The 117,874-nt window shown below is 35.9% G+C and overlaps 3 protein-coding genes across 3 annotated transcripts; 1 reads left to right on the plus strand and 2 right to left on the minus strand.

Moving 5' to 3' along the window:
- Nucleotides 1–27,445: 27,445 nt before the first annotated feature.
- On the minus strand, nucleotides 27,446–46,360 carry LOC145688917 (uncharacterized). Its single transcript, XM_081763085.1, has 4 exons — nucleotides 46,299–46,360; nucleotides 43,168–43,260; nucleotides 29,594–29,747; nucleotides 27,446–27,683 (listed from the first exon to the last, which is right to left on the minus strand). The coding sequence occupies exons 1-4, from the start codon at nucleotides 46,341–46,343 to the stop codon at nucleotides 27,523–27,525; spliced, it is 453 nt and encodes a 150-aa protein (XP_081619211.1). The 5' UTR covers nucleotides 46,344–46,360; the 3' UTR covers nucleotides 27,446–27,522.
- A 952-nt stretch (nucleotides 46,361–47,312) lies between these two features.
- LOC145689279 (uncharacterized) lies at nucleotides 47,313–71,377 on the minus strand. Its single transcript, XM_081763419.1, has 3 exons — nucleotides 69,534–71,377; nucleotides 49,037–49,187; nucleotides 47,313–47,347 (listed from the first exon to the last, which is right to left on the minus strand). The coding sequence occupies exons 1-3, from the start codon at nucleotides 71,241–71,243 to the stop codon at nucleotides 47,313–47,315; spliced, it is 1,896 nt and encodes a 631-aa protein (XP_081619545.1). The 5' UTR covers nucleotides 71,244–71,377.
- Nucleotides 71,378–91,687: 20,310 nt separating this feature from the next.
- Nucleotides 91,688–116,561, plus strand: NHP2 (NHP2 ribonucleoprotein). The gene is made up of 3 exons (XM_081765089.1): nucleotides 91,688–92,004; nucleotides 98,796–98,868; nucleotides 116,150–116,561. The coding sequence occupies exons 1-3, from the start codon at nucleotides 91,797–91,799 to the stop codon at nucleotides 116,379–116,381; spliced, it is 513 nt and encodes a 170-aa protein (XP_081621215.1). The 5' UTR covers nucleotides 91,688–91,796; the 3' UTR covers nucleotides 116,382–116,561.
- Nucleotides 116,562–117,874: the final 1,313 nt, after the last annotated feature.

A 117,874-nucleotide genomic window follows, 5' to 3' on the forward strand; every position in this document is an offset into this window, starting at 1 on the left:
CTTTATACAACGTGCTTTGCTAGTAACACACGAAGGAACACGGAAATAGGAATTGCGACATGGTGATCTTTCTTTATACAACATGCTTTGTTAGTAACACACGAATGAACACGGAAATATGAATTGTGCTATGGTGATCTTTCTTTATACAACGTGCTTTGCTAGTAACACCCGAAGGAACACGGAAATAGGAATTGCGACATGGTGATCTTTCTTTATACAACATGCTGTGTTAGTAACAGACGAAGGAACACGGAAATAGGAATTATACCATGGTGATCTTTCTTTACACAACACGCTTTGTTAGTAACACACGAAAGAACATGGAAATGCGAATTGTGCCATGGCGATCTTTCTTTATACAACGTGCTTTGCTAGTAACAGTCGAAGGAACACGGAAATAGGAAGTGCGACATGGTGATCTTTCTTTATACAACATGCTTTGTTAGTAACACACGAATGAACACGGAAATAGGAATTGTGCTATGGTGATCTTTCATCATACAACATGCTTTGTTAGTAAAACACGAAGGAACACGGAAATAGGAATTGCGCCATGGTGATCTTTCTTTATACAGCATGCTTTTTTAGTAAGACACGAAGCAACACGGAAATAGGAATTGCGCCATGGTGATCTTTCTTTATACAACATGCTTTGTTAGTAACACACGAAGGAATACGGAAATAGGAATTGTGCTATGGTGATCTTTCATCATACAACATGCTTTGTTAGTAAAACACGAAAGAACACTGAAATAGGAGTTGCGACATGGTGATCTTTCTTTATACAACATGCTGTGTTAGTAACAGACGAAGGAACACGGAAATAGGAATTGCGCCATGGTGATCTTTCTTTATACAACATGCTGTGTTAGTGACACACGAAGGAACACGGAAATATGAATTGTGACATTGTGATCTTTCTTTATACAGTATGCTTTGTTAGTAACACAGCAGGGAGCATGGTGAACACAGGCAGTTGACATACTAATGTTACTATCTCTATTATTCTTTAGTGGTCAAAGAAATTCTTTATTTGCTAAGAACATGATTTTGCAAGAGTATTTCAGCTGCCTAAAAATAATATATCCGATAGATACACTTATACTACCACTTTAAGCTTGCATATTGCCTTCCGAAAATATCATAAGTATATAAACTGTGATCCTAATGTAAACAAAGAACAATTATATCCCTCCATCCCATCAGTGACGGTACCTCATAATAGCTCGTAATGCCTAATTTAACTTTTTTTAATGATGTAGAAAGTTACTTTTTACCATCTCCGTGTTCGGATGGTAATATTTATGATTAAATGAAAAGCCTATTTTATGATTTATTATGGTTTCTAATATTGAATCTATTTTCTGTGAATGCAATTCTTCGACGTTTCTTTTTCATTGCTGTAGCCTATCAAATATTACGTGTTCTTTTATATACGAGGGGATGCTGGTAAAGATTGAGCCTTGTTAAAAAATTTATCTAGGAAGCTGAAATTAGCAGGGTATATAGGACAGGATCTGTAAAAATTATGTTGCAAAATGCAATGTTCTATAATATTAACATCCTTTTCTTTTTCATTTCAGAACTGAACATGGTAGCACCTCCAGTAAGCTAAGTCCAGAGGAGCATAGGACCGTCATAACGTTTCTCCTCCTCCAAGGGAAAGGTGCGACGCAGATCCAAGATTAAATGAAACAAACTTTGTGCGACCGTGGCCCGTCATATACAACTGTCAAACGCTGGGTGGCAAACTTCAGAACTTGCCATTTTGATATTGAAAGTGCGAAACCCAGTGACAAGCCTGTTTCTGTGTCGATTCCCGAAAATGTGTAAGCCATCTAGGTCATGGTGACGGAAGATCGTCGAATATCAGTCAAAATGATTGCTATATGTTTGGGCATATCACAAGAGTTTGTAATATTATTCATAATGATCTGGATATGAGGAAGTTTGCAGCAAAGTGGATTCCCAACATTGGACGAAGGAGCCAAAGCAAGAAAGAGTGAAAAAACCTCGTGAACAGTTTTGGACCATTTCGCAAGAAGTGAGGTTGTTTTCTTGGAGAAACTCGTAACTGATGATGAGACGTGGATCTATTGTTATGATCCCGAGACTAAAGAACATTCTTAGGAATGGAAGCAAAATTCTTCTGCACAGCCAAAGAAGTGCCGTGTGCAGATGTCTGCATAGAAACAAATGTCAACAATCTTTTGGGATAAGAGTGGAGTTCTGCTGGTGGATTATCTTCCTGTGGTTGCAACGATTAATGCAGAATATATCTGTAGTCTCTTGAGGAAGTTGAGCGAAAACATCAAGGACAAACGTCGTGGTAAAATCTCCAAATGTGTTCTGCTTTTGCACGACAATGCCTCATCACACACTGCATCTGAAACACTGACGGACACGTTGGCCACCTTAGGCTTTCAAGTGTTACCTCATCCCGCCTATTCGCCGAATCCAGCTCCATTCATTTATCATCTGTTCCCGAATCTCAAGAAACATCTTAAAAGTCACCGTTTTCAGAGTGTTGAAGCGGCAACTGATTCTATAGGTAAGTGGTTACAGTAGCAGACAAAAGACTTCTATTTACAAAGACTTAAAAATTTGCAGGTTACATATCGCAAATGCATTGACTTACCAGGGAAATAATTGGAATAGTGTGGGAATTTCAGCTTCTTAGCTCAATTCTTTCTTGGTAAGGTTCAATCTTTATCAGCACCCCCTCGTATAAAAAGACTTTCATATTCATTGGAAAAGATGCCGGTCCATACTCTAACAGCACAATTACATAGCAGGGATATGCCTATCGTGTTCCCTCAGGTACATGGGAATGTGCCCAGTATGTGCCTTATATACTTATGACAGAAATCACACCGATGAAAAGTGATAGTTGTAACACTACTGCTACAATCTAAAAGCCTAGTTCAAGGGAAGTTTTATTTTTACCAATACGTAACGACCACCTCCCTTGAACTCACCTTCTTGATCCCTGATTCGATGTCCTAGCAACCTCGAAAGGAATCGAGAAGGGAATCTATCGCGCAACGGAAAGAAAAAAAAATAATAAACGAAAACGGAAACAAAAAGAATGAAGAACCAGAAACTTACCTCCGGTGGATGCAGATTAGAAGGGAGAGTAATAGCTCCACTCAACTCCTTTAATAAAGCTCAGCTTAAACATGTACGTATATATGAATATTTTACCTTAGTTATATTAAGTACTTTGAAAAGGAAAAAAAATCATTTTCAGATACTATTTATTAACAATGCTTCAACTCAGACTGGTGTGGTAGTTAACCACACTTCTACAATTAACGTAAGGTGCCAGTATATTCATTATAGTACCATAACATTGTGAGGAAAAAAAACTTCAATAGAACACATCTAGAATTCTGTCTGTCAATCTCATATCCAATTTGTTTACAATATCAACCATTATCAGATTTTATTGTTAACTTCTTTTTTTTTACCAGAGAACTGTCCATAGACCAATAGTCGAAGTAGATTGTATTGTAACTGTTAGAAACTATTACCTGACACTTCGTCACACCACTTAAGAGAAACAACCATATTGCAGTCGCAGACAACTAAATAAAGTTAAGAGTTTCACATCACTCGTCATAGGTACGACATAATACAGCACAGAGTGATTCTCGCTTGAGCGAGCGTCAGCTGAAAGAAGTGTTACCGCTTCCGGTTCAGTTCAAGTGCCAAACACAATCAATAAAGGAACGGAGGTAATACTTACTGACATCCCCGTTCGGCAGCTCCAACCATGGGCGCATTTTACTATCAATTATAATGTAATGCAATTTATACGAAGTCAAATATAGTACACCTGACGTCTTAATCACCACTTCAGCATGATAGAATTTCCGTTCACACATTTCGCATAACTCAATATGCCGTAGCCACTCAAATAGTAATGTGTACAGCCGAACATCCACTGGGCAGACACAGCAACCAATGACTCGGACGTTTAGTAATAATAATATTCCCTTTCGGGCGGACAAGTCAGGTGGACAGTAATAATAGACAATACTAGACAATCTGGATTAGGTAGACAACGGACACGATAGTATATAACACTTCATAAAGGACAATTGGATGAGACTTTATATATATATATATATATATATATATATATATATATATATATATATATATATATATATATATATATATTAACTAGACAAATATTGGACGAATGGACGAGATATGCTTATATATTTTTTTTATAGACAGACAGTTACTGAACAAACAGCAATTCGACATAACGTAGTTAGAAACACCAGCAATCTAAGCAGAGGGACAACGTTCAACTCATTACTGTAACATATGATAACCGAAGGTGGACAAACTTTGGAGAACTATAGATGCTATTCAGACAATCTTCGTAAAATGGCAACCTTACCCATGAAATCACTTGAACTTTAAACACATATAGCAAGAAGCACTGATAAATACCATCAATATATATATATATATATATTATATGAAACTTCACGTGGACTGAAGCTTTAATAGAAAATATTCAGATACATTTCTAATACGGTTAACTCAATACTTAATGAACTTCACAACAGAGAGAGAGAGAGAGAGATTTACGCTACGTACGGCTTACCTAATGAGAGGGCTGGCTAAGACTATTCGAGGCCGCGCACGGGCTGGGCCCCCATGGGAGAAGGTTTCCCCCATAGGAACTCTTTACTCAGACATTGTGCCGTGTATAAGATACACTCGTGAGCTATACATTTTCGTACTCACAAATATTAATTTATACTTCTGAAGAACACCAGTGCTTTCGTTATCTTAACTCTAATAAACAACTGTAGATTTAATTTCTAACTCTGATAAACCACTGTAGCTAATACGAAGAAAGAATAGTTTTATTCAGTAGGTTCGTGTTCCAAAATAATTCAACTGAACTAGACATAGATATATCCGTTGACCTTTGGCAGTTCGAGTTTTACTACCGACGGTTCCCATAAAACAAGATTAAGTTCACTTTACTTCAAGGCTCACATGCAGAATAGTCATTGTAGATAGACTTAAAGTTAGTCACGTTACCTGAAGTGCTGCTACTAGAAGAAGTAATTAGTTTTTACGCCATTGTTCAGCTTACACAAGAATTACCATGTGCGGGATCAACTTCCACCTTTTATATGTTAGAATTATCTCCCTTCCATCCAAAACCTAGGGAGACTAACGTTCTCACTATAATTTCACTCCTTGGAGATTATTATTATGCAGAGTAAAACTACGAACACGCTCTCAGTCCATCACACAATAAAATTTCTTCTAACAGAAGAAAGGAAATTACGACGCCACTCTTATTCCGCTTTTGGTGAAGTACACAGTATATATAAAGACAGTCGTTTCACCGTTTCGCTTCTCTCTCTCGTTCCCGCTGTTGGAAATTTTGGTGAAACTTTTATTACAGCTTTATTAAACAAAATAAGGATAATTCGCATAGAATATAGATATTCATGAACAAAAGATATAGTAAGAAAGAATACTACAACCTTAATTTGAACTATAAATCAACGTTATAAACCGGCCTCATTCCGTAATGCTCCTAGCCTGTATATTCTCCTACTATGGGCGACTCAATAGAAGAAGAAGAAGAAGATTGATAACAAACTCAAGAGCAGTTTACTAAGAGAACCAACGTCTAAACACAACAAAATCTGCATTTCAACGCAATGTTTGCGAAAGAATAATAAACATAAGGATACTTTAAATTGCCCTATTATAAAATTACGATAATAATATGAGTAATATAATCTGATATTCACATTGAGCCTATTAACTTGTCTGTAACAAACAAGGTATGTTACAGTTCTCACCGAGCCTTGGAAAAGAAAAAAAATCTTTTTTTTTCTTTTGAATTTATGACTCGACACTTAAGAAATGAAGTCTATATAAATATAATTACAAACAATATTTGACTAAACTAAATCTTGATTAGGATGTTTAGATAATAATTCCCTCCGCTTATCCGGAGAACAATCGAATATCTTTAAGTTTTGAAAATTTTGAGTACCTACTGACTCACCAGACAAGTTATGCAAAACTGCACAATTCTTTAGGAGCTTATGAACCAAAAAGGGTCCAATAAAACAATTAAGATACTTAGAAGTTTCTTTCTTAATAGCTGAAGAAAGATAGTGTGTTTTAACCATCACTAAATCTCCTTCTTTTAATTTTACTTCTCTTCCAGTCCTCTTCATTTTCTGACATTCTTTCTTAGGGTTACATATAGAAGTTACTATATGCTTCCGGGCTTCGGATTCTTTTTGTAGTTCAGGAGGCCACGGGAATGAACGCTTAAATGCTTCTGTAGCAGAATACGAGAGGAATAACTCCGCAGGAGTTTTTCCAGTACTACTGCAAATGGAATGATTCAGAAGATCTTGAGCCATTTTGACAACCTTACTCTAATTGGTTTGTTGAGTATTACACTCCAACCGAAGAATTCGATTAATTTCCTTATGGGACCTTTCAGTTACTCCATTCGCATTTGGCGAATAGCTAGACGTTTGAAGATGCTTTATATTATGTTGATGACAAAAAGAATTCCAGAGTCGTGAGGTAAATTGTGAACCTTTATCCGATATGATTACCCGAGGGTATGGAAAAGAATAGAAGTATTTTTGTTTGAGGACAGAAATAATTTCTTTAACATGTGCTGTGCGAAGAGGTAGGTAGACAACAAATCTAGAATAAATGTCAATAATTGACAAAAGATAGTAATACCCATTACTACAAGGTAGCTTTCCTACCAAATCTACTCCTAACTTATCATGAGGAGCTTGAGCTTCTATTTGACATGCTTCCTTAGCAATGATCCGATTAGCGAACTTAGTCTCAGCACAACGAGTGCAATCTTTCACATATTTCTTTATAGAATTTCGCTGGTTACGCCAATAGAAAAGTTTACGACATACTGACAAGCATTTGTACACTCCAAAATGGCCTCGCAGATGAACTGCTTCAACAATGTTATCAACCAGACATTGTGGCACAATGAGAACCCATTGATTTGTACGAACATTCTTACGATATAGAAGACCTTTATGTTCTATGAAGTCAGATACTTCCGATGGATTAACGAGAGATTCCCGAACTTTCTGACAAAATGGATCGTCAGATTGACCTTGAAGAAATTCCTCACGATTAAGAAAGGAAAAGTCAAGATTAGACAACAAATTAACCGAGAGATGGGTACTATCTCCAGGAAGTTCCGGAGGATATCTACTAAGTATATCAGCAATGAAATTGTCTTCTGATGACACATGTTGGAATTGTAGATCGTATCTTTGAAGTTTTAGAAGAATACGAGTAGTCCTAGGATCTAAACTTTTCATGGTAAACGCATGCGTAGCTGCTGCGTTATCGCAATGTACAACCGTCGGACGACCTAGAATATATTGCGAGAAATGGTCGCAAAGAAAGAGAATAGCTAATACTTCTAGTTGGAAAATGGACAAGGACAGCTCATGTGGCTTTACCCTTCTACTAGCATAAGCAATAATGACTGGGGACGATTCACCTTCAAGATATTGCGCAAGAAATCCTCCTAAATTTTCTCCACTGGCATCTGAGAAAATATGGAATGGAAGTGAAAAGTCAGGCTGGCTAAGAGCCGGTGGTTGACTTACCATTTCTCTTAGTTTGTGAAATAACTCTAATAAATCAGGAGTGAACACAAACTTCCTATCCTTCTTCAACAAATCATATAGAGAAGATGTTAAAGCAGAGAAATTAGCTATGAATTTTCTTCTCCAATTTACTAAACCCAAAAATGCTCTTAATTGCCGTTTGGTTTTCGGAATCGGGAAACAACGAATGGGCTCATTATGTCGAGGATCAATCTTGATATTATTTCCACTGATAATGTGTCCTAGAAAATGTATTTCAGGTTGGATGAACTGACACTTTCGAAAATTTAATGAGAAATTGGCACGAGCAAAAATTTCAAAGGCCTTTTCTAAATGTTCGAAGTGGTCTTCGAGGGAAAAACTAGAAATTAAAATGTCGTCTAGGTAGACCGTGGCAAAAGATTTAGTAGTCTGATCAAAGAAAGAGTACATGATATTCTGGAAAATTGAAGGTGCACTCTTAATACCCATCGGTAATACACACATTACATACTGATGACCTGCGTATACAAAACTAGTACATGGATATGATGTGGGATCTAACCCAATTCCATAGTATCCAGAAGAACAGTCGAAAGAACTAAAATATTTCGCCTTGGTTACCCGGTTCAAAATTTCGCCTATAGGTTCCACCTGAATTTTAGGCGCCAAAACCTTTTGATTTAGAGCTCGGAGGTCTAAAACTGGACGTACTCCTCCTGACGCTTTGCGTACGCAGTGTATCGGATTACGATACGGAGAAGGTTGTTCCCTAGCTAACCCAAGCTTGATCCAAGTTTGAAGTTCTTTCTCAAAAGCAGGTTGAAGTGCTTGGGGAACAGGATAGTACGGTCCTACTATCGGTTTCTCATCTATTAATTGAATTTTATAGAGTGGTGCACGCACCCGTTTAGGATACTCCGAAAATAAATATCGGTACTTCAAAAGAATACTGGCTAAACGTTGTTTCGAATTTTCATCTAAGTCGATTCTGGACTTAACGTAATCCTTAATTTCAACCTCAGAAACATTAGGCTCTGGCTCCTCTGATGAATAATGTTCGACAGGATTAATCGGAAAATTCGTAGGCTGCTTCACTGACTGTTGAGGTTCCTCAATGGTTGAAGTCACTAAAGAAGTGTTTTTATTCGTCTGTTCGATAGCTCGAACTGGCCATGTGGGTGAAGAGACTTCCACACGATTCGAAGAAATTCCAACAAATAAGATTTCAGGCCTTATGGTCTGTAAGGAAATCTGAGTCCCAGATGAAGTTTGGAGTCTAACTTCATTTTTACCTCGATCAATAATACCATTGAATTTATCCAGGAAAGGACATCCTAAGATGATATCAGTTCGTAAATACTTCATTACAAATATAGGAGTTTCAAAAAGGTGACCTTGAAAATTTAAATTAAAAGTTTGTAATCCCTGTACTTGGAATTTTTCTTTTCCTGCAAAGGCTCCTAAAGTGAGTCTAGTATACGGATGTAGCTTGGCGGCTGGGAAAGTTAATTTTAGACGTTTCCATACTTCCCAATCCATTAAATTCAGCTCAGCGCCGCTATCCACCGTACACCGCAGATCTATGCCCGCAATGTTCCCTTTTATCATGGGTGAAGGGGAAAAATAGTACTCAGACGAGGAACAGACATAATCGTCTTCAACTACAAAATTAACATGAAATTCTAAAAACGGATTTGTAGAATCAGAAGAGTTTGACGAGGTCATTGTGCAAATACTTCGAAAGGGGTCTTGTCCTTCGCAGCTTGCCTGCCCCTTTCTCATTGGCAGCTGCGAGTCATGTTTTCCGAACTGGTTACCTGTTCTCTCGAATTCGGAGACCCTTCACTGTTACTGTTAGACATCTGTCTAGATCCATCATTTTCTTCTACTCGATCGCTATTATAACTATTATTGTTATTGTAGTATCGATTTCCATTATTTCGATACCGATTTCCTCTTCCTCTAAATCGTCGATTGCGATTATTACCTCGAAACGAGTTCTGATTGTAATTATTATAATTATTAAAGCTCTGAGAATACTCCGGGTTCCTCTTTTCAGTTTGACAACTGCTATCAGCCGTTTTATTCTGATTAAAGTTTTGGTTAGTTTTGATAACCTTCGCCTGTTTAATAAATGATCTCTTCCTAGAAGGAGGTTCAAACTCGGTACGCGGACCTGTAATCGAAGACAAATTCCCAATCTGAATCATCAGATCGACTAAGTTCTGACTTGGATTAACAGATAATAGTCTTACATCATCGTAAGGTAAGCTTCCCAAAATTAATCCTGAAAGTTCCTGAAAGTTAGGATTTTCGGTAATGTTATAGTACATTTCAACCAAGAACCAAGAAAATTCCAGCAACGAGGACTATTTATTTTTATCATACTTTAAAGATTGGAGATACCTTTTCTGCATCAGCTCGGTCTTCTCATTACAATATTGACTTTTGAATAGCCGGATACAATCACCAAATGAACGGATTTCATGTAGGACAGACTGAATCCAGACTTCAGCTCCATCTCTCAAGCAACTTTGAAAAGCTCTAATCTTTTCAAAATCCGAAACGGAATATCGATCTATACAACGTTTGAAATTTCTGAGGAAAGCTCTAGATGCACCCGGACGAATTTCTCCACCAAAAGTAGGAAAATAAGTAAGATCTTTTAATGAGATCTGTTTAGATTCATAATTATATTGCTGACCAGGAATCCTAGACCATATAGGACCATTGTCAAAAGGACTTAAGTTAGACACATTATAGAAAGGTGTAGAACACTGACTTAAAGGGTTGATTGGATTACTAATGGAACTACCCCAACTGGGTTGATTGAATGATGAGTATTTCGGAGTCGAGTGACTCGAATTCCAATTAAACATAGTATAGACCGGAGAACTACTATTGCCAAAGATAGGCACGGTATTTCTACCAGTACTTGGAAAAGTATCTAAATTAAACGGGGACTTCATCGTCGGAACACTAGGGATAGGTTTAGAAAACCAGGAAGTATTAGTTGCTGTAGTAGCACCATTAAATAACATTCCATCCGAATGTGGAATCGGCTGATCACTATAATCAAACCTACTCTTTTCAGCAGACGTCCTATCCTTTCTGACATCTGTGAAACAAACTCTCTTAGGAGCAACACTATCGTCTCCCCCTTCAGTCTTACTATTTATTTCTTTCGAAACCGAAAACTTCGCTCTAACTTCCTTAATTTCCTTCTGAAGCTGCTCATAACGAAGCTCAAGTTTTTGTTGCAAAACAGAGACTCTTTTGGTTAAGCTTCTCTGTTCATCACAAACCGATTCGAGAATAGTGGCAGTAGTTTCATATCCTTCTTTAATCGAAGTTATCTCCTTGCTATTAGTATCAACTAATTCAGGCAAATTTCGCAATTCACCTTGCAATTCTTCCGCTTTCTGATTTACTTTCAAGAGGTCACTCTCGACAATTTGCAGTCGAGCCTCTTGTTCCAACTGGGATCCAGTTATCACATTTATTTGTTCGCGTAGTTTGTTCGATTCCTCAAGTATTTCTTTGTGTACTTCAAATTTGACTTCGTTAATTTTCTCAGCTAAGATCAAAATTTCATCATGCTGCCTATCAAGCTTTTTATCAAGCTTTTCGTTTTGTTTTTGCATCTCTTCGCGTTGTTCACCGAACTTTTCTTGTAAAAACGCAAATAAACGCATTTCCATTGAACTCTCTGACCCACCAATAGGGGACGAAGTAACTACAGGAAATTTTAGAACATCTTGTTCTTCATTTTGGTTGGACTTAACCAAGCCACCATTTTCAAAAGATTTTTCGATTTTCCTATTTCCATTTGAGGGTTGGCAACCCTGACAAATCCATTAATACGAATCCCGACTTATTAATTCAAACATACTATCGGATTCTTTTATCCCGACACAACGGAAGTGATACCATCGGGTACACTTTTCACACATGACTGAATCTTCCCGTTCAGCAGTTTCTGATATTACAGACTTAAAACTTTGATTACAGCACGCGTATTCTCTATCAGAATCGGAGCTAGCAACACTGCCCCCAACTGAAATTCGCTCAGACGTTGACATATTAACAAGTACACAACAAAACTATCACAAAATATATCACACAATATATAATATATCAATACAATAGAATACTTCCCTTGGGAGAAACCAACACCAGTAACCCTACCAGCGCACATCACCGAACAGTCTGCCTCACTCTCATTTTCTTTCTCCTCTCTCTCTGTTTTTTTTTTTTTTTACTCTCCTTCCATCCACAATTCCACCGTCAGAAAAATCCTTGGCTGGTTCGCCAAAAATTGTATAACTACTGCTACAATCTAAAAGCCTAGTTCAAGGGAAGTTTTATTTTTACCAATACGTAACGACCACCTCCCTTGAACTCACCTTCTTGATCCCTGATTCGATGTCCTAGCAACCTCGAAAGGAATCGAGAAGGGAATCTATCGCGCAACGGAAAGAAAAAAAATAATAAACGAAAACGGAAACAAAAAGAATGAAGAACCAGAAACTTACCTCCGGTGGATGCAGATTAGAAGGGAGAGTAATAGCTCCACTCAACTCCTTTAATAAAGCTCAGCTTAAACATGTACGTATATATGAATATTTTACCTTAGTTATATTAAGTACTTTGAAAAGGAAAAAAATCATTTTCAGATACTATTTATTAACAATGCTTCAGCTCAGACTGGTGTGGTAGTTAACCACACTTCTACAATTAACGTAAGGTGCCAGTATATTCATTATAGTACCATAACATTGTGAGGAAAAAAAACTTCAATAGAACACATCTAGAATTCTGTCTGTCAATCTCATATCCAATTTGTTTACAATATCAACCATTATCAGATTTTATTGTTAACTTCTTTTTTTTTTTACCAGAGAACTGTCCATAGACCAATAGTCGAAGTAGATTGTATTGTAACTGTTAGAAACTATTACCTGACACTTCGTCACACCACTTAAGAGAAACAACCATATTGCAGTCGCAGACAACTAAATAAAGTTAAGAGTTTCACATCACTCGTCATAGGTATGACATAATACAGCACAGAGTGATTCTCGCTTGAGCGAGCGTCAGCTGAAAGAAGTGTTACCGCTTCCGGTTCAGTTCAAGTGCCAAACACAATCAATAAAGGAACGGAGGTAACACTTACTGACATCCCCGTTCGGCAGCTCCAACCATGGGCGCATTTTACTATCAATTATAATGTAATGCAATTTATACGAAGTCAAATATAGTACACCTGACGTCTTAATCACCACTTCAGCATGATAGAATTTCCGTTCACACATTTCGCATAACTCAATATGCCGTAGCCACTCAAATAGTAATGTGTACAGCCGAACATCCACTGGGCAGACACAGCAACCAATGACTCGGACGTTTAGTAATAATAATATTCCCTTTCGGGCGGACAAGTCAGGTGGACAGTAATAATAGACAATACTAGACAATCTGGATTAGGTAGACAACGGACACGATAGTATATAACACTTCATAAAGAACAATTGGATGAGACTTATATATATATATATATATATATATATATATATATATATATATATATATTAACTAGACAAATATTGGACGAATGGACGAGATATGCTTATATATTTTTTTTATAGACAGACAGTTACTGAACAAACAGCAATTCGACATAACGTAGTTAGAAACACCAGCAATCTAAGCAGAGGGACAACGTTCAACTCATTACTGTAACATATGATAACCGAAGGTGGACAAACTTTGGAGAACTATAGATGCTATTCAGACAATCTTCGTAAAATGGCAACCTTACCCATGAAATCACTTGAACTTTAAACACATATAGCAAGAAGCACTGATAAATACCATCAATATATATATATATATTATATGAAACTTCACGTGGACTGAAGCTTTAATAGAAAATATTCAGATACATTTCTAATACGGTTAACTCAATACTTAATGAACTTCACAACAGAGAGAGAGAGAGAGAGATTTACGCTACGTACGACTTACCTAATGAGAGGGCTGGCTAAGACTATTCGAGGCCGCGCACGGGCTGGGCCCCCATGGGAGAAGGTTTCCCCCATAGGAACTCTTTACTCAGACATTGTGCCGTGTATAAGATACACTCGTGAGCTATACATTTTCGTACTCACAAATATTAATTTATACTTCTGAAGAACACCAGTGCTTTCGTTATCTTAACTCTAATAAACAACTGTAGATTTAATTTCTAACTCTGATAAACCACTGTAGCTAATACGAAGAAAGAATAGTTTTATTCAGTAGGTTCGTGTTCCAAAATAATTCAACTGAACTAGACATAGATATATCCGTTGACCCTTGGCAGTTCGAGTTTTACTACCGACGGTTCCCATAAAACAAGATTAAGTTCACTTTACTTCAAGGCTCACATGCAGAATAGTCATTGTAGATAGACTTAAAGTTAGTCACGTTACCTGAAGTGCTGCTACTAGAAGAAGTAATTAGCTTTTACGCCATTGTTCAGCTTACACAAGAATTACCATGTGCGGGATCAACTTCCACCTTTTATATGTTAGAATTATCTCCCTTCCATCCAAAACCTAGGGAGACTAACGTTCTCACTATAATTTCACTCCTTGGAGATTATTATTATGCAGAGTAAAACTACGAACACGCTCTCAGTCCATCACACAATAAAATTTCTTCTAACAGAAGAAAGGAAATTACGACGCCACTCTTATTCCGCTTTTGGTGAAGTACACAGTATATATAAAGACAGTCGTTTCACCGTTTCGCTTCTCTCTCTCGTTCCCGCTGTTGGAAATTTTGGTGAAACTTTTATTACAGCTTTATTAAACAAAATAAGGATAATTCGCATAGAATATAGATATTCATGAACAAAAGATATAGTAAGAAAGAATACTACAACCTTAATTTGAACTATAAATCAACGTTATAAACCGGCCTCATTCCGTAATGCTCCTAGCCTGTATATTCTCCTACTATGGGCGACTCAATAGAAGAAGAAGAAGAAGATTGATAACAAACTCAAGAGCAGTTTACTAAGAGAACCAACGTCTAAACACAACAAAATCTGCATTTCAACGCAATGTTTGCGAAAGAATAATAAACATAAGGATACTTTAAATTGCCCTATTATAAAATTACGATAATAATATGAGTAATATAATCTGATATTCACATTGAGCCTATTAACTTGTCTGTAACAAACAAGGTATGTTACATAGTCACAGTCTATGTCCGCCAGTAGACACATGCCTGACATGTACCTGGGAAACTTGCCTTGTATGTGCTAGGTATGTTCTTCCCCATACCGTAAACAAAAATTACTCACCCAAAATATGTTAAATCGCCTTTATGCGTAATTTGTTTACATTAAGGTGTCTAAAAAACACTTTCAAAAGTACAGAAAATGTACCCAGGGGTAGGCGCGAACCACCAATCCTTTGATTACTAGGAGCGTGCTCCGACTGGCCACGGAAGCGATGAAGAAAACGTTGCTTGTAGAGGGATAAATTATTGGGGTCTTTTTAATTTGGATAATCAGAGTGCTCTTCTAACCCTGTATATTCGACGATAACCGTTTGGGATCAGATAAAATCTGCTCGCCATAGTAATTTTATAACAAAATGATGCTCGTTTCTTTATCTTATTTCATGGTTCTTCCACACTCACTTTCAAATGATCGGCGACAGTTGGCATCTAAAAAATACAATTCTTTATCCCTAACTACATAAATAATTAACTGTTCACACATGTATGAAAGATTCATCTTAATTTTTATTCATCCGTTATGTCATTTCTTTCTTCTAAATTCATCTCCCAAATTTGATGCGTTTGTTGCTTCTTTTTTCTGAGCGATTGTGTACTAGAAGGACAGAAAGTAAAGCAAAAATCTCGAGAAACCGTTGCATGTTACTGCGCATAAGCAAATGCAAACAGCTGACTGTCACTCGTGCGTCGCTTCAGGTATCAATTACGTGTCATAAGTATCTGAGAAAGTATGCACCTAAAGAAAGTACCTCGAATATGAAAGATATAAGTCCCAAGTGACTACAAAAAAGAAATGACTATCACAGTGGGAAACTGAGCCAGGTATATAAATACTACAATTGTGGTACATAGTCGCAAATATCAATCAAATGTAACAAGCACCTAAAACTTTAGGTAGCTGAAGTACATACTTAGCACATGAATACTATATGTATCAAGTGTCGGGTACCTAAAAAGTAGCTGGGACACCTAAATGGCACATTCCTAGCACATCTTATGCTGTTAGGGCATAAGGCAAAGCCTTCTCTTTGTCCAGCGTAATGATGAGAAGGATTACATTATTCATCATGGGGGTGAAAACAGGAAGAAAATAGGTATTGAAGATGTCCACTGACATGATGCATGATACAACACTATGAGTAATGATTGATACAACAAAGTGTATTAACCTTCTGCCATCTGGTGACTCATGGCGGATAGAAGTTAGATGTCCTGATAGAAAGGGGTGATGTGATGAAAATGAAGCAATGTGTAATAGATGTACGGATGTCTACTATATATTCCACGTTCAAGAATGTAGTCATTCTCTATCAGATGTTGCAAATAGATCGTCGAGAGGAGGATACGTGTAGCAGGAGATAGCCAAAGTCTTAAGGGTTCGTCTATGACTGGATGAGACGCACCTGTGCGTCGTGTAATATAACGTGTTCATTGACGATATAGATGGTCCAAAAGAAGAGGCATTTGTGATGGTAAACTTGTGCAGTTGAGATTCATTGAGGTAGATACAGGCAATGCATATCACATCGCACTGTAGAACTTGGAGGTTATCAAAAAACTATTTACTCGCTGACAGCCAAACTAAATGGCTTATATTACAGCTAGGCGAACAAAAACTTTATAAGTGTACAGTAACAATTTGAAATTTGAATGTTGTTCCTTTCAGATTACGTAGAAGATTAAGATGACAGCATATTTTATCTCTAGAGAGATCAAATATTGTCTTAAGGAGAGTTGTTTGTCAAAATGGGCCCCAAGGTATTCCACAGTATTTTGTAGTGGGAGCTCTAAATTCAGAACCAAAATATGAAGACATTCAAGATTTCCTGAGAAACAATATTTATGTTTATTAGCACCAAAAAGTGTCATTAGTATTTTCATTGGATTGAGTTTGAGCTTCCATCGTAAGCACCAATTGATGAGTTTATACATTGTTGATCGTAATTAAATAGCAATGCGCTAAATACATGAGCCTACAGCGAGATCTGCTGTACTGTCAGCGAATTGTAAAGCACGAATTGGAGGTGAGGAGAGGACATATCAGCGCATATATTATAGAGAGAAGATGATGGAACTTATCCTTGGGATACTACGACTCGTAAAAGAACTCTCTTTAGGAGCTCCATGTAAAAGGGGAAGTTTCTTTCTTATCAACACAAATGAACTGAAGCCTATATTCCAGCTACAACTATTGAGTGAGGAAGTGGGAGTCTACCAGTATCTCCAATATTGGGCCCTGTGCCTTTTAAGGTAAAGTCACATTTCCCTTTTGGAGCTAGAAGTTGTCGTGATATCGCAAATTACCGAGTCCCACGGTAACACCACAACCCAATGAAGTTCATCCAATGACCTACGAATATTTTGAAACCAGGGACGGAAATACAATCTTAGCCCTATTAGATAAGAGCTAAAGAATTAACTACACTACCGCAACCAATGACTCGAGCTATTGTCTCATTTAGGAGTGAGATGAAGCTCTCCTCCGCCGGCAGGCTGTTTCTTCACATTTGGCTCGCCTTGCTTTTTATGAGAAAGAAAGACTGCAGCTAGAATTTACTTGTCCAACACGTTTAACTATTTTCTATTTATATATAAAAAGAGTGCCTTCGTGGCCATATGGTTAACGCACGTGTCTTCGGCCCAAGAGATCCGGGGTGAGATTCTCGGCGGGAGCTCATGTGTTTCGTATACCATGGTAAGCTTTGCGTTTGAAGTAGCAAAATACCACGGTAAGCTGTAGGTTGACGTCTCTTATACCCTCGGTTCTCAAAGGAGCTCTAAATCCCATTCTAAATTTTAAAAATACTCCACGAGAGACCAGGGGCGGATCCAGGACGAATTTCTGGGAGAGACGATGGGTTGTAACATTGCTATTTAGTGCTAGTTTTAAGAGCTTTAAAGTCTGGAATAGGTTTTATTTATATGTAAAATAAGAAAGTTTCCTCCTCATCTGGATCGCCTCCCCCCTGGATCCGCCCCTGCGAGAGACAGAGGTGTGTGATGCTAATGCGAAATTGGACTACAAAAGTGTTCTATATATTGATTACTCGTTGAAAAGGTGCTTGCTATTAGAAAGCTACAGGGTGCAGCACGTAAAACCGGCCCGTCGTAATATTCTGGTATATTGTGTTTTTGGCAACACTTAAATAATCTACCTTCCTACCAAGAGATAGCGTGTCGAGGTCGGGTCGACTTACGTGACCTGCAGCAGTCACGTGCAGCCGCAGCCAGTGAAACTTGTCGAAACCAGTTGAGAAAAAGGCCTCGTTGTGTTAACCCGGGTGAGTGTCAGTGTGTGATAATGCCATATTCGATACCCGAGCGTGTTGCCATTGTTGAAGGGTTCATTCTCACTGGATCTTTTGTGAAAACAAAGAATTTGTTTCGGGAGAAATTTCCAGGACGTTCTGTGCCATCAAAAAGCACCATTCAGGAATTGATTGAAAAATGGCGGCGTACAGGATCGATTCAAAATGCTCCCAGGAACAGACGACCATCTGTCTGCACACCTGAATTAAAGATGCAGGTGGAGGAGATAATGACAAGAAGTCCTCGAAAGTCAACCAGGAGATTGAGTCAACAGGTTCATGCGAGTGAGAGAAGTTGCAGACGTGTTTTAAGAGGACTGAAGTTAAAACCGTACCGGATAAGTGTTGTGCAAGAACTGAAGGAGCCTGACCTGCAGAAGAGGGTGCATTTCTGTTCATGGCTGTTGAGCAATGTTGCCAGTGGTTTCTTGGATCCACTAATGCTTATCATGAGTGACGAGGCGTGGTTCCACCTGTCTGGGTACGTAAATTCCCAAAACAACCGGTATTGGTCGACAGAAAATCCACACGCAATCCACCAGGTACCCTTGCATGATAAGAAGATTGGTGTTTGGTATGCCATTTTGTTATTGGGCCCATATTCTTTGAGACGACAGTGAACAGTGACGTGTATATGGGAATCCTGGAGGAGTTTTATACACACTTGACCGAAGAGGAGCGTCAGTTATGTTACTTTCAGCAGGACGGTGCAACATGCTACACATCAGCTGCATCATTATCCCTTGTGCATGAGATGTTTACACCAGAGAGGACAATCAGCAAAGGCTTGTGGCTTCCTCGGTCACCAGACTTGTTCACGTGTGACTTTTACTTATGGGGACTGTTAAAGGGAAGAGTATACGAAACAAATCCATACACAATTGAAGAACTCAAGACCAAGATCCAGGATGTCACCAATAGCATTACAACACAAGAACTGACAAGGGTATATATGAATCTCCTCAATCGTGCTCACATGTGTGTTGAATTGGGCGGAGGACACTTTCAGCACCTGCTGTGAATGTGAGTAGTCATATTCAATACATTATATTTCATTTATGTGTTGTAGTTAATCATATTCAATACATTACATTTCATTTTATGTGTTCACTTTACGGGCCGGTTTTACGTGCCGCACCCTGTAGCTCTTAGCCTTGAACAGAATTTCAAATTAGGCTGAGATCATCATTTTTGCAAATCACAGCGTTTGACACTTTAAAATTAGAAGAAAAATGTAGTTGCTATATGAATGTTGGTGTCACTTTGGAAGGTCAAATTTCCCTAGAAAAGAAATAGGCGCCTTTTGATTTTTTTTTTTTTTTTTTTTTGTTATAGGCTAATGTATGATATCAGAATTAGATATGCTGACTACAAAAAGGGCTGGCATTTTGTTGGTTATCTGATGCCATAATAATGGATATGGTGTTACTTGACGTTAAGGTGTTTGTAAAATGGTGGATAAAAAGAAAAAAATGACTCGCGATTTGTTGTTTATCTGACGTCATAGTGTGAGGTTTTATTGGTAAAGTGATATATAGTACATGGTTATCCTTTTTAATATGAGATTCTAGAGTTGTCTTATGTGTGGATGTGGTTTAGAGTTGGAATTGAATTTGGAAGGTATGTTTTCATTATGGTGAGTACGAAAGGTAAGTAATTAATATATGTTAGCTTACAGTGTACTATGTTGTTCATATATCGCTTTATGTTAATAAGAGATGGGATGATTAGTGCATGGGTAACGAGTTGAGTTGAGTTGATTTTGAGTTTAACCTCCCGTTCAGCAGCGAGGCTATATGAGACGTGGACCTACTAATTAACGAGGAATCCGAACCACATGAGCTCCCGCCAGGAATCGAACTCGGGTCTTCCACGCCAAAGGCGCGTACGCTAACTGCTTAGCCACGGAGCTCTGCATGTTTAACGAAGAAAGATACACACTCATAAGCTAAACTGTATGGCACGAATCCCAAAATGCTTGACTTGAATTTGGTGATTTATGGTGAGTACACCAATAGCTTCTTTGGCGTTAGTAATGGTTTGCTAGATCAGAGTTTGAGACATCTTTATTGAAGTTTATCCCCAATTGTTTCACAATGATGAGTCAACACTGAAAAACGTGTGCTCTTGTATCAGTAGTCGAAGCTGGGACCTCACTCACCATGGACGTACGTTTTAAGCAGAGTTCGGGAGTTTTTTTTTATTCAGTAATCTTCAATTGACTCATGATTTTGGATCAACACTAAAAATGTATTCTCTTTCAGTAGGGATGGAAAACGGATTTCAAGATCCGGAGGTCAATCCTCTAACCACTACATAACACGGGAGCTGCATGATAAATGTTACGATGTGATGATTAGACAGCGGATATTAGGAAAAATGTTTATTTCTTAATAATTAAGATATGATAGAATTGACTGCTAAAGTTCATTTAAGAGTCTTGGCTTCAATTTGAGCAAACTTTGTTGTGACTATTTTAAATGAGTCCCTAATTAAGAGTTTGAAAGACTGAGACACCACTCATTAATGTCATATCTGTTAAAATTATATCTTCGGATCCTCTCATTAATGCTTCCTGAATAGAGAGAGTTTTAGGGCTACAGCCTGAAAGAAGATACTCTACTCTTGAGGTCATGCTACGATGTCTTTTCTTTCACAGAGAGTTAGAGTCAGAGATGTCCGTTGATATGGATGGCCATCCAGCCTGATGCTACCTTTTTATGTGTGATAGTGTGAGCTGATGAAGAAGTTAAAAGTAATGTTGTTCGAATGATCGCAATTAAAGTGGAGTTCTCTCGATCCGTTTGGAATCATACCAATTTAAATGATTCTGAATGAAAATGGTCCTGTATGCGAATAATCCAAAGTGCCTTTGAGAGAGTGAAGAGTCCATTCCAAATGGCGAAGAACAACAAAGATGGAAGCTCCCAAACTGCAAAGGTTATGTTGCGATGAAATGCAAAGATGTTATTGGTTGAAAGTTATTGAAAGTTATTAAAGTTATTACACTGGTTGAGCATATATAGTTTGGCTTTCAGTATCTTCTGAGAAGTGATACAAGTATTTGTTTAAGGTCTTCCAGATTTTACGAAACGATACATAAGGAAATCACCAAAAAGACCCAAGATGTGATGTTTTGGTGTTTTCTTTCACCAAATGTTGTACAGTTTCAGTAAACTTCGTAGGATTTACATAAGTAGCTGGGTAGTCAGCCTGAGTTGAAAATGTACTCGGTGAGCAATTATCCATTGGGTGGCTAGGTGATTTTCCCAGGGGATGAGAGATTTGCTTGGTGAGATTATACATGCGTAGCTTAAATGTAATATAATTGTTAACCTCGCTCCGGTTAACAATGAGACGATAGCCACTTCTATGTTGGGCATTTCCGTTATGAAGCATACAGTATATCCTTCCTGCAATGCCGCACATACCATCTTTTCATATACCATTGTTATGATCTTGCAGTCAATTATTCTGTATGTAACACTACTTTGTCATTGCTCGTTTTAGTAAAACATGCCATCGTCTTAATATTAAGCTTAACTAATGTTACAATGTCAACTCTGCGCATAATACTACTGGCTCAGTGGAATTTGAAACAATCAGTGATTAGATTAAAAGTTCAAATCCGGTTTAAGATGAAGAGTTACTCTCTAACCTACTTCGAATGTAAAATGGATAATGGTATACGCTCATTAGAACGATGAACCGACGTTCATCTCACAGTGACATCTGCTAGTGGAAAATATCTTCCTATCGAATAGGAACCACAGGCATCTCCAGTGTTAGTGGTGTAGCACTAAGGCAAGCTAAATTTCCCCTTTTGGGTACCCAAGCACTTTAAGGTTTCGAGTCTCATGACATGAGCACATCTTGCCAATCAAACCAATTTTTGAGTAATCAATTTTGCCATTTCAACTTTACCACTGAGGTTTCACGTACACTCTTGAACTCAATAATACCCAGGTAATTACATGATAATAGCACATTTTAGAGATGAGACATGCACCTTGTCCACTATTACAGTAGGTTCGGCACAGCTCAAGTCACTAATGAGAAACTCTGCCTACTTCAATTTTAATGTCTAAGCTACCCTATACTTCCCTGGACCCAATGAAACGTGTTAGTCGGTCATTTGAGGCATGCACTGAGAGAAAAAATTGTATGTGGCGTATGTAAGTAAAATCGTATGTTACATTTGTAAATCCTATAAGTTTTGGACTTAACGTACAGCAGACGTATAACTGAAAACGCATTTTTATAATACTTTCTGTATAAGTGTTCCATCTGTACGTACTTTTCGTATGAAACAATATAGGCGGTCAGGATCTTATATACAAATAGTACAATGCAAGTTTTGAACCCGGACATTCAAAAAAACGAGCCGAAAACTTTTCTAAACTGATCATGATACTCTATTCAGTGACTCAGAGAAAATCCCAAAAATCCTGCGTCGGCTTTCGTCACTATGGCCACCATATTGAATAGCCTATTTCCAACGACAAAAGTTTTTGTGGAGATAGCATTCACTTGAACTGACTGTAATACAGGTTGTAAACACACAGTGTATACCTCATTGAAAAGATATTTAACAAGTTGTTCTTATTGTATAAAAATTGAGAAAATTTTCACTTTTACTAGAGGGGTAAAAAGGGAAATTCCAGAAACTTTCTCAGAACAGAAGTGAAAAATTTTGTATTTTGATCCTTATTACGATATTGTAAGAAGAAGAAACATAAAATATGTGCAAGTTGTTGGCTAAACCTTTCTGAATAAAACGTTAAAAATGCACATTAACACCTTCTAAACCTGGAATTTTAAACTTACGATTCACATAATGCGTTAAATTCCCTCTTGTCCAAATATTGTAAAATTTTCGCCTGTGCATCCACAAGTTTTGAATGAAGTTATCAATGGATAAACATTTGAAAAAGCTTCAATATCTCTTACAAAACAAGATGTTGACTGTTTTGGGGAAGGAGAAAATGGAAAATCCTAAAATTTGAGGGATTTTTTTTAAAAAAAAATACTCTATTCTTAGCAACCCAGATTAGTCGGAGGAATTTGATATGTATGCAAAATTGTTGAAAAAAGTCATGTTTAGTAACGTATAAAAATTCGTAATGTTTGAGCTAGAAAGAGTCATAAAAAGTAATTCTTTATTATGTAAAGGTTTCTAACTTAGATAATTTTGATTTGAAAGTAACTTGCGTTTACTTGAATCTACTCCAGACTAGGATGTTTGGCATCTTGAAATGTCTCTTCGATATCCTTTACGGGAAATAGCAAATCTCCATCCACTTTCTCTTCATCTTCTATGTTCCTATTGGTACGTCCATGCCATACGCAGTACATACACATGATTCAGCATTTTAACATACCTCTCCGGCACTCAGAACTTTCTTCACAGTCGTCGGTGCAAGAACAAGAGATAAGATGTAGTAAGTCTTCAGGAGCAGCGGACTTCGAAGTTGGTATGAGACGTAGATAACTATTGACTATCTTCAAACCCTAGCGTAAAATGTCCATGTTAAGACCACACCATCGCTGCACTTGATAAAAGACACGGAGTGAATGCTCACGAGCGGTTCCTGTCGTAGGAGGAAGTATAGCTAAGTTAAACTGCAAATGTATAGGCTGTTTGTCAATTGTCTTCTCATATAGTTGGTGACATAAAATGTCCACGTTCCCGATATCTTTTGCCCCATACAGTGACAGAGGGAAAGATTCACCAGCTTAAGCCACAGCTTCAGCTGACACTCGAGAATTATTTAAGATACTTAGTTTCTCCCTAGGTTGCTTATTACTCTAACTTTTTGTAAGCAGAGTTAAAAAAGCAGAGCAGGACCGATAAATGGACGAAACTGAATCGCATCTTGTGAAGCTGTGAACAATCAGAAGTAAGTTCTTCATATCATCTATATAATCTTGAATAGTTCCAATATGGTGAATCTTGTCTGGGCAAGTCTTCGTTGCTGGCATCATCACTTCCAAAGATGTGTCTGGTGGAGCAAGGGCAACTAGAAGAACTAATAAATCTTTGTCTTCACCAATCAAAATAACTCTAAGGCCCTTCTCGGCTTCTGTAATAACCATGGTTGCAATCAGCATATCAACATCTGCCTGGAGTACCTTGTATCCTGATTTCTGGAGATGCTTACTCCAAAGTTGGCTGAATCTCATTTTGTTGCTGTGATTTAGGAGAAATTCAGTCTGCCCTACAGTAACAGTAATATTATCTTCTATTCTATGTCTACGTGGCAAGTCTTTCCTGCACATCGCAGATACTCCTCATCTTTTGCCCTTATACCTTCGTTATTTCCATCAAAAACGAGGAGGGTTTTTCCGTAATGTGTAACAATGTATACAGTATATTGCTGACATATTTCTTTGAATGTGGCTGGAAGCTGCCATACAATACGATGCAAGAGATGCCCATCATCAGATATGTGGGAGACGCCCTGTTTTGCGGCACTAGTTGTTTTCTGAGTCGAAGTTCAGGACAAAGCGAATATTGTCGATGATTTTATACCTTTCCCATTAGACCTTCTTCATCAAATAAGAGGGAGGATACGTAGATAGTTCATATTTGAAGATCTCAGACAACTGTTCTTCAGAGCTAACTGTGCATATTATGCAGTGCAGAAGCTAATTTGGGCTTACACAGATTACTTCATTACGCACAGTTACTGATCTTGTTAAGCTACCCAAAGACTTCACGCTTGACTTGCGTTTCAGATGAATTTCACTGGATTGCTTTCCCACAATCTTCTTCATCACAGCAAGTCGAACTTCTAATGTTTTATCACAATTTACATTTTCATCAGCTAGCAAATCAGTAGATATTGATGTAAGTTGGGATTATCTTTCGAATGGTTTATGTTCTCGGAGCCAGTTGATGAAACAGAGATATCTTCGGCATCATGAGTTTGACGAGACTCTCGCAAGTCAATATGTTGTTCGGAGGAGGTGGAGATAACATCAGTGTATTTCTCCACAGTTTCCACTATTCTTGAATATGCAGGTATAGAATGAACCCTTGTAGTAATATTTGAAGCAAAATTCCTCATCCCCAGGTGAGGCCACCACTACTATTCATAGCTCTTATCAAAGCCTGTTCAATTGTCGGGTCAGTTCGAATTCCACACTAAAACTTCTCACTTTGTCTAACTATAAAGTAGCTTTGTTTTACAAACTTCGGAAATACTTCTTTTAGTAAAATAGATTCTAGTTTGCAAGATCATTAGCTGAATTGATGATAATGATGATGTATTTTGCCTCAATGCAGGTCTTTGACCCGAAGGTTCTAGGGCAAAATAAACCCTTGCTGGTTTGCCATTGCCTTCCATAGGATGATGATGACTAAGTGGATGAACAAGCATGCGCTATTTAAAAATTTAATCAATATTACAACCACTAGAAAAGGTCTCAACCTGGGAATTGGATTGACTTTCTGACTAAAGAAGAATTAACCAATGCTTCCTCATACATGTTAATTTCTTCCGACTATTCCCACATGCAGGGACTATATACGTATATATATATATATATATAGATAGATGGATAGATAGATAGATAGATAGATAGATAGATAGATAGATAGATAGATAGATAGATAGATAGATAGATAGATAGATAGATAGATAGATAGATAGATAGATAGATAGATAGATAGATAGATAGATAATTTATATTAAAATTTCTCTCAAATTATCGGATATTTCCCGTTCTTCTTTCTCCAATGACAGCAATATTTAGGTTTGTAGAGGTTTGTTTAGATTTGAAGCCTCTGAAAATATCTAGCTACTGATAACAGCACTCAAAACTTGTGGATGCAGAGGTGAAAATCTTACAATATGAATCAAGAGGGAATTTAATGCACTATATGAATCTTCAAAATCCCAGTTTTTAGAAGATATTAATATTAGGATGTAGCCGATAATTTAATTCGAATGTAGCCAATAATTTTGTACATATTTTATGTTTCTTCTCCCTACAATGTTGTAATAAAAATCAAACAACTCAATTTTTCACTTCTGTTCGAGAAATTTTGTAGAATTTCCCTTTTTCCCTTTTCGGGAAAACGTAAATTTCTTCAATTTTCATACAGTAAGAATGAAATGTCTTTTCAACTAGGTATGGTTCATATCTCTGCTTTGTTTACGTGTATTATAGTCAGTTAAAGTGAGTGCTAGGTCTCCACGAAAACTTTTGGCATTGGAAATAGGCTATCCAATATGGCGGGCATAGTCACCAATACCGACGCGGGATCTTTTGGAACATTTCTGAATTATTGAATAGAGTATCATCATCATTTTAGGAAAGGTTTTATAGTGTTTTATTGTTTTTTCTCCATACACTGTTGTAATTAAAATTCCACAACTCAATTTTTCATCTCTGTTCTGAGAAATTTTCCAGAATTTCCCTTTTATCCCTTTCGGGAAAACGTAAATTTCTTCAATTTTCATACAATAAGAACAACTAATTAAATATCTTTTCAACGAGGTATTTTTCATATCTCTGCTGTGTTTACAACCTGTATTATAGTCAGTTAAAGTGAATGCTAGGTCTCCGCGAAAACTTTTGGCATTGGAAATAGACTATCCAATATGGCGGCCATAGTGACCAATCCCGACGCGGGATTTTTTGGGATTTTCTCTGAGTTACTGAATAGAGTATTATGATTATTTTAGAAAAGTTTTTGGCTTGTTTTTTTGAATATCCGGGTTTTGCCCTTTTTTGGTCTAATTGCACTGAACTAAAATGGACGCATATAACATATAGCTGACGAAGGTAACATACATATATGTATTTAACATAAGGAAAACTGTTAGATATCAGACATCTTGCAACGGCATGATGTAACATCTAAGGGTAGTGTGTATGTAGCCTATGGATAACGTATGTTCCGTACTGATTTCTGTAGTGAGCAAGAGGATTCTGTATATTTGTGCAATATACCGCTGTCCAAAGAACGGATTTTTCTCCGTGTGGGACAACTCTCACCTCCCTCCGTGGGAACTCAATATGGTAACAATTGAACATTTCTAAACTTCCTATCTTTGTTTTATTCTTATTGTATGTTACTTTATGATTTAGTATACATGACAATAACACCAATTATTCATTTAAGCTTTTATTATTTGTAATAGTGTAAAACTACCCTGATATGTTTGAAATAAGGTTAACGAATAATGACATAAATATAAGGTGGTATATACATTTATAGTTACTTTTTTTTAGAAAGTATATACCGTAATTTCGTAATTTTTTCACATTCTGGACTTTCGACGTTCAGATTTTCTTCTCTGCATCATACGTTCCGACTCTTTAGAAATTATTGTGTAGCTATTCTTTTTAATCCCACAAAACTTGTCGAATTTAGCGCCATCTATCTCCTTTGTAGGTATGGTAGCTAAGTAAACCATGGCAGCTGAAACAAAAAAATGGCGTTTATTTAATTGATTGCAACATTCTTGTAACCTAAGTTGTATATTGAAGATATTATAACACATCGTCATATATACGAGATGATTCGTTTCGAAACAGGGGCGTCATTTAGGGGGGCAGGGAGGGGCATTTGCCCCCCATGAGTTTCAGATATATATATATATATATATATATATATATATATATATATATATATATATATATATATATATATATATATATATATATATATATATTATCAATAGAATAGTAGCAAATCAGTGAAACACGCGAAATTTTACTTATATCAAGGCGTCTTACAGATGTTAACTCAAGAGAAAGTGTAGGCGAATCATGAATTCAAGATTTGCCTAATGCGAAATTATGTTGATAGTACTGTCGTGAAGATATTGTTGCTGATGTCGCAGCTCTTCTTACAAAAAAGTCTCTTCGAAGTTTATGCCAGGTTACTTATTGTCAATGGTTCCTTCAGTTTATTACGTGTATCTCAGACACTTTGTAAATTACATAGTTTAAAGACGAAGCATGGTTTCACTTGTCTGCCTATGTGAACTCCTTCAGAACATGTACGTGTGGTGATCAGAAAATCCACTTTAGTTAATTGACATAAAGTTCCACACTCTCAAAATTGTAATGTGCTGTAGCCTACTGTATCCGAGACACGAACAATGGACCTCTTTTTTCGAGGGGACAGTGAATGCAGGTCGTTATATGGAAGTTTTTAATGAATTTGTGCAACAACTGGACGACATTGAACTAACAGAAGGATCAGCACGATGGGGCCATATTCCATATGTTAAAATTGGATAATTTTTACAGATGCTTTGACCAAATGAAATCCACACGATAGATCAGCGGTCGCCAAACTTGTGAAGCTTCTGAGCTACCGTGCCATTTTTAAATCGCACGCTACTGTGAGCTACCAAGCAAAATGACTACTAACTTTTTTTTTCAAAAAAAAATCTTACATTTGTTTATTGCTTATCAACTTAAATTTCTACTAAATATGAAATCGAACTATCCAAGTTAGCAAATGTCTAACATACACACGAAAAGCAACGTGAACAACCCCACGCGTATACAATCAATTGTGAGATGAGACTGACAATGGCAGTTGCGCGGGTGAAACAAGCAGTTGTTTTCGCGAGTGTCCCCTGTCGTTAGCGCCAACTCAGTGGTGGAATCAAGGTTGCCAACCGGAGCTTTACCGTGATTTACCGAAAAATATTGTCGCGAGCTACTAGTAGCACGCGATCGACAGTTTGGAGATCACTGCGATATATATATATATATATATATATATATATATATATATATATATATATAGAGAGAGAGAGAGAGAGAGAGAGAGAGAGAGAGAGATAAACAGATAGATAGGTAGATAGATAGATAGATAGATAGATAGATAGATAGATAGATAGATAGATAGATAGATAGATAGATAGATAGATAGATAGATAGATAGATATAAATTCAGATTATAAATTGCTTTTTATAAAATAGCACAGTCAATTCCATAACTATTAGACTAGTATGATATTTCTCTTTCAGCTTTGCCGCATGTGGATGTTCTTTAAGATTACCGCGCTATTTTCATATTAAAAATTCGAAATATCTACACACCTACTTCTTTTTTCTAGCACCCTGGTTACACTGTTTGGGGAGGGAAAGAAGGTTATTATCATTTTATTCTTTCACTCTTTTCTTTTTCTTTTCTTCAACCTAACCTCCTTAAATTAACCTAAACTAACCAGGTTTTCTTTTATGTCAATGCGGCGAACTTATTTTGTAATTAATGAATATATGCAACATTAATATATATATATATATATCAGTATTGTATTCGTTGAAATGAATTAGGAAACTTCAAATATTCCTTGTAATAATACATACCTTCTAACTGTACTTCGTTAAATATTAGTTCCGCTCCAATATATCTAGCTAACCACTCCTCATGTATTTGAAGACTAGATTGATATCCCAACACATACTGATGCAGTAAATTCTTCTGATCATCAGATAAGTCCTCATCCGTAACTAGTGCTTTCTGAAAAACAGTTATTAGTTTCATATTAGATGGTTCTTTATTGCAAAATTTGAGACACCATAAACTAAATGCAAATTATGTTCCTGATTCTAAAGGAAATATAGATTAGACTATTAACAAAAAAGTGAATGATTACGAAAAAATCTGTGGAATGAGAGTGTTGAGGGAAATGGGCCAATCCCCAGTAAACGCATAAATATGTATGATGTTTTCCACCACAATGACCTTGGATCAAACCAGGTTCCTTTGCATCAGAGGTTAGCGCTTTACCACTAAGCTTCATGCCTCTTCTTAAACGACACTGCTAGTTATGAAGTTAAGGTTGAAACTCGGTCTTTTCTAGCTGCCAAATTATGAATCCTGAAAGCCATATATTAACTGACGGTCAGATACTCAACGCTCATATTCATAAACCCCCATCTCTCTACTTCATGGAGGTACCGTAACGTTAGCCATTAGAATGGAGTAGCAAGAGCGAGAAGGTAGAAATTATCCTCAATTCTTTCCCTCAGATTCGACCAATTTGATCGATTCTTTGCTAGTTCGGACTTATTTCGTATCAGAAATTAGATTTGTGTGAGAGCAGGTAATACGAGAGTAGCACTTTACCATTAACATGTGTACAGTAGAAATCAATCAATTCTTCTTCTATCTTCTTAATTCATTAATTTTCGGCTGTTTCGTGCTTGTTTCCTAAATTTCTTCTTTATCTTATTTCCTTCCTTTAATTCTTTCTTGCATGCTTTATTAGAATCACTCTAGTGAGCCTTATAAGACTGTAATGATAGTACGTCCGTTACTTCACACAATAACACTTAAACGAATGCAGATTTTAATTTATTTTATTTATTTATTTATTTGGTAATGGAGCAATTACCTGGGCCGAGTTATAATTAATGGAATCAACCCGTTATCTTAACTGGTAAGGGCTACTTATATCCGTCTGATACTCCACTCGATAATTCTAGAACAGAAGCCAATTTTTTAAATTGTTTTTATCAATAGATAGCCTACAGGGATTGCTTCCTTCGAGTTAGTTAATAGTGTAAATCAGTTAACATATTTACAGGTGACGGTGACGTTATCGATATCCCACTTTCTACTACTGAAATCATGAAACAAAGACGTTGCACATTGTGTGCCGTTATATGACAGCTAGAATTCTCGAGAGCTTGTCATTTATTTACCTGACGAACTTGAAATTTCTAATGCATGGTCATCTTTGCTGTCTGCCAGACTTCATTCCAATTCTCTTGATACCAGTTTATATATATATATATATATATATATATATATATATATATATATATATATATATATATAGAGAGAGAGAGAGAGAGAGAGAGAGAGAGAGAGAGAGAGAGAGAGAGCAATCCAAGATTGTAACCGTTTCCATAATGTCTAAGAAAAACTAAAAACTTTTATTATTCCTCCGAATATTAGAATGAAGGAAAGAGGTAAGAAGCATTAAGTTCCACAAACAGCTATGCTACGTACTACTTTTGCATTTCACATGTAAGTGACAAGTGCGGGTACATACAAATGACTTACAGATGAATCCTTCTCTTCTTATTAGAAGATGGTAGTGTAGCAAGCATGTCTGATTCTAATCGGAGAGGAACAACGGGTATCTACGAAATTAAGTGCAATTTACAAAGGTAACCAAGAAAGTTCTGTCGCTTTTTCATCCACCACCTTCGAACATCAAAATGTCACCTAAGACATACGTATCTGAAAGAGCAAAAATAGTCCCCATCGGCATCGAAGACTTCCTGCCAACGTTCTGGAAGGCAAGCGATTCCATCACGGTAGAACTTGGTGGGCTGTGAAGCGAAGAAGATATCAAGTGTATTTTGCACCTCTACTAGGGATTTGAATTGGGGTCCTCTAAGGTGATTGTCCAGGGGTTGGAACAGATGATAATCGTACGATGCAGTATCCGAGAAGTATGGCAGATGCAATAGTGTTTTCCATCCAAGGCGTAGAATGGTGTTCCAGGTCATCCTAGCCATGTGGGGCTTAGCGTTGTCCCTTTTCAATTCAGAAGTGCCGGCTCCAGAGTTTTGAGTTTTTCCTAAACACGACTCAACTAATGACAGTACACAGTTGCATTAATGCTTTGACCAGCTGGTAGCAGTTACCGATGCACGATGGTGCGAGCAGTCCACCAAACACACAGGAGGACCTTATTCTGGTGCAGTGCTGGTTTCGGCTGTTTTGAAACAGATTCATAGAATACTAACCAATGATAACGGCGCCGTGGAGCTTCGTACAGGACCCACTTCTTGCCACATGTCAACACCATGTTCAGAAATGACTCCTTTTAGAAACGAGACAGCAGAGAAACACAATGTGGTCTGCTCGTGTTGCCTTCTGGCCCGGAGTCGATCATGTGGTACCCATCGACCCAACTTGTAGCCGAATGGTTTCTCCACTCACACTGAATTGTAGTCACAGTTCCTCACATGTCTGGCCACTGTTCGTCTCAATTGCTGCCTGAGGATCTTCATTTTGTACATGTGTTGGTCTTCTGGCACGTGGTGCGTCTTCGAGTATTTCGTCACTGTCCTCAAACTTCTTAAACCACAGCTGCACTGTCCTCGTAGTCACGACACCCTCACCAAAGGTCTAACGTATCTTCCGCCCAGCTGCAGTGGCGTTTAATCCCAGTTTGAACTCGTACAACATACACGCCCTACGACGCTCTGTAGAGGTTCCATGTTTGCTCTGTCCTTACGCATGTTCATGGTGTAACTGAACTGCCACAACCAGGTAGTATGTTGAATATACACTACCAACAACTGACCTTCGCCTTACCTCCATTCGCATTCAACTTACGATGTAAGAGCCAATGAAACACAGAACTCTACAAAAAGCGACAGAACTTTCTTAGTTACCTGCTTCGCCTGAAAAGCGTAGAAATGTGTTTTTATTTTTAAAACAATCATGTAGGTCATGAGGGTATAGGTTTTTGTTGTCTGCATGAAGTCACCATTTATACAGCATAATTAAGTTCTTAGTAGCTATTTTAAACTTAAAACAACGAATAAAAGTTGAGTTGGCCTAATAAAACAACTACATTTGTTCGTGCAAAGAGGCACCATTTTGCTTCTGAGTGAGCCCACCAGCTGGATCACGAAAGAGTCGACGATATTGACCCTCCCCTCAAATTGAAGAATTAAAACACGCTATCTTGAATCTCCGTGCATCATTCCTCCATTGTATTAATCTGAAGAAGTGTTTCAATTTCGGAGTTTATTGTAATCTTTTTCTTTTAGATATTGACAAAATTAAATTTCCAGACTTCTCACTTCATATCTCCTAAATTTGTGCATGGACGTGGATATTTGACCCACATTCGTTAGTTGAAAATGCATTGATTAATTATTGCCAATCGTCGATCAATATCAGTGAGCTGTGTTGTAGAAAATGTCCGTAATTTTATTCTTATTTCTGTTATCAATATACATATCATGCATTATTTATAGGCAATGGTCATTCTTCGATTACTGATCGATTATAGGTTAATGCCAATAAGACTGAATTGATACTCATTTCTTTATTTATTTCTGTTTTTTCATTTGTTTTGTTTGTTTTCCGCAGACGACAACGTCGTTTCTTCTGGAGGGACTTAAGTTTAATTTCAGTGAAAAGTGGAACACATGTATGGGCTATGAGGTTTTGCCAACAATAATAATAAAGCTCACTTTATTCATACATACAGGTGAATTATTATTGTTGTTGTAATCATGGCAGGAGACAAGGATAAATACACAGAGGCTAAGTAACATCAAGATGAGACTGCAATAATCATAAGCTTTACATTAGGAATGAAAACAAACAAACAAGGGACGAATATTATAATATCTGAGTAGTCGTAAGGTTATGATGATGAGATGAAGTGCATGGACGCCACAGTTCACAGGGCAGTGTTAGTAGTCACAAATGAGGTTATAGCCCGACAAGAATGACTTGATCGTTGGACCAATTAGAATAACAGCTAAACATACCGTAATAAAGCATCACATATACCTTCCTCCAATTTCAAAGTCTCATACATCAAGTCATTGTTGTCGAGCTATATCTTCTGTGTTAGGGCTACTCAACACTGATGTTCGACACGGGGAAGCCCTTGTTAGAATGAGAGTCACTGTCAAGCAATGGATAAACGTGATGATTGAATTCTGGTGGATTATATGTTTGAAAGAAGTGTTGATCCGGATGCTCTGGATGTTTCTGACTATAGATTGTAAATAAATGCTGTAAAGGTGCGTAAGCATACGTAGGAGAAGTGGAAAGATGGGCATCAATGTATATGGTTTTCAAGAGGGTGTGATGCTGAGTTGTCCACTTTTTATGATGTACCGGGAGCGAAGATCTTCAAGATGTAGAGTTATGTGCAGAAAGGTCAGCTTATCGTACAAAAGACGAGTAGGGCTAGGCAAGGTGATGCGGCAGGCAAGACGTAATACATGACGTTCGATTATAAGAAGCCGCTTATAAAATGCATCCCCAGCGCTAACCCAGGCAGTGTGGCCTTGTGTTAGACAGGGGCAGAAAAACGCTTTATAAGTATTTAACAATGTGTCAGCGTGTAAGCCCCAGGTAGTACCGAGAAGACGCTTCAATAAACTTAAGCGGTTTTAAGCCTTCTCTTTGATAGAAAGAAGGTGAGGTTTCCAGGATAATTTAGCATCAAGGATCACTCCCAGATATTTAGCGGTAGTACATGCATGGATGGGTACACCTTGGACTTTAATAGTAAGCAGAGATGGATTACGTCTCGCTCAACTGCGTTTCTTATGCGGAAGGATGACTAGGCCTGGGTTTTGTCACAGTTTAACTTCAGTTGCCACCAACTACACCAGTTGCTGAAAGCATCATTAGCCCGTTGTAAATGCGTATTGATTTGATGCATGGTTTTACATCAAGCAAACAGTGCTGTATCATTCGCAAAGGTGAAAGTGTAAATCGGTTCTGGCATAACATGTAGATCACTAACAAATAGAATATATAATGAAGGCGATTATGCTAAACCTTGTGGGACGCCAGTGCAGGGAAAGATTGGAAAATATAAACTGTTATTTATTGAAATATAAGCAAGACGGTTGGTGAGAAAATGATAAACCATCCGAAGATAGGCCGCAGGAAGACGAAAAAATGTAATTTATAAATGAGACCATTGTGCCACACTCGATCAAATGCCTTTTCGAGGTCGAAGAGAAGTAAGCAGGAAAATGCTGTTTTATTATAATGATTCGTGAGAATAGTGACTAGACGTAAGATATTATCGAGGAGGCTATGATTAGATCGAAAACCAGCTTGGTGTGTAGACAGAAGATCATGGGTTGACAAGTGGTGATGAAGTCTGCGAACGATTATACGTTAAAATATTTTGCCTAGCGTTGACGTCAGTTGAATTGGCCTGTATGATCCTGGGTCTGACTTTTCTTTCTGTGTCTTAAGAAACATGAAGACCTTGGAAACCTTCCAATCGGGTGGGTAATAGCTGGTTCGGAAAACGAAGTTATACAGTGACGCGAAAATGTGAAATAAAAGAGCTGGACCTTCCTTAATGTGACAGTAAGTGATACGATCGAAGCCAGGCGCAATGTTCTTTTTATGGCGTTAGATCATTTGTTTTAAATTAAATGGTAATTAAAGCAAATAATGATCTTTCTTTGCGAGTGAGCTACAACCAACTGTGCTATTAAAAAATCCTAGCCTCGTGTTGTTTTCCAATTTACGTGATTTTCTGTAATTCTTATATAAAACTGTTGAATAATCTTGAATAAAGCAGAGAGAGACCTCGTCCCGTTTAACCAAACTATCCATACTACATAACCGATTTTCGACGTCTTTAGCTGTCTCGTGAGCCTGAGTAGTTCCTGTATAAGCCCTGGACATTGTAATCTATTGACAAATTGTGATGATCGGTTAATACGTGCATTTCTTGATCCTTAGCAAAAGTTTTGCGGAATGTCAAAGTGTGCTATCTAGTAAATTGAACTGGAGTGGTTCGACGAGATACTGGGTTTCTGAACGCTGACGGTCTAGTGATGGTACGTCTTTTGGCAGAGACTCTTAGCTCGACAACAGACAAATTAGTAGAAAATATGAGAAGCAAGGAAAATAGCCAAGGTAATTCCTTCAGCACCTAAGATTATATTCTTTTTCTACCTCATGACTTGTCTATCATTTTTTACTGAAATTTTTATAAGACCTTTTCACGTCTACTACTACACCTGCTAGTCGCAGCTTAAAAATTCTCTAGTATACCGTATACTGTCTCCATAACAGTAACACTTCTTCTCTGTCGATCACCAAGCTACTTTCTGACAGTCTCTTTGGCAACAGCTGAAGAAACTGTTTTGCTAATCAAGAAAACCCTTATTTCTCTCCAGCTATACTAGAGCTCTCTCCAGCTCTCCAGCTAACTCCTAATTAATGTAACTCTCTAGTTATTATTGAACTCGTACCAATGTGTGACAGTTATATAAAATATCTGAAGTTAGACCATCACTGTGAAAGTAGGATGCTGAGGAACTATCGAACTTCGGGAATGAAAATTTATCGAGTTGTCATCGGTTACTCGAAACCGTTCGAGTATTTAAAATTATCGACGTTGCGGGCATTATCGAAATTTCGATTCGGGTATTATCGAAATTTCGAGTATTATCGAAGTTTCGAGTATTATCGAAATTTCGAGTATTATCGGTTTCGGGTATTATCGAAATTTCGAGTCTTGTCGAAGTTCTGAGTATTATCAAAGTTTCGGGTATTATCGAAGTTTCGGGTATTATCGAAATTTCGAGTCTTATCGAAGTTCTGAGTATGATCAAAGTTTCGGGTATTATCGAAATTTCGAGTATTATCGAAGTTTCGAGTATTATCAAAGTTTCGGGTATTATCGAAAGTTCGAGTATTATCAAAGTTTCGGGTATTATTGAAAATACGAATACTATCGCGGGTATTATTGAAAATACGAACATTATGAAAGTCTCTTGCACCCAATGATTCCTTCTTGCAGCCGCCTATACCTATGATAACATCGATTGCGTTGTTTCTTGCAGATCTTTCAGTACTTGCTGCTTTCAAACAATTCGAGTCTCTCAAAGTCGTCGAATGTTTCTAACATTTCGAGTGTCTCAAACATTTTGAGTGTCTCAAATACTTCGAGTGTCTTAAACGTCTCGAGAGTCTCAAACATTTCAAGAGTCTCAAACAATTAGAGAGTCTCAAACATTTCGAGTCTCAAACAATTCGAGAGTATTAAACAATTCGATAGTCTCAAACAATTCGAGAGTCTCAAACAATTCGAGAGTCTCAAACAACTTGAGAGTCTCGAAAGCTCGATAATTCAATAAAATTAAAATTCTTTATCGACAAAACGGTTTTGAAATGTTATCGAATTGTTATCGGTTGCTCGATTATCGGAACAGACCTATGTGAAAGTAGGAACTATGAGCTATATATAGCACTGTGAGGCTTTTGTTTTTATTTATTTTCAGATTTTATCCTTTTGTTCATTATTATGATTAGTTTTAGTTACTTTCTTATTTTCTAATTCTTAATTATTTTAGTTTTTTCTTCTGGAAGTCTTTTTCTATTAGGATCAGATGGTGGGAATAAGATCGTATTGTTAATACATTCATCCGTCCGTTACTCCGCGCTATAACTACTGAACGGAAGCAAATTTTCGGATTTTTCAATAGACAACAAGAGCGGTAATCTTGACTGACGTGAGTTCGTTAATGGAGTCAAAACGTTAACATATTCACGGGTATCCTGACTTTAAGGTTCCATCCATATCCTATTTTCTACTATTGAAACGATGCTGATAAAAGTCACACATCCAGTTAATCAAAATACTAGTAGTCGCTGTCTGTAATCACCGACATGTTCCCCATACCTCAGTCAACAATTGGATTCCATTCCGAAAGAAGATTGTAGTCTACGACACGAAGAAATCATCAACCGCACGTTGCATCTCCCGGTCACCAGGAAGGTCTTCAATCGCAAGAACTGCTCGATATACTGGAAGAGATGATAGTCGATGGGAAAGACGTAAGGAGAATACGGTGGATGAAAAAGTGTCTCGTTCTACAACTCATGGAGAGTCTGCAACGTCCTTCCAGAGACATTTTAGCATGCATTGCCGTCTAAAGTGTGGACATCATTTTCTTTTGAATATGTTTGGATCCTTTCAGGCAAAGTTGCGGTGCATCTAATCGAGTGCAGCACTGTAGCGATCCACAGTGACTGTGTTGTTTTGACAGAGAAAGACATGATGGATCAGTTCCTCCATAAATCAACATACTAGCAACAACATTTTCTAGCAGTTTTGGAAATCGTCCTGAACTTTGATCACGATCAACTACTGTCCAAATTCTTTACAATTGTTGTAACAAATTCATTTTTCATCTCAATTGGCAATCCGATGTAGGAAATTTTCCCATGTGTTTCTTACAGTCAGAGAACTACACACCTCTAGACAACGGAACTTATTGATCTGTTCAATTCATGTGACACTCATGACTTACAGATTGCACGGAACTGCAGACCGATGGTGGTGTGGTATATGCATAACTCATCTGCAATGGTACGAACGATTTTCTGAGATTCACTTCCACCGTATTCCTGAGGAACTTATATGAATAATATCATGTTGGTCACTACTCACGGGGCTCACTTGGAAATTTGACAAATCAATGGTGAATGGTACACTCATGTCCAAAAGTGTTGTCGGATGTCTATAAATATGTTGTTGTGGGAATATAATTTGAGAAAGAATTCGTCCGGTATTTCTTATAATGTTAGTATGTGTATAATGTATGTGGCCAATTTCATGTCAAAAGAGCAGTAAATAAGAACAATAAAACGAAAATAAAACTTTCTTGTCCATTTAGCAACATTTTGTTTTACTCATTCTAGCTTTCGTATTTATAATTCTTTTCCTATGAAATTTACCACAAATATACATTTCCCGATTATACACATAATATCAGTATTAAAAGTACACTACACAATCATTATCAAATTATATTCTTACAGATAGACACTTATAGATATGTGACAATCATTTTGGACATGAGTGTACATCCATTCGGGATTCATAGCCCAAATGCATTGTTTCTGTTTTCTGCAGCTTGAGGTCCAGAAGATTCCACTTAGAATTCGCGAAGACAAATCATTCACAAATCATTGAGTGTGCACTCTATGGCACCCTTTCATACGATCTTTTCCAACAACTCACTGCCTCTTGTCTTTCTGGGTACCCAATCCTGTTTGCTGGATACGTATTGAATTTAGTCCATCCTATGTTAAGTTGTTGAGGTGAGTTTCCCACCAGACGTCAAAAAGGGATATTTCGTTCTTACCAATCTAATATTAAAACAGAACTAGTGTCACGTATGCACCATTGAATGAGTTTGGCATGACATTTTCTCAATTAATATTGAAACTGAAAGTGGAAGTAGATTTGTAAGACCTCCGGTTTAGTAGAGAGATTACAGTGGAATGGAATAATACAGTATCAGGACGCTTAATTGATCACAGAAAACTGCTTCTCACTATCTATTATTGTTTTTACTTTATGCCACTGAACACTAAAACCTGAAGTAGTTTATTTCGGTCACTTCCGTTGTGAATAGAGAGTTAAGAGAGAAGATAATACTGACTCTTAGAACACTAAATAGATTTCAAAGAAATTGATCCTCGCTATGTCTTATCATTTTTGCTCAATGTAAATCAATATATAAAACGATAATCATGCCTGTTGTTCTGTATGGTTGCGAAACATGGTCACTTACTCTGAGGGAAGAACATAGACTGAAAGTATTTGAGAACAGGATCCTGAGAAGAATATTCGGACCCAAGAGGAACGAGAATGGCGAATGGCGGAAGCTTCATAACGAGGAACTACATAGTGTATACGGTTTACCCAACATTGTTAGGGTCGTGAAGTCTAGGAGGCTTAGGTGGGCGGGTCATGTAGCTAGAATGGAAGAAAGTAGAAACGCTTTCAAAGTCTTGACTGGTAGACCCATAGGAAAACGACCATTAGGAAGACCTAGGCGCAGATGGGAGGATAATATTAAGATGGATCTCGCAGAGATAGGAATACAAAGTAGAAACTGGATCCAATTAGCTAAGGATAGAAGTCAGTGGAGAGCTTTTGTGAACGCGGCACTGAACCTCCGGGTTCCATAGGCCATAGAGTTAGTTAGTTAATTTAGTAAATCAATATTTAAACTGGAAGCTGTAGTGAATTTCCATCACTTCCAGTTTTAGTACACTGTAAAAAAATCGTTGTGTTATTTCACCGACATGCCTATGTGTTAACATCATTGTGTTAAAATATAACACAAACAGGTAGTTAGAACAACTCACTCTCCATTTGGAGTTGTGTGTCAAATACCGGTACTTGAAAAGACACACAGCCTGTGTGTTAAAATAACACAAGTGTTGAATCTTCGGTATTGTTTTCTGCGTGATTGTCAAATGTGTTGGGATCTAATTATAAAGGCTTATGAATTGAAGCTACAGACAAACACGGTAGAAAAAAAATACTTAAACAAATCCAGGTATACGCAAAATTTCAACATCCACACCGCGCGTTCTGTTTTCAATTGTTTTACATAACGTTTCTGAAGAATATGGCAACAGCGAGAAACAACACCGTAGTACTGTGTCACTTTTACACTGCATTAGAGCTCACTAGTCAACACCAGGGGCTGTGCTTCAAAAATGGCGGAAAACAAGTAGAATCACGATTAAAAGGCAAACATATTATAAGGATATAGATACAAACTAAATACAACTTTCTTACAAGGCTGTCTATAATCTTTATTATAAATTAACTAGAAATGTTACATTTTCGGAAGTATATCACTTCCTTCTTCAGACTACTGCTCCAACTGAAACCATAAAATTTCAGTTGGAGTAGTAGTCTGAAGAAGGAAGGGATATACTTCCGAAAATGTAACATTTCTAGTTAATTTATAATAAAGATTATAGACAGCCTTGTAAGAAAGTTGTATTTAGTTTGTATTTAAGATGAACACAAGGCCTTTTTATCATAATATCCATGAAGGATATAAGATAAGATAAGATAAGATAAGATATGCTTTATTGTCATTAAACAACATTTGTTGCAATAGACATTGTCAAATATAACATATATATATATTTACAAGTTTTATCACACTATCAGGCAAGTTTTATCTATGTATCATTGTTCTTGCTTTCAACTCTTGATAACATATTTTTTCAAATTCAGAGATACTATATACAGAATTGCTTATAAGGAAGGATAATTCTACGAGTCATTCAGATACACGTAAATCTGTAAAACTGTTAGGAATGTACGTCGATTCAAAGTTAAATTGGAATGAACATACAGAAAATTTATGTAGAAAGTTATCCAGAGTATTGTTTTTATTGCGTAAATTAAAAACTGTAATTAGTGAGAAATCTCTCATAACATCGTACAATGCCTTTTTTCATTCACATTTGGAGTATGGAATAATATTCTGGGGTAATTCTTCTGGTGCACAGAATGTCTTCAAATGGCAAAAGAAAGCAGTAAGAATAATTAAGGGATTGCCTAAAACAGCATCATGCAAGGAAGTGTTTAAGGAAATTCAAATTATGACAGTTCCTTCTTTATTTATTTAGCGATGTCTCATGTATATAAAAGAAAATTTACATAATTTTAATCACCGAAGTGATGTTCATTCCTACAATACTAGGCATAAAGGCATAAGAATTTCCTATCATTCTTGCATAAGATGCTGGTGAAGGTTGTTTCACACAATAAATGTTAGGGAGGATGACAAAACCTTTTATGAAGATTTTCTAGATGAAGTATTTTGTAGTTTACTATTCTTATTTTAAAATTAGAATCTTCAGTAAGCGTAAGCATGCATACCACAAGGTTTTCCAACACAGAGAAATGGTTACGTCAATACCACACAGGAAGTTACACACTGAAATAAGTGTCGAAGTAACACAGAAGTAGAGTCGAACTAACACCAAAAATGGTGTTAATCTGGGGTCTGACCTTGCATTTTAACACAGGGAGTGTTCAATTAACACCAAAATGGTTTTACGCGGCTTTGACCTTGAATTATGACACAGGTTGTGTGTTGAAATAATAAGGAAATGATGTTGAAGTAACACAGGGATTTTGTTACTTTGATACTTGACATGTTGTAAACACTACACACTGTGTTACTTTCTTCCTGTTGGTGCAGCACCGCTACAAGTAACACTCAACACTTTTCTCCATATTACTGACCCTGACATGGTGTCGAATCAACACCTAAAATACTAACATAGACCCGAATTTAACACCGCTCAACACCGGTTGTGTGTTAAGAACGTAACACATCCCCTGTGTTAAACTCCAACACCGCGGGGTCTGTGTTGAACTAACACCGCATAGTGGTAGTCACGCTAGAACCACTGTCCTGGGTTAAAATTGAGTTGAATTAACACAACAATTTTTTACTGTGTAGAGAGTTAAAAGATGGAGATGTAATTGATTCTTGAGACGCTTAAACGATTGCAGAAGGCCACCTCTCGCTATCTATTATTATTATTTTTTTTTTATTTTTTTATTTATTTATTTATTTATTTATTTATTTATTACTTTATAGCGATCAACGTAGGAACCGGAAATGGTTGATTTGTAAAACTTCCGATTTGAATATAACCTCCATAAACAAACTCGATTCCAAACTTCGGACGTTCTACATCGTAAACAAAATTGATGTTGATCAAAAGTAATTCTTCAGATTTATTATTATTATTTATTTATTTCCCGGGCACACGGATGAAACGAGTAAATACATAAAACATTCTTGGTCAATCAAACTCCTCCAAAAACAAAAAAAAAAGAAAAAGAAAAAGAAAAAAGAAAAAAGAAAGAAAGTCTGTTCTCCTTCTTTGAAGTTGTCGCTAGTGCAACAATCTTTATACTTCTGCCCAGCTTTTATGTAGTGTTCCATTTTGGTGCCGCAATCACTTGCTTTTTGTGTTAATAAGGTCTTACCATTAGTATTGCCAACGTGTCTTGAACCGTGGCAAAAATACGAAATAAAGCTCACACCCTCGACAAGCCCACGCGTTGAGCCAATAAGAGTTCAGCTGTTGCTAAGCAAGAAAGCCTTGCAGCTGTCTATGCGAAAGGGAGTGAAACTCTTTCAGCTGATAGCAACGCTTGGAACGGAAGATTAGGTGTCAAGTCAATGTAATATATATATATAGTGCACTGTTTATAAATGTTAAGGTCTTCATTATATTCTCCTTCCTCGTATGTTCTTTGATGTTAGAAAATTTCGAAATTGAAAGTACGAGTGAGAATTCAAGACATAAATGCTTTTTAAAACTCCTATTTAAATTATGTATAGTATACCTGTTTCTGTGCAATTGCATACACTTCGTTGTATTTCTTCGTTTTCAAATCGCTAACGAGTACTTCTCCATCAGTCCTGATTTGCTTAGGTTCCTGTAAAATTAACACAAAAGTCTTTTCAAATATGTTATATTTAATTATATCAAGGACTGGTACGCCATAAGGCAAAATTTTCTACAAAAAATTCTTTCTATGAATCTGTGACTTATGTTACATATCTATCTGGATAGAAAGTGCATAAAATGAATATTTTTAAGCACCGATATGTCTCTACTGAAACGGTTTCTTTCATTTTTTTTATTTTTACAAAAATAAAATAGTTCAAGCTTACTTCTTACAATTCTTCTATAAGATTCTTTTCTGTTTGCTTATTTGTTAAAATCAAATCTTGCAACCTAAACTTGACGCACCTCTACACTAACTTGAGCTCTGATTTTTTTCCTACAGATACGTAAATTAAATGTCAATGCAATACATTTGAAGACCTTTGTGGGCACCAAGCATTTAAACACTGATGAAGAAGTGAAGAGCTCCGTGGATAACTGGATATCATGGAAGCATATCCCAAAACTCGTTGTTTGTGATAATAAAAGTATAAATCGCCAAAGAAATTGTGTAGAAAAATAGAGAATTTTAAACCGTACCTTACTTAATAATATAGATATGGAGATATTGATATAAACAGATATAGTGGGAACAAAATGAATGTTCTACGTAAATCCGCCAGTACACATTTATGTCAGATTCACAGGATGACTTGTGATATAAAAACTCTGTGTAAAAAATCTAATCAAGAACCAGGAAGAAGTTGTAATCGTTAGGAGTATATGATGAGTGAAGAAAGATTTCATTTTGCAACTCATAGAAAGACTACACCACCCTTTGAGCGACATACAGAGCCCGCGATTCTTGCGTAATGTAAGAACATCATATTGATCATTACTGGATGCTTGCGGTAAAGTTTATGATATCCCATTTAAGGACTTTGGTACAATTTGTACCATACGGGTGTTTTATACTACTTTGCGTTATAACTCTCCTATTTCAGATTTTCGTCGTTTTCTTTTTTTGGGGGGGGGAGTCAGGTCTAGAGGCATTGTAGTACACGTTACGTATGGTTTCACGCCTTCTTGTGTCAAGACATAGAAGGTGATGATGTCCTAGCTTTAAAAAATATTTTCGTTTGTTAGGCCTATTTTCATTATTTTTTGACGGGTTTACTCTTGCACCTAGAAGATTGAAATTTTGCATAAACATTCAGTCCACCGAGTAGTATTTATCAGATTTTTTCAGATCTCTGCGTTAGCACAAGGGGGATCCAGAGGGGCAAAAGGTAAAAAATATATTTTTAACCAAAAAAAACTTTTCTCACTATTTTTACGCCTCAGATACACGATGGAGACGCAAGCGTGGTACCTTCTGAGAGGCAGTTCTATTCTGAAGAGAATGATGCGTAAACCATGATTCTAGAATGAATATGGATGTCACAGGAAATTTTTTACCTGAGATCAGGGTCTTTTGCGGTAATCTGGGGCATTGTGGGGATTATTGATAAATTTTTCCCGTTCCCATCAATTTTTCCCTCTCCTGGTATACGGTATGGGCATGTAAGTGGTACTGTTTGAAAGCCTGTTCTATTATAAAGAGAATGAGGTCTGAACCATGATCCTAGGATAAATAGTGACGATGCAGTAGCTGCTTGACTGAAAGTCTAAAATGTACCCCAAAAACCCAAATCCTTAAAAGGGATATTTCATGGAATTGAGCATTGTAACGATCCGCATCGACAGAAAAAGACAGCATGTATCACTCCTATCATACAGGAACAACACATTTTTCATGTTGAGGGAGGCTTTTATAAACCTCTCTAGACGTTGATTGCTACTCTATCGCTGCCCTATCCTCACTATTTATGGTTGTCGTACCGTAACAGTTTCATTGTTTATCAAATTTTAGAATCCGATACAGGAAACCTTGCATACACTTAGAAAACAGCATATCTTCAATCCTTGTTGTCCGGTTTCAATTCACATAGTAACCATATACTTATAAGTCCAACTATTTCATTTTATCGATTGCCAGAAGCATTGAATGACAGTAGTATGGTGTATTCCTAAGGGAATCCTAACTCGTCCGCAATTGCACGTTCACTTTCGCAAGGGACATTTTTCATGGTGTTCTTGAGGAACTGATCAGAACATGTTGTTGGGCAGTGAGCCATGGGACTCAGTTTTCATTGCTGTATCATTTCACGAATTTCACGAACCAATGGCGTATGATGTGTTCAGTCATTAGTTCAGGTCCAAACACACTATTCTGGTTTCCTGCGGTTAGATGTGAAGAATATAATTAAAGAAAATCACTCACAACTGTCATTCATCATGGTGGACAATCACACGACCTTCATCAAGACCATATTGCCTTCTTCCTGACTAGCCATCCCAGCCTGTTTTATGAACTTCCACGGAGTTTGTGACGGACGCATGGCACCAATCAATCTAATAGTTGTATTACGTGGTTTTCCATCAAACGCAAAATCTGTCACATCAATCACGAAAACTTAATAAAGTTGATGTTTCTGTTGAAGTTAGTCGCATCAAGAGCATAAACGAGAACTTATATATGGAAGAACGAAATATAAGTGGAAAATAGTAAAGTGCATGCAAGTAGGGTCTAAGCTTATTGACAGATTTGTGTGGTAAATGCTGACTACGAACAATGAATGGCACACCATGACACTAATAGCACTATGTTCAATCCAATGTTCAATGTTCATTACAATCTTCATACTTTTCAGTACCGGCACTGTTCTTTTTATTATTGAAATATTTATTTCACCAGCAGGTTTATTCTAAATCAATATTTACGCCTTGGGAGTAAACTTCCAGATCTCAAGATAACATAGTTGATACAGATTTTTATTCAGTGGCTACATATTTCTACGTCATTGGTTGTTTCAATAGAATATAAATTTGAACAAAATAGATATAATTGATTTGCTCTCTTGTAAATTCTGATTTCTGACTCAATGGTTATTTTTGCTTTCCTAATTTTGTTCTCATGTAGATTACTTATGTGTTTTAAAAAAATCTTAATAATTGTATGTATAGAAGTTGAACTGTTCTGCTTACCTTATGTCCGAAAACATCATCGCTACTCAATTTTCCTTCCTCCATTTTGGTAAAAATTTTTAGAAACACTGGAAGAGGTATAATTCATTAGCAGAATTCAATAATTAAAAATAAATTTTCTCCGACTGAGGTGCAAACCACATCATATATATATATATATATATATATATATATATATATATATATATATATATATATATATAGATAGATAGATAGATAGATAGATAGATAGATAGATAGATAGATAGATAGATAGATTAGATATAGATATAGATATATAGTAATTAGTGTCCCTTTAAATTATTTTTTCTCATCCTTCAACAAACTTCTTTATTTCGAGGAAAGAGAGGATAAAGTTTTAGGTTGGAAGCAAAATCCAGAAATGTCCAAACTCTAATATAACGCACATTTCACCTGTGTTCATGAGAACTATCTTGCCGTTCATGAATATCGTTCCTTCAAATGGTGGATTATTTATTCGTAAAATTTTCACCACTTTGTTGGAATTTTCTGATCATTAAATCACATGCTGTTCTTGAAGGTTCACATTTTTGGTTTCGCATACAACCTAATACTTTTCTCTTTCTCTCTCTCGGGGTCGCGGTGACTCAGTAGTAGAGCGTTCATCTCTCGTCTCACGATTCCAGCTCGCATCAAGTGAGCTTTGTGGTGGACAAACACTGTGCGCGTGCGTTTTTTTCTGTGTTCTCCCGTTTCCTCCCGCTTTGTTCATTGCACCATTTCATTCATTTCTCATCATCATCATCTCCTTTAGCCTATCCGGAATAACCGTGGGACGCAAACTTAAAGATTTCATTTAATTTCTCTCTCTCCCTAGAAATATGTTATAGAAAAATTTCATTAAATAGGAAGTCCACTATGAACACAAGTAGTTCTAACGCAAGGAAGAAACATTCATCCTTCATTGCTTATAGCAAAATTATATTTTAAGCATTCAATGCAATAAAAGATACTAATCACCATATAGACAGTTTCTATACATGTAAGAGTCTACTATTTCCCACCTGGAGATACATTTTTTGAACAATCTGCACGAGTATGAGAAGTTTTATTTTAATACAATATGTCTCTCATTAGTAGGATTATCTCTGTACATTGCGTGTTTTCTATGTTGGAACTGATTCATCCAATGTCTGTTAACCATAAAGATATTGCACATAGACCTACCAACTAAGCAGGTCAAGGTCTACAAATTAGCTGCGTTTTCCTCGTTTTCATTGTGAAGTACGGAATATCTTAAATGCCGTTTATCATCAATGATAGATTGTTTGTCATTGTAGTGATAACTTGTTTTTCTGCAATGTCCTCCAAGATCTCCCAATCTCAACCCCCCCCCCCCGCCCGATATGTTTTGTGGAGTGTTGATTATTTACATGCCACCGTTACCTACCGACTTCCGTAAACTGCGATGCAGGATTGTTGTAGCAATGGAGTTTTTTATATCAAATATCCTAGCTTCAGTGTGGGAAGAAATTGCTTATCAGACTAGATTTTTGCCGTGTCATAAGAGGATCCCACTTGTATCAGAAACAACAGTTTAAGTTGCCGTTCTTTTTAAGGTATGATTCATTTCTGTATTGGATATGTAATAGAACATACACTTAATTAAAACCCTGATATTCATTTAGGTACACCTTGCAACTGTTTTCCTTGCACTTTAAACAGCAGATGAGACAGTTTGCGAAATACGACCCCTAAGGCAGGGGATAGTAGGCATGAATGATTTTTTGCTGTGCACCAGATCTTCGAAATTATCAGGTGTAGAACCCTTTAATTCTATATAAATGTTCTCTTCGCATCTTTGGCTCTAGATTAAACGAGATTTTGCTATTTATTCACCAGTTCTCTGAAACTATTGAGCGTATATCCATTATGTGTGTTATTCATTTGCATTTCCATTAGGTATAAATGTTTTCCTTGCACTTTAGGCTGTAGATAAGACGGGGTTTTGCGAAATATACGACCACTAACAAGGTAGATCAACTTGAATGATGTTTGTCGTTCTCGAACCTATTAGCTGTAGAACCTTGAAATTTTTGCATAAATGTTTTTCTTGCATCCTAGACTTTAAATGAGAAGACGTTTTGCGAAATGTGACCCCTAAAGAAAGGGGAATAGGAAGGCTAAATGATTTTTTTTTTTTTTTTGTCGTCCAAGAGATCTTTGAAACTATCAAGTGTAGGAACCTTAAATTTTTATATAAATATTCTCTCTGCATTCTTCGCTTTAGGTTAGACGAGATTTTACGAAATGAGACGCGTAAGAGAGGAATGAGGATTTTTTTCACCAGTTCTCCGAAACAATTGAGTACATACCCCAGAATCATAAAATTGTGTGTGATTATGTGTGTTATTCATTTAAAAGAATGAAAATTAATGGGACGCGTGGTATGGTGCGGGAGCATGTGCTAGTACGAAATAAAAACTTTTGACAAGTTAATACTCCTACAATTCTGGTACATAACCATCACTTGATTGGAATCCATTACAAAAATACAACGTTTCAAAAAGCACTAAAGAACTTTCTCGGTCAGTACTTAAGCATATATAATAAGATGGTTATTTATAGATAATTTAACGTTATGCGTAGAAATTAGATTTTAAAAGCAAGGAAATGTAAGGAGTAATGTTATGAATGACTAATGCATGACAAACGGCACAGTGCGTTTTGAGTGAAAAATACATTATTTTCTGTTTCCTCTACGAATGACAACTTACACTCCATTTTAACTGCACTTAAGAGTCGGCGGTTGACAATAGCTTCGACAAATAGTAAGTAATGCCTCATGATAGCTGGTGTAGCCTTTTTAGCGAGCATATAGAGAAGGCTCCCTTCATATATAGTTATTTTATCCGTCCACATTCTTGCCTAAAAAGCAAACATTATTGTATAAAAAGAATATTAGTAAAAATAGTATATTTACAAATAGTACGTAAGTAACTTCTTGGGGATATACGTGTCACTGTTAAAAATATGTAAACAATAATAGGTGTAATATACTGGGAAAGAAACACTAATAGTGAAGCTATTCATGTGCAGATCTGAACTAAAGCAATACGTAGTATCGTTTTCATCTGTTTGCATATTTTCGAGTACTTGTTTTGGACTGCTAATATCAACAAGTATATAAAGCACGATTTAATACTTCTACCAACGTATACAAATGGTTTTAATTGTATTAGAGACTCTTATTCAACTGTCTTGAACAATATTCCTTTGAACGTGTAAGTGTGAAGTATTGAAAGATCTTTTTCAAGTTTTGTATTGATCGTGAACAAACAGCATAAGAAACTTACAAGCCTAACAAAACACCGTTTTAGATATTTTCACGCTTACTAGAACTCTCTCTGTGAGGTCTTGTTCAAACTTCCTTTGACCGTGTGTAAATAGCATAAGAAGCTTAACAAAACATTGTTTTAGATAATTTTTGCTTACCAGAACTCTTTTTGTCATTGATAATTTTAGATTTATAATTTTTGATGTACTTGTTTTTGGTTTGCTAATTTTCTTTTGCATGACTGATTTTCTTAGGGTGAGTTATTTTTGATTTAACAATTTTAATATGCTAAAAAAAAAATTGTTCAAAATTTTTCACTAACAAAATTTTGTTAAAGTGTTTCGCTCTCTGGAAAATTTTCGTACCCTTAAAATTTTACAAGTATAAAAAAGAATCGTTTCTAAAGTGTTGGATCAATTTAGAATAAAAATCTGCCATTACTGTACACTAAACATTTAACTTTTTTTTCATTGACTAAGTGAATATTTGACTTAACTGCTACACGCTGAGAGAAAAAAGGCTCAAACCATTTACAATACAATATTCTTAAGTCCTTCTTGATAACAACTCATTATTGTCTAATTCATTGGATGTTGTTATCCAATTTGGGTCTGAGAAATCACTTAACCATTGTTATAATCATGCAATCAGATTTTAACAAAGATAACTTTTTTCCAATCTAAATCCATTGTGTTAGATAAATTAACCAATCAGAATTCAGCAAAGATAATATGTTGTCATAGTGTCCGAAAAGGATTGGAGGGAAACTAGACCAAGTTAAACCTCCCACATTACGGTTTTAAATGTTGGTTTCAAGTTTACCTTAAGATATCGTTTTCATGTTACGATGGACCTGTCAAAACTGGAACGCGGTACAAGTCCTGAAATGTATTGAATCTAAATGACACTGATGTTAAACGCAAAAAGTCCAAAAAATTCAACTAGTTGCACAAGTAAACAGCACAAATCCTTTAAAAAAATCTCTTGTGGTGGTAAGAATACTATAGAAGCAATACGAATAGGCAGCCAATACTGCTATGTTTTATAGAATATTAAAGTTTTGTAGGTAGTAGCCGAGGCTAATTGGTTATAACCCACAATGCGCTATTGAACTTTTAGGAGGCGTTTCAGAAGCAACGTAATTGAATAATGTTTTTATTCAAGGCTTTTCTATTAGCTTGAGAGGGTATATTGAAGTGCGAGCCGTTGAATCAGTTTGGAAACAATAGCTGAAAGGAAGGTTTTTTTTAATGTTCTGTGTTTTGTGTTCTTATACAACGTCGTTCTTAGCAATTTCGAAAACTGCTATTAACGTGGTCTCGGAATCACGAACGGGGATTGAATTCGGTGCAGTTGTGGGTATGCAGATCATCTACAAGAAGAATCTTCGTGGTATAGGTCGTTCCCCACTATATTATTTCGCCTTTAAAAGGGTTGAATTATAGAACAATGACAACGAACCCATCAGCAATAGCTTCTGTTTGGGGAAACATATGAAATAAATTTATGTGGTGCGACGTGTACTAAAGCGGATGGGCACCCCAGGTTTCTACTATTACAAAATGGACCAGAATCGAATTCCTATAGAAAGAGTAAGTACAGTATTTTTTTTTTTCTTTTTTTAGTTCCGAAAAACGTTTAACCAACTTCAATCCCAACCAGTAAGAATAATTCCAAAGTTTCTTATAAAACACATCCTTTGTGTTTATTTATTTATTTATTATTAATGAAATTTATCATGAAACATTATATATATTTTGGGGTGAATTTGCCTGTTGTCCTTAAGTGATGTTGAAAATAAGAATATACTATATTGGAAGTCTGAATGGATACATTACTAATGTTTCAAAAAGTTATTGTTAACCTGCTTCACAAGACCCTCTTCCCTCTTAGTAAATTCAACCCGAAACAATAGTAGGCTAATAACTCTTTAATCTAAAAGAAAGTACATCCTATGTTTCATAAAATAGCAGGATTTTAGCGATTTTTTTCGGCGGACTTGTGTTTTTAATATTGGTAGAAGCAAGGGCGCCGATCCTGAGGGAGCCGAGGGTCCCGGCTCACTCCCCCTTCTTCCCAAAGCTCATGTTGATCCCCTATTGTGTTTATGAATATACAATATTTGGCATAATTTGAATGCAATTTGTCTTAAAATCCTCATATATATATACCTTCTGCATCTGAATGACCCCCCCGAAATTTACAGAGAAATCGGCGTTCTTGGGTAGAAGTAGGATTAATTTCACTTTGTCATTATTAATCAATTTCAACGCGTTTGTTTGGTAAGTCTCAAATATATATCACCTGTTTATTTCAAGAGTGATATAACTCAGAATTCCTAACTTTTCACGAGAAGCGTTTGAAAGTTTCGAAACGCAATGAAAACAAATTGGCGCAAGAACGACACAAAATGCTCTTTAGCGCCCAGTTTTGGAAGCACATCTGTGAAATATTTACCAGAGATATCAAGATTAGCTTTCATTTTCTGCCCATAAATCAATAAGGGCGATTTTTGAGTTATGTCACTCTTGAAATGAACAAGCTAATGTCATATTGCAGCAAAATTCAATTCTTTATTAACAGAAGTTATCGAAGAAAATAACTTACAAATTGAAGGGAGAGGTTAAATTACTTCCTCATAGTTGACTGATTTTAATCTTATGAAATCGAATAATTTTTACGTAAATTATAGCGAAGCTTATTTTTAAATAGCAGAGGGTCAATTTAATCATCACTGGAGTCAATTCAACTGTCGTTCTTGACTGTTTTTATCCCTAAGCAATGGGAATTATAGAAAAGTCTCAAAGAAAGCACACACCATAATGAACAAATTCAGGTAATTTTTAATAAAACAATCGTGAAACATTTCTCTTAAATTGTGAGGAGAGTGTCTGATAAGTTCATCTTTTCATTCTTGGTCAATTTCCACCTAAAGCAATGTGAATTATTTTCGTCCAAAATAAACTATGTACTACTTGTGTCAAATGTGAATAGTTTTTACGTTGGTTTACTGAATTATCGTTTTGTTATCTCATTAAGTACATAATATGTGAACTTGTAACACGGAATTGATTATATCCGTTTCTTTCGCTAGTAGAGATGCAAATGAAAATCTATTCCCTCTTGATGAAACTTTGATTACCTTTGACTATGTTTAATTTTATTGACTGAATTGATATTTTAAAATAACAGCATTGTAGTAACTACTAAACTATCCAAGTTGTGTGTGATGGTGGTGAATTTCGAAACTAAAGCAAGTGAATGGAACAAGCAGAAATCCTAAATTGCACAAGCCTTAAATGGCAAAACTCCTAAACTGCAGAAGAAGTTTTAAACAGCATAAGTAATAAACTCCGTAAATTGTTGACTTGTGCCCATATTTTTAGGATTTACGAACGTTATCCATCAAAACGCTTATCTAAAGGCACAAATTTTACGAGGTTTTATCCTCGAATCCGAGCCAAATCTTCCACAAGGAAATACGCCTACTGAAACATATGATCTTGACATTTCGACATTAAAAAATTGTAAAAATCATACATCTTTCCCAAAAACCATTCATAGGATCATAAAGCCATATCTTAGAAAATAAGTACGGTATTGGGGAAGAGCTGACGTAAAAATAATCGTAAACCAATGTTAGTATCGAATCCACAGTCCTCAATGTTGCTGAAGCTAATAATTACACTCTCTACAGCGTTGAAGTCCAAGTCATCATGGGGACTGAGAAGGGGTGAAATATGTTTCAAATGACTGTGATCAGTGTGGAATCCGTAGTTTGGGTTTGTCCAGCTGTTAAGTTACAATTGCCATGACATATAATACCAAGTGTAAACATGAACAGGCATATCAACTGGGTTGGGAACAGGAATAACGCAAATAGCCTTGCTCAAAAAATTACATATATTTGGAAGTAGATTTATGAATATATATTCAAGCATAACTCCAGAACGTCTGGAGCAATTTTAACCACACTTGGTAAACATATTAATTTCAATCTAGTAAAAATTGTGTGGAAGTAAGACAGCCCAAGGGGGTGTGAGTTGGGTGGAGTGACATGTAGAAGTAGTGCAAAATGACTGATATTAGTGTGCAATAGATAGTTTTAGGAGTCCCTGAAATGAATAGTGACGATCCCAATGCCGTTTAAGTCCAAGTTCATCTCCATCGGCAAACAGTGAGGGGACCGAAAAATAAAATGTCAGAATTCAGAATAAAATGTCACAATGATTTGTGTCGAATTCATAGTTTTCGGGATCGGACGGGACGACGCCTGACTTTTGGAAGATGATTAGTGCCCACTTCAAGCTCGATTTTTAATGATATCAATTTGTTTAGAGTTTTTTTCAGCAGGAGTAGGGTATTTCAACATTTATGTCAAAAGGTAGGATATCTTCTGTATTTTTATCATTACACTATTATTGAAATAAAAAAAAATAAAAAGGAAGAAGATTCAAATATTTTTCATAAACCTATACTCCAAGTGCGAAGAATGGATATTTCAGCTAGTTATCTGATAAAAACTGAAGTTCATATGTTTATGTTTGCGTGTGCACTAGAGCATCGTTCATCCGCGTTAACCGGGGCCGAAGGTTGTGTGGATTAAGATTGCGGATAATAAACAACGACTAATTAACAAAAAAAGAGCACGTACAGAACATGTTTATTTCTTTCCTTACAATATACTGTATTTTATATACAGAACACAATGCCTCAGTTACACAAAGAAACATTCTTAAAACGTATATAAAGAGATTCACAGTATTGTACTGCTAAAACTAACTAACTAACTAAATCTATGGCCTATGAAACCCGGAGGTTCAATGCCGCGTTCACAAAAGGTTTCCACTGACTTCTATCCTTAGCTAACTGCATTCAGTTTCTACTTAGTATTCCAATCTCTGCGAGATCCATCTTAATATTGTCCTCCCATCTGCGCCTAGGTCTTCCTAATGGTCGTTTTCCGATTGGTCTTCCAGTCAAGATTTTGAAAGTGTTTCTACTTTCTTCCATTCTAGCTACATGACCCGCCTACCTAAGCCTCCTAGACTTCACGACCCTAACAAAGTTGGGTAAACCATATAAATTATGTAGTTCCTCGTTATGAAGTTTCCACCATTCCCCATTCACGTTCCTCTTGGGTCTGAATATTCTTCTCAGGATCTTGTTCTCAATGCTTTCAGTCTATGTTCTTCCCTCAGAGTAAGTGACCATGTTTCGCAGCCATACAGAACTACAGGCATGATTATCGTTTTGTATATTTTAAGCTTCAAATTCCTCGACAGAATTCGCGACGACAAGAGGTTTTGAACCGAATAGTAACACGAATTCCCTGCTTTTAGTCGACATTTAATTTCTCCGTGAATATGATTTTCGTCTGTTAATATTGATCCTAGATATTTGAAAGTATCCACTTTATCAAAAGTATTATTTAATATTTTAACGCATCCATAATTTGCTGTATTCCGGTCCCGACGCACTTCCATGTATTTAGTTTTCTCTGCATTTACTTCTAAACCCATGTCCTTGCAAGCGTTTAATAAGATCTGTGTATTTCTTTCTATTGTTCTCCTATCATCCCCTATTAAATTTACATCATCAGCATATGCCATAACCTGGTGAATACCGTTCAACTCTAGGCCCTGGTTGCTATCTTTCATTTTCCTTATAGTGTATTCCAGAACGAAGTTAAATAATAATGGCGACAATGCGTCTCCTTGTTTCAGGCCATTTTCGACGTGAAAGCTCGTGGACAAAAATTTTCCCACCCGGACTTTACTTTGGGATTCATTCAAACATATCTTAATTAATCTAATTAGTTTTCTCGGTATTCCAAGTTCTGAAAGAACGTTGTATAATGTTTCTCTCCTAACCGAGTCGTACGCCTCTCTAAAATCAATAAATAGTTGATGTACCGGGCTATTGTATTCCCAACTTTTTTCGAGTATTAGACGAATGGTAAATATTTGGTCGCCGGTTGATCGATTTCGTCTAAAACCACACTGATAATCTCCAATAATTTCATCTGCGTATGGGGTCAGTCTGGCTAAGAGAAAGTTTGAAAGGATTTTATAGGATGTTGACAGAAGAGAAATACCTCGATAATTATTACAGTCAGTTTTGTCGCCTTTCTTGTGAATTGGAACAATGATTGATTCTTTCCACTCTTGTGGCAATTCTTCCTTGTTCCAGATAAGGAGAATGAGTTTGTGTATCTTGTTCCACAATTTTTCGCCTCCAGCTAAAATTAACTCGGCCGGAATTTCATCTACACCCGGAGATTTGTGTTTCTTTAATTTCTTTATAGCAGTTTCTACTTCTATTCGGTTGGGTTCTGGAATATAGGGTTCTACAGTGTGTATCTCCTTTTCTCCACGCACACTAGCTTTTGGTTGCGTGTTAAGCAAATCGCCAAAGAAATCTTTCCATCTGTTTAAGATGCTATCCGTGTCAGTGAGGACTGTACCGTCAGATTTCTTTAATATATAAGCACGAGGTTGATAGCCTTTCTTAAATTCGTTGATTCCCTTATACATGTCCCGGATGTTTTATTTTTACTATTATCTTCAAGTTCCTTAATTTTAGCTTTCAAAAAATCGCGTTTCTTTGTTCTAAAAGTTTTGGAAGTTTTCCGCCTGATATCTGCGAAATTTTGTGTAGTTATTTCATTCGGATTTTGTAGCCAGCGTAATTTTGCCTGTTTTCTCTTCTCTGCTACTTTTATGCATTCCTGGTAGAACCATGGTTTGTTCCTAGGTATTTCCGCGTGTCCGAATTTTTCTTTTGCTGAAATTTTAATGCTATCTCTAATTTCAATCTAGGTATCCTCAACGTTAGTGCACTCCGAATCTTCTAAAGCCGGAAATCTATTCGAAACTTTAATCTAGTATTTCTGTCTTACCTGGCTCTCTTCTAATTTCTTTAAATTGAATCTCTCCCTTTTCGGACAATGAATATTACCTTTATTCAACGATAACCTCTCTCGTATTATCGCTGCTACCAGGTAGTGGTCAGTGTCACACTCAGCCCCTCTAAACGACCGGACATCAATTATGCTAGATTGTCTTCTTCTATCTACTAAAACGTGTTCAATTTGATTATGTGTTTTCCCGTCTGGTGATGTCCAAGTGTATTTATGAACATCGCGATGTGGGAATTTTGTACTCTTCACGATTAGGTTTTTGGATTTTGCAAAGTTCACGAGCCTAACACCGCTGTCATTACTTTCCTTATGCAGACTTTCGTTCCCTATAATCGGTTTGAAAATATCCTCTCGTTCTACCTTCGCATTGAAATCCCCTAATAGAATTTTCATATGGTATCGTGGTCTTCGTAAAAGCTGTCTTTTATATCGTTATCTTCAGTTGGGGCATGTACATTTATAACAATAATATCACACCACCGTCCCTTAAGAGTAATAAAAGAAAGTCTGTCAGTAAGAAATTCAACCCGTTTAATTGCTGGTAATATACGTTTATGAACGAAAAACCCTGTTCCTAACTGGTGATTTTTATTTTCTTCCCCGTAAAAGAATATAAAATTTCCGGAATTCACAGATCCATTTCCTTCCCACCTTACTTCCTGAACTCCTACTACGTCCATCCTGTATTTCTCTAACTCACTCGTTACGGATTTTATCGCGCCTGTCCTATAAAGACTTCTAATATTCTATGTTCCAAATCTCATGTCCATTTTCTTTTGCTGAGGTCGTGCCAAGTTATCAGTCCTTGTCCGAGATTTTGTGAATATTTCTGAACAAGTGTTTTTTTTTTTTAACAGGATTAGGTTGTTAGCCCTACCCAAACCCCCAAGCTGGAGGACCACTCCTAGTCGGCTGTCCGCGACTGCTTATTCAGTATATTCGCAGCTAACCTCTATATCTGGAGGCCTTCTCCTCGATCCGTAACCTGAGGACGTGCCATGCCGTGGTGACAGGAACCCACGTTACACGGACTGTACTGCTAGTTTCTGATAAGAATGCCTAGGTTGATGAATTGAAAGTTGATTGGCAAATGTTTCCACCCCTTCAACTGATTAATGCGAAGTATATACATTAAACTTCCCTTCTTCAGGTTTGCCGATTTAGAAAGAAAACTAGATCCAATTTACAATTGAAGAAATTGCTTATTTTTTTCAAAACTGAATCGAATGTAGTACGCATACATAGTACTTTTTATTTAGTGTGACAGGATAATAGACGTTGAGGATAGTTGACGTAAAGATAAACGACTTTCTGCCGTATTGTGTTTTCTAACAATTGAAATTGATATTGTTATGAGTACTCATCTATTTAATTTTAAATCTCCTTCTACTTTCTTAATTGGAACTTGTATTATATAAATAATATGCCATGTACGCCTATTGTAATTGGGGAAACCCTGTTATAAGGAACAAAATATAATAATAATAATAATAATAATAATAATAATAATAATAATAATAATAATAATAATAATAATAATAATAATAAATACTGCTTTGACATCTTGCACCATTTGATTATGTTAATTCAATTTTCAGCAATATTCGTGTATCTTTTCCAAAACTAGAAAAAAATGGATATAAATTCACATAGCAGTCAGAATTTCATAGTGAGTTTAGTTAGAATTCCATAATCTACCATTTTCATTAGTTCAAAAGTGCATGATTTCTGACAACAGAAATATGTAAATAGTGTACTCGAAAAATAAATTGTAGAACCATTTGCAGAACAACTCAATTGAACAGAAATACAGTAAATATAAAATGGAATATTTCAACTTTAAATACGAGCATAACAAGAAAGACTAAGATATTAGCTGGGAGGTAACATCTCAGGAAGAAAGCTTCTGTAGCGGAACGAGCAATTACATGCAGAATATTCGGATTTTATTTCATCTGGTAAGCAATCAGAAAAAAAAATAGTACCATTTTGTGTAAAAGTAAGGAATAAGATGCTTTACAGGACATTATTCTTCAATTCCTCAACTATTTGACGAAAAATCGTATCTCAAAATCCCACTTTTTTCTAACATAAAGAAAGAAGTATAATTCCATAGAGGAAAACAGAAAGAAATATAATTCCATACAGGAGAAAAAAGTTAAATTATGCAATAATTGATCAATAATTCCACATAATTATTATCTGGAATAGATGACGAGTTATTACATGTTCAACTGCTTTCCTGTCCACGTAATTATTATTTCTTTCTTTATGTCTGAAAAAGTGAGATTTTAAGATACGACCCTTCGTCAAATAGTTGAATTCTTGCGTGTTGACTATAGAAGATATAATTTCATTTTTAAATTCTGATTCGCGAGAGAAGTTAGTGACGAAATGGACCTCTATGAAGTAAGTGTAGTTTATGGGAGGGGACGAAATACAAGAGCTATTTGGTATGTTTAAAAGCAAAGGAAAATACCGTGTTCATGAAACCATCGTATAGTAAGTTTAAAAAGTATCCAAATATAAAATATACGTATAGTAATCGGTAGATTTAATCAAGGTGAACTAAATTCTATGGGAGACTAAATCTTCATGCGTAGTTTTCGAGGAAATTGATAAGAAAAGTTTGTTTTTTTCTGTAAATATAAGAATGCGTGCTGTACGTTAAGTTGAAATTGATCCTGAAGATAGAACAATAGAGCTCTTCATTATCATATGAGTTAGATATCAATATGCAGTGTGATTAATGAGAAATATCCCAAAAATTATGATTAACTCTTAAGCTTTTACTTTTATTTTACTATGATATTGTGCAAAAACCATAAATATAGATATCATTGGATAAATCATACTGATACGAATCGTGAGAAACAAATTTTTATGGTATTGAAATGTAGATATATTTGAATATCTCTTTCCCAATCTGAAACTTCAAGCAGCTGACAATTTTTACTCTACTGAAATAGTTTCTTTTCATTGTTAATTTATGTATTGTACAAGAAAAATATAAACCATTAAGTAGCACATTTTTTGTATTGTTATTTGATATCTCCTAACGATGATGCATATACTACTTGTAGATGTCTGTCAAGAAAATCCGTAAATCAAATTTGCATTTAAAAATTACCTACTTGCCTTCCACTCTTATCAAATTATTTCACTACTAATATGTAGCTTTCTGAGCATTCTTTCAAGAGCATTGAATGACATTTCTTACAAGAGGACAAAATGTAATATGATCTATATTTAAGGAAATCCATGAGATACAGCAGTGGTTCTCAACCTAATCCCTATCACGACCCCTATTTTATCACATCTTCTTGCCAGCGACCCCCTCATAATTTCTGGTTTACAACAAGCTTTTGTTGAACTTTTAATACCCTTATTGCGGAGATCTCACGATATCCATCTATTTCTATAATAGTAGAATTAATTTTTGTATATAGTGGATACAGTAACTTCCCTAAAAGCGAATGGATTTTGGCCAACTACTATAATTATTGTGAGACAAGTCTTTGCAGCTAGTTTTGTGTAACGAAGACTTGGACAAGTTCTGGATGAAGAGGAGAGAAGAATATCCTGGTCTGGTATCTGCTGCTGTAAAAGTAATAATTCCATTTGCTACATCGTACCTGTGCGAAACTGGTTTTTCTTCCATGTTAAGCATTAAAAAAAAAAAAGACAAGAGATCGCTTGTTAGTTGAAAATAATTTGATAATGTGCGTCACAAAGATTGAACCGGACATTGCCGCACTAGTGAAATCACACCATGTTCAGGTATCTCGTTTAGCTTTCAATTTTAATTGTATTTGAATATGTAGATCTTGTTGCATTTGTATTTTTCTGGAATTTCAATATACAATTCTCATTTGTTTCATATCGTACGTCTTTCATTGAAATTGATTTTTAAACAAATCTGCATCTGTTGAAAATGTGTAGTAGACCTATTTTTTTTATTGTTCTTAACACTATGTATACAAACAAAAATATGCCTAACAGAACAAAATTCAAAATAATAATTTAAAACATTTTCCGGTATTAGAGTCTAAGTATATTTATCTCTTCCGCTTATTTTCGCGACCCCCATGAAATCCTCCCAAAACCCTTCAAGGGTCGCGACTGCCAGGTTGAGAAACCCTGATGTAAAGTACAATGATTGGCAAATGACAAAATAGCTAGAATAGATCAATTTTTAGCAATGAGTAAATTACAATTACACTAGGATGGTAATATCTAGAATTAGGATTTTTGAGTTGAAATGCAAAAAAAATCGTAATGATATTCAAATAGCTCAGTCGCCAAACCTACGAGGTTGAACGTATGTGAAGTTGGCCCCCCCACTTTCAAATTTCGATTCAAAACTGAAGCCAATCGATTGTTTTTCGTTTGTTATTGATTGTTTTGAAGAAAAAATCGTTTGTTTCAAAAAACGTACAGAAATATTCAAAAAATAAAGTTGGGGGGCCAACTTCACACTAGCCCCCCCACATTAAAATTTCGATTCGAAACCGAAGCCAATCGTTTGTTTTTCGTTTGTTATTGATTGTTTTGAAGAAAAAATCGTTTGTTTCAAAAAACGTACGGACATATTCACAAAATAAAGTTGGGGGGGGCAACTTCACGCTGCCCCTACTTTCAAATTTCGATTTCAAACTAATGCCAATCGTTTGTTTTTAGTTTGTTATTAATTGTTTTGAAGAAAAAATCGTTTGTTTCGAAAAAGTTACAGAGATTTTCACTAAATAAAATTTGGGGGTTGGCAATTTCCAGCTGGGCTCTCTAATATAAAATGCTGACTCAGAACAGAAGCCAATCGTTAGTTTTTCGTTTGTTATTGATTGTTTTGAAGAAAAAATCGTTTGTTTCGAAAAACGTACAGTAATATTCAAAAAATAAAGCTGGGAGGGCCAAATTCACACTAGCCCCCCACTTTCAAATTTCGATTCGAAACCGAAGCCAATCGTTTGTTTTTCGTTTGTTATTGATTGTTTTGAAGAAAATATTGTTTGTTTCGAAAAACGTACGGACATATTCACAAAATAAAGTTGGGGGGCCAACTTCACTCTGCCTCCCCACTTTCAACTTTCGACTCCAAACTATTGCCGATCGTTTGCTTTTCGTTTTTTATTTATTGTTTTGAAGAAAAAATCATTTGTTTCGAAAAAGTTACGGAAATTTTCACTAAATAAAATTTTAGGGTGGGCAATTTCCCGCTGGCCCCCCACTTTCAAATTTCGATTCGAAACCGAAGAGCCAATCGTTTGTTTTTCGTTTGTTATTGAGTGTTTTGAAGAAAAAATCGTTTGTTTCGAAAAACGTACGGACATATTCACAAAATAAAGTTGGGGGGAGGGCAACTTCACGCTGCCCCCCACTTTCAAATTTCAATTCCAAACTAATGCCAATCGTTTATTTTTCGTCTGTTATTGATTGTTTTGAAGAAAAAATAGTTTGTTTCGAAAAACGTACGGACATATTCACAAAATAAAGCTGAGGGGGCCAACTTCACGCTGGCCCCACTTTCAAATTTCGATTTCAAACTAACGCCAATCGTTTGTTTTCCGTTTGTTATTGACTGTTTTGAAGAAAAAATCGTTTGTTTCGAAAAACGTACGTACATATTCACAAAATAAAGTTGGGGGGTCCAAGTTCACGCTGCCCCCCCCCCCCACTTTCTAATTTCGATTCCAAGCCGAAGCCAATCGTTTCTGTTATTGATTGTTTTGAAGAAAAAATCGTTTGTTTCGAAAAACGTACGGACATATTCACAAAGTAAAGTTGGGGGAGCCAACTTCACGCTGCCCCCCACTTACAAATTTCGATTCCAAACTAATGCCAATCGTTTGCTTTTCGTTTGTTATTGATTGTTTTGAAGAAAAAATCGTTTGTTTCGAAAAACGTACAGAAATATTAGGGGGCAACTTCACACTATCCCGCCACTTTCAAATTTCGATTCGGAACTGAAGTCAATCGTTTGCTATTGTACTAGTTTATTATCTAGTCTATATTCGATTTCGCGATTTTAAACCTCCCTAGAGCAAGGTACTATGCAAAAATAAGCATTTATTACACACACACATACACACACACACACACACACATATATATATATATATATATATATATATATATATATATATATATATATATATATATATATATATATAGGGTGTAACAAAAAGGTAAGGCAAAATTTCAGGGGTGGATCCCTTATGGGTAGACAAGCAAAAAAGTTTATATGACTATATGTCAGGAAATGCATCGTTCAGAGTTACGGACATTGAGCCGTCTGATGCTGTTAACAGTCAAATTCTGGTCTCCCCTTAACGTGACTCAATTTAAACCTCGATAGTTCACCCACTAGTTAAGCTAGGAACGGAATTTTAATATCAATGTGTTTCTGAAGGATGAAGCGTTCGGCTGATAAATATTTCATGTGTGGGAAGGATACCACGGTGGACAGGGGAGGGTAACTACGTGTTTTCTTTTGTTTGTTTGTTTGTTTGTTTGTTTGTTTCTTGCATCAGGATTTTAGGGAAGGCATTCCTTCCCCAGGGGCGTCATTTCAGACTTCGCTTGAGGGGGCAACAGTATCACAGACATAAGACTTTCCCGTTTTGTACTAGTATATTAGTAGACAAATGATTAAAGTAAATGTATTCCTCAAACTCTTGGGAATGCAATTGCCCCCTCCTAGCCCCCCTAAATGACGGCCCTGTCCTTCTCCCTTCGGGGTACACTCAAAAATTTTGGTATGTGAAGCAATAAAGTAGTCCACTATATGAAACCCCAAGGGTGTGGTTTGATGATGCCAATTTGTATTCTTGGCTCTGATAATGCACATTTTGTGTTCGTAATTGTACTGATTTGAACAAAATCGTAGACTCTCACAATGGGGACTCTGGTGACACACTTAATTACCACAGAGTCATGATTCATACATCGTTGGAAACTCTAAATAACGCAAATCTCAACAAGGTAACATTTGTACAATTCCCTCCATATTCTTAGAAAAATGGCCCTGAAAATAAATGTAATTTACGACAAAAAACTGAGACTCAAAACTTGTCCAACTTTGGCCTACTCCCCCATACAAGTAAGAAGTACGCATATAGGGGTATTAGCATATAGTGAACTACTTCTTTGCTTTCTAAACCAATTTTTATGAGTGCACCCCAAGGGGGAAGGAATGCCATCTCCTTCATAATCACATTGATACCAAAATTATCTTCCTACTTTAATTAGAGAGTAAGTTATAGAAGTTTAAATTGAATCACATCAAGGGGCGACCAGAATGTATTCTACAGCATGAAACTGCTTAATGGCACACCTAGCTTTATTTTTTGAATATTTCTGTATGTTTTTCCAAACAAAATATTTTTTCTTCAAAACAATCAATAACAAACGATTAGCTTCGATTTTGATCGACATTTCATACTAGAGAGCCCAGCGGGAAATTGCCCACCCCCAAATTTTATTCAGTAGAAATCTCCGTAACTTTTTCGAAACAAACAATTTTTTCTTCAAAACAATCAATAACAAACGAAAAACAAATCATTGGCGTCGGTTTCGAGTAGAAATTTGAAAATGGGGCAGCGTGAAAATCGCCGCTCTTACTTTATTTTGTTTATATGTCCGTAGCTGATTCGAAACAAACATTTTTTTTTCTTCAAAACAATCAATAACAAACCAAAAACAAACGATTAACATTAGTTTGGAATCGAAATTTGAAAGTGGGGGCAGCGTGAAGTTGCCTCCTCCAACTTTATTTTGTGAATATGTCCGAACGTTTTTCGAAACAAACGATTTTTTCTTCAAAACAATCAATAACAGACGAAAAACAAACGATTGGCTTCGGTTTCGAATCGAAATTTGAAAATGGGGCAGCGTGAAGTTGCCCCCCAACTTTATTTTGTGAATATGTCCGTACGTTTTTCGAAACAAACGATTTTTTCTTCAAAACAATCAATAACAAACCAAAAACAAACGATTAACATTAGTTTGGAATCGAAATTTGTAAGTGGGGGCAGCGTAAAGTTGGCCCCCCATATTTATTTTGTGAATATGTCCATACGTTTTTCGAAACAAACGATTTTTTCTTCAAAACAATCAATAACAAACGAAAAACTAACGATTGGCTTCAGTTCTGAGTCGACATTTTATAGTAGAGAGCCCAGCGGGAAATTGCCAACCCCCAAATTTTATTTAGTGAATATGTCCGTACGTTTTTCGAAACTAACGATTTTTTCTTCAAAACAATCAATAACAAACCAAAAACAAACGATTAACATTAGTTTGGAATCGAAATTTGAAAGTGGGGGCAGCGTGAAGTTGCCTCCTCCAACTTTATTTTGTGAATATGTCCGTACGTTTTTCGAACCAAACGATTTTTTCTTCAAAACAATCAATAACAGACGAAAAACAAACGATTGGCTTCGGTTTCGAATCGAAATTTGAAAGTGGGGGGCTAGTGTGAAGTAGCCCCCTAATATTTCTGTACGTTTTTCGAAGCAAACGATTTTTTCTTCAAAACAATCAATAACAAACGAAAAACAAACGATTGGCATTAGTTTGGAATCGAAATTTGTAAGTGGGGGCAGCGTGAAGTTGCCCCCCAACTTTATTTTGTGAATATGTCCGTACGTTTTTCGAAACAAACGATTTTTTCTTCAAAACAATCAATAACAGACGAAAAACAAACGATTGGCTTCGGTTTCGAATCGAAATTTGAAAATGGGGCAGCGTGAAGTTGCCCCCCAACTTTATTTTGTGAATATGTCCGTACGTTTTTCGAAACAAACGATTTTTTCTTCAAAACAATCAATAACAAACCAAAAACAAACGATTAACATTAGTTTGGAATCGAAATTTGTAAGTGGGGGCAGCGTAAAGTTGGCCCCCCATATTTATTTTGTGAATATGTCCATACGTTTTTCGAAACAAACGATTTTTTCTTCAAAACAATCAATAACAAACGAAAAACTAACGATTGGCTTCAGTTCTGAGTCGACATTTTATAGTAGAGAGCCCAGCGGGAAATTGCCAACCCCCAAATTTTATTTAGTGAAAATCTCCGTAACTTTTTCGAAACAAACGATTTTTTCTTCAAAACAATCAATAACGAACTAAAAACAAACGATTGCCATTAGTTTGGAATCGAAATTTGAAAGTGGGGGGGCAGCGTGAAGTTGCCCCCCCAACTTTATTTTGTGAATATGTCCGTACGTTTTTCGAAACAAATGATTTTTTCTTCAAAACAATCAATAACAAACGAAAAACAAACGATTGGCTTCGGTTTCGAATCGAAATTTTAAAGTGGGGGGCTAGTGTGAAGTTGGCCCCCCCAACTTTATTTTTTGGATATTTCTGTACGTTTTTCGAAACAAACGATTTTTTCTTCAAAACAATCAATAACAAACGAAAAACAATCGATTGGCTTCAGTTTTGAATCGAAATTTGAAAGTGGGGGGGCCAACTTCACATACGTCGAGGTTGAGTTGCGACTCACATTGTTGTCGTTACCATGATAATCTGTTCTAAATCTACTACTTCCCATCTCCCCTCAACGTCCGAAATGGAAGCGCTGCTGTATATTATGATTATCATTTAGATCTAGATCATGTTAAGAATCAGGGTGTTAGTGGTTAAGATTTTAATATGGGGATGATTGATTTTATATAATAAGTATTCGATAACCTGAAGGGTGTGAGGCAAGAACATGGTAACCCACAATGTTACCTTTTTAAGAAATTAGTGGTTTTCTGCTGTACAATTCATTTTCAAAGTTGGAAAGCCGATTTTTCACATAAAACTATACATAAATTTAGTAAAATAATTGTATCAAATCAAAATAACGAATTTCTAATTTTGTACACTGCTGTGTGGGTTACCATGTTTTAATATTTAAGCCATAATTGATACAAACATTATTCTCTGAATCGTATGTGTTTGCTTTGCGTCATGGTTTACATTTTGTATTGGTTTTTCATATCAGAAAACAATATTTGTTGACTCATTAATTACAAAACATGAGTATTACAGAAATGTACCTAATGACATAAAGAAAACTCGAACAAGTGGAGTTTTAATTCAGCTAACACAAATATTACAAACTTTGTGAAAAACTATTATCTAAAGAAATCGATTCAAAATTAAGAAGAAAATCTAATATAAAAACTAGTTGTTTTCACAATATCCAAACAGAAGTTTACACAAAAATTATTCTTGGAGTATATTGCTTTTACTCCATGACGTATTGGTCCTACTCTGTATCATCAAGTTCTCCTATTAATTTGATACACAAGTTACAATATTAATATTGGTGCTATTTCCGTTTTTTACCCAGGAGAACCATTTCTGACCTAACCTAACTCAACCTTAACAGTAATCCAGTTCCACTCCGCCAGCCTTAAGTATTTGTCACAATTAGGTTCGTTTTCTACAAGAAACGAAAACTAAAGTTACTTAGGATTTGGAAAGTAGGTTATAGGTCCTTGTACTTCACAAAAGGAAACCACTGTTAATATCGGTTTCTGAAGTACTAGGGCCTCATGTTCACTTGTTTGCCCAAATTACAAAATAAAAATCCAGCCACAGTCCGGCATGAACTTCCAGTAACGCAGTGCGGATTCCGGAAGAATATTTGCGAATACATCCTGTACTAATGGAAGCTTCCTGGTGCGAAAAATTGTTTTCCTGAATTGTTATTGGACCATCAACGGATCCTTGTAAACGTTTAAAAGACATCCAGTGTTGCTGGAAATACATACTGGATTCTTGGTGATCCAGTAAAAAAAAATGTTGGCGAGGTATACTGAAATTACTAAAATGCAATAATTGATATCCCGCAGCAAGTACTACAAGCAAAACTCGATATTCCACATTAACGGCTTATTATTGAAAATACAGCATAATTCACTCAACACAATTGCACCAGTTGGTAACCTTTATCCGAAAACAATAATTGATTATGCAAAAGCGAATGGAAAATACCCAGATGAAATTCTGTAAAAACATGAAAGCAGAACATGGTTAGCAGTACAGATTACAGAAAACACAATGCAACTTACCTCATTATTTCCCCACGACGACCGAGTTGTGTCATCTTCGGGACAATACTCACTCCCTGAGTCTCTCAATAATATCATCTTCATTGAATTGGTTGTAACAGACATCTAATGTACAAATTCTTTTCTTTTTAGATGGGAAGGAGGTGCACGGCTTCTCATTGCCCGCCATCTTCACTGTAGGTTACCATCTTATGCATTCCAAAAAATTACAAAGAGGCTTACCATAAGTGAATATTAGCGCGATCTATAAAGCACAATTTGAACTCGGGCAAGATTAAACGAAGCAGTATGCTTTGCTCTCTATCGGGTGCTGCATAACTCAGAAATTGAAAATTTGTTGGTTACCATGTTTTTACCTCACACCCTTCACGTAAAGAATTGCTGAAAGTCGGGTAGAAGAAAAATATCATGTTTTGAAATTCGTAACATTTCACGATTTAAAATATTTCTTTGAAGAGATTACGGTGACTAGCTGAGTCAATCACATCAATATAAGACCACCATTGGACGATAGACTATTTAGATTTTTTCTCAGGTATCACTGGGTATTTCAGCTAAAGATGGTATTTCAGCTACTAGAGAATGAGAAAATATTATAGGGGAGACCGGGGCACATTTGCCAACTTTTTTTTTTCAATTGCATGTGTGGTATTTTATCTGAAACCTATTTAGAGGTAGAAAAGATATCATTTTCTTCCTTATACCTTTATGAACGAAGTGGAACAGGTATTTTTTTTCACAAAATGAATATTGAGTTTCACTACCAATGGTTAAGTGTGATCATGTGACGTTGGAAAATGTGCCCCATATGCGGGGCAAGTTGGCCAACCTACTAAAACTATACACGGGCAAGTGTTCCAACTAAAACACAGGTAATAAATCGTTGCTTTTACTGAAAATGTACCTTTTGTTTATTGCTTGGACAGTATAGAGAAGTGAGATTATGGTAGGACTAATCAACAAGTTAACAAAAGTCATCAATGTCTGAATCACAATGAACGCGAACAAAAGATACAACATCTTCCTTTGTACAGTTTTCGTGTGCCCAGTAGTTGCATTTTGTGTGCCTGACCCATTTCTCCTTTGCATGAGAGTTGGAGAAAGGTTCAAAGCAATAAATGCATAAACAATCTTCATCATCTTCATCACTCGAATTTAAGGTTTTTACACAATAGACTATGGTCAATGGCAAGCACGTATTCAGTATTTTTTGGGGGGAAGGGATAGGGTCATAGCCGCTTCGATATTTCGAGGGGGTTGTTCGGATGTTATTTTTCCAAAAAAAAAAATAGTCAGCATAGAATAACATTAGCTTTTTTTACGTTCCCCCTGGCTGCGTGCCTGGTCACGGGCTACGTATTTTGTACCATACATTGTTATTTCGTAGATTTCTTTACATAGTAGGCCCTACATGCATTTGTTATAGTCCTACTAAAATTAGAGAAACTGACTGATACCGGAAAAATATTGGAATACGTGCGCCGTATGGTGTTGGAAAACCTGCCCCATCGCTATTTTTTAACTTCAACATAATTTTGACGAGTAATGGTGTATATTATTTGCAAAACAAACACATCATTGCGTAAGGGAAGAAGACCATCTTTAGTACATACAATGTCAAAGCAGTACGTTTAACACTAGTACATTTATTTTAAGTTTTAATGCAGACCTGCTACTTTACTCATTTTCGAAAAAATGATTTCACAAGATTTCCTGCCTACGTCAACACAGCTACTCAACTGAAACTTGCGTAGATTGCGTGCCAAGCATTGCTGCTTCAGCCAGTCCACCCGCAGGGGCGATCTACTAGATCCTTTCAGAACTAAAGCCAGTTGGAAAGCGTGCCCCTATAGAAAACGTGCCCCGGTCTCCCCTACAGAGCAAGGGAGACAGATGTAACATATAAAATCTTTAGAACTAAATATTTATATCTTAATATTTACCTCACGTATGGTTGCTTTCAGTCGTGCATTGAATTCTTCATCTGCTACTGCTTTGACAGCTTCATCTATGCTATAGCCTAGGTCCAAAAGAAATTGGAATGGTGTTTCATTTCCTGTAAACGTAATGTATTTTTCGCTGTCTCTTTCAAATTCAGGCACTCGAAAACAAATGTCTCCACCTATTGACAATTTGTCACTTCTTACTCCACGACAAAATACACGTCTGAACTCCTCAAACGTATTTGTGCTTTCTTTCAGATGTGACGACAAATGTGAAGGTCCTGATGGCTCTCCTACTAAATCTGAAGTCACATTTTCTTTTGGCTTTTCCTCAACAGAAGTCGTACCAAGTATGTTCTTCAATATGAGGTAATCCGCTCTTTCAGCTTCATCATCTATAATAGTCTTAATTCCATGTATTTCAACGTCTGGTTTTTCTTGTATCCTGAAAATAAATTTGAACACTCTGATGAAAATTGACTTAGGACTTCTGGTTTCAGTGCTTACTGTTCGAACTTGCCTAGGACCAGCAGTTTCTTTACTTTTTCTACTAGGTAAATGTGCTATAGCTTCCAGGCGTTTGTACTCCTCTTCACACACACAACAAGAACATTTATATGAATCTGCTCCTTTTTTACCATGTTCATCTTCTTTTCTACTTGACGATTTCAACCGAATTCTTTTCATCACTTCATCGTGACTCTCTTCCTTTTTATCTTGGTGGATAAGTTCTGTTGATGAAAGCGCGTCTTGCTCTCTCAAACTTGTTCCCCTAATAAAGTAACTGTGAACGTTTAATCTTGGTCTTAACATATGCTCTCTATTGTCCTTTGAGATTGTGTTCATTACTCCGTTTTCACCTTTCATTTTACTTCTAACTTTATAATCTACATCTTTTTCCCAAGCAGATTTGAGAATTGTTGATCGTCTTGGTACACTTGTTTCACCCAATTGTGCAGTAAATAGTTCTTGTTTTGTCCTGTCTTTAAACCATTCTGATAATTTTAAGTCTTTCTGTTTGTCTGAAGTGTCCGTAGTTTCCATACTTCCATTCGGTGATATTTTCTTAATTTCTTCTAATTTACCTTTACTGATATCCTCCGGTAAAATGAATCTTACTGATTTCTTTACAAAATACTGGCTTGTATTTGCTTCTTCGTCCTGCTCCGTTTTTATCGTTGCTTCTTGATTGTGATTTTGAACTTTAGCAGCATATTTCTCTCCATCTTTAATCATTTTTTTCACTTCTGTCTTTGTGTCCGACAATTTGTTTCCCGTAGGTTGATTATCAATGAGAAAGTTTTTTTGTCTTCCTGAGCATTCGTTAAAATACGAATGATAATTCTTTGTCTCCTTTTTGACTCCTTCTAGAGACTCAGTGCTTGGTTCTGTCTCAAGCATACATGAACTGACATCTGATGGGAAGTATCCTGCATGCGATGCACTTCTTGAAGCATCTAATTTACAGCTTATATAGACGGTATCTACACTTCTTTCTTGTCGTATTGGCATGTTTGATTCTTGGTCACTTGAAGATCCTTGTAAAAATGTCCTGGATATTCCAGAATGTTGTGCACAGTCCGAGGTGGTGTGAACATTTTCTCTGCTGTTTTTGATATTTTCAGCAGAGTGATCATCACTTTTTGTATTTGATCTATTTATATCTTCCGACGATTCATTTTCTTTTTGATCCAAGTCTCTTTTGTCCATGTTGTATTTCAACCACTAAGTCATCAAATTATGATTTCTTCTTAGAACAAGTATTAATTATTAAACATTACAAGTAACATTTCCATACCTCAAATTAATAATACAATGATAATAGTTGTATAAAATGCTGCACAATGTGGCTTAGGCTCAGTCCAAGGAGTCTGTGAAGAACAGCGTGAATCATTTATAAAACATGAAGGAATATTTCTTTAATAAAGACTAACTCATTAAAGAAAACATAATTTCTCGCTTAATTTCTACTATTATAATCTTTTACTTATACAGAAAAAAGTCTTACAAGTATTTTCCCCTTTAGAGCTAATTTTAAATTAATTAATCATACATCTTACGAAACTAAAGACAACACGTTATTTTACCTTACATCTCATGTTTTCTTTTCTTTAAGTGCGAGTTGGAAAACTGTTGAATTTTTAAAGTTAATTACCACAATTGTAGTTTGTCTCATTCGTTCAATTCTAGCTGATTTGTTTTTGAGTTAAATGTCCTTTCTGAGCACCGAGAGTACATGAGACCGTGGACTTATAACTTAGAATCGAACCCTGGTCTGCCTCGTCTAAGCAACGTATGTTAATCGTATAGTCGTGAGTAAGCAATATATTTTAAAGTTCTACGAATTATTTTTATTACAACTAATGAACGCAATCTTTTTTTTACACTTTCCTTTGTTTTATTTTGTCTTCCAGATAACAATACAGCCACACAAAAAGATAAAAGTTCCATGCACCGGACCAATGAGTATGAATTCAATGTATTTTGTTGCACAGAAACCAAATTTCGAAACCCCAGGACGGTCGATCGTGTTTATTTTTTTATGGACGAAAAACTTTAGCGATTTTAGATAGGGAGGATACACGTAATACAGCCATACCAATCTTCCCAACAGCCCGGTATTTTACCAGACAGTTCGGTTTCTGACCTCCTTGTCCGGTGTGCGGTACGATCTCAAAACCGGACGTTAAATATCCGGTAATTTTTCCTCTTGATAATCATATTCTCTGTTCTGTTCAGATTATTTTGAATAGAATCCCAGAGAGTGATGAATCCCAGCATTTAAGTTCATTCAACAAGATCTGATTTAGAATGAGTTGACTTCTATTCCGAAGTGCTAGCTCCAAATCTGTTAAATATTATAAAATATACACGCTTTACCTTCAAGTAACTGCTATGTCGAACGCGTATTCAGTGTTACGAAGAATATTTTGAGTGACTTGAATCGTTTGAAGATGAACATGGTTAAAGTAGAGCTTATATATAATTCGTTTTGATATCGACCTGTCATACGCGAAATTTGCTGAAGAGTTGAAGGCAGGAAAATTTATTGAAATTATCAAAACTGTTAAAGGTCAACAAAAGTACATTTTCAATAGCGCACCTAGACTCCTGTGTTCTCAGCTACATCTTCCAATTCAATGCATCCAGATCCCAGATTGTTCACATTTTTGACCAGCGATGATGTCACAATCTTAACCCTTTTCTTGCAAGAAGACTTGCGATGCTCAGAAAAAATACTGCATGTCAAATAGTTGTAAAATAAGACATAATTGCACATTTTAGTTACATGTTTTATTTAGACAAGGCTATTACGTAATGTATCTCATAGGATACATTGCCGAGAATACATAGTCACAAAGTAACCAAAAATATTCAAGAACATTATGTTTCCCAAAGGATACATTTCCAAGAAGAGGGTTAAGAGTATATGTACTCTACTCCAGGCAGGTTTCCGGTATTTCCATTTTCAAAAGTTGACAATCTTAGCCAACAATAGGCTCAATGTGTGTCTAACTGCTGTATTGAAACCTGAGAGGTAGATTGAACTTTTTCCTGTTTCAATATTAGATACGCATAAAGTGAAACGCGTATTATCTGGTTCCAATGGAAACCTGTCATTAAGAGGATCGGTTACTTAATAAGGGTGGAACTTTTCGTTACCTTTTCTTTAGTATGATATGGAAATAGAATTAAATCTTTACGGTTCCAGTAGGAATTTAGGGAGGCCCGTGCCCCCTAGCTCCCTTGTTGATACGGGCCTGCACTTAACTCCCCAAAATACAGTTTTGTCGAATATGGTTCACTTTTTATTATGATTTTTTGAGAATATCCAATCTTCTGAATTGTTTGCATGTGAAATGAGAGGGTGCGTTCTTCCCAGTTTTATATTTCCGAATATTTGTTAAACAGACTATTGTGTTTGTTTTGTCTGCCTCCTATGGTTTGGGATTGAAATTAGTAAGAGTATGATCGTTTACTTCAACAATGCACAGTGCCATTAAGTACCACTCAGGCTTCTCTGCCAGTTGGTATTAGTGGATTAGGCACCCGACGACTCATAGATTTGGCTATTCCTGCCTTCTGGGCGTCATTCTATGGTTCCCGATATCTAATAGAGTAACTTCTTCAGCAGGATATAAGCTTCCACATCGATTCTGAAGTTAAAGAGTGCTCTTCCACTTGGTCCTTGCTAGTTTGCTCTGAATTACCTGAATTTAGTACCAGAGAAAAGCAATTCACTTGGGAAGAACCTATAACTTCTCTTTTTACTACAGTCTTCAGAGAGCCTAGAAGAGAAGGCTAGACTAATTTCTGAATCATCCATAGATGCAGGAGCTTGGCTTAAAGCTTTACCTTCGTTCCGTCTAGGTCTTTATCTAAGTAATGAGAGTTTTCGAATAGCAGTTGCGTTAGGATTGGGAGCAAATATTTCTGAAAATCATAAATGTCAGGCATGTAAGAATCCAGTAGATAAAAAGGGACTGCATGGACTCTCTTGCACAAAAAGTACCGGAAGATATCCCCGCCACTCAAGTGTTAATGACATTATAATACGAGCATTCATTTCAGTAGATATATCGGCAATAAGGGACCAAAATGCATGTAGTAGAACTGATGGTAAAAGACTAGATGGGATGACCTTAATACCTTGGAAGAGAGGTAAATCATTAATTTGGGATTTTACATGCACAGACACTTTCGCCCTTTCCAACCTTCCTTTCTCCTCACTCCAAATGAGCAACGTAGCCATTCGAAAAGAAACAGACAAAAGAAGATTATACAGTAACCTAACAAAAAGTACCAATTTGAACCATCCGGTGGATCGTGGGGCAAAGAAGGCCTCAACTGTATAAAGGAAGTAGGTAAACGCATCATCCATTTATCCGGTGATGGTAGAATAAGCACCTTCCTAATTCAAAGAATAAGTATAGCAGTACAAAGAAGTAATGTGGCCTCTATATTGGGAACCATACCACTAGGTAAAGAACTAGACGAGATTTTCCTCCTTCCATTATGTTATGTATTTTTTCTGCTAGAGGAAGAAGTTTGGTTTGTGTTTGATAATTATATTTTCTATATTATTTACGTGTTATTAGAATCTGTTGTTCCTTGTATTTTTTTTCCCTCGTGGTCTTAGCCTTTACACATTTTTGTTGTTCTTTTCACTTATTTACTAGTTTCCTCGACACATTATTCTTATTTTCAACGAACTGAATTTCGTTACCGAATTATCTATGTCTGTGTGTCTGTCTGTCCGTCTGTCTGTTATTTGCGATTACTTCAATTTTGAACCCTGCGTTCGATAGAGCATCAAAACCTATCTGAGAAAGTGATTAAATTTTTCGCGTCACTCTTACCGTTCCCGAGATATTGGTAAAAAAAATGGCCCATTTACAGAGATTTAAGGAGTCATATCTCGGGAACCGTAAGTCACAGAGAGATCATATTGGTGTTGATCAATACCTATGAGAATGATAAACCGTTTGGTACCAAATAGTAACTGATGGCCACTGATCAACTGACCACTGGCCAACTGGCCACCCTTCACCAGATATTGACCAAAAAAGTTCGAACTTCGGGAGATTTAAGGAGCCATATCTCGGGAACTATAAGTCAGAGAGAGATTATATTTTGCGAAGTTTTGCGAGAAACAGTACAAGGTGCGAATAAAAATATTTACTTTTGTATGTAGGTAAAAATACAGTTATCCTTCCCGCTCTATCTCTCCATTCTTTTAAAGTTCATTCTGGCAATGCTCTTGGAGCATTCTCAACTGGTTTAATTATGGTTTTCTCGATTTATGTTTCTTATTGTTGAATACATGTATGTTTATATGTGTAAAAAAAATAAGTCAACACGAAACAGAATAAATAAAAAATAAGTACCACTATTTAATTCTTTACTGATTTCAACCTCATACAAAATGGACGATTGTGACACCTTAAAGGAAATGTAATATATTACATTAATATCGAACACTTGTAACGGAAATTATCCTGGGACATATTTTTAAATTGGAAGAGAAGTACTCCAAACCACATGAGGAAACTGATTTTAACCCCCCTGAGGATTATAAAAAAACAATAAAAAGAATGTTCATAATATATTTCTACTATGAAAACTGAGTGAATTTTAGAAAATTTATTCTCAAAGTCTCAAAAGAAATCTAGTGGGGAAGTGTTAGAAGGATTAATCCGCTACCTTTTTATTAAAGAATCCGCTACCTTCCTCTAGTTTGCAAGCTACTAAATTGAGATCATTACCTAACAATATATTACACCACTCGGCATTAGCAATTTGAAAATACAAGGATAAATAGTCACCTTTAGCATGTAAAAATCTTTCAGTGGATTCATATATTTTACAGACACTGGATAAAAATACTTTAGTTACAATAGAATAATGGTGTACATCAGGAGCCACAATATACTCATCATGTCTTTGCGACACTATAGATGCATTAGTTAAAACTAAGTCTAAATCCAATACTGCTGGTTCAACACGTAGATTCGTATTATCCAAAAAAAAGTTGTCAATAACTGAAAACTGACTTTATAGTAATAGTGTATTCTGGTGAGGGTTCTTTATTTAACCAATCTATTTTAGATATAATAAAATCTCCGAAGATTAATACACCATTTTTAACAGGTTAAGTTTGCTGGAGATACAATTAAGATAGTTCTCAAATACTTCAAGGGGAAATGTTGGATTAAAATAAACACAAGAAATTAGAAGATTTTTAGTTGATTTGCACCCAAGTTCAATCCAGACACATTCATTTACACTTTCCAAATCATATCTTCGAAACACCTGAAAGTTATTTCTGACAGCAATTTAAGAACTACCTCCTCTATTACCACTTTCTTCACTATAACCTGTCCGCTCTGAAACAAGTATAAGTATCTGGGAAGTAATCCTGAGCATCATGAATTTCGGATAACAAAGTTTCTGTTGCAGCCACAATATCATAGTCACAACTAGAAATTGAGTAGAACGTTACTTTTAGTACGCAATCCACCAACATTCTGGTACCAAATTTTAAGACTCTCCATGCTTTGCATGAGAATCAGTATTTCTAGGAAGTTCATCCTGATTCCGTAATTTTAGAAAGAAAGGACCAATTAAAACACCTTTGGCCACACCTCAGGATCACTTATAATAGAAAAGCCTTGTTCGTTTACCTCAACATGGAAGGAAGAGTAAGAATCATACTTTGTTTTCAATTTGATACAAGTCACTTCAGTTACATTAAGTTATTTTACAATATTCTCAACCTCTTCTACTTTAACTGAGGGATTGAACCTAGTTACAAGTAATGCTTTCTTTTAAATTAAAAATCAAATTGGAATTATTTGGTCCACTACCTATTTTTAGTTTTCTCTGTTTCTTTCTTAAATTGGATTTATCTTGTAGAGTTTTAGTTGATTCACATGTATACGTTTTTTATTTCTTACAATTACCTGAGTCCAAGTTTGAGAGGATTGGGGGAGACCTTCATCCTTGTTACCTTCATTACTTATTGCTAACGCAGGGAATTGATTTTTATCGTTTACATCTAATACAGATTCATCATTCGTTTTACATAAAATCGTTTCACTTCCAACTTGTTTGTTTACTACTACTACTACTACTACTACTACTATAATAATAATAATAATAATAATAATAATAATAATAATAATAATAATAATAATAATAATAATAATAATAATAAACTATTTTCGTCCTAAACCTGTGAATTTTAAAAATCGCAGTGTAGAGCAGTGATCGTCAAACTTATAAAGCTTCTGAGCTGCCGCAAAGTTTTTAAATCCTACTGTAAACTATCAACCAAAAGAACTACCAGCATTTTTTTAAAAATCTTACATTTGTTTATTACCCACAAACTTACATTTCAAGGTTAGCCAACTGAGAGTTAACGCGATCTATCGACAATGTCCCCGCGAGCTATTAGCAGCTCGCAATCGACGATTTGACGATCCCTGCTGTTGAACTTTGTGGTCGATAACACACTGGGTATTGTTTACTTTTAAAAAAGACCAAAAACGCTATTCACTAACTGATTGTTCAGTTTGGTCTGCAAGAAATGCTAATATTTCTTCGCGTTAATGTATCTACCAAAGTGAAATATGTTTCTCTCTCGTTTTGACTGGATAATTAAAAACATTTTATAATGGTAAAGAAAACAAAACATACAGCTCAAGCGGGAATCGATCTGAGGACCCTATGAACGCGAGTCCGCGTTGTTATCTATTACACCACCAACACGCATTATTTATCAAGAGAGGCAAAGAACTTCACATCAAATATCGTTCCTTGTTTCGTTTTTATTGTGTTCACTATGTGGATTTCGTGTGCATGAAAAAACAAATACCGGTACATTTTTGCTACGGTGTCCAAGAATATTATTCTAACTTATTAAAAAATAGGAATTTACTGGCGAAATGATATTGGGTAATGCGTAGTACCATTTATTTTCATACCATCGATAGCAGTAAGGGACAGACGATACTATCCGCAAAAAAAAAAAAAAAAAATGCATCTAATTGTTTGATAGAAAGTATAACAATGGCGTGCGCAAACATTCGTGGTCCCAAAGGGGTCATTTGCCTTAAACGACATCGAAAGCAGATATTCATCGGAGAAAGATCATACTCTCAGTGCTGTGGAATTTTAAATGAATCGTGTTTTTGAGTTTCTACTTAAGAACAAAATAATTGACTCCGAAAAGTACTGTCGGTAATTGAACAGCTTCAACGAACCCATCATCCGGAAACAGCCAGAACGCGTTAATCTTAAAGGGGAGTGTTCCATCACAACAACTTGAAACCACACACAAGTTTGGTCACAGGTCAAAAAGTTCAGAGCTTGGATGAGATATGCTGTCACACCAACCATACTCGACCGACCTTTCTCCGACAGACTTCCACTTGTTTCGCTCTCTTCAACAGTCCTTGTATGGTATAACATTCGATTCCAACCAGACTAAGATCAGCACCTTCCTCAGATTTTCTCAGATAAAGATAGAACGAGGAATTCTGCAGATTGCCGAAAGATAGCACAGCATTATTGAACAAAATAGGCAATATGTCATTGATTGAAATGTATTTTTGTGTTATGAAATACATGTTGTAAAACATAGACCAAATGCATCATGACTTTACCGACAACCTTATAACAGAACTATCAGAATATGAATTAGTACTTTTCCTAATCACGGTGACTATCTTATCCTGAAAAAGGAAATAGCATCCAGAACGAAATGCTCAAAAATATACTGAATCACTTTGAGACAAGATATAAATGATAACGTCTTTCCAGCTCAGCTTGGGAAGGAATGATACTGCGACTTATATTGTGATGTATTTTGGAAATTCAGTGCAATATATTACAATGTATGTGGAATATTCTCATTTATTAAGTAATTATTATTTATGTTTATAAGAAATGAAAATGAATGCAGGTATGGGACCATGTATACTGATTTAATGGGCTTATTGTCATAAATCGTCAGTGTTCCGTAACAGCCAAGTCATCAAATTTTCTTACACTAAGATGTAGAGACTCTTACTGTTCTTAGAGTCGAAGTATTAGAGTTCGTATAGGGAAAATAGACTTGGCTTTGCATGAGATAACGTTTTAAGAGTGAATGAGGCTCGAGGCTGAGCAATTTATTTATATGAAATATTTTTGATTATTTATTTTTTAATAAAACGAATTATAAATTATCGTTAATAATAATAATAATAATAATAATAATAATAATAATAATAATAATAATAATAATAATAATAATAATAATAATAATAATAATAATAATAATAACATAAAAGGAAATGAATAACAAGATCACAATACCACTTACGTAAACAATGCCTTCCAATAAAAATAGTTACCATGGCGGGATTCAAAGACGGGTCGCTGCAATAGGAGTCTCGTGCTTTCAGATAGGGATGGTACCGAGACCAAGAATTATCGATACGAGACCGAGATGGACTTTTATATACCGAGACGAAGTTGTACATACCGAGACGAGACCGAGACGTACCTCTATAAAATGAGACGAGATAAAGACGAGACCTTGGTCAGTCTCGAAAGTCTCGGTCTCGTCTTGAATATCGATAGCTATTTTGCCTTTACTCAAAATTTGTTTCGTTGCTGTGTGGGATAATATGGGAACGGTTGACTGATGTACAGTGGCGTATTTAGGGGGTAGGTATCGCGCTCAAGCCCCTCCCGAAATAAATTTGTGATAATTTTTTCGCATTGCACGTACAACACAAATGTTTCTTATCCGTTCCTCAAGCCTCTCCCGAAACAAAATTCACTGCTGTTGCATATTATCTTCTCTCTCTCTCTCTCTCTCTGTATATATATAGGCGCGTATCCAGGATATGATCAAGGGAGGAGCAAAACCAAACTTTGATTCTTTATCCAGGGTAAAGCAGGATTGAAGCTCATTTCATTTAGTGTATACCTGATCGTTAAGGGGGGATATAACCCCTATAGCCCTTCCTTGGGATCCGCGCCTATATATATATATATATATATATATATATATATATATATATATATATATATAGGTCTATACATATATATATATATATTAAAAATGCTGAAATTTTGTACCATGTTGTGTGAAATATTGAAGGGAAAATTCTTCTAAATACTCTGCAATACCACTAGATAAACATGCAGTGTTGCCAATGCAAAATAAAGTTGTATTTTCTCAAATTGCACTATGTAAGGTACTACCTATTTCTAATTTAGATATTAAATAAAACCACAAAACACATACATTATTCAGTGTAACAAAGGACAATACAGTATCACTAACATCAACATTTTCGAGATCTCTAATAACTCAAATGGCATAAACAGTGCAATGCACATCATTTGTATCTTAGCGTCAAATATAGCTAATGTAATGAATGAAGGAACAAAGTTACCAGAAATGGAAAATTTAACTTTTTCTAAAGACTTTACTTCGAAAACGTGCTGACATATTACGTCTCATCATGTAGATGCTTCCAAAAGACTTAAGTGGTCATAATGTCATTTACAACAATTATTTCAAACCGTTTCAGAGATATCAAACACATGGATAGTGATTGTTACACTGCTTAAAATAACGTATTTGTGTTAATTTTTTGTAATGATTGTTGCTTTCGTTTGCTTCTATAACATTACAACAATAGTTTTTGGTGGTTTTAATTACAAGTCGCAGTTCCATTATTTTAAGCAGTGTTGCCAACTTAAATAAATTGTTAAATATTCTAAATATAGTGCAAATAACGTAGCTAAACTGCAAAATATTTTAAAATTACTCGTAATTTGTTTTATGGTGCAATAATGTTTTCAAAAGACGATGTTTTTCGTAGTCTTTATAATGTTAATGTTAATGTCAATTTTGGTTCCAGCAATACATATAACTGCAAATTGTAACTGAAATTATATGTAACTGATAAGTTTTCAGTAACACTAGTTGTTCCCTTAAACTTTAGGTCTGATATACCCAAATCCTAGTTAGATTATAAAACATATTTCTTAGTTAACTCAACTACTACTTCAGACTAATGTTAATAAAGTGTGAATTACAACTGCATTCCTGTTTTCATTAACCTTCGGATCTCCAGATTTGCTGCGCACCATTACCCAACCTTCTGCGCCCAATTACCCCATAGCGTGGAACCTTGCGAGCACACACATATCTTGTTTTATTGCAATATAATTTCCCTATGTTTAATTATAGACCTAAACTAATATTATTGTATGACGGTACAGTACGGAAAGAATCTATTCAGGTAATTACTATTTCTTTGTCCTTATCGTCAACACCACGCGAACGTATTTGACTTAAGTGCGCACAATTTCTCCACTTTTGCTTATAAAGGAAACCAAAACTGTCACCAAAGAACCTAGAGACCCCAAAAACTATGAATTCAACGCTAGTATCAGCCACCCCGAAAACTATGAATTCGACACTAATATCGGTTATTTTCGATCATTTGTATATATATCCCCTCTCTCCCGCCCCCAGGTCACGGCTCTGAATTTAGATTTAAACAGCATAATAAGTGTTATTGTTCATCTCAGCGATCCCGAAAACTATGGATTCGACACTGATATCGACTATTTTCAATTAGTGATTAGCGCAAGAGTCTTGGTCTGCAATTTTCGCAAGAGTCTTGCATGCAAGACCAAGACCAAGGGGTGAAAGACCAAGACCAAGACTCTTGCGCAAGAGTATTGCACAAGTACTGGCTCACTGTTAGAGATTACACCTTTGATGTATGTGGTAACTGGTTCGATCCTAACTTGCTATATGTGAGCTTTTTTGGCGGGTCTTCTCAGCTTTTTTGTTTTCTTCTACTTTCTTCTCCATTTCTCACAATCACCGTCTCCCTTAGTCTCAGTGCATAATCATGGGACGTTAAACTAGATATTTCATTTAATTTCAAAAGATTTTAGTGGTGTTCTTCCAAAACTAAATACAAAAGTAGTATTGAACATCGGTAATTCTGTACACCATAGGTGCCGATTCCGAGGCTCAAGCATCCGTTGGAAATTTTTGAGTTGAGTTGGTTTTGGGTTTAACGTCCCTTTTAGCACCGAGGTTATATGAGACGTGGGCCTACTGATTAACGTGTAATCCGAACCACATCAGCTGCCGCCGGGAATCGAAGCCAGATCTCCTACGCTAAAGGCGCATATACTAATCGCTTAGCCACGAAGAAGCTCTGGAAATTTTTAATGTGTGCTCATAAAATTAATATCGAAATAACATTTTCATGACATTGACAAAAACTTAGTACATGATCTCAAGTTTGATTTCATGGGCGGATGCTTATATGTTGAATAATTGTTTATCAATATAGCTTTTAGCCTCCTTAGGTATATGGCACATCGATGATTGAGCAATATAATATTAGACAACAATAAATAATCCATATTCAGAAGTGAGAGTGATTTTGTAGTTATTTCAAATAACTTGGAGGTTTGATGCTGTTATTTTGTATTTCTAATATAGGTTAAAAGTGTTTATATAAATTGAGTTTACACAAAAGACATAGACAGTTGAGTCGTTTTCAGTTTTCACTCAAATTATTCCAAATTATTAAAAGGTTAGATTATAATCATTATTATTTTAGTTTTCTCTTTTTTGACCAATATTGCTAAACATATCATCATCATAGCTATTCTGCCATTATTGGCAGGTCAATTGCTGCAACTGAGAAGCTTCGATGTACTGTGGTCCTCAGCTAGCCTCGTCGTCTTAATGTAGCAATTTTCTGTTTTAATACCATCCTTCAAATACAGACTCATTCACCCCTCCCTCTCTTTCCTTCGACTATACCCTCTTAGCACGTCTCATAGTAATACAGTTCCTCCTCAGTCAATGTCCCAACAAGATCCTTTTCCTTCTCGTAGTTACGTCTAAACTCATTATTTTCTTTTCTATTGCTACTATTTCTAACACTTCATTTGTTTTGCATTCAACCCAGTTAATTTTTACCTTTTTCCTCCATGCTCACGTTTCGAAAACCTCCATTTTTTTTTTCTCATCGGTTTTGCGTAATGCCCGCTTCTGCCTCATAGAATACATATTAAAATCAGTAAAACAAAATCTCAATATTTAATTGGAAGTTTATTCAAGAAAAAAATTAGCCTCCCCAGTTTGGGAATCAGTAGAGTATTGGATTTGTTAAAAAGCATAAAACGATTACGAAACATTTGTGATTTATCTTATAACAAGTGAAGCATGGGCACCCATTAAAAAAGTAAAGGTCATCGCCTGTGTTGTATACTATAATCATGCTTACGCGAAGGTAAACTATATTACATTTAGAAACATACATTCATTGTATTTCCATTACCATTGGCACATTGTAGAATTTATCATCCCTTATATCCAGAGGTAAAATTTACCTATGAAAAGCATAAGATTTCTTAAAAACAAGACTTGCCAGACTCTTGCAAGCAAGACCAAGGGTTCCAATGCAAGTCCAAGACCAAGACTGGATATGCAAGACCAAGACCAGCCGGGTCTTGGTTTTGGTCTTGCATTTGCTCATCACTATTTTCGATCATTATATATATATATATATATATATATATATATATATATATATATATATATATATATATATATATATATATATGGTCAATTCCGCGGTAAGTGACCCTACGAAGGAAAAATTTGAAGTTTCACCTTGGCCTACATAAGTATTAAAATTATTTTTTAAGAATGCTGAATTTTTCATACATGAACAAGATGATACCAACACTGATTTGTAGATGGCTCTGCAGGAGGCAAAATATGGCCACTTTCATGTCGCAGAATATCGTACCTACGTTTGGATTTTAACACAAAGTTTTTTCCTGCTAATTCTTGTAGGTAAGTGAAGATCACGTATGGTATTTATTAAGGTAATGTTTGTGTTTACATCAGTGACATTGTTTTGCACATAATTTAATAATAGCATGAAAATTATAATAATTGATTTATTCAAGTAGGCTGTCGTGTAAGTCACAAGAAAACATAAATAAGTTTATGAATTTATATACATATTTAAAGAAAAAAGCTGTTATTCTAAATTTTCTTCATTTGGACAGACGGTAATCAAAGGCCGTGCAGAAAGTCCTGAAATAATACGTGTAACTCTGTTAAATACAAAATATAATATGTCGTGTAAGTCACATTTCTTTCCTTGTCGTGTAAGTCACATTATGCGTGTCGTGTAAGTCACATTTTGTTGCAGTGTTACCACATTGCCAATAGTAGCTAACTGCAGTAAAACGTATAAATAGTGAATTCATAGCTCAATTAATGTATTAAGTGCCATGTTTAGTGTAAGATAATGAAAGATAAGGAGGATAAAAGCAATATTATGAAGTATGGGTGTAAAATGTACTTGACTGGACTATAAATGTAACAAATGAATGAAAAGTTAAATAATATGAATCAATGTGATCTAGAAAGAAGTTTTAAAAACGTGACAGGAAGTATCTACTGTCTCTGGAACAATGCCGGCATATGTGGTTCCGAAGTTTCTAGCCCAGCTACTTTTAATACCATTATTAGTTTTATCATACTCTTTCGTTGTTTTGGAAACATGCTTCTAAATTGGTATTTATTGCCTTTAGGCATCTAAAGCTCAGGCCGGTATAGGACGGAGGTGGGCATGTGGGAAAGGATTCGTTCAGATCTATTGAAAGTATATCATCTCGGCATTTGCCTGGTGTGAATGAGGAACACCTCAGTCAGGATTGCCAGCTATATGTTTTAAACCCGCAACCTACCGAGCCAAATCTAGCACGCTACTACTCTGTCACGCTTCCTTGGTAGAAAACATGCTTACTCAAACGAAAATATGTAAGTCACAACAAAGTTTACTTTAAGATTATGAAATTAGGACATGTCAAATATGTAACACTTGTCTTTTCTATTGCATTTTCAGATGTGCCTAGTTCAGAAGCTGAATGGAAGCGGAAATAGATAGAGAAGTTGAAAAGAATCATATTACATCAAATGGATTTTTAGTGGAAATTACTGTTTTATGTACCAAGAAAAGATACAAATCGGTCACTGGATATCACACAGTTGTACTACATAAACTGCAATAATATATTTTCCTGAAGAAAAGAAAACCACAGAACATGATTCGTGCGTAATTATATCTGATTGTATACATCAAGATATGTTCCCATTTGCTTATTTCAAGTCTACACTCATGGAAGATTTTGAAGGGTGTCATCCGGGTTTTCCGATCAACAATGTGAATTATCAGTCGGATGATGGTGCACAACATTATTCACTTTGTTCAATAACATTGAAGAAAGTTGAAATGTATTGGCATTTTTCGGCTACGAACTATGGAAAAGGCTCTCAAAGACAAATTGATCCTCAATCTGCTTTAGAATTTATTGAGAGAGCACGCAAGTTATGTCCGAACATAAATGTAATATACCGCAGTAAAGAGTATTACTTCAAAAATTTGAGTTGATGCGCCAATGGAAACTTCATAAGAGAGAAATATGTAATATTCCAAAAAAACGAAACTAGCACTACTTTCATTGTGTTTCAGCGTATACTATTGAATGTTGTCTCATTTAAGACATTTCTTCACCACGAAGGAAGTTCGTTTTCATTCCAGAACTGTTCAATAGCGCATGTGAAGGGAATAAACGCAGCGAAGAAGTGATGGAAATACTCTACTGGAGACAGGGTATTATTACACTTCGCCGAAAAAGAACTATTAAATATTTGTTAGATGTGGAGAAAAGAAGCAGAACAAAACATTTCTTCGCCATTACCATCAAGATAAAGAATTTTATTGGCCGCAACAGAAAGATTAGGCCTATGTTGCATTAACAGACGTCGATCACAGTCATAAATTAGAATTTGACAAATTTTGCTCCAATAAAATAACTGTTAACTTCTTGTTTTGTCTGTTAACTTCCTTTTATCTCTCTAAATCATTAGCGTCACTCTGTCCGCCAATAGATTTTGAAAGTGTAATTAAACGAAGACATGATGTTAGACTTGTCGTGTAAGTCACAAATTTATGTCGTGTAAGTCACGTTATAATTGTAGCATATATTTGAAAATAAATACAGAAAATATAATAATTTTCTTTTGGTCTTATAGCTTGGTATCTACTTAATATATGTAAAAAATTTTAGTTTTCTTGCAGCAATAGAAGAACAGAATTTTCATATAGTTAACCGTTATCCGAAACACGATGTCTCCTACTGTCGTGTAAGTCACGTATATATTCAGAGATTTGTTTCAGCCATTTTGTTTACATATTTAAATGCTGCAAATAAAAATGAATGAAGGACTTACTGCCCCTTATTTATAACCTAAAACTTGCCCATGAATATATCTTATAATTTTTGTAATACATAATATTTACTGCCGTCTGACGTCTGTTGTCGTGTAAGTCACAAATGGAATTAGCCATATATATATATATATATATATATATATATATATATATATATATATATATATATATATATATATATATATATATATCCCTTTCCCCCTCGTTCACCTCTGGTGCTTGGGGTCCCGGGTTCGATCCCAGTCCCCGCTAAGTGAACTTTGTGGTGGACAAACACCGCGTGCGTGGGTTTTCTCGGGGTTCTCCCGTTTCCTCCCACTTTCTTCATTCCACCATTTCATTCATTACTCATCATCACCGTCTCCTTTAGTCTAACCGGCATAACCGTGGGACGTAAAACTCAAAGATTTCATTTCATTTTTTTCCCCTCCTCTAAGTTGCGGGCCTGAATTTATATTTAAATAGCATCGGATGTGATACTGTTCATCTAAGGAACCCCGAAAACTATGGGTTCGACACTAAGATCGGTAATTGTTAATATATATCCGCACTTCCTTCCTCCAAGTTGCACCTTCAAAGTGAAATGGTAAAATCCATCCCAGGCCCGAACCTCATCTATGCTGAAATTTTTTATCGAGATCAGTCTAATGGTTCAAGAGTTGTTAAGTTACAAATATAGTCACTTTCATTTTTATATATACATATAATTTGTCGCAGTAGAAAACAGGTATTTGTTTACATACAAAATTTTATACATAAAGTTTATATTGAAGTCTGTATTTGAATATTAAATAATAGTAATTATATGTTTTAGTGCATGAGTATTAGTGAAATTTTCCTACTGCTCTTTCTTTTAAGAAGTAATTTGGTTAAAATTAACAAAATTTCACCAGATCAAACAGCAAATTAAGAACTCAGTTTCATTCAAGAGCCCTATTTGTTGCAACAGAAACGCTTCATGATGGTAGATGTGTATACAACTGTAAAAGTTCTTTAATTAATGCACATCCAGGAGTAAGCGACTAAAAGGCACATAAAGGAAATGAGTGCAGGCTATTAATTTTCAAGAATAATTGTAAACAACAGTTTTATTTTCGAATACTTCCTTTTTAAATATTCACAATATTGAAATTTCTGAACTTACATTTTTCACGAGTTCGAGAGAAGAAAACGGTTCCATTACTAGCAAAACTAACCTAATACAAATATTTTTATTCTTTTCCTAATTTTCCAATTTTACGGGAAAAAACTGTTTTTTACCAGTTGGTTCAAAATTTCCGGAAATTTTACAACACTAGTCGAGACACGAGTCAAGACAAAGAAAATTCGAGACGAGTCGAGACAAGCTTAAATCTCGACTCGACTCGGCTCGTGCGCATCGCTAGAGGATTTTATAATAAAAGCCGGTAGTGGGAAACGATTTCGAACTGTAATTTGCTCTGCTGTGTTCTATCTACTCCTGCACAAGCAAAACTTCACAATATAGACGAAGTTAATCTGCTACAACATAGACGAACTTAAAATCTTAGATAAGATCTTGTAACAGTACCACTTCGTTGTCATTGGTGAGATGGTGGAAGCTTTTTGTTTGATGCTTGAAAATACAAGTAATATTACCCCAGTAATAGAGTTGGAGAGGACTGATCCTAGATTTCCTATCAATAGTAATAATTAGAGCAACCCAAAAGCATAAAAAGCATAATAGCAATTTAGACATATGGTTGGTACCTCGAACATGGTTGTGGTTACTTAAGGGTCCATAAGAAACTAATTTTAAAAGCATAATTTTAGAAAATAAAGCATAAAGCATAATTTAAAATATATACATGTAGCACAATTCTTGGAAAATTCTGTTTAACTGCATACTATATTAATTTCTTTTAAAACCCATATTTACAAAACAAAATCATTGAGAACGTAACAATGCAACAATGAAAATCTAATTTTATTTCTGTAAACTTTTCGGTGTAATCCTTTGATGTGGAGGGAAAAAAAGGAAATGAATAAAACTTTCCGCCAACAACGAATAGTACACAAGAACTCTACACTATATTGTTATGTGTACCTCTTGAACTTGAGCACTTTCTGTATTTTTTGGTGATACGGTATGTTTTACTTTCCATTTCTGCATATATGCACCTCTACAGTAAGGCGCATACAAGTGAAACAAAAACGGACTCGAGTAAAGCATATATCTCTTTACAATGCATTAAGTAGAAATTTCATTAAGTATGAAAGAAACTGGTTGCATAAAATATTAATAAATAGATCAAGATATTTAGAATATTTATTGTATAGTAAATATTTTACATTATACACGATTAATATAAAACAATGATTGAAATTAACAATAAAGCATAATTTGGAAAAAATAAACCATAATTACACAAAAAAAATAAAGCATAATATGGGTTGCTCTAGTAATAATAATAACCTGATCTCGAGTGCAATTTTACAAAAGGTGACCAGAATATTTACTTGCAAAAACGGGACGCATACGAATCGGAGACGGAGGGAGGGAGCTAAATATCTGACTTTCAGTTGCATTTTGGGACTGAGTAGTGTTTTTAATTTACAAAATACACATGTAAAAGTGATAACAGCGTTTCTAACTTAAGTACTATCCAACAACCCCTCAGAACTTTTAACTACTTGAACACTCAGAATTCCCACTCAATTCCTACTTGAACCACAGAACACTCAATTCCCACTTGAACATTTAGAAGTTCCAGACACGACTGAACCTTCTCAATGAGTGTTGGTATGGAAGAGTGTAGAATTTGCATTGACCATTTATATTTAAAATAATAATTACGGTACACTTGGGTCATTTTAGCTTAAAAACGGGACATTTAGGCGTACCGTTTGAGAATAAGAAAAAAGCGGGACAACGGTTCAAAAAAGGGACTGTCCCGGCTAAAACGGGACGTCTGGTCACCTTGATTTTACATGTTATGACGCGGATAGTCAAGCTCATTTCAATGAATAGTTCGTTTTTTCTAGATCCTAAGGTTCATTCAGATTACTAAACGCTAAAACATACCTGCCAATTGTTGCTGTTTCAGAATGAAAGAAAAATATGTTTCACACAACACAGATTTTAGCTATGAATGTTATAAAATAAATTTCTACTACGCGAAACGTTAAAAATTTTAAGTTTGAAAATAAAATGTTACCGAGCAAGTGTGGTTAAAAATTTGTCTTACACACAATCAAGAATTAAAAATTGTTAAATACATAATTTATTGTTGATATCTTAAAAAAAAATTGCAAATTAATTTCGTTTTAGTACATTATGAAACTATAGCATATATTACAAATCAGTATATAGGGATTCAAAACCTTGAAACCGGAAGTGATTGATATTCTACTTCCGGTTGCAATAGTGGGATAAAACCAAAGACAGAACCTATTCTTGGGACTTGATTACATATCAAAAATATTTCTCCCTAAATCTTACCCTTTCTGCTCCACGGAGATACAATCTTGAAACCGGAAGTGGTTATAGTTTCTAATACTTCCGGCTTTATATAAGGATAAGACGGGAGATGGAGGAACATATGTTTCGAATGTTGAACCCATACAAAAAAATCATTAAAAGCTATTATTATTATTATTATTATTATTATTATTATTATTATTATTATTATTATTATTATTATTATTATTATTATTATTATTATTATTATTATTATTATATTTACGCCACTTATTTACGCCACTGCGACTTATGGTGTCATTGGTTTCAAAATCTCTTCCAAAATCAAAAGTACAGTATTGAAAACGACTATTAAATCATTTAATGTAATTTTAGAGATATTAAGACCTTATTTTCAAAAATTGTCATGTTATCAATTGTTAGATATTCAGTACAGAAATACAATCTAAAATTCAGAGAAGATGCCGAGAGGAAGTATAACAATGAGATCCAAGGGAAAAAAACAAGCTAGATTTCCAGCCGTATTTTATTTTCAAAACTAATGAATATTTGCACCAGATCAACAAAAATGTATTTCACAGGCATACCTCCAGTGGCATCTAAAATTGCATGAAATCAATATTTATCCGCTAAAAGTATTTCATAAAACACATAGCAACGCTCTAAAACGTTAATTAGGATTCGGTGCTCTAAATATTTCTCTACTGCTTTTCTTAATGATTACTACTTTAACTAAGTCTATCCATGACCTATGGACCCCGAAGGTTCAATGTCGCATTCACAAAAACTCTCCATTGATTCCTCTACCCAACTGAATCCAGTTTCTACTTTCTACCCCTATTTTTGCGAGATCCATCTTAATATTAACTTTCCAAGTGCACCTATTTCTTCCTAATGGTCTTTTTTCCGATTGGGTTTAAAGTTAAAATTTTAAAAACATTTCTTCTTCTTGTCGGGTTGGAAAAGAGATGACACGTGAAAATAAACGAAAATGGCAGATATTAGTGTCCAATCCATACTTTTCCAGATAACTGAAATGAAGAGTAGCACTCACGATACCGGAAGTCCTAATTAATTCCAAATGCTTATCCTAAAGGAGGAAAGGTTCAAATATTTTCCATAAATATATTCTGACCGTGCGAAGAACTAACATTTCAGCTAGTAATACAACACTAAGTAGTATTATGAGAGTTTCGATATGAATATTGAATGAATGTTATATTGAATATTCACGTTTTGTAAGTACATGGCAACCAGTGGCGGATCCAGGGGGCGATCGTCCCTCCTTCCCGAGGGGAAAACTTTCTTATTTTGTATATGTAAATAAAACTGATCCCAGAGTTTGGAGCTCTTAAAACTAGCTCTAAGTAGCAGTATTACAACCCACCGCTCCCCCCCAGAAGTCCGTCCTGGACCCGCCCCTGGTAGCAGCCGTGCTGAAACTGAATGTTTACACTCTAAATAAGTAAAACAAAATCCTTTGATGTTTCGCATCATCCTACCAGCCAAGATTTGATCGGCAATTAGGAATTTTCAGATGCTTTCTAGAATCAAGAATACCAACATTATAAGCCTTATTCCGTACTACCCTTGCAAAAGTTTCGAACCACAATGAAACGCAAAATATGAGACTGATGAGCTTCTGTAAAGATACGAATTATAGGTGAGTCCAAAAACCAAAAATTTGACGTCATATCTTAAAAGCAGTGTATGATATCGAATATATCAAACTAAAACGCATATTGTGCGTTGCGTTGACACAAACTGTTACAGAATAAGATCCCAAAGCAGTAAGTTTTTCCTGACATAATGCAAAGTCCAGTTTAATATGGTCTGCACACATTGTACAGTTTCATTAACAAATGAAATGAAAATTTCGTAGGATTATTTACTCTAGCGTGTGTGGTCGTGCATGTGTTGATATTTAGAATTTTAATCCTGTAAATTTATTTAAGAAAAGGATAATAAAAAATGGGCAAAGACGAGAAACGGAAAAGATCACAGGAAAATGATGAAGATGAGCAAATAATCAAGAAAAGTAAGGGGGATGACGATGATAATGTAGCTGAAGAAGAAAAGGAACTTTCATATGAAGAGAAACTACATTATGTCAGCGTGATAGCTAATCCGATGGCACCGAAGAAGTTAGCCAAAAAGCTATATAAACTTATTAAGAAAGGTAGTTTTGGATTTCTAGTTAGCATGCCCTCTCTATTACCGAGTACAAGGTTGAAGGTATTATTTCTGGGTAGAGTTTGATAAATAATATTTAATTGGCTGAGGTTCCACCGATGAACCCCTGATCGAAGAAAATAAAAACTGTTTTAAATGTTATTTTAAGCCCTTATGGTTGGTGAAACCCCAAAATTTCAAAAGCTGTTACTCGAGCAGGCGGTTCTACCAAATTTTGACACATTTCGTACATTTTCAGGGTAGGTTAGAGCTTTTATCTTTTAGCAGAGCATGCACTAAATAAGGGGCTCTATTGTTACTTACATATTGAGGCATATGCCGGACAGATGAGGCCAGCATTTTTTGCTGAATATCTAAATAGATACTCCGCCATCCGCGAAGAGCAAATAATCTATCACATATTTCACACACACTGATTTTCGATATCACTACGATCACAGATTACTCACATTTCAATTACCTTTTCGTAACATGGAATGATTTATCCTGTACGCATTCTGTATTTTACTTGATTTTGGCCCCCATCTGTCCGACATAACCCCACATTGACTTCAGGAAGGCTTAGTATAAATAAAATATGGACGTATGGCATAAAAATTACAGTGCATAAAACACGAACTAACTTGTTCTAGGTGACCACTAAGAAGCACGAATGTTATCTAACCGACTCAGCAGGAGTGCAGCACGGGGGCCACAAGCGATAGCGAGGGTATGCGTCCGTAGAGAGCAGGCGCATCAGCGACGGGGGGTATGCGCATAAACGAGACAATACTTTGACTATCACTCGAAATTGATTTCGGCTGTGGGTTAAGTGCCATATTGCCGGACAAATTTTAGGAAATTTACCGGGTCAATTGGAGGATTTATTTAAATTTGTGAGAAAGAATGAATACAAGGGAGGTAAGGCTAATAGTAAAAGTTAAGAAAGTGGTTGTATTTGTTGATTGTTTTTGATGTTGTTAGCGGCACTGTATGTGGAGGCGGATGGACTATTTCGCGGAGAGGTACATTTGTTTTACTTTACGGATCCAGAAATTGTATAATGTACAGAAAAAAGTTGGCAAGTCTTTAATTTGCCCATTTCATGTCGAGAACAGAACCCAACCAACCCCTGCCGGGCTTCTAACCCGTTCCTATTACTACTATTACTACTCTTACTCCTGCTCCTATAACAACTAATACTTATACTGTGGATCCGTATTAAAGTAATACTGCACGCCTAATGTAACGTAATCTAACGTAACTTAATGTAATCCAGCAAAATATAACCGAATGCAAATCATTTTTGTGCTTTTTTTTTCGCAGTTTAGCTTTCGGGCGCCAGATTTTAACCCACTTTTTTGCGATATTCTATACACATTTGGTTAAGTTAGCTTTATAGCCTAATTCAGTCATTATTGCCGAGCGAGCGTTAGCGAGTGAAGGGGGTAAGAGCCCCGCAGGGCATGTTGTTTTCTGTCTTCGTTAGTGTTCGCCCCTCATTACTAAACAGTTCCCTTAATTTCAATATGCTATGCGCTGATAGTAATTACTTACATTTGCACTCCCATTCCTTAACGAAAAATGTCAGGAATTTACCGCCCAAACGTTGTCTGTGATATATATATATATATTTGTGTGTGTGTGTGTGTAAAACTAAGCCCAGCCCAGTGGGATTTATGGGGTTTTGTTGGGCAAAATTGGGTTCTTTATTAAATTTCGTACGTACATTTAGACATATTCCTACTGAAAATAGCACTTCAACAGTCATTTAGAATGAAACTACGAAATTCCCTTCTCGCATAAAGAAATCCATTAAGATCCATCCACGTTTCGTGGGACATATTTTGCACTTCGCATTCGCGTATACTTCTTTTCTAGAAAGGAGGAAGTAGACAGTTTTGTAGAATAACAAAGGGGTGGGTAATTCCATGTAATTAATATAGAATAGAATGAAATCCCCTATTGTAATCAGGATTCAAGAGTCAGCCGTCCTGACTAAAAATTTCTTTATTTTCCGTCAAAACATTCCACGCAAATTTAGTACCTCAAGTGAAGAGCCAAAGATAAAAGAAAGCAGCTTTATTAACACTTTTGCACAAACGCTGTGTTACGCATACATATTATTAATTATCCCCTTAAACCTTGGCTATATACGTGTTTCAAGGTGATTTTTGTTTGTCTTATGTCCAGAGGATATGAAAATGCATTTTTCGCTCTTTGCGTTCGATGATATAAGGTAAATGACGTCCCTTCAAGTTTGGGCGTGAAATAAAGCTACATGTTTTGGGCTAGCATAGAAATATTTTTGTCTTTGGTTAGCAAAAGTGGAAGGGGAAGAAAGTTTGTGAGTATTATTTGTCGGTACCCACAGTTCATGAGAATTTATTAAGAAATGATCTCCCCCTCCTTACATTTGTCGGTACCCACAGTTCATGAGAACTTATTAAGAAATGAACATTATAGCATTTGCTCCCCCTCCCGACTCCCCCCCCCCCCCTTACATCAAGAAAACTTCATATAATCTAGTTTGAAGGCAAACATAGGAAGTGAGTGTTGTTTTAGCGGCTTTTTATGTGTGGATTTGTTGCATTTTTATTAGCGAATTTATGGTAACTAGGTAGTGTAATTTGAGTATAATGCGTGGTACATTATAAGGATAAGAGTGTTGTTATAGGGTTCGATTTTCCGATAGTATCTCATTTGTATTGTCAAATAGGATTGAGAAATATTTTTACCCACGTAACTATACTAGCTATTGCAGCGAAACTTCACATACGCAATACATATAGGACATAATTTTTTTCAAGGTAGATTATATTCGTGTACCTGTACCTGGATCCGCTTTACAGGGCGCAAAACTTAACAAAAGGTATTTGGGGGGAGGGATTTTGAGTGTTACCCCAAATTCCCCTTCTCTCGTACATGATGTACATACGTGCATGGTACCATTTGAAAGCTTGTTCTATTGTGAAGAGAGTAACGTATTAATCATGATACTCGGATGAATAGTACTAAAGCAGTAGCTACTCAACCGAAAGTAATAATAATAATAATAATACTTCGATCTGAAAATACGGGAATTTAAAAGGGTTAAAGCTAACAACGAAAACAATTTAATGTTCATAATTGTGAGTACCAGGTGTATAAAGGATAGTTAACTGATTTTTTTCGTTTTAACAATGTGTCGTACAGAGTCTCTCACAGAGCGGGCAGACTATGATCCTTAAAGATTAATGAGCAAAATATCGATCTAGCACATGTCTCATTAAGAATAGTGATCCCAGATTCGCTAGTGTGAGCCCCCATTGAAGCTACTGAAAGTCAAAATTTTTCTCAAAGATGCAAACTCAGTGGTAGAGCGTTCGCCTCTAGTGCATGGGGTCCCTGATTTGATGTCAGCTCGCGCCAAGTGAACTTTGTAGCGGACAAAAACCGTGTGCGAGGGTTTCCTCCCTGCCTTTTCATTCATTTCTCGTCATCACCGGCTTCTTTAGCGTTACCGGTATAATCGTGGGTCGTAAAAGATTTCATTTCAAAAATTTTCTCGTCTGTTTTAAATCTCGTCATCAGTTGCCAATTTCCTTTCTTACAATGCATTTTACGATTAAAGGACATTTGTAACATTGATAATCGTACTGTACGCAACATATTCCACCAGATATGCAAGAAGAATTAGGGAGTTCCCGATCTCCTTTTTAATACAGCTCTTTTTATTTGTGTGTGTGTGTGAAACATTTGATGTCTTTGATTCAAACTAGGGTATTAAAAAGTAAGTCTGAATTGTGCATTTGTAATTATCATAGGAGAAGATGGTGTTTACTTTTTAATGCAACTCTTTTTCGTTTGTATGTGTACAATCATCTGAATGTAGTGTTGAGAAATCCTTTCTTAAGTATTTTTGATTTGTGTACTACAAAAGCAAACGGAATGTAGTAGCATTGCTTTTTGCTCCAGGTTACAGATGAACACAGTTACTGTGAATTTGATCGAGCACGAACTAAATACGTTATGAACAATTCTGAAACACATTTTTTCTTCAATGGTATTCTGTTCTAGAGATTTCCTTTTGATAATACAGTCAAACCCTATTCTGCAAGTAGGCGTGTACTAAGAAACTATTGAAGAAGCTATGTTTACATGAAGATCATCATTTCAATTCAAGTTTTTAAGTATATTTGTGCAGGTTTTTTAATTGTATTTTTTAGTTTGGTTTTGTCCCCCCCCCCTCCCAAAAAAAAGAAAAACACTGTTTTGAGAGGCCAAGGGAAATTCCAACAACCCTGCTTAAAGTAGAAATAAATTGTTTTATATCTGACTATTCTAGGACACTAATCAAATGCAAGTCTGATACTCACATCTTAATCCATATGTTTGTACAATCTTAATAATGCAAGTTTAAACTTTTTTTAAAGAAAAAATACCGTCAATGGGGCGAGAATTTTGACAATGTACCGATTTAATCATTTCAAATTGTGCAGGAGACTTGAGGAGAAAGGCTGAATCCCTCTAACACTCGATACTCACAATTTTAGTTTAAAATTATACATATCGTGGTAATAATACATGACCTTCTTAACATAACTGAAAAGTTTACATATATATAGACAGTGTTTGTCTACTACAAAATCCACTTGGAGGGAGTTGGGATCGAACCAGGGATCCCGCGCGCCAGAGGTAAATTCTCTACCACTGATCCACCATGAACCCTCGTAAGTTTTTTTTACGTCTTCGGTTACAAGGGCTATGGAAATTTCATCGTTAAAATCAGAATATTACTCTGTATGTGGCTTATCTTGCAAATGAAAATCTCCACTATAGAATTTTATGACTCGTCGCTGAACCGTCCGAACGTCAAGAATATTTTGTCCCAGTGTTTTTTATACAGATTTCGTAGCAACAATTGCATTATTGGCTTTCTGAAATTCAGACGACATGCAGTGTCTTAAATGGTATTAGTCTACTTCTATCTTCCTGCACGCAAGATTCTGAAACGAATAGCAAAATATTTAAAGTAATGCAACATTATAACCAGGGTTGGCTGGTTTAAACCAGCTGGTTTTTTCAAAAAAAAAACCAACTGGTTTAAACCAAAAAACAAAAAAGGTTCGTAAAAGTGTATGTTCGTAAGATTTTTATGAACACACATTTGTGGGTTATCACGTTTCACTCCCATATGATATTCGTATTATATTCAGACCTAAATTCCCCATTCAGTACTCAAAGAACTAAAAGAGATTATGCTACAAAAGCAACTTTTGTTCTTTTTGTAACTTTATGAATGTTTCTTTTGTGATTTTTTAATAGTTTGTTATTATTGTTATGCAATTGCGATCAAAGAAAAATTCTAAATATTGTCTCGTTTTAAGAATGTTTACTGTTGGTAAAATACATCGAAGTGCCGTACTTTTGAGGGGGAAGAGGGTCATACAAAACCCCACCAGAGGCATTTATTGAAATCAGAAGTGTCTTTGGTATCTATTTATGTATAAATGGGTCCGGACCAACCTGGATACAAATAATTCCTATCTTTATTCACTTTTCTTACTGATATGCAAATTAAGTCGTTGTATTTCTTAAACTTGGACTAAAAAAAAGTTGTAGTAAAATAACTTGGACTAAATTAGCTCTTCTGTATTCTGCAGTATTTTGAAATTGTCCATATGTAATTCTGTATAATGGTTTCACTTGTGCAACTGTTTATTTTTTTGTCCTTGTGAAATGGCTCTTGACAATTATATTAACAAGTATGTAAAGATCAGTACAATGTATTTTTATCAGGAGTCCTTCGTGAGTGAGTCGGGAGACATACAGACCCGTATCCAGGGAGGGTCTAGGGGGGCCTAAATTTTTGCTGTGCCCCTAAAAGTTTGCAAAAGAACTATAATATGGTGATGAACTATCATATGGTTGGATCGCCCCCCCCCCCCTAACTTCAACCGCCCCCCTAAGTTTTAGGGCTGGCTACGGGCCTGGAGACGTATCGCCAGTCAATCCTGGTTTCGAGTTCAAATAGGGGAAAATTCCTCTCGGAAATGTAAGCCGAGAAGCGGTTTGGATTTCGCTGTAACCCCTTCCAGCGTAACTCGATTGTTGTATAATAACACCAAGGCGAAACAAACTTATTTCTGTCAATATGTGATATAAATACATAGAGCAAATTATTTAAACCAAAAAAAAAAAAAAAAAAAAACTGATTTAAACCAAAAAAACCGGGTTTAAACCAGAAAAACCTGGTGTTTTGGTTTTTTCAATAAAAACCATGGTTTTTGCCAACCCTGATTATAACACAGTACCCCATATTGATCAAAGAATTCAACGAAAGTTCCAATTGAATTCATTTAGCAACTATTGCAAAGTGTTAATAATAAGAAATTATGCAGTGACTGAAATTATGCAACGATCTTTTTGGAAATGCGAATGAATTTCATATAAAATCTTGTAAGGAAGTAGATTTAAATATGTGATTTGGCCGGGGATCAAAGCCAGATCAGAAGCTTACATTGCCGGTGAGTTAACGTTACTTATCCCTTCATACGTTTCTCAGCCATCAGAGAAATTCATTATTATGTATGTATGTTGGCTGAAGAATGTCATGAAGAGTAAAAATGTATAGCATCTCTGGAGAAAGAATAAATAGCCATGGTAATTTAACCTTCACATGGTAACTCAAAGACTAGAGGTTGTATTCCCGCCCCAGCCATACATTCTCGCTTATTTTCTTTATTTGTAGAATCCATTCGTTTATATTCGACGATGATAAATTTATTTATTTATTTTCTCTTCTATTTATTACAGCTTCCAAAAAGAAAACTTTCTTGAGATATGGATTAAGGGATGTACAGTCACGAATCCGGAAAGGAGAAACTGGGTAAATAATTGAATAAAATTGTTAATACTACTATTTATACTTTGTGCATGTAGTGTTAAAGAAACGCAATAATAAGTTTGTTACCTTTAGAGGATCACCTCTAATTTTTTTTTTTTTTTTTTTTTTTTTTTTTTTTTCACAATAAATAAAACACAATAAAGTCCTTTCGGAATTTAGACTTTGTAGCGTAACTAGAGTGTGGATACTACAAAAAGAGTTGGTGTCTCAGATTAATTTCACTATAGCATGTAATCACAAAACAGTGTTGATTTTTACATCCTCGGTGCAGATAACAAAGATGTTGTTAAAGCTATTTTCCGAGTAACTTGTTGGTATTAAATCATTCAAGACCTCCATGTGCAACACTGTGATCACTGCTTTTCCCACATGGCAGTAATGGCAAGACGCAACATGTGAAGTATCCTGCAGGAAAAGTGTACATTTGCAATAGATTCAGGTAATGCGTATAGAAATTGCGGTAATAAGGTGCATTTCCAGTTTTATCTTGAGATACAGGCAGATTAACGATGACTTCATTGTCGTAAGCCATGAGCGTAATATTCACATTTTATTGTCAAAACTTGGTAGACGGCTCGGCCATTCTGGGTTGCGTTTTTGATTCGATTATAGGATTAGATCTGTCTTATACAGCCGTCCCCAGGTCTCGGTAATGTCCATAATATGCTGCAGGATTGCTTTGTCTTCATTTCGATACATGCTATTATATATTTATGTTAGATGGTGTGAAACGTGATGCAATTTACCTCAAATTGAGATTGGTTGGTTTGGATATCAATGTTCCTTTCAGCACATTGATGAGATGTGGGTCTGCCACTTAACTTAGGATTCGAACGGGTCTTCCACACCGAAGTAGCGTATGTTAACCCACGTCACGAAGGACCTTGTATGTTGAGGTTGGCCTACGTTGTGTGCTTTTAGTTTGCTAAATGAAGCTAACTTTTAGAGATAAAACCTTTCAGTAGTCCTCCCTGCTGGTCTAGTAGCTAGGGTACGCACCCTTGATGCGCCGGTTCCCGGGTTGGATTTCTAGTGGGAGGGACGAACGCATTACATTAGTTCTAATTCTACCTGTAGGTTCACATCTTATGTAGATTCGGTACTGAAAAGGGACGCTAAACTCAAACCATCAAAATGTTTCAGTAGTGTAGTCCTGTAATATTAGTTTCGAAGTATGTGATGCAGAAATTCATTTTATCCCTCTTCGCTACTCTAGTGGTCCACTCGCATTGCCAGTCGATAAAGTACAAACACAACTCTTCTCTTATGTCAGGAACTCATTCTGATATAATTCTAAACAATCGAATAAGATATCTAGTGCTTTTCCTTTTCGGAATCCGAATCGTCCCAGAATTAGGTACATCATATATTACTAATCAATGCTTCAGGTGTAATGGTGCTTATGATCCCAATCCATTGGCGGTGGAAAGCATTGAACGCATTATAGTGTTCGAATTCCATCTTAGAGTGTAATTGTCATATAGCCGACTGCTGAAACAAATAACAAGAATTCATTTGATAACTTTTCGGTTAAAGAAGAAAGTAGATGAGTGGTTAGATTGTGGTTTATAGACTCATTCAGCGTTTAGACTAGGGATGGCCAGATCCGGATATTTTTGGATCCGGATATCCAGACACTGGATCCGGATCCGAGATTTCGGATCTTGGATCCGCATCCGACAAAACGGATCTTGGATCCGGATCCGAAAATCCGGATCTTGGATCCGGATCCGAAATTTTGAATCTTGGATCCAGACCTGAAAAACTGGATCTTGGATCCGGATTCGAAACTCCGTGTCAGAAAATTCGGGTGTTCCGAATCAGCAAAATTTTCGAAATTATTGACAAAGTGATTTTCATTCCTATGCTTAAAATAAGATTTTAAGACACTTTTGGTATCTGATCGTGTGACAGCCTTGCGTTCTCTTCATTCTGTTGATATTTGGTTTTCGTGCCTTAATATGTCACAATTACTCCAAATTTGATTGAGTAAAACTGTCGACTTAGGTGAGAGCAATCTCATTGTCAGATTCGATTCTAGTGGAAATACTTGACCGAAAAGGTAGTAAATCTTTTTAAAAGCGGTCGTCCTGATGGAAATTTGTCCTTTGTTTTCTGTAACACTAGTCAAATGCTGGGATGAAACCTTAGTCTCAAGCCCAAGCTTCTTCATTAGACTCAGGCTGCTTACTTTTCTAATTCTTTCTGAGTTATTGTGGTCACTGAATGAGGCCATTTCCTAGTCGTGATGGGCTAGGCCATTGCTAATAGAACAGCCCATAAAATATAGATCAAATCAAATTAAGGAGCAACTTCCTTTTCTTGCTCTTGATGAGATTTTTTTCTTTCTTTAAAAATACGTTTCTCTGTGACCGTACCACTCCAGTTAGAATTAAGAATTGTAGTAGAGATGAAGTTCTAAATGGCAATTAATGTATCAAAATCAATGTATTAATGTACTGTATGTGTATACAAAATACCATATGGAGCCTCGAGCAGTAACACGTATCTTTGTAATTAGTAATCCACTACTATTAACTCTGCATAGGTTGTATAAGGAGCTATATCATTCATGTAAACACATAGGCGGATGCAGGGGGAGGGCGAAAAGTCGTTCGCCTCTACCCAGCGCCACCATTAACAGTGTACTTTAGTAGTAATTTGTGGCAATTTCAGATCATCTAAGTAATTTTTCACTGCTAGCATCCCCAACCGCCCCCTAAGCATCCATCCGCCCCCTCCAGGAGTCCGTTCTGGATTCGGCCCTGCGCAAACATAATATACAACTCATTCAAGAGTACATTTTGGTAGCTTTTTAAAATTTTTATCTTAAAGGATTGTCATTTCTCGTGGCTACTTATGCAATTTTGTCCACAGGCATACATGCAATTTCCAGTCATTACGCAAATACATTTATGTACTTAATAGACCTCGGCTAGTTGGGGGCTTCGCCACTAGACCCCCGTTACTAGGGCCTCGCACCACTAAAGCCTCTAATCATAATCAATTTAAAAAGAAATGTCTGGGGATTTGCCCTTAGACCCTCTGATATCTCATTTGATCGGCCTATGACCTCGTACCTCGTAAACCTACAACCATACCGAATCAGTTCAAATATCAAATTGTATGTAATAACATTCCGGTATCCCGAGACATACCGAATTTCAGTGCGAGTACATGGGGGCTTTCCCCCCAGCCCACACATTTGCTCGGTCTACGGCCTCGCACATCATACGCCTGCAAACATAACGAATTTTTAAGAGGGCGCGGTGGCTCAGTGGTAGAGCGTTCACCTCCGGTGCTTGGGGTCCCTGGTTCGATCCCAGCTCGCGCCGTGTGGACTTTGTGGTGGACAAACATCGTGCTCGTGGGTTTTCTCGGGGTTTTCCCGTTTCCTCCCACTTTCTTCATTTCATTTATTTCTCATAATCACCGTCTCCTTTAGCCTAACCGGCATAAGCGTGGGACGTAAAACTCAAAGATTTCATTTCATAACGAATTTTTGTTCAAATAACAAGTTTCATTTCTCTAACATTCCAGGATTCCGAGATATAAAAGTCTTTTCTCTCCGCCCCTTTTCTTCCCCTCTAAGACATACATCAAAAAACGCTTAAGTACATACCTAATTATTTCAAATGTAAAGTCCAAATACCAAATTCTATGCTCCTAACCTTCAGAGGTTCCCAGATATCGACATGTTATTATAATAATTACAATCCTCACCCTCTTTCCTTTCCATCTCTTCTCTTTTCCTTTTTACTAAAACGTCAAAAAACACTGAAACACATGTCAAATTATTTTCAATGAGAAATGCAAATACCAAATTTCAAGTCTCTAACCTTAAATGATTGAACATATTAATACAATAATTGTAATCTCCACTTAATTTTCTTCTCGCCCTTTTTCTTCCCTTTTGGGCCACATATCAAAAAAAAACGTTGAAATACGTATCTAATTATTTTAAGTGAGAAGTCCAAATACCAAATTCCATGTTTCTAACCCTTTAAGTTTCCAAGATATAGGCATATTATTATACTAATTGCAATAATTGCAATTACCACCCGTTCTTTTACTTTTTACATCTTCCCTGCCTCTTCTAATTTAAATATCAAAAAGCACTTTAACAAGTATCAAATTATTTTCAATGAGAAACCCAAATACCAAATTTGAAGTATCTAACGTCAAGAATCATCATTATTTTCCACCCCATTTCCCCCCTTCCTCGTCGAATTTCCCAAAGTCCTTCCTTAGTAGTATCCTACGTCACAAAGCCTATAAACTGTCCAAATTTCACGTTTGTAGCTTAAGCGATTTGGCCTGTACGGTGATCTGTCACTCACTCACTCAGAACTTTGCCCTTTTTATATAGAGAGATTTAAGATTTTATGGGAAAGCCATGGATTTTGTCCTAAAGCCGCCAGTGTCTTAGAAATGTAATAAGCTTTGCTATAAACTTTAAGCAATCAACTGACTGAACTGCGTCTATATGTATTATGTAAAATGCCGCTTATGATATTTATTTTGCTCGTAACAAAAAATAGAAATAATGACGAAAATTCAAGGACATCCATGATTTTAGCGTAATGCTGCAGGAGTTCAGATCATTGAATTAATCATAAGAGCCGACTGTATAAGATAGACTACATTAAATTCCAATGTGGCACAAAGAAAATATGCAGCATTACTATGCAGTTTTTCAACGTTATAACTCATTCTGAAAATATTATCATAGGTCTCACAAACAATCGAGTTTTAATCCTAACTCGATTAATATATAACAAAAGGCAGATCTATACAATTACTGACTTGAGATGAAAGTGGCATACTTGTAGTACGTTTAAAGATATACTAAAGACTAAATGATGGGGTGTGCGCAACAGTGGTCTAACCCCGAAAAATGTGAAAATGAGATTTTCATGTAATCTTTTGTCATTTAAATTGAATTGTCTTCCCACTGAGTTAGATAAAATTCACCTAGTCAATTTTATACATATGGATATTTTAGTTCTGGGTCTCAATCTAAGGCCTAAAATATTCAAATCAGGAGTCCGAATCTGAACTTCGAAATTTCGGGTGTGGATAGAGCAACCGAACATCCGGATCCGGATTCAAGATACAAAACTTCGGATCCGGATCTTATAGGATCCGGATCCGTCTGGCCATCCCTAGTTTAGACTATATGAAATGTAGACTCACAGCTCAACGTGGGATCCGAGTCACATGAGTTTCACCTGTAAATCGAACCCCGGTCTTCCGCGCCGAATATACATGAGCTAACCATGTTGCTTAGATCCTTTCTCAGATCCGTTTTATCATTTAAAGCAAAGTTCTGAAATATTGCGGTAACTCGAGCCAACTATTATGAAGTTGGGCTAACCTTGGCATATGTCGTATTATTAAATAATAGGGCTAGCTTAAATTTTCAGTCTGAAGAAGATGGGAACTCCGATTGAAAATTTCGGCCGTTATTAAATGATACGAAGTAGGGTAGAAGGGAGGAATTGGGCGGAAAACTTTTTAAAAAGTATGTTTTGCATTTCAGTATATTTTTATGAGATTTAATTACACTCAAATGTTGGATAAGTAGATGTTGATCAGAAAAAGAGCTTTGATGAATTTTGAGAGGATGTAATAATGGGAAAAAAAATGATTGAGAAATGACATTTGAAACTGAGTTTCAGGTTTGTATGTGTTTTGGTTTGAGTCACAGTAAATCGCGCATCTGGTAATGTTTTGATCCTGATTTTTTACTGGTGCTTAAGAACATCATAAGGATGGTGCCGTGAAGAGCAGCAATCTTGAATACTCACTCTGAAGCAATTAAAATTTTGTTAAAATTTGTACCTCCCAATTACCCCAGGAGGTAATTAGGCGCATGATGTGGGGATAAGTGAGTGGAATGACTCAATTGAACATTTTTTGGTTAGAATTCATTAAATGCTGTGCTATCATTGTCCTTTGTGGTGTGTACTTTTGTTTCCTAGTGCATTGTGCTTATATTTTATTCAACTTAGGCTTCCAGTGGCCGTTGCGTATACCAATAGTGCTATGCTGTAAATAGGACCTGTTTATCAATCCAGAGTTCCAGCACATGTTCTATTGTAATAGTTTATAGCTATTTAGTCTTATGTTGTTTGTACACCGTCAAAGAAAGCTTGAACAAGACCATTCAATACCTCAAATTTACACGTTCAAAGGAATATTGTTCAAGACATTTTATCAAGAGTCTCGAATGAACTTGAAACAACTTTTACACGATCATAGAGGTATTGAATCATGTTTTGTATACTTGTTGATAGGTGGCAGTCCAAAACAACTTACCGAAACGATGAAAACAAATGAAAGCGAAACTAAGCACTGATTTAGTTCAGAGCAGCGCATGAATAATTATAATATTAGCATCTCTTCTGCAGGTACTTGGAATTTAATAGATTATATTAAATCGTTCAGAAAATAGGTCAATTAATTTTTTAGCAACGAAATCAAATTTTCACTATGTATTTAGTGCCTTTTACATTAAATGCGGGTTAGGTTAGCTTGCCTTAAAAGAGTAAAGTGCTATCTAAGTATAAAATCACTTCCAGTACTAAGCTTTTTTAAAAATCTGATTCTTTACATGGCGTACTGATAACAGTCACACTCAAGAAAAATAGAGAACTGTTTTCCAAAGTTGTGTGTATCACGAGGCAATGACTGCCTTTTATGTTATTTATGCTATGACATCGAAGATAGTTTAAAGAAAAGGCTGAACACAGGAAACCAAACGAAGCAATGATAATACTTTTTTTTCAGCTACTCGACTTACTGCCCATATCTGCATCAGACTTTCTTCACAGACCTATTCCATATTTGGTACTGGTTAAGAATAGACGTTCAAAGAAATAGTCATTTTACTGTTAAAATGTGTGAGTGCGTAAGAAAGAGGACTGTCTGAGATAATAATTTCCACTGTCAGAACATGCTTGTATAATGTAGGAAATCAGTATTTTATGTTTAGAAGTTTAATATTACCAGTATCAAATCATTACAAGGGAGGGGCCGCGGTGGCTCAGTGGTAGAGCGTTCACCTCTGGTGCTTGGGGTCCCGGGTTCTATCCCACCCCCCGCCAAGTGGACGTTGTGGTGGACAAACACCGTGTGCGTGGGTTTTCTCGGGGTTCTCCCGTTTCCTCCCACTATCTTCATTCCACCATTTCATTCATCACTCATCATCACCGTCTCCTTTAGCCTAGCCGGCATAACCCTGGGACGTAAAACTCAAAGATTTCATTTCATTACATTTCATTACAAGGGCTCTAGTTGAGTTGAAATGAGTGAATACGATGTCAGAGGTTTGTTGCACTTTATTTTTATTCATATGTTTCTTGCACTATAACCTCCGTCGATTACGCGCCTGCTCCCTACAGACGTACTCTCGCGCGGGCCCCCTTCTATGTTCCTGCCTTGACACTGTTAAATAGTATTCTCGATATTTTTTTTTTTTCACTTTCTTATATGTGGTATATGTCAGGATGCGCATTTGTATCTTACGGGAAAGCCCTCGTAAAATTAATTTGCACGCATGAAAGCAACCTGTACCTGTACGTGTGGATTTCGTGATAAAATATTTACAAAACAATAAGATAACATGTAATAATTTCCAGGGTACTTCAGTTTGCGAGCATATTATCAATCTGTACGCAATTATTTGATATTATCCCAGATTAATAACAGTACAAAACGTCTTATTAAATCAAGAAAAGTCAGTTATATATATTTTTTTATTTATTTATTTTTTATGGACTTTTTTCTTAATCTACACCCGATATTCTTGTATATTAAATTCTCAAATTAATACTTATATTGTTAAGAAAAAATTTTACATATGCTATATTACATTTTTCAGTAGGGTTTCATATAATCTCAAAAATATTGTACATAGATGATTATTAGAAAACAAATTTTGTTTTAATTCTAACAGTCAAATTTAATTTTTTTCCTAATCATTGTATTATAAACAATGTGTATTTAATTTTCTAACGGTGCATGTTGAACATCTTGTACACGTGTACTATTCTGAGCTTCTCATGTATAATTGTTGACAATTCTCAACCAAACTTACAATACGGTAATTTTTTTTTTATTTCAAAATATTTTAGGATTTATTTTAAATAAAAAATTTCATCCATTTTGTGTGTGAATGGGAATGAATTTAAAACACTTATTGCATTGCCTCTTTGAATGGCAAGGCTTACCCGTTGGAACAAGAAATGTTTGCTTCTAGGGTCTCCTGATTTATTAATTAAAGCTGACCCCAAATTTGTCAAAAATTTACTTGTTTCTTTACTAAAAACACCCATGGTTTCAGCAGCAAAAGCAATGAAAAAATGATCTTCTTTTAATTTTGAATATTTCGAATGCTTTCGTTTACTAGCTGCCTCGGCTGCACTTCCTGCTTCCTCACTGGTTAATGTTATGTATGAGGGTGCGAAAGTGTCTACGCATGTAACATCCCACACTAGACTTTGGCCTCTTTTCCAGGGAATTAAAGTAGTTCCGTCTGGTCTTTTGCCATCATCCCGTAACATTCCTGTTGGTTCCAAAATGCTAGGAATGTCTATGCTGGCGAGAGTTCGCTTTACTATTTGGTTTAATTCTCCGTGGCGTGAAAATCTCCCACTGCTTCTAATGCAACTCAATGCATGAAGACCTTTAGCATCCATTTGATTTTGACATACACACGTGAATTCATGACAAATATTTATGCCAAGGCGTAAGGCTACACTTATTTGAAAGATATTATTTTCCATAAATGTTCCTATGTTTTTTGAGGGTGTAGCTTGCAACCATGCTCCGGACTCTTTCTTGTGAAGCGCTTTAAGACGGGCAGTATCAATAGGATTTTCTGAAACTATTTCCCTTTCTCTTATCTGATTTAATAGTATGTCATCCCATTTCCTTTGTACTCCTTTTGTCTCTGGGATTTCGTTATAAGTGTCTTTCCATATCTCTAGTGCCTCGGTCAAATGGGCAATTTTCACTTCATCAACTGTGTTATGTAAAATGTTGGAGACGAGTGAAACTGCTCCATGGCACGAAGACAAAAAAGCAGGAAAGCTCAAATCAGATACTTTTCGTATGCTTAAACCACCTAATCGTATGGGTAAACTTGCTTGCCTCCACTGACTTTCGTTTAATGTATAATTAATAATTGATTCTAAACCCCTTTTCAGTAAGTTGTCTAGCTGAAGGACAACATATGGCATGGTCCACGTTGGAGTGGTGCGTAGAAAATATGTCAGTTTTGGAATGCCTAAACAGTTTTTTAGAAGAAAATAAGCTATATGTGCAGGCAACTGTTTCAATTTGTCCATTATTATTTTCATACTATTTAAATGTTCTTCAAATTTTTGAACATAGCCATCCTCGTGGAGTGGTGTCCCTAGTAATGACAGCTCATGGGTTTGTATTGTCCGTATTCCAGGCAACAATGTCTGAAACTTGGCTTCAGTGACAGGATCAACTTTTCCCGATACGAAAAATAATTCACACTTGCATGGATTTACTTGTAAACATATCTTTTCAGATTCACTGATTAAAATATTTAGGTCCTGTATTACTGTTTCTGGTGAACCTCCCAAAGTTCCATCATCTAGGTAAAACAAGTTTAATTCTGAAGAAAAACTGCGCACTATTGGATGGATGGCCAAACTAAAAATCATCGGACCTGTAGGATCACCTTGTTGACATCCTACCTGCGACGTAATTGTTTTGTCTCCATAAAATAATAGGGATGGATTAGCATAGCTTTCCCACAAATATGGATATAATTCAGGTACAATCATCTTCACTTCTTTCAATATAGAATCCCTTTCGACCGAGTTAAAAGCGTTTTCTCATTGCCTCAAAATTTAACAATAGTTATGAACATGCATAACTAAATAAATCGTGTATATTTTCAACAAAAAATACTAACAATATCTTCCAGCGAGGTGTTAGCTTTTGTTTAATATTAATGCACATTTGGAAACTCCGATAATTATGGAAAAGAGTAATGCTAATATATTTATTCAACAACTGCCGCTGTCTCACCACGCTATCATACTTGTTTTGTATTTTCCTGCACTTATCTCGAACGCTGATTGGCTATTGAATGCTCTTGAATTGGATTGTTTAGAACAGGACCGAAACGAAATTTCTTGAATGAAACTATTGAACTCAAGACAAAAATGACGTCAGTGCTGACGTCTTTTTCATCAAATAGTCTTGAATGGTCTTGAACAAGAGTCTTGTTCAAGCTTTCTTGGATCGTCTTCAAGCAGTATTATTACCTTCTCCTATGTTTGTTTGAATAACAGGGCCTATTCTTTTTTTTTTTTTTTTTCTTTTTTTTTTAACGTTTTCGGCCAAAGTTTTGACGGCTTATATATATGTATATTTCATATCTGATACATTTTGGATTACGTTCACAGGACACTATACTTTGCTATAAACAATAACTGGAAGGCTTGAAAAGGCATTCAAGTATCTTTGAGATTTAGAAATAAGTTACTCCAAACTTAAGCCTCCAGTGGCCGTTGCGTATTCCAATAGTGCTGATGCTTTAAATAGAATCTTTTTATCAATCCAGAGTTCCAACACATGTTCTATTATAATAGTTTATAGTTATTTAGCGTTACCTTGTCGTATGTTTGTTTGAATATCATGGCCTGTTCTCTTGGTTTTTCTAATTCTTTTTACGTTTCTGGCCAAAGTTTACCGCTTATATTTTGCTTTTTCGTATCTGATACATTTTGGATTAAGTTCACAGGACATTGTATTATGTTATAAACAATAACTGGAAGGCTTTAAGAGGCATTCAGATATTTTTGAGATTTAGAAATAAGTTACTCTTTATTTTTCGTAAGGTATAATTTTTTTTCTAGGCCACATAATACTATTAGTTTTTAAGTGGAGTGCAAGTTATGTACATCAAATGAAAGCTTGAGTATTCCCCACTTACACCCAATCACCCTCACGTTTTTATGTGCACCGGCAATGGTTGTAATCATTTTGCAGCTAAGGGGATAATTGGGTGGTAATCAGACCAACAACAATAAAAATGTTGCAGCATCAAAAGTAAAGATGCTGAAAGCTTACCACTACCACAGTAAGTGCAGAAGAACCTGCAACATACAATCAGTTCTTAAAAACTAGAAAAACTCCTATAACCTATGAGGAATAAAAGGTTAAAAAAAAAACATACCTCCCAATTCTCCCCTTCTACCCTATGGTTTTAAAAAACAGGACAGATACTTCAAAATCTTTCATTAGTTATTTTGTACAATAAGAACATTATGCCTTTCAAAGTACTCCCCTGTATGATCCGTTCACCATTCCATACAGATCTTCCATTACCGGAAGCAGTGCTGCTAGTCGTTCTCGGAAACCATGTTCATGACATTCGTCGCTTTCTTTTCACAATTTCTCCTGTCTTAAATCAGTGCTGACTTCACCTTGGACTCTACTGTGTAATCTTGAAATCTCCAACTACTATCAAAGATTCCTTTAGTAAGCATTCACTGTAAACGTTCAGTAATTGGGTAACATACTGCATCCTTGTCAAACTTCTCTCCCAACCTCCACACTATTGATTTCTCCTTGATTCAGGCGCAACTTCACTCTTTGTCCTGTATATAGATTGCAAATGAGTCGTCGATCCCTCCAGTTAACCCCGATTTCTTTAAGTATTTTCAGAAGTTTGAACTAATTAACCTGGTCGAAAGAGTGTTGCCAGCCGATGAAGTACAAACACAACTCTTCCGTTATGTCAGGAACTCGTTCTGATATAATTCTAAACAACCCTATAGTATATCTAGCGCTTTTCCTTTCCGGAATCCGAATCGTCCCAGATTAAGTTCATCATATATTACTAATCAATGTTTCAGGTGTAATGGTTGATGTTAGGAGTAGGTAGGTTGTGCATAAATTATTTGTTTTATATCAGGTGATCTGATTTTCTCCTAGTTTAACTCCTCTGCAATCTAGGAAATATTTGTAGTGCTTCCATGTAGTCGAATAGCACTGTTTCAGGGTTAGATGAGTACGATCATACAATTTTTAGAGTTGATCAAATATCTTGAAGCAATTTGAGACCTGCTTGAATGATCAAAAATAGAAAGATAGCAAAGAAATTGGGTTGGGAGCCGATGCGTTAACCACGGATCACAGTTGAACGAGTATCAGTTTGGTCAACCTGGACCTTGGTTTGCCGTAGCACCGTGGAATTTTATTCATTTGTAAGTCAACAAACAATTGCGAATGTGCTTATTACTCACTAAAGTGGCATGGCACAAGTATTTTATTCGATTCCATTTTCGTATATATATTAAATATAATGAAGATAGGCTTGGAAAATTACAAAAAGACTTTGGATTCATGGTGATATACAAAGGCAGGAATTGCAAATGGTGTATTACTTATTTTACACATGAATTGTGTTATTTATTCATACATATAGTGTAATAAGGAGTTCGTATCTACTTTTCTATAGCATGCATTCGGTTTTTTTTTTTTTTTTTGCTTGTGTGTGTTTGTTAAGAAAAAGTCTGATAAAATATATACTGAATAACTAAGTGCATGTTCTCTTGCGGTCTTAAATGACGAAATTAGTAGGTGAGAATAGTGTTTTGTATTATGTATTCCATGCTGCACTGTAAACCAATTATTTTTCTCACTTCTTAGAAATATTCACCGAACCTAGATATTTAACTTCCAGCACTGGTTTTCATTTGCTGGCTGATAAATTTCGTCAGATGCAACGTATGAGTAGCATACCGATATAACGTATGGGTATCATATCTGATATAAATATTAGAAACATTTATTGAAGGAAGTCCTGGTAAATACTAGAGCTGTCGTCTGTTCTTCTGCAGATATCTTCGGTAATGAGAACGTAATTTGGGTTAAAAAAGGGAAACATGAAAGTGAGTAACATATGGAGTTGACAGATGAGGAAACAAAGCAAATAGACACCAAGGAAAATTATTATTATTATTATTTTTACATTATACGAGTCCTATCTTTATTTTATGTTGGTATTATATCTACCTTTCTGTAATGTTACTTAAATCGTATATCAGTTCGCATTTTATTCATCTTTCTATCTCCGTTTTTTCACTTGAACTAACTTCTCAGTACGTGTCTCTTGTTTGCCGAGTGGCTAATACGCATGCTCCCGGATTCAATTCGTAAGGCTCTTCGTTCTCTCACACCCGTTTCTCTGAATTTTAATGAATAACTAAGTACATCAAATATACAGATGATGAGCTGTGTAGTATGTACAAAATGCTATAAAATAAACCAATCATATTTTTTCAGATCAGAAAATTAAGTGCGGTTCATGTAATAGCATTTTGTAAGTACTGTCTGACCCATGTCTTCAGTTATGTACTAAAATTCAAAAACAGTGGGCGTGATCTTAGTGAGAATCCTTAATTCGTATACTTACTTCGGATATAAATCAGAGTAGTGATTCGAATATTCGCAAACAATAGGCATAGTCTTTATTTAAGTCTCGGTGCTCAAAAGGAACGTTAAACTCCAATCAACCAGCCAACCGGAGGTGTCTTCATTAGAGCAGACGAAAATCCGAGTTTTAATGGTTACCAAGATTTTCACTCCATGCTTATTATTTGCATTATTTATGTCTTATATTAGGTTAGTGCGAATGAAATGTTCACCCAGGCGCATCATTTTCAAAGACCAATAAATAAAATAAATTTAAAAACTACAATACCTGGTTAATCTAAATAGTTAGTGCAACCATATACTTTTGTCATCACTCAACCAGTGAATGTTTTCTGTGGTGGAAGAGATCTTGAATCTGTAATGCGAAGAAGTCCTCAACCGACAATCATCAGGGAAGATATTCCTTCCCAAGATATAATGAAGATGCCAGAAGAGGTGGTTGGTCGGTGCACCTGACGTGAAGAGTCTGCTTCATCCTTTGCGTGACATGTAGGCGATCAATGTCATGCTACATGAGGACAACACGCTGCTGGATGATTGCGGACAATTTCGGTGCATTTCGGGGAGTTCAACACTATAACGAATTGCGTTGATGGTTCCCCTCGCCTGAGAAAGACATGATGGGTCACTCCCATCACAGACTACCGTCATACCAGCAAAACTTTCTGTGGGTACAGAGATGGTTTAGGAAACAGTCCTGGTCATTGATCATCATCCAAAAATTGTCGCTTATAATTGTCACAGTAGATGAATTTTTCATCAAAAGTGACAATCCGATGTAGAAAACTTTCCCGGTTGTTCCTTACACTCAGAGAACTGCACACCTCTAGACGGCAATTCTTGTTGACCGATGTCAACTTATGTGGTACCTAAGAGTCGAATTTCACCTTATCTTTTGCACAGAGTCGACGAACGTCAGTGGTATGGTGTATGCCTAACTCTTCTTCAATGGCACAAACACTTTTCCGAAGGTCTGCTTCTACGATGTTCCTGAAGAGCTCATTCGAACATAAATTTGATCGGCGCCCATGAGGCTTATTTTGTAATGTCATATCACCGAACGAAACTTTACAAACCAACGACACATGGTCCGTTCATTAGCCATTTATGTTAACATGTTTTGCGGCTTGCTGTGCAGAATGTCAAAGTTTGAATTCGTAAAGAAAAGTTTCTCGCAATTGTGTTCGCCATGATCCCGTTCAACAACGCACTGTCTTCTGACTATGAGGGTACCCAATCTGTTCGTTGGATGTCTACAGAGGTTGTGACGTTAGCCGCGTAAATTAGCCCCTCCCTGTGTTGTATTATTGAGGTAAGTTTCCCACCAGATGTCAGTGGACATTTCATTTGCACTGACCTATTATATTGGTCGTCTGTTTATATTACAATATACTTTAGATGACATTCATAAAGGAAAATTTATCGGTATGCGCAGAAATCAGGAAGATTAACAATTATAAAAACTTAACCCTTTCAGCAGATACCCTCACAATTCTGAATGCTATTTTCACTCTGGCAAAAAATGCTAGTCAAAGGATTTTAGTACACAAATTAGCTACAAGCACATTTGTGAGTAATTGAATGACAAGTTGTCAGGTACCGAATAGGCATCTGTTAAGTACTTGGAAATCACAACGTTTATGAGTAGTGTGTTCTGCGGAGTTGAAGAAAGCCCTCGAGAATCATAGTTTTGAAAGTCTGTTACTCATGCTCTGAAGTGTTTTTTGTAAGTATATATCCCTTTTATTGTGAATTAAAATCTATTTCTTCATTAGGGCAATTTGTTATGTCTGTAAGGTAATTATCAGATTGGTGGGAATGCTGTAAATTTTGGCCGTCCAATTGTGAAGGTAGCCAATAAGGGCAGACTTTTTTTTTTTTTTTTTTTTCGTTTCAGAAATCTAGAAATACTTTGTTTATGTTTATGAGAAGGCAGATTTTGGTGTCTTTTGAAAATAACAGAATGAATATTGTTTTTATTCTTTGGAGGATTTTTCTTTAAATTATGCTATTAGTACAAATTCAGTAATTTCGTGTAAAATCTTATATGTATTTGGTTTGGACAGTCAGGTAAAAGGTAATACAAATAATGTTTGACGGAGTCTTAGCACTGTGTATTGAAATGCATTATTATTTCTTCTCCGTATTAGTAGTATTCGAGGTCTTCTCACCTAGTTGCTTTTGATTGCTATATAGTAAATATTTCGTCATTCACACGACTATTGCAAGTTGAAACTGTAACCACCGAAATAATAACTGTTACAATAGCACGCCTCTGGAGTGATCTGGAGTATCTACCACATGTAACAACTCCAGATACAACTTTTCAATGTGTGAGCAAATGCTAGTTGTCTGTAAATAGTTTTCCACTCAACAGCCATGCCAAGAGAAGAAATGTGTTCTCTTCAAAATATGTGCATATTCAGCATTGCAATCACATATGTTATATACATATATCTTTGAGGCGGGGGTAAAAGTGGGTCTGAAAAGGTAATGGGGATGCTTGACATCACGCAATCCCTCGTGCGTGACCTTGTAATCTTTGCCCATTGTAATTTTTTAGAAAGTGAGGGAACACCATAGATATTTTTTGGAAGTGGGTGGACGACGTATGCCCGCGTTCCGCCTCACTTTTACCCCCTGCTTTGAGGTAGAAAATAGTTCAAACGTCGATATTATGAAACAATTTTTGAATAAAGTGTACTAATGTAAGCCAAAACTATAGAAATTAGTTTATTTATTTACAAATACACAACTCAAAAGAGTCTAAGTATAAAAAAAAAAAAAAAAAGCTATGAAAAGTATTTTCTTAGAAATAATAGACATTTGTGCACTGTAAGTGGCTAAGTACAAATGTGAGGGTGTTTTTTTTTTTTTTTTTTTTTTTTTTTTACACAAAATGTAAATTTTTCAGGATATATTTTCCCTATTATGTTAATATGACTGACAAACAATCTAGAAAGAACTTTTTTTTTTCGAGAACAGATTTAGCAGTGAAAGGGTTAATACGTTAAGCAGATCTCCTTCGTGGCTAAGAGGTTAGCATGCACACCTTTCGCGTGGAAGACTCGAGTTCTGTTCCCAGTGGAAGCCCATGTGGTTCGGATTCCACGTTAATCAATAGGTCCACTTCTCATATAGCCTCGCTGCTGAACAGGACGTTAAACTCAAAATCAACTCAACAATTAATACATTAAGCTTTTCATGATGTTTACACAAATTATGCATGTAAGAAAATATATGTTTTTGCTTATCGTGCGTCTTTTACTGTGTTTGTTCTTGATTTCTGGTATTTCACTCACTTGCTTCCACTAGCATCGTCAGAGGAAATAGCTTTTTTGAAGATAAAATCGAGTGTGAATTTACATGTTGGTTTATTTGTTCACTTCTCTTATATTCCTATGGAGATAACTTCTCTGCAAACTTTTATACAGTTTAACTGCACAATTCTAAAAACATTTCATTCACAATTATAAAATGTATTTTCATGCATAAAAACGCTATTTCCTCCGATGATGCACACAGAAGTGGGTAGGTGAAATATCAGGAATCAAGAGTGAACAAAAGACCCAAGGTATATAGAAACATTTATTTCTTTCATGGGAAAACGTAGTAATCTTTGTTTTCATGTATTTTCTTTTTGGTGTTAGATTGCTATGTTGGAGCTAATCAGTTCGTCTATCTACAACTTATTCACAAAACAAATTGTCCCATTTTATGTGTTGACAACTAACGATAGTTTTTGTTGGTAATATCTTTTTTCGTCTCTTTCCAGCATTGTTATATTCGCTGGTGATGTGACTCCCGTCGATATTATGTGCCATATGCCAGTTGTGTGTGAAGATAAAAATATTCCCTATATCTACACACCATCTCGCCAGGATCTAGGCACTGCAATGGGTGTAAGACGAGGTTGTGTAATGATGATGATTCGTAAACATGATGAATATGCGGACCTCTTTGATTATTGTGTCAATGAAATCAAGCAAATCCCGCTTCCGTTGTGAATATGTTATTTTGATCAGAAAGTGCAACAGAAGATTTTTTTTTTTTTTTTTTTTTCAATCAAATGTGTTGCTGAGTTAAGAGCAGATTGATGGTAAAGTGTCATTGGTATTCACTATACTGTAGAAAGGTGTATTGTTTGTGAAATGTAAAAATAAAACTATTATTTTTATTATTCAGAATTTGTTTGAAATCCACTAATTTAGAACCAACCACGTATCACCATTATGCATTGGAACTTAACAGATGTACAGTTAACTCCCTTGCACATTCTCTTACTGTATAATGTCATGATGAATGAACTAATTTAAGCACGATTCTCTCTGACATATTATTCAATTTCTGTTACGTCTTCTACATATACTCAGATAGTGAGTAAATAAGTTAGATGTAGTCAGTGGCGGCTAATGTTAGTGTTGCATTTCGCAATGACCAAAGTATTTCAAGAAAAAATATTATTAGCAGTAGTAGTAAAGAACAGGAAAAAAAATTACTTTCTAATACTCCCATATGCATTAAGTAACATATTTTTACTTCTATAACTGTAAAATCCATTAATCTGCTGTAACAAGCGGAAAACAATCCATCAGAGAGTCTCTAATTTATATTGCGTTGCAGCGAGCATATGAACGACCAGATTTCTACAGCGAGGCAATTGGAGCGAAAGTTAAGTCTCCTTTCTCCTATGTCAGAAGTTAAAGGGTCCGGTCGTTGCAATGTTCTGCAACAACGCAGCACGGTTTCCAGTAAACGAGAAGGTTTTCGCGCTAAACAAAATTTCTGAATTTTATTTCACTACCAATTACAAATGGAATTCATTTTTATGCATTCATATTTTTAAATTATGGGACTATACTGAAGGAAACCAATATAATGACAATAAAAAAAAAAAAGTGATCGCAAAATTACAAAATACGAAAGAAAATATGTAATAGACTAGAAATCAAATGAAAGTAAACACGCATTTACAAGCTAATTCTTAGCTTGTATACACAATGAAGGCTTCTTGTACCTGTACAGTAATTTGTGAACCAAATATTAATACCGTAAGTCAATATATAGAATCTCCCTCTGTGAATAGTATTTTAGTATATGCATATTTGTTTTATAAAACAAATGTATTTTATACTCTTGAAAATTTCCACATAAAACTGTATGATGGGAAACGCCACATTGAATTTGGGACTAGTTAGAAATGCTCCGAGGCGCAGCCACGAGGGGGTGGGAGTCCACGGGTCCGGACCTCTCAAAAAATTTCGAAACTCGACTAACATTTGTATACCTTCTTGTCAAACTATACTTGTTTAACAGAGAAATGGTTGATGTAGGGTAAATATTTTATTTTATGGCTCATCATGTACTCTTTCTTTTCTTATAAAAATAATCGTTCTATCATTTTTTTTTTCTAAAAATGTAGCTGATATTAATTAATTACTTATCGCCTTTTCGGGTACAGAATAAGACAGGTTCGATATTATATAGACGTATTGGGCCC

The sequence above is a fragment of the Thermobia domestica genome, chromosome 7 (genome assembly GCF_964235325.1).
Source record: "Thermobia domestica chromosome 7, izTheDome1.hap1.1, whole genome shotgun sequence".
Lineage (NCBI taxonomy): Eukaryota > Metazoa > Arthropoda > Insecta > Zygentoma > Lepismatidae > Thermobia > Thermobia domestica.

Excerpts from the sequence above, each read along its gene's own strand:
- LOC145688917 (XM_081763085.1), bottom strand. The coding sequence starts at position 46,343 with ATGGAGGAAGGAAAATTGAGTAGCGATGATGTTTTCGGACATAAG. Across the intron at positions 43,261-46,298 it reads ATGATGTTTTCGGACATAAG|GAACCTAAGCAAATCAGGAC; the intron begins GTAAGCAGAACA and ends TTAATTTTACAG. Across the intron at positions 29,748-43,167 it reads ATGCAATTGCACAGAAACAG|AAAGCACTAGTTACGGATGA; the intron begins GTATACTATACA and ends ACTGTTTTTCAG.
- LOC145689279 (XM_081763419.1), bottom strand. The coding sequence starts at position 71,243 with ATGGACAAAAGAGACTTGGATCAAAAAGAAAATGAATCGTCGGAAGAT. Across the intron at positions 49,188-69,533 it reads TGAAAGCAACCATACGTGAG|GCAAGAATGTGGACGGATAA; the intron begins GTAAATATTAAG and ends TTTGCTTTTTAG. Across the intron at positions 47,348-49,036 it reads AAGTGCAGTTAAAATGGAGT|ATTGTTCAAAAAATGTATCT; the intron begins GTAAGTTGTCAT and ends ATACTCGTGCAG.
- NHP2 (XM_081765089.1), top strand. The coding sequence starts at position 91,797 with ATGGGCAAAGACGAGAAACGGAAAAGATCACAGGAAAATGATGAAGAT. Across the intron at positions 92,005-98,795 it reads ATATAAACTTATTAAGAAAG|CTTCCAAAAAGAAAACTTTC; the intron begins GTAGTTTTGGAT and ends TATTTATTACAG. Across the intron at positions 98,869-116,149 it reads ATCCGGAAAGGAGAAACTGG|CATTGTTATATTCGCTGGTG; the intron begins GTAAATAATTGA and ends GTCTCTTTCCAG.